This window comes from Cupressus sempervirens, chromosome 10 (assembly GCF_028749045.1).
Source record: "Cupressus sempervirens isolate cs-2001-9-10 chromosome 10, ASM2874904v1, whole genome shotgun sequence".
Lineage (NCBI taxonomy): Eukaryota > Viridiplantae > Streptophyta > Pinopsida > Cupressales > Cupressaceae > Cupressus > Cupressus sempervirens.
The window spans coordinates 746,782,599-746,926,777 of NC_143127.1; positions in this window are offsets into that span (position 1 = coordinate 746,782,599).

Sequence of the window (144,179 nt, forward strand, 5' to 3'; positions counted from 1 at the left end):
GAATTTTTTGCCTCTGATTTCTTCATTTACTACAAGACCTATCTGGTTTAAGGATTCCAATAGGAAAATTTATTTGGAAGAAAAGTTCTCTTCAAAAATTTCAATTAATACAAAATGCCTAGACCAGATGCATTTTAAGCATGTCTCCATAGTTTTCCATGTCTAAATATCATACATTCCTGACACTCACAAATATCATGTCATTTGTGCACCCTACCACGAATAATTTTCTTGCCACCATCCATCCCAAATCCCCTATTCTAGTATAGTTTCTTGTCCATAAAAGAAGAGATAAAAATGAACATTGATGTCCATAATTTCTCAAAATGATTGAATCACTCTATTGGAACTACTAACCCAAGACCTTGCCTTCAACTACCTCCCTTTTTCCAGCATCCACAACCCTCATATGAACATCTGGGTCATTGCATTCAACAATACTCACAACAAACTTTCCCATGCCAATCCACATAAATGGGCTTCCCAAAAGACACAAAAACACTAATATCTACAAGGTTGTAACCAAGTGCTAAAACCTCCTCTCCTAACCCATAAGGTCCTAGAAGCTCAACAAATAGCCTTAGTATTTTTGTCTCACCAACTGTAGTGCCTCTCGTGTTTACAGTCTATACCTTGTTTATTTTGAATTGATAGATACTTGTTACTCTTATTGTTTATGTACTTTGAGATGACCTGAGGGTCAGATGTTATACTTTGATTCAGTACCATAGATGCCTTACTACTATGTTATTTAGTTTATCATATCTACATGTTGATGCTATTTTGAGATGATAGTAGATCTATGATGATATCTAGTTATATGATTTATTAGACATATTTGTTGATTATGTTATGAGATGGATTCTATGCTATGGTTATTTACTTCATTCTTGGTTTTTATGCTTTTTGTGAACATGAGTGATGTAAAAGGATTAATTAGTTAATTAACATTTTAATTTCTTTGGCTACTATATTATATGCAATTGCACTTGATCGTGTGTTTTAGTGTGCAAGAATTATATCTGTGGCAGTGGCCTATGGAGTTAGTGATTCAGTTGTTCATATTTTAATAATGTCATCCTTGTATGGTCAACGTACCCTTTATTTAGTTGTTTAAATTAAAACCTTCTGGTGATTAGTAAATCTGAACTCATCTACATTATGTGATTAGACCATTGATTGTGTCTATGCATTTAGAGGTCCACTCAATCGTGAAAGTGTTAAGTGATTTTCTATGATTTTGGGTTTTCGAGTTTTGGATCTTTTTGGATTTAATTTTTGGCAGTAAATAACCTATTTTCATTTGGGTCGAATCGAAGTTTAGCTACTCTAGCTAGCTATTTACCATAATCGACTATTCACTTGAAAAGTGAATAAGTATTGGAAAAGTGATATTATTATTCACTTCTCACATTTTAGAAATAGGATTTGATAGAAAATTTGAGAAATTCTCTTCTGAAGGATTGGCTTTTTTTTGTTTGTTCTGGGAGCTGTGAGCATGGGAATTTCATAAGATCAGTCTCGAGAAGACCTTGCTTTGCCATCATTTTCAGCAGATTTGGTAGGGTATTTGTTGTATCTGGCTATTTTCAATATTTGCCCCTTTGTTGACGGGTAGGGCTTTCCCCTTTTATTTCTTTTACTCTGTTTCAACTTTTGTTTCTTTTAGCAATATGTTAGGAGGCTGAGAACTAGTGTTCCCCTCTATTTCTGTATGCTGGTTCTACTCGATTGGTCAGGTATGAATGTTTTCCCTATTTTTGAAATGGGGGTTCAAGTTTTTCACCCATTATGCTGGCCGTTTTTGCATATGGTGTCCAATTTTAGTTATTTTTGGATTTTTGGGGCTTTTGCACCCAAAGGCCAAATGGGTTTTAATTTCAATTTTTTTTTCCAAAAATTTGGGGTTTTTACCTCATTTTGCATGCTACCCTATTTTCTTAGGTTTTCTCAGCACAATGTGGTTCGTGGACTTGGATGATCTATTTGGATATCTGTCAGACCACTTTTGCATCTTTTGTTGCATTGGGATACATCTAGCATTTGTCATCCCAATTTTGTTTTTTGGTTGATTGACTTTCTGTTTGGGTTCTCATCCAGTCGTTGTGTTGATCTTCGTGATGGTGATGTGCCACACACGAGTACCTCTATTAGGTGACCTACAAGATCTAATTTTTCATGGTACTTTTGGAAGTTGTGATCATTGGGGTTGGGTTGGGAATTTGCATGCCTACGGGCACTCATCATTGGATGAGCATGGGTAGGGTAAGGTAGCATATGGAGGGGGCTTCTATCTCTGCAACCTAGTGCCTATTTCTTGAGGGTTAGCATGCAGAAGCTTTGTAATCAAGTGATAATTAAATCTAAACATTGGGTAGTAATAAAACTTAAATATAATAAAATGATTCGAGATGTGCTCCTTCTATTGGGAAGTGGAGAGCTACCAGTACCAGCTTGGGCTTGTTGATGCCAAGTGACTCTCCATGATGTTAGCCCCTACTTAGTAGCCCTTTGAGATGTCTAACCAAGACCTGTAGTTTATGCATTGCCTTTGTCTTGGTTTCAGTCATCATACTACTTGGTGTGTGTGTTAGCCATGGATGTTGTTTTTCATGTGTTTGTGGTTGGATCATTATCTCCATCAGCATGGTGGGTGTAGACCTACAAGTGCCACGTGGTTGGGAGATGTAGCTACCTACACCACTGCTTGGGACCAATGTATAGAGATGATCTATTATCCTAGTGCGACCATTGTTGGATGTGTTCACTTGGTACTTCAGGTTCCAGAGTATGCTTTCTTGTGATTTATGCTTTCATTGAGATGTTTTTTTATCATGTTATATGATCTTAGTTTTGACACATTCCTTATTATGATGTTTAACATATAATAGATGATGTATCTACTAGTAGGATTATCTTATTCTTTTTTTACTAGCATGTTAGATTTCCTTTGCTTTTGTAGCATGTTTAGTAGTGATGTTGCCATTATGATAGTACCAATGATTGGATTGGTAGCTTAGGAATGTTATTCATGGGGGATGGCTAGGGCCCACGATGGTCTGATGATGCTATTATGGTTGGGAGGAGTCGTGTACTTAGTTTGGTTATTTTTCTCATTGCAATGTTATTTATGTTTAAATGCAATGTTGCTTTCAGTATAGTGTGATGTTTCTTTCTATTATTTCCTTCAATGTTGATTAGATGGTTAGGTTCCATCTTTCCATCTTTCTATTTATGTCAAGTGTTTGAAATGTGGATCCAGTACTCCCCAGTGTGGAAGAACTTTGTTTCATAGTTTCCTTAGCTTTTTGTTGGGTTTTGTATTTGGATGCTGATTTAAGATATCGTGTGAGATTGCACTTTCTCATGTGATAATGCAAGTCTTCGCATGACATGGTGGGTTACTTCGTGCAAGTTTGTACTTCTTCGCATGAAACTAGACATTAGTTTATGTTGTTGGAATGCACTTCCTCACATAGAAATGCACTTCTTTATATGGCACTATGCACTTCTTCACATGAGAATATGGTATTATTTTCCTCGCATGAAAAATAGGGGCTATCTAGGGTTGTTGGAGAAAAGTTTGGAAATTGGTTTTGGACACCCTTTAAGGTTTTGCACCTTCCTAGTTCAAAAAAAATTCCTAGGGGTTTAAAATATATTGTTTTACACCTTCCTAGTTCAAAATAGATTTCTTATACTTAAGATATAGTTTAATATATGCAATGATTCATTTGAGATAGGGTCCAGACCTCTACGAGCTAATATAAAGATTCTAGGAAATTTTAGGGCTTCAAAAATTCAGACTTAGCCAAATTTTAGGGCTTCAGGATTGCAGCCTTAGCCAATTTCTAGGAATCTTCTTTTGTCTTTCAACTTGGTTGATCTCTTATGTTTTATTGGTTATGTTTTAGTCAGTGGTGATGTTTGGAGATCTGTTGGTATTGAATGTTTGTTAGTCTTTTGTTGTGATCTTTTTGATCTGTGTAGGTTGTTATCATGTGCACTTACACTTGGTTAAAAAAAAAAAATTTATCTTGCTTGTATTTCATCCTTGTTCCAAGGATCGTTGGGTGGAGCATTCTACCAACTATGCACTAATCATCAAAAACAACATGGATGAAAAATCATATTCTTGTAATAATTCAAAATGTTGATATGGAAAATAAATAATGCAAGTCAATTTATAATTTACCTAGGCATATCTATTGTTGGCTATTTACACCACCCTATAACCCATTATAGATAACTAATTAGAGATGCATTTCATGGGCTAAGTTTTGTATGTTTTCGATGAAGTAAGTGCATGGTGTTTTCTTCATTCTCACTAGAAGGCAAAAACATTGTTGGTTTTCACCATCGATGTAGCTTGGCTTTGTTGGAAATTTGGTCAATGATCCCCTTAGGATTCGTGACAAGGGCTTAACCACCGCTTGTGTACTATAATTTGAGTGGTTGTATCAGGCATTGATAGGTCAATCTTTTGGTACAACAACAACTTTGACATTTCTAAGAAGCCCATATTGATGTAAAATGTTATCTCGATGGCCCTATCAGGATAACATTTTGATGTTTCTCCAATATTGTTATGCTCTTGGCTAATACATTGTGTGTTTTCTATGTTGTGGGTCCAAGTTACTTTATTTTCAAAGGACTTAAATGTTGATAATCTTTTTTGAGATTTTTGGTTCAAATTTTATCGCACTTTCAATATTAAATCTAAGTAGCAAGAAATGTTAAGTGTGCATGTGCATGAGGCCAAAAAGGTTATGTATTTTCGACCATTTTAGCAAAATTATTGTATGCTTTTGTGCCTATGTTAATTTTTATTGGTGACAAGGAAAAACCTTGAGGACATATTACTTATTTTTGAACTACATTTTTGGGGTTCTACACGTAATGCAAACACTTTTTCTTTTTGTGTTTCCACTTGTAAAGGGTATGGGTATGGTTTTTTTAATTACACAGGCATTTATTAGATTATTTTCTATCATTTCATGGATCAAATTTGGTTTGATGGCTATTCTCCACTAATCACAAGGATATAGGGACTCTCCAACAACCTTTCTTTGTGCAAGTGCCTTCATTTCTAATTGTTCTCTTTCACTTTTATGATCAAGTGTATGCACATAATTAAATTTTATCTGAATTTATTGATTGCAATTTTGTAACTTAAATCTAGTGTGGTAGAATTTTGAACTTCATAGCTTGATCTTAGCTATGTCTAATCTATAAAGGCAACTCTTGTCAATATTTTTGGGGTTCTTCTTTTTGGTTCTTTTGCTGAAATCTTTATTTTGCAAATGTTAACTTTGTCTTTACATGCATCAATAATAATCATTGTATTTTCTCACATTTAATCATTTGTGCATATTTCTTTCCTATGGATAAGTGTTTCTTTTATGTTCTTTAATTTTATAGGTTATGTCAATTTGATCTATGGATGTTGTATTGTGAATCATATTTCCTTGTAACATCTCCTTAGAGAATAGATCAAAGTGATATTTGTATAAGTTTGGGTGCTTATTGGTGTTATGTGCATCTATAGGTGAGGAAGAATCGTAGTTTCAATTTGGTACAACACTGATGTGTGTGTGTGTGTGTGTGTGTGTGTGTGTGTGTGTGTGTGTGAGTGAGTGAGAGAGAGAGAGAGAGAGAGAGAGAGAGAGAGAGAGAGAGAGAGAGAGAGGCCAACTCACCTAATAAGGGTTGTTTTACTTACTATAAACCACACCAAAGGAATAGGATTGAATATTCTACTAGGTTTGTGTTTCTGATAGTCAATTCCATTAAAAAAGGGGTAGTATCAAATGGTCTAACAAGTTTGTGTGTCCCATAGTCAATCCTACAAAATAGGGTAGGATTGAATGGTCCAATAGGTTTGTGTGCCCGATAATCAATCCTTCAAACCTTATATCTTGTGGTGGCTTTATACCCCCATGATATAATACTCCTATACCATAAGAATTGTTTGTGTATGTGGTAGGATAGGTCAGATGGTGTAACAAGTGTGTATTCCAGTCAACCAATCCAAGATATATAAAAAGAGGAAGAGTGATTGGTCCTTATCAAATTGTGTTATGGAAGTATACTCATCTAAAATGTGCTAAGAGAATAGTAACTATCCCTAGCAAGTTTTCATATGCTAGTGTATTGTATATGTTGTACTTGTAATCACCTAAAAATGGTTACCTAGACCATAAACCCCTTCCAGTATTTATTGCTAATGTTATCAAGTGTTTGATCACAAAAATAAAGTAAAATCAATTTATTTGATTTTAACCTATAATTTGACCATCATATTCTAAAAACATATTTGATTAAAAGAATTTTCTCCCTTTTATTTCAAATATAATTCTCAAAAATCCATCCACACATTTCTTATTTTATAAATAAAAGAAATGCATTTTTTGTCTACAAATGAACCCCCTATTTTGACAATATTTTTGTCTACACATGAAGGTGTACTTTTTCATGTGTTGAGAGCCTCCCATTTTGACAATGACAATACAAAATCATTTTCTACAAAAATGCATAATTTCTATGAGTGGAGCCTTTTATTTTGACTAAGGACATTTTAATGTCAAAAATTAGGCAAGGATTATTCTCCACCCTTGATTAGCCATTTCTTTTCTTTTGATCTCAACCATCCAATTTTCCTTAAAAAGAGGGCTCTCTCCTCATATGAGGACACACTCTTGAATATTGTTATGCTACAAGTTTTCTAATAGGTTTATTGGAGCTTTGTGGAGAACTTCATTTTCTTCTCTTCATTCCTTCATACCATAGCACTTTAGCTTAGATTCATATTTGCATGCTGTTATAGTTTCCATTTTGCAATAATTCTATCTCACATAGCTTAATAGTTGGTTTTTAATACTCTCATTCATGCTTAGAGTAGTTTCACTTTGCATTCTCATCTTAGCCTAGTTTTTATCTTACATTGCATCATTGAGGCATATTTGGTGGACATTTGCACTCTTGCATCTCGTCTCTAAAACAACCTCCCATTGCATGGTTTACTAGCAAGAAGCACATTTCTAAGACTTAGCTGAGAGCTTGCATATTCAAATCCTAACTTCTTGCACTCCATGGATAGGGAGCTCTAAGCCAGCATCTAAGAATTCCAATTTCATGGAATACCTTGGATAGAAGGGTTTAAAGTGTTACACAAAATATAGTGTACTTTTTTGGCGCACACTGTGGGGTAGAAACCAAGTTTCTAGCTCCATTTTTCTTATTTAAATGTTAGTTGCATTATCATTTATGTTTTTTATAGCAACTCATTAGATCTAATCAATTGGTTTTTCACTTGATTCTCATTTTGTTATTAAGGCTAACTCTCATGTAGGCTGGTTGAGGATCAAAACAATAGAAATTTGAAATATTTACTCATATCTTCCAAACCGTTTGTCATACGAGTTTGAATTTGTTTTTTGAGGATGGTGATAGTCTAAAAAGACTGCTATCCAAAATTTAGACTTATTCACATTGATCTGCATGATTTGTAATGATTTCTTTATTTTTCACAAAAATGCAATTTCAGATGCAAATCAATGAAATTTTAAGTAAACTTTGCATTTTTTAATAGTTCTACAAATTATAGAGGGGGTTGTTTCTTTAAATTTTTAATTTTTGTTTCATATCAATGGTCAAATAGTCGATTTACTAAAAATGGTCTGTTTTGACAAAGTGGGTCCCACATGAGAAAATGAGTAGATACAACTAAAATTCTTACATTTTTAGAAACCTCTCTCATTTTTAATAGGGTACTTTTCCTTTTACTTTTCTTTTTGAAGCCAAAATGATGAGAAATAAATAAATCTTGTTGACTAGTCAAAAACAAAGAGTGAAAAAGAGACCATTTTGCGATTAGCTTGCAATTCCTTGCATACACTTGGTGAAAAGGGATAACTTGAATGTTTGAGGAAATTAACCACTTTGTGTTTCCAATCTTATTTGGTAACTATTCCCTAACCCTTATTTGGTAACTATGCACAAAGAAAATCAACAAAAAAAAAAGGAACGCATGCCAAAGAAAAACTCGTAAACAAATTTGCTAAACATTTCTTGCAGAACGAATGTCAAAGATGAAAAAATAAACAAATAATGTGAAGACCCTTAAAAATGTGCCTAGCCTTTTCTAGCTTCAAACAAGGTAAGCCTAAACTTTTGTTGTTTTCTTAAATTGTGGCATTCATTTTCGAAATCTAGCCTAAGTTAGGAGGGTTAATTCACTTTCATGTGTGACACTCTACTAGTTGTTTTCATTTCCTAGGCACATTAAAACTATGATTGAGGTTCTTTGGTGATAGGAGAGTATGCTCTACACCCTTTCGGTGAATTATAAATCTTGACCCACCTTTGAATTTTTAAAAGCAAGGGGATAATTGAATCTTTTTGGCGTGTTTGGGAGAAATAATCAAGATAAGAGAGTATGCTCTTCACCCTTGAGGTGAATCAAAAATATTGACTCTTGAAAGTGGATCCAATTTGTTATAGTTAAGATCCTTTAGTGGGCCTACTCTTGGACAACCAAGAGGAATGACCCAAGTGGGGACAAGAAAACTTGGCTATTTCAATCCACTATAAACTCAAGGTTATCAAGGACACAAAACCTTGGTAGGCGTAGCACTTGTCTAACCTAGTGTGATCACTTGTGGGATTTCGACCATGAGGAGATCACTAGGGAGGAATGCTTAAGGTACTCTTCTACTCATGAGATTGACTACTCACCATAAGGGGAGGGACCCTATATTAGGGACAAGAGGAGTGTTATGAATGGAAATCCTTTCTAAACACCCTAGGCTAGTAGCTACCCTATTTATCCGCTCAACTTCTTGGTGCAAGGTTGATCCTAGTGGGTTGCCCGGATCTCCCCAAGATTTTACACTCACCATTTGTGTCCCTTGAGAGCACTTAGCATGGGCTAAGTTGTTGAGTAATGAGCTATGACCTTTAGGTAGATCTTCTTGGCATGTGTTTTCAATTGTGAATGACCCGTGTAAACATTCTTGAACATCAAACACAATGATAGCATTCATAGGCTTTCATTGTTTTCAAATATCACAACTGCGTGTTGGCAAGGTTGCTTTGTCCCTTGTTCAACAAATTAAGACATGCAATTACCCCTACTATTTTCAAACTAAATGCTTGTTGATTACTGCTTAGTGTTACTTTGGACACAAAAAAAACAAAACAATATGTTGAAAAAGTACCATTCACAATATCTTTTAGCAATACCTAAAACTATCATTTGGCTATTAAGTGTAAGCCCTTCCATTGAGAAAAGTGTTATCCACAACATTTTTCTAATCAATTTGTTAGGATAAACCATAGATAGAAATAAAAACTACATGCAAATATAACCAATAATAGAAAATAATAGAACACACAAAAATGAACACAAGGCACCAAGATTTAACGTGGTTCACCCAATCCCTGGGCAACATCCACCAAACAAAAAGTCCAATCTTATTACAATCCAGTGATTACAACCTGATTACAATCTGTAATCCCTTACAGCTCAATACCGCCGCAAGAAACAATTTCGTATCACAACATTATGAAAAATACCCAACCCTAAGCCCTTTTATACAAGTATTAAACCACTTTAGGGTTATAACATGTCGGCCATATGTCGGCCATAATATGTCGGCTACCATGTATAGTACTTTCCTGATCAGTCACCACAATCTAACAATCTCCCACTTAGGGACTGATCAGGCTCCACACTAAACAACAATCTCCCACTTGAAGACTGATCGTGTAGCAATACCACTACCACATGGTGCTCCCACTGGATCAAACCATCCTGGACTCTACTGTTCTTTTATTCATGTTCAGTCTAAAAGACCAATCAAAGCTGAAGAGGAGTTCAGCTTCTCCCTTGTTACAACCTTTGTCAACATATCTGTTGGATTGTCATTGGTATGTATCTTCTCCAGCTTTAACTGTCCATCCTCCAAAACTGACTGAATGAAATGGTACCGCAACTGTATGTGTTTGGTCTTAGAATGCAGAGCTGAATTCTTAGCAAGATGAATGGCACTCTGACTATCTGTGAACAAATAATTATCCTTCTGAGGATGTCCCAATTCTTGCAAGAAGAACTGAAGCCATATAATCTCTTTGGCTGCCTTTGTAGCAGCAACATACTCTACCTCTGTAGTGGAGTGAGCATTAATCTTCTGTAACCTAGAAACCCAGCTCATGGCTGCCCCACCAATAGTAAAGACATAACCTGTAGTACTCCACCTGGTATCAATATCCCCAGCCAAATCTGAGTCAACATAGCCCTGTAAATCAGTAGTAGAGCCCCCAAAGTGTAAACACTTATTGGATGTTCCTCTCAAATATCTGAGAATCCACTTGACAGCATTCCAATGCTCAAATCCTGGATGACTCATATACCTGCTAACGACTCCCACTAGATATGCAATATCTAGCCTAGTGCATACCATAGCATACATCAAACTTCCTACAGCTGAAGCATAGGGTACCTTGGACATCTTATTCTCCTCTTCCTCTATCTTGGGACACATCTCCTTAGTCAATTTCAAATGACCAGGTAAAGGTGTGCTGACAGCTTTAGCATTCTCCATAGAGAAACATTGCAACACCTTCTCAACATAATCAGCTTGAGATAGCGTCAATGTTTTGTTCTTCCTATCTCTACAAATCTTCATACCAAGGATTTGTTTCTCTGCCCCCAAATCCTTCATAGCAAATGCATGTGCTAATTGGCGTTTCAGCCCCTTAATATGATCCATGTTAGACCCAGCTACAAGCATATCATCAACATATAAACATAAAATAATGTAGCTATCATCATCCAACCTCTTAATATAAACACAATAATCTGATTGACACCTATTATATCCATGCTCATGCATAAAACTGTCAAATTTCAGATACCATTGCCGAGGTGCTTGCTTCAAGCCATATAAACTTTTCTTCAATTTGCACACTGAGTTCTCCTTACCTTTGACCTCAAAACCCTGTGGCTGAGCCATATATATTTCTTCATCCAAATCACCATGAAGAAAGGTTGTTTTAACATCCATCTACTCTAAATGCAAATCTTCAGTAGCCACAAGACTTAAAACAGTACGAATAGAAGTCATTTTAACAACAGGAGAAAATATCTCATCAAAATCAATTCCCTTTTTTCGTGCAAATCCTTTTACAACTAACCTGGCCTTAAATCTTTTCTTACCTCCTTCCTCTTCTTTCAACCTATAAACCCATTTATTCTGTAAAGCCTTTTTACCTACAGGCAACTTGCACAAAGCCCATGTCTTATTTTTCAACAAAGAGTCCATTTCATCTTTCATTGCAGACTCCCACTGAATCTTAGTATCCACCTGCATAGCTTCATCATAAATTTCAGGTTCACCAGCATCAGTAAGTAAAATAGAATACAAAGAGGGAGAAAACCTTTGTGGAGGTCTAATTTTCCTTGTTGACCGTCTAACATTCATTGATGTGTGTGGTATTTGTTTTTGCAGTTGTTGCACATCATGAGGAATGGCTGGAACATCAGCTTTTGGAGTATCATCCAGCACTACATAATCATCTTCTTTCTTCTCATGTTGCTGCAACAGATCTTTGTACAACACTTTCTCATTGAATATGACATCCTGACTTCTAATAATTTTAAGATTTTCAAAATCCCAAAGCCTATAACCAAATTCATTAATGCCATATCCAACAAAGACACATTTCTTTGATTTAGCTTCTAGCTTGGTTCTATTTTCAGAGTCTATATGAGCAAAAGCTTCACAACCGAAGGTCTTGAGAAAAGAATAACTCACCTTCTTACCAGTCCATGCTTCCTCTAGAATACCATAGCCCAAAGGAGTAGAGGGACCTCTATTAATCAAATATACTACAGTATTGACAGCCTCCGCCCACATGTGTAAGGGCAACCCAGCATGCAACCTCATGCTCCTTGCGCGCTCCATTATAGTCCTGTTCATGCGTTCAGCCACTCCATTTTCTTGTGGAGTCCTTGGAACAGTTTTTTGTCTACAAATACCATTAGTGTAGCAATAATATTCAAATTCATGACTGCAATACTCACCACCATTATCAAATCTGAGACATTTTAATTTCTTACCAGTCTCATTTTCAACCAAGCATTTCCATTTCTTAAAAGTTTGAAATACATCAGATTTCTGTCTAAGGAAATAAACCCATACTTTTCTAGTTGCATCATCAATAAATGTAACATAATAATGAGAGCCACCAAGGGAAGATACCTGGGCTGGTCCCCATACATCTGTATGCACAGGCTCTAATTTCTCCTTTTTGTTTTCCTTCCCTGTCTTTACAAAACTCACTCTCTTTTGTTTTCCATACACACAACTTTCATAGAAATCCATATTCACACATTTTAGACCTGGTAAAACTTTCCTTGAATGAAGTAATTTCATACCTTTCTCACTCATGTGCCCAAGTCTATTGTGCCACAGCGCTGTATCAAAATCTACAGCAGCTATTTGTTCTCCTTGCTCAACTGCAGTAATTATTCCTGAATATTCATTTTTCTCTGAAACAATCAAAGTAGAAGGAACAATATGACCTGTACAAAGATATAAGGTGCCTACTTTCACACCTTTTGCTACTACAAGGGAACCTTTTGAAACCTTCCAATTTTTATCATTAAAAGTAACTACACAACTCTCATCACCGAGTTGCCCTGCTGAAATTAAATTTCTACTTAGTTTTGGAACATGTCTTACCTCATGTAGTAGCCAATGATTCCCATTCTACAACTTAATCTTAATTTTTCCCTTTCTAACAATTTGACAGGGTTCATTATCCCCCAAATAAACAAGCCCAAAATCCCCTTGGACATAATCAATGAAATAACCTCTATGAGGTGTAGCATGAAATGAAGCACCAGAATCTAAAACCCATGAATCATCAACACTCTCTAAAGACAGAAGCAAAGCATCCTCTTCGGATTTTTTACTTACCACATTTGCCTCCTTGTCTCCATCTGACTTATCTCCTTCATTTTTCTTTCAATTCCAGCAATCTTTCTTTTTGTGCCCTGGTTTCCCACAGTACCAGCAATCATTTGGTCCTCTTGATTGAGACCTCCTCCCCTTTGACTTTCCTCTTGATTTCCCATGATTTCCAGAGTTACTTCCTCGTTCAGTCGTTCTGCCCCTACTTTGTACATTTAAAGCACTTCCTGATGTAGATCCACCTGAGGATTTTCTACGAGTTTCCTCACTTAAAATAACACCGATCACATTATCATATTTTAGGGTACTAGATCCAGGAACAGAATTACTCACCGCCATTACCAAGCCATTCCAGCTTTTAGGCAAAGAACACAAAATCAAGAGAGCCCTAATTTCTTCATCAAAATTGATACCCACAGAAGATAATTGACTAGTAATAGTATTAAACTCATTTAAATGATCTACAACAGATCCACCTTTTGCCATTTTCATATTAAATAAACGCTTCATAAGAAATACCTTATTTGAAGCGGAGGGCTTTTCATACAGTGTCGCTAGGGTTTTCATCAAATCTTCTATCGTCTTTTCTTTTGTAATATTAAATGCCACCGATGGTGCCAAGCATAACCGAATGCTTTCGAGTGCCTTTCTGTCCAAAAGATCCCATTTAGCCTCTGACATAGTTCCTTGATTCTTGGCTTTTCCTTCCAACGGCTTCCATAAATCCTTCTGATATAAATATTCTTCCATTTGCATCTTCCATAACTGGAAGTTCTGCCCATTAAACCTATCAACCCTCAACTTACCCTCATTTTCCATTGCTCCCACTCAACTGTGAGACTCCCACTTAACTGTGAGACTTTCTTGTAGAGGATAACTGAGAGACAACCTTGCTCTGATACCACTTGTTAGGATAAACCACGGATAGAAATAAAAGCTACATGCAAATATAACCAATAACAGAAAATAATAGAACACACAAAAATGAACACAAGGCACCAAGATTTAACGTGGTTCACCCAATCCCTGGGCAACGTCCACCAAACAACAAGTCCAATCTTATTACAATCCAGTGATTACAACCTAATTACAATCCGTAATCCCTTACAGCTCAATACCGCCGCAAGAAGCAATTTCGTATCACAACATTATGAAAAATACCCAACCCTAAGCCCTTTTATACAAGTATTAAACCGCTTTCCTGATCAGTCACCACAATCTAACACAATTGTCATCCTAATTCCTCACTATACTTGGTCTAAATTCTATGAGAGGCTATCTTAGGGAATTTCCTATCACTTGAGTTCATAATTAGTGTGTTTGAAGCCAATCTAAGGTGAAAGTACTTCCTTGATGCATAGATTACAGACTTAAGTTGAGAAATTGTTCACTTCTTTTTCCACTTACCTTCTTGGCTATGCAGCTATCTTGTTGCTCCTTTGGCTTGAGTCCTTGGTGTCGTAACTTGGTTGGATGCCATTCTCACTGCTATGCTTAATTCCCACATTAAAAAAACATTTTTCTCTTCTTGTTGTGGACTTCTAGTGATCTTGTGTTATCCTATTAGTTGAGCATTGTGCTTTTTACATGCCAGTTACATTTAGGTTGCAGATTAACCAAGGAAACCACCCTTCCTTTAGCTTTACAGAGTTACTCTTTCATGTTAGATGCTCGAGCAAAAAAAAATTTGATTCTCAACCTATTTTTGACGTAGAGGGGGACAACCACTCTATGAACTAGTTTGGCATAACTCTAGACACTCCTCTCACTACTATTAGGTCAAAAAATAGTGTGTCTCTCACAATGAGTAGGGAGGAAAGGAATTGATGACCCGAAGAATTTTTTGCAAACAATGAAAGGTTACAATGATGAGAGAGAGAGAGAGAGAGAGAGAGAGAGAGAGAGAGAGAGAGAGAGAGAGAGAGAGAGAGAGAGAGAGAGAGAGAGAGAGAGAGAGAGAGAGAGAGAGAGAGAGAGAGAGGCTTATATAGATGAACAAGCTTCTCTCTTTGCCAAGAGATTTAATGCCAACATTTTTGGAGGGTCGAGTACTAGTGAGCCTTGAAATAATGACAACATAAATCCTTTTGGTAATCATGGGGATGATGGGGGTAATTCTCCCCCTATAACTCTGCGATCATGTCATGGTGGTTTTGTATCACCTTCTAAATCATCTCAACACAGGCATGAATCCCATAAGTCCCTCCATGAGAGTGATATAGACATGGAGATAACCAATGAAGATCTCATAAAGTTTCAACAAGATGATTTCCTTCAAAAATTGATTCTCAAGTCACTAGAACAAAATGGTGATCAATACTTCATGCATCTTGCTTCTAAAGGGGTCAAGCTATTACCTAATTTTGATGTAAAAAATCTAGTTCAAAAGAGGGAGCCCACTCCCCTTGAAGTGGCTATGCAAAGAATACAAGACTTGGAAATATAGATGTCCAAATTAACGAAAGAATAGGGGAAACCTAAGACCTCTTTAACTATAGAGTCAATATGTGTGTTACCATTTGAGAAGAATTTATACATGATACCATTCCCAAGAGATGTTTACATCCAAAATTATGATAAGTATGATGGTAATGGAGACCCTCATGACCATATAAAACAATTATATGCACTTAGTATGGACTTTATAACTGATGATACATACCTCATGTGATTATTTCCAAAAAGCTTAAATGGTTAGGTCATGGAGTGGTTCACCAAGATCACGCCTCCTCTTAAATCTTTTGATGAGCTAGTGAAATGATTTATTCAACATTATGAACAAGGCTTATATTCCATTAAAGACTAGATCTATAGAGGAGAGGAAGATAAAGAAGTTACCATGACTACTCCTATTTCTCCTAAAAGATATGTCAAAGGCTATAAATTTTTGACAAAAATGGGCTATCAAGGCCATGGGTCCTTAACTGGTCATAAGAATGCTCTAGTTGAACCTTTAAGTCACACTCAAGGTCATGATACTTGAGACATTACTGGTTTAGGCTTTGGGCTAGAAAATGACATACCAACACATGGTCAAAGACTACCCATATCTAGTGAATCAGAGGATGATGACCCTCCCATGATTGCTACTACTTCATGAGACAAAGACTTTGTCCCTCTCACTTCCCTCCTTTGGGGAGAAGAAATATTGACCACTAATAATGATGAGGAAGCTTCCACTTAATTCCCAACAACAAGAACCAACAAAATCTACTACTGAGGACATGAATAGAGGACGAATTAGAAAAATATTGCTCTTCTCATAGCTAGGGATTAGAGTACATATTCTCATGAGTATGAGTGGGAAAGTCTATCGGATGCATCTTGCAAGCTAGGGGTGGATGTAATTCATGCCTATGCAACCCGAACAAGTGTAGTTGAATGGTATAGTATAGGGGTAGATGAATTTGACTCACAACATGTCTCAATGGGTCATGCTAGTCCCTCTAGGTCTATTCCTGAGCTAGACTCCTTTGCAACATTTTCTATAGGCTCAACTTCACAAGTCACCAAAGATGACTCCTTCCATATCAATCACATCGAAGCTTCTGCCTCACTCTCACTAATTCACCCAGATCTCATAGATTGGTCTCTCCAAAATCAAAGACCTAAAATATGGTCTTTCTAAAATGATTATGAGATCACTTGTTACCTAAATTCCATTGAACCCATCACTTCTTCCACCAGAAAACCCATGGTTAACATGATGGAATTAGATATCAAGTACCTCAGTCAAAAAATTAAAAGAAAAAATAAGTGGTCAGATGGCAAAAACCACATTGTGGTGGTGTTTGATCCCCAAAAAAGTAAAAACAAAGATGTATCTAATGGTGAAAACCTCTCTGAGGCACCTATGGATGAGGTACTTGATAGCCTACCAAGCTATTTCCAAGAAAGATCTTTGGTTCTCATTGAACCTACGCAACCTATCAACTTGGGTATAGAAGAATGTCCTAAGATTATTCATGTAGCTCAATCCTTGTCAAATGAGGAAAAGACACAATTCGCTCAATTCTTCCAAGACAAGAAGATCAAATTTACATGGACATACTCTGATATGCTAGGGCTTGATATAGAACTCATCATGCATCACTTATCAATCTCCTCAAATGTGAAGCCTATCAAAAAAAAGTTGAGAAAAATGCATCCACATGTGGCCCTACTAGTCAAGGTGGAATTGGAAAAACTATTAAGTGCAAACTTTATTAGAGCCATTGATTATGCAGAATGGATTTCCAACATTGTACCTATCTCTAAGCATGAAAAATCCATTTGAGTTTGTACTGATTTTAGAGACCTCAATAAAACATGTTCCAAGGATGACTTTCCACTAACAAATATTGATATGATAGTGGACATGACTATGGGTTATGAGATGTACTCTCTCATGGATGGATTTTTGCGTATAACCAAATCAAGATAGCTCCCATAGACCAAGAAAAGATAGCTTTTACATGCCCATGGGGTACCTTTTTTTGGAATGTCATGCCTTTTGGGCTTAAAAATGCTGGTGCTACATATCAAAGAGCAATGACAACCATCTTCCATGATATGATGCATAAAAACATGGAAGATTGTGTTGATGACACACTGGCTAAATCTAAAAAATGAGACACACATCTTGGAGACCTTAGTCTAATATTGGACCGTATGGAACAATTTCAACTTAGGCTGAATCCAAAAAAATGTGCCTTTGGTGTCACTTCTGGGAAATTGGTAGGTTATATCATTTCAGAAAAAGGCATTGAGGTTGATCTTGAAAAGGTTCAAGCTATCATGGATATGCCTCCCCCAAAGAATATCAATCAGCTTAGAAGTCTACAAGGATGTCTACAATCCATAAGAAGATTTATCTCTCAATTGGCTGATAAGGCTCAAGCTTTCAATAAAAATTTGCATAAAGGATCTACCCATATTTGGAACAGTGACTGTCAACAGAGTTTAGATCAACTCAAAGGCTAGTTGGCAAAACCTCCAATTTTGATGCCACCCATCCCAGGAAAACCTTTGATTATGTATATTTCAGCTACAGATTCTTCTCTAGGAGCACTTCTAGCCCAAATTGATGAGATGGGTAAAGAAAGAGCCATATACTATATTAGTCAAAATTTAGTGTCTTATGAAATAAACTATACAAGTATAGAGAAGGCATGCCTTGTTGTAGTATTTGCTTCCCAAAAACTCTGACATTATATGTTGGCACATACAGTTCACTTGATTGCTAAGATATATCCTTTGAAATATCTATTAAGTAAAGCTACACTCATTGGTCATATTACTAAATGGATGATGATTCTTTTTGAATTTGACATTTAGTATGTCAAACGTAAGGTAATCAAAGGGCAGGCCATAGCTGACCAATTGGCTAACTTTCCACTTCCAGATACAACACCTATGCAAATTGAGTTTTTAGATGCCTCAATCATGTACATCACTGAGAGAACATGGAAAATGTTTTTTGATGGGTCTCATACTCAAAATGGAGTTAGAGTAGGTATCTTGTTTGTTTCCCCTCATGGATATACGATTCCCAAGTCTTACAAACTCTTGTTGCCTTGTACAAACAACATGGCAGAATCTGAAGCTTTAACAAATGGGATCAAAATGGATCTTGAATGGTAGATAACTAAACTACACATCTATGGTGATTCTCAACTTGTTATGAACCAAGTGAACAATGAATATCAGACAAAAGATGACAAGTTGATCCCTTATAAAAAATTGATAGATGCTCTAAGGAATTATTTTACCTTTGTAACATTCCAACATATTCCTAGAGCAGAAAACAAGGTTGCTGATGGTATGGCCACTTTAGCATCTATCCTCCAACTGTAAGAACATGAATCATGATTTGAGTTGCTAGTGGAAGAACTACGTCATCCCGCCTATGATTCCTCGAATACCCAGGTGATCTACACTATCATAGGTCATGATTCCTCCCACTATGCAGCTATCTTCTCCTACCTGCGTGATTAGATTATCCCTGAAACCCTCACATGCAACCAAAAATGCCAACTCCTTTGTAATGCTTCACATTACACTCTGGTCTTTGGTGACTTGTATAGAAAGGGTCTAGATGGAATGTTTCTTAGGTGTTTAGAGCTAGAAGAGTTTGAAAAGGCACTTGCCAAAGTCCATGGAGGCATTTGTGGGGCACATTCTAATGGCCTTGCACTTGCCCAAAAATTGTTTAGGACGAGTTATTACTGGCCCACCATGCAAGCTAATGCTATTCGCTATGTGAAGTACTGTCAGAAATGTTAGCTCCATGGAAACTTGATACATGCTCCTGGGTGAGAATCAATCCCTTCTATGACATATTGGCCATTTCAACAATGGGCCTTTGACTTGGTTGGAAAGATTCATCCAAGCTCATCCAGTGGTCATAAATTCATCATCACAGTGACAGAGTATTTCACAAAATGGGTTGAAGCTGTATCATTATCTGCTGCTATAGGAAAACATGTTGCATTGTTTATACTAAATCACACTATTTTCCGATATGGTATCCCATCCTCTATTGTTATGGACAATGGAGGGCAGTTCAAGAATAAGGACCTAAGGCAATTGTGCAAAAAGTTTCGAATCAAACAACACTGGTCCTCTATTTACTATCCCCAAGGGAATGGCCAAGTTGAGGCCTCCAACAAAACATTGCTGAAAATCTTGCATCGTACAGTTCATAAGTCTGGGAGAGATTGACATCTACAGATAAATTTAGTACTTTGCGCCTATAGAACTACCATCCATACTCCTATACGGGCCATACCTTTTTCTTTAGTCTATGGCTCTGAGGCTCTTCTCCCATTAGAAGTAGAGATCCCCTCCTTGTGAGTCTCTTTACATGGGTTGATAACTGATGAAGACCATAGAGCTATGCAGATACATGAATTAGAGACTCTTGATGAGCATCATAAGGCAAATTTTGATCGCATGAGAGCTTATCAGAAGCACATGTCTTCTTAGTATAACAAGAAGGTTCATCCACATGAGTTTCAATTTGGTGACTTCATGCTTAGAGAAAATCCAAAAAATCAACAACATAGGGAGTAGAAAGGAAACTTTGAGCCTAATTGGTTAGGCCCATACATTATCACAACAACATTTGGGTCTGGGACTGTCTACTCCCGAAGGTGAAGAACTAGCAGAACCTATCAATGTTCTACACTTAAAGAAGTTCTATGCTTAAAGGCTTACAACTCAACTATCTTGTACATATCTATGATCTTGAAAAAATCCTTAAAATTGCAAAAGGACAAAAAAAAATAATAATAATAATAATAATAATAATAGAAGATAGGAATAAGAGAAAGGGGTAGCATTTACAGTTGAATTATTCAAAGGTATTTGGTGCAAAAGTATTTATTTATCTAGGGGTGAGAAGCTTATAGCTTGGACTAGAGTAGTCTATCAGGCTGGTATTTGATCTAGAATTAATTTCACAGGTACCCAATTTTCAAAGACTTTGGGTTTTAAGTTCTACTCTGCTAATCAATGGTTGCTCAGCATTAGAAATGGATGAAAGTAGGGGTAGCTAGAGAGAAGGAAGGTTGTAGCTCAGAGGAAACATGGAGTCTGATTATGTATCGAGATACCATAGACATGAATTGCAAGAAAATCAATGCACATCTGCGCTATCCACTTTGGCCAATGATCTCCAATGTTTATTTTAGCCCTTAGTCAATCCACTTGGCATCATAAACTCCCTTCATTGCCTCTTTAGGTACCTCATGTGGTCCTAGTTACCCCGTATTCCACCAAATCTCACTCAGATCATTCATTTCACCCCCGTAGACCCAAAAAAAAATTTTAAAATTCAAAAATTGCCTAAAAATATCAAAAAAATTCAAAAATTGCCTTAAAATATCAAAAAATTCCACAAAAAGCCCAATACATTCAAAAGGGGGTCAAAATTGCCAAACATGGCTATAAAAGCTCAAAAAATTTAACACCACCCCAAAATTCCTCTCAATTTTTGGTATTAAGAAATTGATATTAAAAAGAAGTGTGGTAATGTCCTGAAACATAATTTCGGGCTTAGAAAAATCTAGCACAACTCAAATAGCAGAAGAGATGTCGCGAAAGTTGATTGTCACCTTCCTTCCATGCAATCGTTATTAATGTGAATTAAGAAGGATTTTTAGCCTTATTTAAGTTGTAGTAGCCATGATTAGTCTAACCACCTTCAACAAATATATCAATGCTATCTTGAAAGCCCCGATATCCATCAAATTCTTTCATTCTCATACAGCTGGGGGCACAGAATAAGTAGGCATAAGCGTAAGAGCTTGGCTACCCTTTTAGCACCTTTTTCAAGGCCCAAGTGTCCTTTTTGAACCCTTCAACTCCTTTTTAGGCCCCAATTCCTTTTTCAAGGCCCATCAAGTGCCTTTTTAGGCCCAAGCGCCTTTTTCAAGGCCCATCAATTGCCTTTTTTAGGTCCAAGTGTCCTTTTTGGACCCCTTTAGCGCCTTTTTAGGCCCCAAAACCTTTTTCAAGGCCCATCAAGTGCCTTTTTAGGCCCAAGTTCCTTTTTCAAGGCCCATCAATTTCCTTTTTAGGCCCAAGTGTCCTTTTTGGACCCCTTTAGCACCTTTTTAGGCCCCAATGCCTTTTTCAAGGCCCATCAAATGCCTTTTTAGGTCCAAGCACCTTTTTCAAGGCCCATCAATTGCCTTTTTAGGCCCAAGCACCTTTTTCAAGGCCCATCAAGTGCCTTTTTAGGATCAAGTGCCTTTTTCTAGGCCCTATTTCATCTTTCTCAAGGCCTTAGGCATCCTTTTTAGGCCAACAAAATACCTTTTTGGATCAAAGCGCCTTTTTCAAGACCTTATTTTTCCTTTTTCAAGGCCCCAAGCATTCTTTTTGGATCAAAGTGCCTTTTTCAAGACCTTATTTTTCCTTTTTCAAGGCCCCAGGCATCCTTTTTGGATCAAAGTGCCTTTTTCAAGACCTTATTTTTCTTTTTTCAAGGCCCAAGGCATCCCTTTTAGGCCCCCAAAACATCTTTTTTGGGACAAAATACTTTTTCAAGGGCCTATTTTGTCTTCCTTGAGGCCCAGGTGTCCTTTTGGACCCCCAAAATACCTTTTTATAGATCTTGAGAATGTTCCTCTTGGTGCACACTTAGAGAAACATCCCAATGTTGGCCTTGTAATCATCTGTAAGGGCTATTAGTACACACAGAATTACACTTTACACACTACCGCTCTTCAAATGTTATGCAAATTTGTAGACATTTAGTTCCTCACATACAAGTAAAGGTTTTCCCTACTCTATGTATTGTATTATTCACACTTTTACAGAAATTACCATTACAATAGTCTTCAAAAATTCCAAAAACATTCACATATTCTTCAAAAATTCCAAAAAAATTCACATATTCTTCAAAAATTCCAAAAACATTCACATATTCTTCAAAAATTCCAAAACCATTCGCATATTCTTCAAAAATTCCAAAAACATCCATATATTCATAAAACAGCTTACAAAACATTTAAAACATTTTCAATAAAATCACAAGAACATCCACCTACGGCATGAGATCACCATAGTCCACTTGAACAAATACTTCCTATGACATGATACACAAAGTCACAACATTAGTACAGTGCTCGTCAATGTCCTTGTGGAGGTGGGGCATTTTGGTTTCCAGTTGAGGGTATTCCTATTTGTGTAGTCCTAGATGATGAAACTCCTGGTGTTAGTCTTGCACCTTCCTAGATTGTATCCATTAGAATTGGGATATGATCGCATCTCAACAAAGTATTCATTTGAGTAATAAACATCCTATCTAAGAAGGATATTCCTCTCTTGTGCTTTGGAGGGATAGCCTGATGGTACAATCCCATGTAATATGCTGCCTCTCGTGCCAGCTTCTCTAACTTCTCCCTCACTTCATTCATATCCATTCACAATTTTTTTGCCCCAAGTACTGTCGTCACCTATTGAGAAATGTATCATTCTATCTTATATGTATTTGTAGTCATCTTCCATGATTCTCTCTCACACTTTAATTAATGCATCTAGTTCATGAAGTGTGTGATCCTTGCATTAGCAACATTTAATTGATCTTGTGATCGATATGCTATGACATTAGTCTTTGCCACTGTTTCTCTAAATGCTTCCACCTGAGTTTGTAGCAACACCATCTCATTGTGAATTTGTTCCAATGCTGCTCGCTCTGCCACCAGAGATGTCTCTACAGTTTCTTCCCTCGCTCGTTCTGCTAACAATGCTGCTTTCGTACGCTTCACTTCCTCCCATGCTCCATCTTCTTGAGCTCTTCCAATCAAACCTTGAAAGAACTCTGCATCTTTTTTTGCATTATCAACTGGCTCTGTCTTTGCTGCCAGTGCTTTCTTTAGCTCCACTTCCATTGCCTTGGCTGCACCATGAACTAGTGGCAACACCACGCTAGGTTATGCTTCCTCAAATGGACGAAAGGCAGACCTTAGAGAACCACTTGTGTTCTCCTCAAGGATGTTGCTCATACCCCCTAAGATTTTTTTTTCCCACCTCCATGATGATGCAATAGGATTTAGCACTAGTCCTTGCTCCATATCTTGAGAAGGCTCCTCCATCAGCATTTTCTCCTCTGCTTGGCTATCTGTGAAATTGATATGCACATCCACAGTATCACTAAGTCTCTCCAAGCTTGGTGATCTTGTTTCCTTTGTTGGTTTCTCTTCCTCCACAAGCCATGTCACACTCTCTGCTAAAAATTGAAGCAAGGTAGGGTCCTCTATGTTGTCCTCCATTGGACCTTGGACTGGTAGCTCCACTTGACTTGCTCTAGCCACTTCTAGGTTGAATCTCCCAACCCTTTGATGAGATGATGCTCCTCTTGGTTCTGACTGCTTGCACTTTTCTCTTCTCTATCCCCTTCACCCCATTCCATCCACCAAGCTATCACTTCCCTCATCAATCCATCCCCCCTTTCTAGTATCTACCATCTCTGGTTCTTGTTGGACTTTATCTTGAGCACTAGCCATGACTATAATAATTCACAAACTTTTTTTTACTTCACTCCAATTTCTCAAGACTACCACTAATCTTGCAAACTTATGAATTGGTTCACTCAATGTAGTTATTCATTTATAGAAAAACTTCAACATACATTGTTGCCTCTACATGTCATTTCACTCGTCTTGTCATTACAAAGTGTCAAGTCAAAGTAATAATGGGAGTAGGTGAAGTTGTCTAGTGATTTTTCAATATTAACTTGGGTAGTTCTGGACAGGTGTCTCACATATCCTTTGTTATTATACTTTTTGCTTGATTTGTCCATTGGATACTGAACTTTTCATGATATGACATGATTTTTCAATTTCCACTATCCTTTAATGGTCCAAACTGACTCCCACTTTTTATTTATTCAACAAGATAGGAACAAATTGCACGTTCTTAAATACTATCACACACTATTTTGCAATAAACAAAGACTATGTGATGTTTTCTTTTCTTCAGTTCCATGTCTCTTGCCACTCAATGATGTTCAAAACTAGAGGAGGAAAGACTGTGGGATATGATCTTTTATTTGTTTTTTGCTTGATGGTTTAGTTTCAATGATTTGATGAATCCATATAAAAGGGGTGTCTACTATAAGAGCCTCTATCTCATGTTGGATGGTTGTGTATACCTTGACTCATTTTGTATGGATGCTTTAGTGAGGTTGGTTCTTCTCCTTTCTTGTTGGAGTGAACTCTTCATGCTATAGTAAATACTGATACTCTTCCTATTAAGTGAACGTATGGCTCACTGTGAGTATCCTTCACAAACTTTTTTCTTAGGTTACGAATGCAAGGGTCATTACAGACAGAAAACTTTCTGATTGCTTAGCATAAGAAGGATCTCTCACATGTCTGGTGTGCTTGTCTGCAAGAAACATTCTGGTCATCCTAGCCTTTATGCTTTGATGCTTATGTTCCCTTGCTAAATTAAAAGGGATAGGTGTTCTGGTCATTTTGGCTTCTTGTGCCTTAATGCTTACACCTCATCCCAATATTTGGATAATGTCATATTCATATCTTCATAGCTCATGCTAGTGCTGATTGTATGATCTTATAAAAGCTCGATGATGCAATTAGAGTCTAAATGTTTTGTACTCCTTGCTAGTAAACCAATTTGCATATTCATTTGCATAGGCTTGCATTCCTTCATATGGGGAGAGCTCTCTCTTTATCTTTTTTCAGACATCTTAGCTAACTACTTTCATCTCATCTTTTACTTTCTTCTTGATCATGTCTTTTCACTCTCTTGATCTTTTGCTTCACCTCTTTGATATTTTTTCATCAAAAGGGTTAACCCTATCATCATAGCTATCTACCCTTTTGTATCTCTTATTATTTTTGACCTAGCTAATTTTTCCATCTTGGATATGTTGTCGGGATCAAAATCAAAATTTGAGTTTATCTTTCGGGTCAAAATCACATTTTCACATTCGACCTTCTTCTCTATAGTTAGCTGACTGTTGGAGGTCTAGTCCTTGAATCTTCACTGGGGCATCTTCATTCCTCCATGAATTCACCATTACCATGCTTCATGTCTACTTCAATTCACAACTTTCACCTCTACATCATTCTTTTTGATTGATTTGACCTCATTTTCATATTTCATCATTTATGGTAACCTCTTGTTAACTTGGGGCATTCCATCACTTCTTTATGGTCAACCTATCTTTCATTATGGACTTTGCTATATCTCAATTTTCTCATATCTTGCTAGTTTTTGCACTTCCTCTCTACCATTTCCATTTCAATCCCGAGGGGGCAGACACAATCTATCATTACTATGCTTGACAACATTTTCTCTTTCAGGGGCATATGCTTGACCATCTCCATTTGCTCTTGATCTATCTACTAGTGTTCTAGACTATCACTATCAGTCTAGTCACTCAATACTTGCTACATCCATCACTATTATAGTCTCTTTATTCTTTGACTACATGTGTTCCCATATCGATCACACATTAGTTAGACAATGGCTTCATTCTTTGAAGTTAGAGCTATCATGGCTTCTTCATTTGATGTGTTCCCATATCGATCACATATTAGATGAATAATTTTAAGCTTTTTCTATTCTTTGACCACATGTGTTCCCACATCGATCACATGTTAGTCAAAGAGGGGAAAATGTAATCACCTAAAAATGGTTACCTAGACCAAAAACCCCCTTCTAGCATTTATTGCTAATGTTATCAAGTGTTTGATCACAAAAATAAAGTAAAATCAATTTATTTGATTTTAACCTATAATTTGACCATCATATTCTAAAAACATATTTGATTAAAAGAATTTTCTCCCTTTAATTTCAAATATAATTCTCAAAAATCCATCCACACATTTCTTATTTTAAAAATAAAAGAAATGCATTTTTTGTCTACAAATGAGCCCCCTATTTTGACAATATTTTCATCTACACATGAAGGTGTAATTTTTCATGTGTTGAGAGCTTCCCATTTTGACAATGACAATACAAAATCATTTTCTACAAAAATGCATAATTTCTATGAGTGGAGCCTTTTATTTTGACTAAGGACATTTTAATGTCAAAAATTAGGCAAGGATTATTCTCCACCCTTGATTAGCCAATTCTTTTCTTTTGATCTCAACCATCCAATTTTCTTTAAAAGAGGGCTCTCTCCTCATATGAGGACACACTCTTGAATATTGTTATGTTGTAGGTTTTCTAACAGGTTTCTTGGAGCTTTGTGGAGAACTTCATTTTCTTGTCTTCATTCCTTCATACCATAGTGTTTTAGCTTAGATTCATATTTGCATCCTAGTCTAGTTTCCATTTTGAAATAATTCTATCTCACATAGCTTAATAGTTGGTTTGTAATACTCTCATTCATGCTTAGAGTAGTTGCACTTTGTATTCTCATTTTAGCTTAGTTTTCATCTTACATTACATCATTGAGGCATATTTGGTGGACATTTGCACTCTTGCATCTTGTCTCTAAAATAACCTCCCATTGCATGGTTTACTAGCAATAAGCACATTTCTAAGACTCAACTAAGAGCTTTCATATTCAAATCCTAACTTCTTGCACTCCGTGGATAGGGAGCTCTAAGCCGACATTTAAGCATTCTAATTTCATGGAATACCTTGGATAGAAGGGTTTAGAGTGTTACACAAAATATAGTGTATAGTACTTAAACAAAAACATATGAAAATAAGAGGAGCATGTATAACCCCACCCCCCCCCCCCCCACAACAAGATGGAAAAACAAGTGCTTATTTTGGCATCTTAAGGAAGTGATGAAGAAGGAAAAAGCAATTTCAACAACAAGATAGTATCCTCGAGAAACACCTAGTCCAAACCAAAGAGTTCACAACTCCTATGAGGTAATGGAGGGGAAGAATGCAATCATACACCTTACAACAAGTGAAAAAATAAATCCCTATAATGCATATCACACTATTATAATGTAATAGATAGCACAATATTATGAGGCTACAAGTTAAGTGATGTATCTACCATAGAAGCCTAATTGCAAATGATTTAAGATTGGATGTGCCATGATAAACAAAGAACACACAACTAAGGAAAAAGTGGATCCTATGGAGAATGAGAAAGATATATATGGTTCTCTTTATCCCCTAGTGTGGGAACAAAGGAAAATATGTCTAATTATGCTACTCATAAAGTGGACCATACATGACAATGAGCCCCCCAAGGGATAGGCTCACAATGTTACATGGTATGGAGCAACATAAAGGGGACTTAGATGTTACTTTAAAAAATTAGGATTGAAATATAGGTCATTATAAGGAGATATGTGTATAACATAATTATCGAGGAGTTGTTGAATCTTGTAATATAAAACTTAACAATCTTTGATAGAGTGATCATGGTAGCAATGATACATGTAAAATGTAATATAAAGCTTAACAATCTTTGGTAGAGTGATCATGGCAGCAATGATACATGTAAAATGGAAGTTCAATATGTTCTTGATTATGTTTCTTTTTGTATTACAATCTAGTAATCATATTAGCATTAAGAAGTTTAGGCAAAAATATTATTTAATTAATAGGATAAGGCATGTTAGATGATGAAGGAGAGGATGTGGTCAAAGAATGAGATTCATATTTGTTGCACACATCCTGAATTATAATAAAAAATGGTGTTGACAACTTGTGTCTTATATGAATTCTCATGCCCCATATTTCCTAAGGATACTTGAATTCCTTCTTTTTTTTTACCACATCCATTCCTTGTAAGTCCATGATTTGATAATAAATTATAACTATGACCATAAAAAGAAGTCATATTAGAAGGAGACAACGAAGCTTCCTTGGTCATTGTGTCATCATAACTATGTTTGATAGAATCATCATGAGTGGAAGGAGCAACAAAGTTTATTAGAAAAATGAATTCTTTTATATTTCATAAATTAAAGGTCAAAAACTCTATAATCCCCAATAAAGGTTGGTGTGAAATGTAAGGATCCCCAATCATCTTCTAAAAGAACCTGCAGAAGGACGATCATTGTTATATTACTGATCTTGTTTCTTCTAAACACTCAGAAGACTATTTTATTTAGTATCCATGTGAAGAGTGTACATAACATTATTATAGATAAACTTGACTTTTTGATGAAGGGTTGAAAGAGTAACATGTCCACTATGTATACAAGGTCTACCCAAAAGAAAGATGTAATTAAGAGGTCCAAGCATAACATAAATGAGAGTATTTAAAATTACTAAACCTACTCTAATAGGTAAAGTGATGATACCTAAATGTTTTTGAGAAATATTATCAAAGACATGTATAGGCACATTGTTAGGCTGAATATTTGAAGGATCACCTTTAATCACTTTGAGCATGTCCACACTATAGATAGTAAGCTCTAGCCCATTATAAATTAAGGTTCAATGAATGAGATTACCATTGATAAGGACAACTACCCTAAGAGCATCATGATGATCTTAAATTTCTTTAGGAGGCAAATCATCTCAAGAGTAAACACAATTTGAGGTGAGATCTATGTGGTATTCATGCATTGTAAAAGAGCATTGATATTATCTTGATTAGGAGGTGTAGTGGGGAGAGAGGTTAAAGCCCTTTGTGATTCTTCATTAAATGTAGGAAATTTTTGATTAATTTCTCAAAGAGAAATGTTGCTGGGGTATTACATAATTGTACTACCAAATCATATTCTATTCCAAGGTTTTGAGAGAGATGGGGTGTAGGAGGTAGAACAAGTCAAGAAGGTGGAAGAGAAGTAGTAGGTGTAGACACCTAAATTTGATTACATCACTTAAGTAATCCTATTTTTTCATCTCTTAAGGCATCATTAATTAATTATTTGATATTTAATTAATCTATTGTCATCCCCTAGTTAATTAGATTATTTAATTAACTATAGTCCAATTGATAAAATTAAAAGATCACCCAAAATCAATTTATCAATTAAATCCCTATTCCTCTATTAAATTGAATAAATCCTCAAATCTATTCAATTTAATTCTATATCCATATTTTATTAAATAAATAATTTAATAAAATATCAAAAATCCTAAGAGCCTCCCTAAACCCTATCCTAACCCTTAATCCAACCCATTCACACATACTAACCTCACTTAGCCACCTAACTAACCCATCCCATCAAATTTAAGCCGCTTACCCCCTAATCCCCCTCTAATCCAAGCCTAATCCTCTTCTAATCATGTGAAAAATCATAAACATGGGTTAGAACTTGCTAACCCAAACCAAAGTCAACAATCTCATTCTCCCCTCACCCTCCAACATTTATGACCCAAGCCAAAGTCAACAATCTCATTCTTCCCCCAACCATCTCCATTTATGGCCCAACCATCTCCCTTTATGGCTTAACCTCCCTCATTAATCCTTTGACCAACCCATATCCTACCCTCTCACATCCAATCACCTTGTGACATGTGTCATCTCCTAATTGGCTTCAAACAAGCACAATCCATGTGCTCCCCTTTGAGTGCATCGTAGCCCTCCCTCACCATCTTTTCATCCTTGCATCTTGACCATCCATCCCTCTACCCCTTGGCCTATAAATAGAAGCCTCTCCCTTCACAAACATCATCCACTTCCATGCTAATGTTATGATGCTATTTTGAGAGCTTAAGGACTATCAAAATACCATCATAATGGCAAAATCCATCCACAAATCCACTTTGATCCATATTTTTCATTGAAGCTTGAGCAACATTACTGAGCACACATCTACATCCAATGATGCATCTAAAAAATCAAGGAGGCTTTTGGAGTGATATTCCTCTAAGTTTGCACTCTCTTACACCTTCTTTTGTCTAATATTATATGTGAATATAGTTTTTAGTTTGTGAATGTTTTCCTTATTGTTAATGTTCTTTGCACACTAAATCTTGTGATACATTTTGGCATGCCTGGTGGGACCCACTTAATAGGTTCTTTGCAAACATTCTAATGGGATTTAGAATGTTTTTAGATTTTCCAAGCTTATAGGTGGATGGAGCACTTTGAATTCTTCTTCCTCTTCTTGTCTATATTCTTCTTCTATTCCATCTACTTCTTCTTCTTCTTGTGGGATCTTGGCCAAGTTTTTAAAAAAATAAATCCATAAGGAAGAAAAATCATACACACCTTGTTTTAGTGCTTAAAATGAACCCCCAAATCATACTTAAATCCATTAAAGACTAAAAATTTGCAAAAAAATATTTTAACAAACAAAACTAAATCAATCCAATCATTTGCATATTTGCAACATCAAGGTTTTAGATGCATTCATGTATAGTTAGGAACACTTCTTTTTTGGAAACTTAAAAAGAACTTCAAGTTTCCATTTCAAAAGGTTCAAAATCAACACTAAGTGCACACAAAATTATAAATCAAACTCAAAGCATCAATCAGGGATAAAATGAACTTCATTTGCAAATATTTTGAAGTTCTTTTAAAATCTCATGAAAACTAAGAGTCCTAAATGGTTGCCAAAACTATCCTAAAAGCTTTGTTATTTGTTCCAAACAAATGTCTTGTTGCAAAATCTTGAATGTTTCCTAGGTTTTTCATGCATCGAAACAATCTAGGAATATCATTTTTGGGCTTAAAACATGCAAACTAGAACACAAAATCGTGAATGAAAACCAAAGTCCAAAGTGTCATTTTTACTTTTGAGTCAAAAAAAATCTTAAATGATCTAAATTAGAAAGAAAAGCATCCCTATTCCTTCCTCTTTGAATTTTAGTTCAAACAAACTCAATCTTGAATGATCTAAGGTTAAAACAAAGCACTTCAAAGTTCTTAAAACAACACACAAATCTCAATCTTGAATGCTCGAAGGAAAGAACTTGCAATCGCTCAATCGCTTACTTTTTGGAGAAAGAACAAATCAAACATTAAACACTTGTCATCATAATAATAAAAAAAAAAAAAGCAAAAAAGAGTATAAATCAAATTTTAACTTTTGGTGGTTATGTAGGATAGACATTATTTTAAGCATTTTTACACCTATAAAAATGAACAAAAAAAAAAGTTTAAAATATTTTTCCCATAGTTAAGCTTCCATTTTGGAAATTTTTGGGTAACTAATCAAATTGCTTTTTGTAGCATTGCAGGTTGGAGCATCTTGAAAATCTAACCATGCTTTTTGTAAATTTTTTTAAAGAATGAACTTGCATGTTTAAACATATCTTTCATTGAATGAATGTCACTCAAATCACTCTCGAATGTCATGGAATAAAATCAAGCTTTTATTGGAATGCATGATTAAAACAACAAATACAATCTTGAATGCCAATGATCAAATAATCATTGCTATACCTCACACTCCAAATTTGGGCATAAAATACTTAAACACAATCTTGAATGACTAACAATCAATGAACATTGCATGATTTTGACACATTTCAATGATTCTCACATTTCTTATGTTGATGAACTCTCGATTTCCATTATGCTAACAACGTTGTCAAGTTTGAATGAAAATTGTATGTCATAAACACAAGTGTCTTCAAACATAGCTTACAACATCTAAATCATCAATTGGAATGAATGAGTGTCTTTTAAATCCAAGATCACATATGTGGTCTTGTTTTACACTTTTTAGGAGGCCTACTTGGGGATTTCATCACCCCTTGGGACGACCTCAACTCTAGCATTCTGATGGAGTATAAACATTGGGAGGTGAATCGAAAAACACCTTTCTTGGAAGCATAATCTTGTCACTCTTGTATAAGCCCCAAAGAAATTTATACCTTTGGGAAGTGAAGGTGGAGATTTGGGTTACCATCTCCTCCCGGCTGAGTGGCATTATTTTATTTCATCTATAGAATTGAGCCTCACATACCTTGTGTATATCGAGAACACCTCTAGCTAATCTTATATATCCTAGAAAACATCTTATAGGGTTGTTGGTGTGTTTGATGTGCTTGAGTGTTCAAAATCCTCCCCATGTTTCAAAAAACATCACGTCTTTTTGCTAAAGAGATCACTTGTCTATCCTTTGAAATGGTTGTTAGAAAGTCCATTCGCAACAACCCAACCATTGGTAAATCATTCACCCCAAATGAAAGGCATACTTAGCATAGTCACTGCCTCATCTGAGATTCATCCAAGCTTCCAAGATTTCCTCTAGTATCCATCATTCCTAAGGTCTTCCATAAAATCTTCCTTTTTCTCTCCATGTCTTAAATAGTAACATCCCATCCCTACCCAATTCATCATCCAAATCCAAATCTAAGCTTACCAACTTATCCTAATCTGCATTTCCATATTCATCCTTCATCCCCAAAATATCATGTCACAATCCTATTACGATGACTTTTTTCATCCCCCCTTTTCTCCCACCCCATCCTATTCCAATGATGATGATGATCTTGTCAACTATGATGGGTTTATTGAAAGCCTTAGAGATATCCCTCCAAACATCCTCCAAAATCCAAACATTCCTCCCAACTATTTCATCCTTCCTCCATGCATACCCACTATTACTCCCTAGCATACCTTTGACAAGGGAAATCCATTACTATCCTCATCTTTACCTCTTCCTTATATTGTGTCCACATATTCCTCTTATACATCAGTCATACCTCCATCTTCCTCTACCTTCATCTCCCAGTCTCCACCATTCTAGAACAATTATAGTAGCTACATCCCTAGTGCAAACCCCTTTTCAAATCCTCCAACCAATCTTAGTCACACAACACATCACCCCAATCTCATTACTCCTCCCAATCCAACACACTTGTCTCCAACAAATTTTACAAGGAAACCCAAAGTAGTTCCATCCCCCACCCCCATCACTCCTCTTACATCGTCCTATCGCTACCATCCCTATCGCATCCACCCCACTTATCAAAACCCTTCCATCTCCTACCTCTCATCCATCGAATCCCTCCAAATCCTATCCACATATCCTCCTCCTAGCATTACCCAAATCCCATAAAATGAACCTAATGAGTCCATCCTCCATCAACCCATCCCCATTGAAGAATCTCTCACCCATCCATATACCTTACTTAAAGCAATCCTCCATACTTCTCCTATCACACCATCCACTCCCATCCATTCCTATCACGATCTTGTCCAAAAGCATGTTGAAATATCCCCTGACACAAAAGAGGATCCCACCATCCCACTTATTCCCCTACATGATCCACTTTTATCATTCTCTCCATATTTGAATCCTACCATCTTACCTACTCCATCTCAAGATCCCTTTCCATCAACCCATTCCTATCAAGATCCTATCCTTCCATCTCCTTTCCTTTATGATTATACATCTCCCATAATCCATGATGATAGATCCATAGCAAAAGAACTAACTATCATATCCAAAGCTTCAACTCCTTTAGCTAGTAATGGACTCACATCTTGTGTTTCAAATAATGAACATCATATTGAAGAAAGAAATACAAGTGTATCTCTAGATGTTGGTATCCCCTCTATCCCTACATGGTCACAAGTCTTTCCATCTCCACCCCAAAGTTCCCATCCATCTTTTTCTACATCTATTTTGGGTCCTTATCCTACTACTCCTTATCTCCAACCCTCCATTTCTTGGTCCATATATCCCTTATCTAAATCCCCCATCCTTTCCATCCATTTTGGGTCCTTATATGCCTAATATGAATCCTTTATCTCCTCCATCTATTTTGGGACCTGCTCCTTCCCCATTTCCATCTATTTTAGGCCCACATCCTTCATTCCGTCCATCCATTTTGAGCAATTATATACATCCACATCCTGTCTTCCAATCCATCATTCCATCCCCTCAAATCCACTAGCTAGATCATCAAAGGCACTCATCCTTGAATCCCTTCCAACCTTCAAATGTTATCACTCCATCTATAATCCCTCCATACCCCCCATGCTCTTGTTCCCTTACCATGGCTAATAGAAACATATTGGATGCCAAAATCAAAAAGAATAAATCCAAAAATTCACAAAAATCCAAGTCTCAACATGTCCCTTCTAAAATACATGTTTCAAAAGAGAAGCATTTGATCCAAATCAAAGAAAAGGTCAAGAGGCCACAAAGGCCCAAGCTAAAAAAGACAAAAATAATGTGGATACCTAAGATGCTCATAAAAGAAATGCATCTCAAACAAAAATCTCAATTGGCATCCATTCATGCTACTCAAAAAGTCCCATCAATTCATCCTTTATCCAAATCTTCATATAAACACCCTTCATCCCCTCAGTCCACTATTAGTCCATATACTTCTTATCCTAGATTTCCAATCCTCCATCTCCCAACCTTACTTTTAGTCCTTATATTGCTCTTCCTCCATTTTCTCCTTAACCTCATTCAATACCATCTTTCCCACTATTTCATCACCTTTCAAGTTGTGTGCCAATGATGATCTTTCCATTTTCCTCATTCATTTACCCACAAGCCTCATCTCTTTTCGATCCCTTACCTACCAACTCTCCCCCATCATTCTACTTGTATAATCCAATACTTTTCAGCTCCCTCCCTTCCTACCAAAATCTAAATTTGAAATGAAGAAAATCTCCATAGTGGATCTACCAAAACCATATCTTATGTCATCGATATAAATATGCACAAAAGGAAAAGATGATGAATGCCACAATGTATATATCCTCTCATGATGGTCAAAAAAATGCTAGATCTTGAAGAATAAATGCTAAAAAAGGATCCTTGAATCTTGAATGCTTGATGAATGCTTGAGATGACTTAGGAAATATGGTATATTGAGTTTTCATTTGCATGTATTTATGTCTTGTGATGTGGAAATGGCATGTGTAGGCTTCCTTTTATACTATTTTTTAGGCACAAAATCAAAGCAAGCCAATAGGGTCATTTGATTTTCAAATTTGAATCTTGGACTAAAAACTAGCTCTAGGACCGAAAGTCTTTGGGGAATAGATTGAATAAGGTCAACCCATTCTAGATTTATCATGAGAAGGGGTAACCATTAGGTATCATTAACTCCACAAATAAAAACAAAAGAAACATAATTGAGCAGCAGAAAGGTCTAATTAAGAACAAATCCATCCATGGTCCATAAAGTCACTAAAGGGTAGGAGCTAAAAGATCATAAAAGATCATGAATAATTGTGGTTTCATTTCAAGATGGTACACACACACTCTCTCTCTTTCTCTCTAACTTTTCTTCTTCAATATCTTTGGTTATTTGACGTGATTCCAATTCAAACTCATGCTTGAGTGTCTGATTCTCCATTTCAAGTTTTAATCAACTCTGATTTACCAACTAATTTAGGTTCCTTGATCTATTTAGCCAACTCTTTCCTTTTTACCCTTGAGATATTAGTGTAATATTTAATTTTCTTGATGTAATATTGTGCATCCTTAACCTTCAATTTCAATATTTCATTTTCTTCATTATCATTATCCAAATCTTTAAGTATTTCCTCAAAGTTTATTTGCAAACTACCTATATCCATAAGGACTCTCCTCAAGTTCTAAGACTTTTTCAAAAAAACTAGAATCTGATACCAATTATTAGGATTAGGAAATAATGAGATGGGGGAGGGGAGTGAATCAATGTTACAATAGTTTTACTCCAACTAATAATATCAAAACTTAACCATAGAAATCCAAAAAGAGCAATGCAAGAAAGTAGAGAACAAATCAATAGGGAACTCATAACACTGTAATTTGTTTTTTAGGAAAATATGGCCAAGGGAAACCCCTATTTGGGATGATACCTACAACTATGTCTATGTACTAATCCAAAAATATTCTTGTAGGATTTTTTGACCCTATTAGGAGTCATGATATAGATTTAGTATATTAATCCTCATTAGAGTCCTCAACCTTGTTAGGAGTTGTATTACAATAGGAGCTCATTAATCAATGAGGATTCATTGTCCAAATATAAGAAGTAATAGTTACAATGAAAATAACTAATGTTCTAACATCATAAAGTCTAATTAATCCATAATATACCTCATATTTAATCTGATAAATTATCTCATGTTTGATCTAGTCAATCTTCAAGGCTCTTGACTGACCATCAATATTGCATCATAATATCATCACAAAACATCAATAAATCAGAAATCATAATTTCATATGATAACTAACATCACTTTATACCTTTCTCAATTAATTTCCTAGTCATCTTATAAAGATTGTCTTCACAAAACATCTGGAAAAATATCCAAAACTAATTATTAAAAATTTATATCCAAGAGTTAACATCTAGGATGTCATCTCTATAATGCCAAGTAATTGAATAGGTAAAACAATTCAACTGCTTACGAAAATTTGTGTAACTACCAAAATTGATTCCAAAGACTATGATCTTTGCCAATAAATTCATTTTCCATCTAAAAACTATTACAAATACTATTTGATCATAGGAAAACATATTTGAAACATATACAAACCTCATATTACCATTCTCCAAAATTGTGGCCATTACTGATTACTCTACTAATCTCTCTGAAAAATATTTTGACTGTTGATTATTTCCTACATAATACTTAGGCACATTCTATTTGCTAAACATAACTAAAACTAATACTTAGATCAAATGGTCACACCAATTGGCTTAGTTTTCATCAATGAAAACATCAAAATCTTCATAACTGATCACTTGCCAACAAAATGATGGAGAGAGAACATAACTAATTTTGATTCACAAATTTTGTGGTCAAATTGAAACTAATTTAGCATCTTAAGAATAAGGGCCACCAAATGTGATCATATGTGATCATACTCCTTTTCAAATTCCAATTTGATAATTTAATCATGTCGAGATGTTTGTTGATACAAGTTAATAGTCTCCCATGTAAGTGCAATACTATCTAAAATGAATCTTCCTCCAAGGAAGCCGGTTTTCTCAGGTCATATAGTTTTTTGGATTTTATATATTTATTTTTTCTTGATAAAACTTTAGCAATAGTATTTTTAGATGTGTAGAGGATTCTAATAGGTCTATGTCTATTAATAATGTCCTCATCCTTGCCTTTGGGAATTGACTTAGTCATCCCTTGATTAATAGTCTTACACAAAAAATTAAGTCTCAACTCCTTCTAGGTAGACGTTATAGAAGTCCTTGTGAATGTGTGGTCAAATATCTCTATAAAATAAACTAGAAGGACATTGATTCTTGGGACTTTCCAAAGCCATCCATTAGAGGGATTCATAAATTTTCTCTATATAAAGAATATGTTCAAGATATCTACTATATTATAGATCTATTTTCTTTGGGGTGTATTCAACAACCCTATCATCAATGATTAATAAAAGTATGTCATATTTAGTGTCATCTATAAAATATTTTGAAATGTTTAATAAAAGTGTGTGATCACTAGTTCACAAGGTTCCATCAAGAAACTTATTGCAAAATTATGTTCAATTTTATGCTTATGATGAAGATATTGAATGAAAAATGTATACCCTTAATTTTTGTATTTGATCCATGGAACTAGATCATTAATTTGAGCTCCTTTTCATCTATAAACAAAAAATTTGTGAAACATGTTCTCAACATTAATAGAAGATCTCTATAAAGATCTATCATGATGGTTGAAGTCTAGACATGAATGTTCATGTTAAATTTGTTGTTTGTGTGACTTATCAAGCCTGTGATGTTTAGTTTCCACTCTTTTACTAATGTATGAGAAGAAAAGATGTGCAACTTTCTATTTCTTCCCACCATTTAATCTAACTATGTTTTTGAGGTCTTAGCTCAACATTTTGTATAGTTTCTAAGGACCATCCAAAAAATCCTAGTTTTTGAGATGTGATTAGGAGACAATAGACTAGATTATGTACACTTTAACAATGGGCCCCCAAATATGCTCTAGAAAACTAGATTCATACTCGTTAGTATGAAAACTCAAAATCCTTTTTCTTCTTCAAGGTAATTCAGATGCCAATCAATTTATATAACTCTTTTGTAGACTCCAAGGATCCTATATGTCCAACCTCTTAACAATTTTTGGGATAATATCCAAAGGTCTGCACCCCTTGAATGCATACTTCTCTTCACTAAATGGAAAAATAACAAATTATTAATTCAAACATGGATAGACACTCAAGCCTCCATTCTTATTCATTTAGATGTAAACTACCAATATTATAAGCCTCATTCTTCCTCCAAGAGTTAGACTGCACACTTTAGGCCTATAAGAGACTTAATTCCTACAAGCCATCCTAATAAAAAAAAATTCTTTTTATTCAAATTACTTCCAAATAAACCTACAACCTAATTATACACTCAAGTACCCTTTTGGGAGGACTTCAAGATTCAAGAGTATGTGTTATAAGTTCCACTTTTGACTTGGTCAACGTAGAATAATTTAAAATAGGCCTAATAGACCTCATTGGGCACATTTAAAAAATAAACCCACTTAATTTCTTCCACACCTATGAAAAATTTCTTGGAAAAGTGTTATAAAAACTTATTATCACCCTTTCCAACCTTTAATTATCTGCACACATGCTCTCTTTACCTCTATTAGCAAATGTGTCTCAATTTTGTACCTAGTTACATAGAGATGTTTTTCTAGGGCTCATTTTTTCCCCTATCTCCCCTTGGTTTTCTAAATTATAATTTTTTTAATGTGACTTACATACCCTCTAATTGTGTTTTCCTGAGGGCCATTGAAATTCAATGGTGAAAATGCAAGCAAGGCATAGTTTATTGTGTAAACCATGTCAAACCTATAAAGAATTTCAAACCCAATCTTGCAAAAATAATATTGTATCCCTTAAAAATATTCATAATGACAAAAATTAACTTTATAGGGTAGGTAACTTGTTCATCTATACACTCCAAATAGGTCTAGGATGTTAGGAATAAGGACAACTAGAAAGCAATAATTAGACATCAAGAATTGTAGAAAAAACTAGTAAAATTTCTTCTCATTCGTTAATCAATCTCTCAAGTATGGTGCCAAATCAACCAAGGTCCTAAAAATAGGTCCAAATAAAATTAACCAACATATTCTTTAACTTCTATGACTATTTGCAGAAATTTTTTCTTGGTATTCTCAAAGTTGTCAAACTTGTCAAAAAGTTGTCAAGCAAATTTTTGACAACTTTTACAAACTTGCAATTTATGACTTCAATTTCACCCAAACTTGTTCGAAAATAAAAAATGATAATTTATAAACCTATCTAACCACTTCCTCTACCACTTAGGATGTGTTGACCAAGTTTGAGCATGAGGGATTATATATTCCTATCGTGATAGTACTCTTATAGAATGGGCCTTGTTACTTTGAAAAGTTAACTACTTGGTCTATAAGACCTTAATCCCTCTCAAAATTTCCTATTCCCTCATTTATTCTCATGTCATTCTATGATATTTCAAGTTCCACCTTGATCTTCATGGGGTGCTCCTATACTATACTCCCTCAAACATGAAAAGTCTCTAGCCCCCTTAGAGACTAGTTCTTAGAAATATTCCTCTTGCTTCTTTATGTCTTTCTCTAACATCCATGTTGCTTCTTCTTCTATTAGCCATTTTCACTTAACTAGGTGTTCATAATAGGTTTTTTCTCCTTGTCTTTTTGGATTCTCTTCTATTTATGATGCTTTCCATTCCTAGGACTTCATTAATCAGCATTTGATTGACCCAATCTTCTTCCTCCTTGGTTTCTACCTCATCACTAGTACCTATATTAGAAGGACTCTTTTATGGGGTAATATTAGATACATTGAAGATATGAGAAATGTAAATATTAGGAGGTATCTCTAGTTTGTAATCATTTGACCCATATTTCCTTAACACCTTACAAGGACTAATTCATTTCATGTTTAATTTTATTTAACTTTCCTTAGGTAACTCATCCTTACTAAGATAAGCCATGACTGAATCACCAACTTGGAATTGTACATCTCTTCTCCTTTGGTCCACTTTGTCCTCAATCCTTTTGGAATTTTGTAGGAAGTTTTCTCTAACCTATTGATAGATCTTCTTTATAGCCTCTACAAATTAAGCATGACCACTTCTCTTGTCTAACCTATACGTGGGTCTCAATTCAAAAATACCTCTTAAATTACTTCCATATACAATTTCAAATGGGCCTTTACTAGTACTTATATTTTAAGAGTCATTGTATGCATGCCCTACCTAAGAAATCACCATGTTCCAAGCATGTCCATGTTTATTGGTTACGCATTTGAGAATATTTCCTAAGGATATGTTGACCAACTTAATATGGTCATCCATCTAAGGGTGGCATATCGAGCTAAATGTCATGTGTGTACCTAACTTAGTCCATAAGGTCTTCCAAAAGTAACCAACAAATTTAGAGTCCCTATCATACACAATTTTTAAGAGAGGCACATGTATTATGACTACTTCCTTGAGAAAAACCCCTTCTATGTAAATGACATCATTTATGGTTGTCTATGGTATGAAATGGGTCATCTTAGTAAACATGTCCACAATGACAAATAGACTATCAAATCCTTTTTTTTCCTTGGAAATTCCAAGACAAAATCTATACTTAGACTATCCTATGGCCTATTTGGAATAGGTAAGGGTTGACATAAACCTACATTAGTTGAGGTACATCTAGCCCTTTTGAAAATAGTACAAGATTCCATAAAATGTCTGACATCATTTTACATTTTGGGGTGAAAATTGAGTATCCTAACGAAATATAAAGTCTTGTTCAACCCAAAGTGACCTCCTAAACCACCACAATATTTTTGTCTAATTATGTTTTCCCTCATTGAATAATTAGGGATACAAAATTAACAATCCTTAAATAAAAATCTATTCTACAAGGTGTATTCAAAGGAATTAGAATGAAATGAGTTTTCATATTAATAATAATTCCTCTTGTATTCATTCATTTTTTCACTAAAAAATGGCGTTGGCTTTCCTTCTTATCTCCAAATTGCACATACATCTATGTTGTGTTCATCACAATCTATTGTAAAAACCTTCTTAAAATGAGGTAACACTAGGATAAGGTATTGGTCCACTTTTTGCTTCAAGTACTCAAAGTTGTAGTCTACTTCTTTTGTCCATGTAAATTTCACCTTTATTCTGCACTTAATTGTTTCCAAAATTGGATCACAAATATGACTAAAATTCTCGATAAACTTTCTATAAAATTTGGCCATCCCATGGAAACTTCTAACTTCTTCTATAGTCCTATGTGTGGTCCAATTCAAGATAGCATCAATCTTAGAGGGATCCATGTTTAAATAGCCTTTTGATATCACAAAGACAAGGTATATCAATTATTGGTTCATGAATTCATATTTCTCAAAGTTAATCATCATTTTATGCTCATGAAATATACTCAAGATATTTTCTAAATATTTGAGATGATCCTCCTTACTTGTATTGAATAACAAGATGTCATTTATGTATATCGCCATAAAATTCCTTGTAATTCATCAACCTTGTATAGCTGATAGGAACATAAGAGATGGCCCAAATGGCATTAAAATCCACTCATTTAGTCCCTCAGTTCTTTTGAAAGTAGTTTTCCACTCATCATCCTCCCTAATTATTATCTAATGGTATCCACTTTTTAGATCAATTTTCAAAAAGTAGGAGGCTCCCCCCAAAAAAATAAATTAAATATTTTATTCTAGGGATAGGAAAACTATATCTAATGGTTGTCATATTGATGGACCTAGAATTAATACATGACCCCCACTTTCTATCTTTATGTTTGCATAAATGATTTAGCTAATGAAGTTGCTAAAAAGTCAAGTTACTAATAAGTAGTACATGGTTAATAAACATGACATTATAAGAAAAAATATATATCTAACAATCAATTAAAATCCTCAATAATCAATAACCATCAATTAAAATCATAAGAACAAGAAATATCAAGCATGCTAATCTATCAATAACATCACTAATCCAAAGTAGTGGTAAGAACATCAACTAATCAATAAGATAGATCATCATGATAAAGGAATGCATTAAGTAAATACTAAACATCATCTAAACATGATATCCAATGCATCTAAAGTAAGGCATAAATCACAAGAGAACATACTCCATATATACCAAAGTACCAAGTGAATATCCAACACCAACCTCAAACTAGAAGTAGACCATCTCTATACACTGGTCCCTAGTAGTGGTATAGGCAGCTATGCCTCCCAACCATGTGGTACCCGTAGACCCACACCTACCATGCTCATATAGTTAAGGACCTGTCTACAATCACATAAGACAATCACCCATGGCTAACACACATGCCAATCAAGAATATGATACCAACAACTATATAATCATGAAGATAATTCAATACATTAGGTAAATAGTCAGATCCACAAAAGATAACTATTTAGAGACTCAAGTGGAGTGTAAGTTGTCTAACATTAAGAAGCCCAAGATAAATGTGGTATGGCTAAACTCTCCCTAAGAGGCTACATACTCGACATGGCACAAATTCCTCTAGAGGCCACATGCCTAGCATGGCTCAACTCCAAGAAGAGGCCACATGTTGTGCCCTCATATTGTATGGATCAATTCCCTCAAAAGGCTACATATCATACAATTGTTCTCTTATATTATAATTAAGTTTTATTTTTCATTTATTAATTTTGGTTATCATTTATTTAAAACCTCTTCATGTTACCTTGTTAGCCACTGCCAAGTTAGGGTACAACAAGAGAAATCATTCCACTACCTACCCTAGATACCCATGGTTATCACATGATGAGTGAACATAGGCAATTAAAGTTCCTATCCCAACCCCCAAATAAAAAATCCCTCAATCGGTCTATATCCAGGAGTTCAGGTCTCACAAGATCCTATCATACGCATGTGCACAATCTCCTGTGTGGACACAACCAACTTGAAAAATATAATCACATAATACCAATGCAAGGGTAGTTTATGAGCAATGAAACAATGATACAAGTAGAATAATCTCACTAAACTGACCCATATTCAGGAGTACAGATTCTACAAGAATCTTAATAAAGAAACAAAACATGAAACATCATGAACTCACTCAACCGGCCTAAATTTGGGAGTATGGATTCTATAAGAATCCTAATAATGCAAAGTAAAACTATGGTCAAATTAAAATCCTAACATACATTCCCAATATGCTACCATAATAAATGCCATGAAATATCTAAGAAAACTAGATGACACAAAATGAGGCAATGTAAAAATTGCTCAAAAATTAATGTTTGTCAAAAATAAATGAAATAAAAACCCATTGGTCTAAATCCATCCAACATCTCACTTTTCAAATAAAATCATGGATCCAAAAACTTCAAAAAAAGCTAGTAGAATAATAATAGGAAAACCCCCAAACCCACATGTTGAAAACATAAAATACTCACACCTATCCAACCAAGTAATGGAATTGCATAAAAATGGAGGGGAACACTAGTTCTCCACTCCTTAACATTTAGCAACAAGAAGTGAAAGCTAAAATAGAGAAAAACCATGAAAATGAGAAGGCCCTACCACATAGCCAAAAGGGCTAAAATGGGAAATGACACCATAAGAAATGAACTCACCAAATGCACTAAAATGCTCGACATAGCAAGATTTCCTTGCTACAAATCCAATGAGATTGACTTTGCAATGATCTATCAAGCCAATCTCACCCAATGAGAAAAAGAAGAAATTATCATCAAGAGGGTTTGGAAATTTTCTCTCCAAGCATGAAATAACAAAGTGAAAAGTCCATTGTAAGTTTCCTTTTTGCCAATATAAGCGCTTTTCCAAAGTGATTTATAAATTAGGTTATTAAAATAACTTAATAACCAACTGGCCCCTTAATGCAAATAAATTAGGCAATTTCAATTTCTTGGAATTCAACTCCAGAAAATTAGCCAGAAATAAAATAAATATTAAATCAAATAATTAAAATCCCTCTAATCCATTAAAATAGCATTTGATTTAATATTTTTCATGACAAGTGTAGAGTCCTAAATGAATAGATAGGCTCACAGGTCTAATCACATAATGCATTGTGAATATGAATTTATCAATTATCAGAGGTTAAAATAATAATAAAGGATACATCACCCATAAGGGACGATATTGGCTCAACATGAAAGTTGTGATCACTAACTTCATGTGTCACTAGCAGGGATATAAGTATTGCACACTAAATAGACATAATTAACTATAGATGCATAATATATCATAGTTGAAGAATAAAGTACATAAATTACATAATTAAAGCATCGAATTAATCTCATTTAAATAGCCCTTTTACATAAATTTACTGAAGAGACAAGGTAATTATTCATTGCACAATAAATCAATGAATCTAACATGGATAAACCATTTTCTAATTAATTTAAGCATTTAATAATGAAAGTAATAACTAGTTACTCAACAACACTTAAGGAACAATAAACACATAAGTCAACATGGTCGAACACATGAGTAAGAACTATTGCAAGAATTTAGTTAAGTGCAGTAGGATAAAGAATACATAGTGCAAATATTATTCGCTTCTCAAGGTAATCATGGAACAACATTGTGATGCCACATCAATCTAGATACCTACTGGCACAAACGTCAGTAAAACCACCAAATACATCATAATCTCATGAATCAAGTATAAGCATAAATTCATCTCATTAATAAAATAATCAAATCACCTCCAAGGGTGTAGACCACTCATGGGTCCCAATCATGATTACTTATGAAATAAGATCATCAAGGTTGCATCCATCAGGATGACTTATAGAAATCAAATGGGAGAGGCACTACATTTTTACTAGTGAGAAATAGGTTATTTTCATTTGTACTACATCAATCTAGGTAATTACTAGCACAAACCTCAATAAAACCACCAAATACATCATAATCTCATGAATAAGGTATAAGCATAAATTTATCTCGCTAATACAATAATCAAATCACCTCCAAGGGTATAAACCACTCATGAGTACCAATCATGATCACTTATGAAGTGAGATCATCAAGGTTGGATCCATTAGGATGACTTATAGAAATCAAATGGGAGAGGCACTACATTTATACTAGTGAGAAATAGATTATTTTCATTTTTATTAAAGAAAAAATTAACAAGGAAGAAAGAGCTTTAGTTTTACATATTGAGAAGAGAAAATAATGAGTTATAGATGTTAACTTGTAATTCCTTGCTAGGGAACTCAAGAGAGATCAACCTAGGTAATGTAGCTAAGTTTATTGAATAATCTTTTTTGAGCTTAAAAATAATAAATTAATAAAAATGTAACAACAAAAAATAAGAAAATAACAAGAAGATCATACATGCATACAATACAACTCAAAACATAGACTACAAATCTAAAGGGTTTGATAACATAGAATCATGTACATGTTAAAATATACTAAGTACAAATAATAAATACAACACCTATAATGTAGATCAACGACTAAGAACATCACCACATATTAGAATCCTAGATCCAATTGATACAATGTCCAAATACATAAGATTCTACATTGACTACACATGTTGTAGGATTTTAGATACAAATAAAAGTACATAAAATTCCATAATGGTGTCTTGACCAATACGTAAATCAATACACAAGAATAAGATAAGAAGATGGAACAAATCTCCAAAGATGATTCATGATAATGTAACTACTACAAGGATCATCCAACATTGAAATTTGAAGTCAAAATATATCTCAATAGCAAAGGTTACACTACCACCCAACTTTGTGTAACCCAAAGAAGGTTCACTCCCTCTATGATGAGGAGATAACAAAAGATTCCATACATATAGTCAACTACAAACCAATAACACATATCAAAGGATGGAATCTTGAAAAGCTATCTAGTCTCAGTTGTATAGGTGGTTAACATAAATTTAGAGGTGATGCCAAATGTAGGAAACTTAGGATGTGTATAGGGAAGTGTCATCACATGAGCCAAATCTAATGTTACATAGCAGTATAGGTTACACTACCACCCAACTTTGTGGAACCCAAAGAAGGTCCACTCCCTTTGTGATGAGGAGATAACAAAAGATTTCATATATACAGTCAACTACAAACCAATCACACATATCAAAGGATGGAATCCTAAAATGATATCTAGTCTTAGTTGTATAGGTGGTTAACATAAATCTAGAGGTGATACCAAATGTAGGAAACTTAGGATGTGTATAGGCAAGTTTTATCACATGAGCCAACTCCAATGTTACATACTAGTCTCTCTAGACCTTGTTTCCCTAGTGATTCTATGTGGCATTGATACTTTCATATGGAAAATGATAACAACTATGAAAAACTTCAATCTAGCATCATATCAACTCTATTCTTGTCTATACTAGTACTCAACTCATGGATGATGAAACACACATCTTGTTAATTCATTTTAAATTGTCAACATAATTTAGTTATCAATTATTAATTTACTAAAGGTTATCATGGTAGCCACTTTAGGCCCTAACCACCATTACAAGCCACTCCCATCCATACATCTAGATAAATTACACTAAACTCATAAAATTGTTACTAAAATTTGGAACATGTGTAAAATTTAAGTATGAAAATAGAAATTATATTTAAGATACACATCCTTATATTCAAATTTTTATTTATACATCAAATAAATCCATTTCTATCACCAAACAAAGTATGTCTTTTGTATTAATCATCATAGGTTTATACATCAAATATTCAATTGTTTAATAATTGATGAAATGAGAAAAAACAAGCATTGAATCAATAATGTACGTCTGACACAATGTTGTGAGAGTAGCCTTCACTAAAGAGACATTTTCTATTCTATACAAGTAAATCTATATATAAAATAATGAAATGAAAAGTATAAGGATCAAAGGGACCAGTCATTTCTTGGTTGGTTCTTCTTCTTATTTTCTCATGGTGGTTTTGTTTAAGTCTAGGTCTCCTAGGGTTTCCTGAGCTTTAGGTCTTCATGCATTGAACAAAGAAAAAGGTTAGATCAAAAGAATCAAGCAATGATGGTTTTCCTTGCCTCACACATTCCAAATATTTCATTCATGATGTATTTGAATACAACAAAAAAACATGTATCAGTAGTAAAGTATCAAAGAATAACATCAAGATAACTTATGTGATTGAATTTTTCATTAATGATCAATGATATTTATTTCTTTTTAGTGGACAAAAAATATGCTCGCACAAGGGTTTGAGCTCAGCTAAACAATAATACATATAATCAATAACTAATGGAGAAAATCAAATTAGTAATCTAAATAAACCCAACTGATTAAGTATCAAAGCAACATATGTCTATATTTGAAACCTTTTACTTATGTCATTACAAACTAAGTAGTTATTTTCATGATTAGAAAAAAGTAAGTTCTTATTTTTAGAATGTATTTAACAAAGTACCAAAGGGACATAACATGATTTTTGGAACATTTTTATTATTATTTTATAGGAAGTCGTTCTAAAAATTCATTAACTACTTAAAAGGTCAAGTATTGATATATACATTCAATATATGTTGCAAGTACCATAGGTGAATGCAAGTTTTGTTTCTAAAAGAACTTAAAAAATATATGTATCAATCACTGTGAGTCCAAGTAACAGATCATCTCAAGTATGCAAAGGATATCATTCAAACCTCATAATAAAAGTTCTATAATATGATAAATAACGTATCCAATGTCATTGGAAAAAATTCAAGCATACAAACCACTTGTACAACAACATGTTTATTATCTATTATAGCATCATCTATTAAAAAAAGAATAAATTAAAAAAATGGTGCATGATGCAATAGGTTAATTGATAAAATGATGCACTTGAACTAAGAAAGAAGTTTGATGTCCTCATTATACAATGAACATGATAATGTTCCTGTAGTATCATAAAAAAGATAAGCCTATATTACAATGTTTCAAGATGAAGAAAGAGGAGCTACATATTGTGAAAAGGTATGCAGATGGGTAAGTGTCCAAAGTAGGAGATGGAGCAACAACTACACTAAACATGATGCAATACATAGAAAAGATGATGTTGAGAATATAATTGAGTAATGTTGATGCAAAATGAAGCACAAGGTGAGATGAATGTTAACATAAGCTCAAAAATATTATTACAAATGATAATCTACATTGGAAGAACAAAAACTATTATGTCATTACCTTCATTAATAGAAAGAACAAGTCTTTTCATTTTTGTCATCAAATACAACATGCACATGTGTAATGCTCTGCCCGGAGATCCTTGGAACAAGGATTCAATTCAAACCCAAGATTTTTTTAATTTATTTTTGCAAGTATGAATGCACATGAAAACATCATATAGGGATCACACAGATCACAATAGAAGACTTCACCAACAATTCGAGCAACAAACAAATCTACAAACGCCACTATCGAACAAAACAATTGAGAACGAAGAATGCATAATTGAATTTGAATCAAACACATTCTGAATTCAAAATGCGACACTAAAGGATTGAAGATCATAACAAAAGGACTGGATGAGAACACAATGCAAAAGATCACTCAACTAAAAACAACTCAAGAGGATAGATTCTCCATGAATCACAAAGACAATAAAACCATACATCATGAAATCATGCAATCGGCCTCAATCCAGGAGTATGGATTCTACACAAATCATAGTCATGCAACAAGGCCAAACATCATGGACTCACTCAACTGGCCTCAATCCAAGAGTATGGATTCTATATGAATCCTAGTGTCCACGAAACAATAACAAAGGTCCAATAGAAACCATAACAAATAGGTATAAAAACCACTAACCAAACACAAACTAGGGAGTACAAATGTGGCATGCATCCTAGTGAAAAGAAAAAAGTGCAATAAAGGTATGATCGATATCCAAATGGATGATCTAGATCCATGACCCAACTCGTTCCAAGTAAACTTGAGAAAAAAGGGCAACACACAAAACAAGGTAAAAACTCCAAAAAAATAAGAAAAATTCAAAATTAAAACCTATTTGGCCTTTGGGTACAAAAACCCCAAAAATCCAAAAATAATCAAGTTTGGACACCATATGCAAAAATGGCCAGCATAATGGCATAAAACTCCAAACCCTCATCTCGAAAAATAGGGAAATGTTCGTACCCACCCATTCGGGTAGAACTAACATACAGAAATGAAGGGGAACACTAGTTCTTAGCCTCCAAACAAACGGCTACCAAAAATAGAAGCAGAAACGAAGCCAAAACCATAAAATATGAAAGCCCTACCTCACAGCCAAAATGGCAAAAATGAAAATCTAAACCATAAAATAAATAGCCTGCAAAAGCAGCTGAAAATCATGACAATCCAAGGTTTTCCCGAGCTGGATCCAACGAGCTCACCCTCACGACGATCCCACGCCTGTAGCTCCCAAAATGAACAAAACAATATTTCCTCATCAAGAGGATTTTTGGTTTTACTCTCTAACTTTCTAATTCAAAAGTGACAAGTGAGGAATTAAATTCCTTTTTGAATATTTATTCACTTTTCAAGTGAATAATTGATTAGGGCAAATAACTAGCCAACCTAGTTAAACCTCGAGTTGACCCAAATGAAAAAAGGCTATTCCTATAAATAGGAATTCATCTATGGAAAAGCTACTAGAAATTAAAATAAATCAATTAAAAAGCCCGAAAACCCAAAAACACATAAATTTCCATAACAACTTTCGTGACAATGCAAACCTCTAAATGCACAGACACACTCACTGGTCTAATCACATAATGCAAATGAGTTTGGATTTAATAATCACCAAAAGGTTTAATTAAATAATTAAAATAAGAATATGTTGACCATACAGGAGCGACATTGGTAAAATATGAATGGCTAAATCACTAACTCCATGTGCCACTACCAGAGATATAAATCCTACACACTAAACAACATGATCAAGTGCAATTGCATATAATAACATAGCCAAAGCAATAAATGCATTAAATCACCTAATTTAATAATTTATTTAATTATATTAAAATAATCTATTTAAGTCACTCACATTCGCATAAAGCATAACAATGCATGAATGAAGTAAATAACCATAGCATTAAATCCATCACATAACATAATCAGAGGTATGTCCAAATACAAAATAACCAAATAGCATCATAAAACACATTGTCATCTCAAAATGGCATCATCATGCAATATGATCAACTGAATAGCATAGTAGCCTAGCATCTATGATACTTAAATCAAGGTATAACATTTGACCCTTAGGTCCTCTCAAATGTAAAACATAACATAAGTAACAAATATCTCTCATATCAAAATATAACAAGGTGAATGTATGCATCTCATAACCAATTAATCCAACATGTACAATCCATTTCTAATCATTTAATAATTTAATAATGATTGTTTAAATAACAAAAAAAGGCACTTAAAATACATAAGTGAACACAATCATAAACATGACTAACCACTGCTACAGGAACCTAGTCCCATGTAGCATGGTAATAGTACACAATCTCTACACAAATCTCAGGTAATCACAGAACAACCTCATGATACCACATCAATCCTAGTAACCACTAGCACAAACCTTAGTGAACCATAAATCACATCATAATCTCATAAAAAACCATAAGCATAATAAAAAAAACTGATACAAAAACATAATTCAAATCACCTCTATGGTGTAGACCACTCATGGTCACAATCATGATCCATCACAACAAAATATTAACAAGGTTGCATCCATTAGGATGTTTTATAGAATTCAAATGGGAGAGGCACTACATCATCCCCCCCAAAGACTAGGCTTACTCCTAGAAGCCTACAATCCAAGAATAGAAACCAAAACACATCAGGAACCAAAAATCAAAATTGAGCAATAGGAATGACTCAACCACTCTCCACAAGTCAAACTAGATCACTCCAACGTTCTCAAGCCATCGTGTCAACCCTCAAATAGGTCAACCATAAGAGAAAGTTGTCACACTGACACAAGGTCCTCCAACAAGGAGCCTTCTAGGTGTTAGGAAAAACCCATCTAGTCATAAAGTCAACAATACAAGGTAAGAAGAAAACCACTCTATCTTGTCAATAGGTGCCCAACTATGACTTGCACCTACCACATGATCACAAAACCAAGTCAACACATTATGTACTTCCAATAAGAATTTGAATCATGTGGAATAACCATCCCAAAATTCTCAAGAATACTATCATGTCACACATGATCATCCTGGAATCCACATAAACTTACCCTTAGAACAAAGTAGATGATAGTTTACCAAAAAAATTACACACTCCACAAAGGGAACTCACCTCTACTAACCACCAAGCATAGGAGCACTTAGTCTCTAAGATACAAAAGCTCAACTAACACTAGGAACTAGGGTTACACAACCCAACCAAACACCATATCACCTTTCCACAAGGTTGCAAAGACTTTCATCAGTGGACACAATCATGTAATATCTGCATACCAACTCATAAGATGGTAACATGTGTACAATGATACCATTTCCCTCCAGCACCATGTTGGGAATACTACACCCAACCTATCACTAAACTCAATCTCTAGCCTCCAGTCAATGGTCAATGAGAAAACTTGACTGAGACAATCCTCTAAAAGAACAAGCTTAGGGAGAAAGAAACTATAGAGTATAGGACTGAGACGGAATCTCTCTCAACCTCTACACTAAATTAGTCCAAGATGTGTTAGGGAACTCACAATTCCACCAACCATCAACATACTCATATAAAACCACTAACTGAGCTAGTGGCATATCTACACTAGCCTACTCTCTTAAGAGAGAAAAGGATACAAAGATGCACCCAAATCAACATCTAAAAAGGAGAATCTAGACTCATCAAAGAACTGAGTCACTCCCAAATGACAAGGTAACATCAACCTCAACCAAGGAATGCTCCCAAACCACACTTCACCTCACATGGGTGATTCTATGCTATAGGAAACACACAAACCCCAGAATGAACTCTAGTAAGTACCTAGTAGATTATGAAAACAAGATAACTCTCCCAGTATGAATAACATGAAGAGTTAAACTTCTCTAATGACCATAAATATGATATGACATGATTTAAATTGGCCTCTACTTGATAAAGGTACTCAGAACATTGATCAACAACTCTAGAAGTGTGAAAGAGTTACTTCTTGTTCCCTAGGTGAAACTTTGCATTAGCACAATCTCACGTGAAGTTTCTCAGAAAACCAGGTGAGAAAGTGCAATGAACCAATTTCTCACATGAAATTTTAAATCAGTGCAAAAATTGCCTTCACTCCAGAGGCAAAAACTTTGACATCTAGACTAAGATTGATTCCATTTGAAAAGTGTCAAAAAGATATTGACGAGGATTACAACATGATGGAGCTTAGAGAGTCCTAACATCTAAGATTTTGAGTCACCACTCAAAAAAAAAAAACACATAGGCAACAACAGTCTCGGTTACCAAGACAAGCGACATACAAAACATCCAAAACCACTCAAGAACACACATGCCCAAAAAAACATAAGACATGGAATGAAAGGTAGTTCACACACTAAATCCATCATTACTTATCTTTCATAATTTAATTACTTAAACATAACATGAGCACTAATGCACAATGAAATTGAAAGGTTTTCAGAGCAAGGGTTCAAGAGTCACCATAAAACAAGTACATATCTTTCAATTTATTTAAAGAATGACATTACATTTACTCGTCTTTTAAACCATCCAATTACATTAAAAAATTTTAAATCTATCAAGGACACACTAGCATGTTCTCCATGATATTATCCCTTATACATACTACCGAAGGTTTGATATGAACATGGTAGAGTCACAAAACACAACTGGGTAGCAGCTAAAACACATTCAAAATGGTCATCATGAACCAAGACCAAAAAGCCCAAATGAGGAATGTCAATTCCAACAATAAATCACAAAAGAGATCATTTCAACAATAATCCAAGTGTGACAATAGCCACAAAAGAGAGAGATAGATAAAATTTGATGACTATTCCAAGAGAGAAAAAATACTAAAAACCAATGCTAGCCCAAGAACATGAGGAAAGTACCTCCACCCAAATAAAATAAAGCATCAATTAAATCACATTACATGTGATGACTGAGAATAGTCACACAAGAGGGATAGATCACCACACAATGCTAAGGAATACATCATCCTAGCAGTGTTAGAGAACACACTCACTCACATCAAGCAATATACCATCAATAATCTCATGCATATGTAGACAACAATAATTTCCTTAATTATTTTTCAATGCAATGCAATATTTAAATATCCCTCAATTTAGTGCAAATTTCCATAAGCTTAAGAAGTAATCAAATTGGGGACTTAAGTCATTAGCCCAAAAGTTCTTAATACAACACCTATTTAATTACAATGATTCACAATAGACACTCATTTTTCAATGAAGGGAACTATTTCATTACTATAATGAAAAAACACAAAATCACAATTAGGATTTATTTATTTACTTACAATAGGAGAAAATAGGGAAAGAATGCACCTTACTCTATAAGGAGAACAAAAGAAGGCACTCAAAGCCAACACAAGGACACCAATTAGTGGTTCCATCTAATAGGGTCACACAAGCAACCAACCAAACAAGGCACATCGATTCCATCTACAAAACCAAGAAGACTCACTTCCTTCTCCTCACATGGATCTAGACACATCTACTAGACAAGCAAGTCCATCACAAGTAGATACCAAAGCAACAAAGGTCACAAGTTCTCACCAAGACACTTGCACTCAACCAATGTAGCAACCACCATAAGGGCAACATAAACATAGAGATCCCAATGTTTGAACATGGGCTCTGATACCAGATGTAATGCCCCACCCAAAGATCTTTGGAACAAGGATTCAATTCAAGCCAAGATTTTTTTAAATTTTTTTACAAGTATGAATGCACATGAAAACATCATATAGGGATCATAGAGATCACAACGAAAGACTTCACCAACAATTTGAGCAACTAACAAATCTCCAAATGTCACTACCAAAAAAATGACTGATGATAAAGAATGCATAACTGAATTTGAATTGAACACATTTCAAATTCAAAATGCGATACCAAAGGATTGAAGAATGCCTAAGAGGGTACCCCAAACAACTCCCAAAAAGTTTGGATCAAATTGAAAAATGTATGCTACTTGCCCGCACAGGTCTTAGCAAAAATCCAAGTGATACTTTAATAGAGCACTGGAAAGTATCATGTGACATTCCTAAGGAAGGAGGGTAACACTTTTAGAGACTAGGTGATACTTCTCTCGAAGACATATGATACTTTAAGGGTATCATACGATAGTTCTTAAAAGGAGGTGTCATATTGGAAAGTATTGCACAACATTTCTCCAAGAGGCATGCGATAGAATTAGGGGATGCACAATACAATTTCAATGGGTGTGTGATAAAATATTGTATCACACCATGTTGATAAATGGTCGCTCAAGAAACTCAAGGAAACACTTAAAGACAAACTACAAATTAAAACTGAGTTCAAAACCTCCACACCGGGGAGTACCTGATCCACATAGATTGAGGAGTGAATACTCAAGTGCATAAACAACAAGATGCCAAGAAATAGGAAAGAGGAACATATATCTATCTAAACCAAAGTAGTAAAGAACATACTGAAAGCAACATCACAGTGAACATAAGAAACATCGTAATGTACAAAAATAACATCACAATAACTAAACAACCAAACTAAGTACACGGTTCCTCCCAACCTTCAATAGCATCATAAGACCATCATGGATCCTAGTCATCCCCTACACATAACATCCCAAGCCACCAACTAGATCATTGGTACTATCATAATAGGGACATCACTACTAAAACATGCTACAATATAATCATAAGGAAATCTAACATGCTAGTAGTAAAGCATAAGATAATCCTGTAAGTAGATAACATCACCTATCACATACTAAACATCATAATATAGGAATGTTGTCAAATAAACTAAAATCATCTAAACATGATATCCAAGCATTCCAATAAAAGCATAAATCACAAGAAAGCATACTCTAAAACCTGAAGTACCAAGTGAAAACATCTAGCAGTGGTCGCACTAGGATAAAAGACTGTCTCTATACACCGGTCCCTAGCAGTGGTGGAGGTAGCTATGCCTCCCAACCACATGGCACCCATAGGTCGACACCTTCCATGCTGATGGACATAATGATCCAACCAAAAACACACAAAAGTAACATCTATGGCTAACACTCATGCTAGAAAATATGATGGTTGTAACCAAGAACCGAAGACAATGCAAGGAGTATAGGTCCTAGTCAGACACTCAATAGGCTACTAAGTAGGGGCTGACATCATGGAGAGTCACTTGGCAACCAAAATCCCAGGCTCATATCACATGTGGAAACACTCTCAAGGTACTCCCTTGGAGGCCATCACACAAATTTAGACACTCACTCAAGGTACTCCCTTGAAGGCCAACGCATAGGAATTTTTCATTATCTTAAGTTTTATTACCATTCACACATTTTCTTTAATTATCACTTGATTAAAACTTCCTCTACTAACCCTATAGGACTGAGGTCACCAAGCTACGAGATAGAAACCCCCTCCATATGCTACCCTACACTACTCATGTTTATCCTATGAAAAGTGCATGTGGGCATGCATACTCCCATCCCAACCCCAATGATCATAACTTTTGAAAGTACCACAAAAGATCGGGCCTCACAAGTCACCTGAAAAATGTACACACATGTACTCGTGTGTGGTACACCACCATCACAACGATCATAACAGAAGGACTAGATGAGAACACATTGCAAAAGATCACTCAACTAAAAACAACTTAGGAGGATGGATTCTCCATGAATCCCAAAGACAATAAAACCATACATCATGAAATCACTCAACCGGCCTCAATCTGGGAGTATGGATTCTACACAAATCCTAGTGATGCAACAAGACCAAACATCATGGACTCACTCAATCGGCCTCAATATGAGAGTATGCATTCTGCATGAATCCTAGTGCACATGAAATAATAACAAATGTCCAAGAGAAACCATAACAATAGGTATAAAAATCACTCAACTGAACACAAAGTTGGGAGTACATATGTGACATGCATCCCAATGCAAACACAAAAGTGAAACAAAGGTCTGATTGATATCCAAATGGATGATCTAGGTCGATGACCCAACTCATGCCAAGAAAACCTAAGAAAAAAAGGCAGTACGTAAAACAAGGTAAAAACCTCAAAAAAATTGGAAAACTTTGAAATTAAAACTAGTTTAGACACCGTATGCAAAAATGGCCATCATAATAGTGTAAAACCCCAAACCCTCATCCCAAAAAATAGGGAAATGTTCATACCCACCCAACTGGGTAGAACTAACATACAAAAACAGAGGGGAACACTAGTTCTCAGCCTCCAAACAAACAGCTACCAAATATAGAAGTAGAAATAGAGCCAAAACCATAAAATAGGAAAGCCCTACCTCACAACCAAAAGGGAAAATATGAAATTTTGAACCATAAAATAAATAGCTCGCATAAGTAGCTAAAAATCATGGCAATCCAAGGTTTCTTCGAGCTAGATCCAATGAGTTCACCCTCATGATGATCCCATGCCCGTAGCTCCCAAAATGAACAAAACAATATTTCCTCATGAAGAGGATTTTTGGTTTTACTCTCCAACTTTCTAATTCAAAAGTGACAAGTGAGGAATTAAATTCCTTTTTGGATATTTATTCACTTTTCAAGTGAGTAATTGATTAGGGAAAATAACAAGCTAACCTAGTTAAACCTCAAATCAACCCAAACGAAAATAGGCTATTCCTATAAATAGGAATTCATCTATGGCAAAGCTGCCAAAAATTAAAATAAATCAATTAAAAATTCCAAAAACCCAAAACACATAAATTTTCATAAGAACTTTCACAACAATGCGAACCTCTAAATGCACAAATATGCTCACCAGTCTAATCACATAATGCAAATGAACTTGGATTTAATAATCACTAAAAGGTTTAATTAAACAATTAAAATAAGGATAGATTGACCATAAAAGAGAAACATTGGTAAAATATGAATGGCTAAATCACTAACTCCATGTGCCACTACCAAAGATATAAATCCTACACACTAAACAACATGATCAAGTGCAATTACATATAATAGCATAGCCAATGCAATAAATACATTAAATCGCCTAATTTAACCATTTATTTAATTATATTAAAATAATTTTTTTACATCACTACTCGTATAAAGCATAACAACTCAAGAATGAAGTAAATAACCATAGCATTAAATCCATCACATAACATAATCAGAGGTATGTCCAAATACTAGATAACCAGATATCATTATAAAACACACTATCATCTCAAACTGGCATCATCATGCAATATGATCAACTAAAGAACATAGTAGCCTAACATCTATGATACTAAAATCAAGGTATAACATCTGACCCTAAGGTCCTCTCAAATGTAAAACATAACATAAGTAACAAATATCTCTCAGATCAAAATATAACAAGGTAAATGTCTGCAACACATAACCAAATAATCCAACATGTACAATCCATTTCTAATCATTTAAGCATTTAATAATGATTGTTTAAATAATACAAAAAGGCACTTAAAATACATAAGTGAACATAGTCATAAACATGACTAACCATTGCTACAGGAACCTAGTCCTGTGTAGCATGGTAATAGTACACAGTGCGATCTCTACACACATCTCAGGTAATCATAGAACAACCTCATGATAGCAAATCGATCTGTGTAACCATTGGCACAAACCTCAGTGAACCATAAATCACATCATAATCTCATAAATAGCCATAAGCATAATCAAAACAACTGATACAAAAACATAATTGAAATCACCTCTATGGTCACAATCATGATCCATCACAACAAAAGATCAACAAGGTTGCATCCATTAGGATGACTTACAGAAGTCAAATGGGAGAGGCACTACAACATGAGTAGCAATAGGTATGATGATGCTAATAGTAGAGAAATACAATCAGTATGCAAAAAATGTAGAAAAAAATGCATTGTAATTGAACAAAGAGAATAAAATTATGGGTCAATTATGAATGAGCAAATAAGATTACAATAATTGTGCAAAGCTATCTAGATAATCAAATGAGGGGACATCATTAAGACAGAGTACCATCAATCTTATAGAAGTATATAATACAATGAGTAAAATATGTTACTGTAGCATTAATTTTTTTTTTAATTCATTATGCATCTTGGTGAAACTCTATCCAAGATGTTCTTAGTAAACAAAAGATTCCTATAAGGTCAAGAAGCTGAAGATAAAAAGGTGGGTTTTGTTTATAACAAAATCATAAATGTTCTCGTGTATTGATGATTGAAAGCTTAATAAGGAATTAATATTATGTAAAGTCCAAGAAACACTTTTATGTCAAATGGAGATTCTTTTATCATAATTCAAGTGATTTTGTGCCTACATTGATAACCAAAAATGAAGAATGTGAAAGAGAGGTTGTTTCTATGATTTTAAAAAAATGCATTATTCTATGTACAATAAAAGAGTCCTCACATTTTACAAAGGCATAATAGTGCAAGACATGGCTGAAAATAAATATGGGTTTGTTTACATTTAATCATTTAGATGTTCCTATTTAAGGATAAACAACAACATTATAGAAAAATGAGATATTTTTTGTTAAAAACAATGTTCATGTACATTAATTTGAAAAAGAGAAATGGGTTTTTTGCTAAACTTTGTTGTTGGGTCTTCATAAAAAAAATATAGATGGGCTGCTCTCATAATGTTCATACATTGACAGTTTGACTTATCCAAGACAAAGCCAATGGTAAGAGAAATGGGTTGTCTATAATTTTCTTATATCTGCAACAATATTCATGTTCAATCAAACATCAACATGTTCATGTTCGAGCAATAAAAACCCAATATATGAAAATGATCAACACATTACAAATAACAATACCCATGTTTGAATTTTTTAAAACTAACAACACAAAATTGTTATTCAAAGATTCAAATATTCAAAGTATAGTTGGCTTATAGTCATTTGTAAAGATGAAGAGAGAAGCATTCAAATAAATAGAGAAAAACTTCCAGTTGGTTATAGTTTAAACTCCAAGTTCAAATCCGTAATGAGCTTCAAGCTCAAGGACAAAGAACTCCAAGCTAAGTTCCAATCACAACCAAGTTGTGTGTTGTTCAACATAGAGGAAGAACTCATAATGAAGAACTAGTTCAAGCCACAACTTAATAGAAATGACCTAGTTTTAAGTATGTATTCATGTTTCAACATCATAGCTTGCAGCTCAGGATGAGAGTTCAAGTCAAAGATAATGGACCTCACAATTAAGCCTAGCTCGAGCCAAAATGATAACAACAAAGTGGAATGATAGTTTGAACCTCCAACAAAGAAGAGAAACATCATAGTATCAAAATCACAATGGTGTCACTACAACAACATGAAGCTAGGGTTCCAAAACCATAAGCTTCTCAAAGAAGCTAAATATGTGTTTTTTTATGATAGTATATTTTTTTGAGTTTGGGTCTGAACCCTTAATTCTAATTGATAATTTTTTTTTAAATCCAAGAGTGAATTGGTGGTTTTTAATTCTGTGGCTTTCATTTAAGTTTATTGATTGATGTGGCTTAAATACTTCTTATATTCAATCATGTCAATTAATAAATTTAAATGAGTGATTTAATGGAAAAACAATTTTTTGTATTTTATTATGAATAAATTGATATCTTTACAAATCAATTTTAATTCATAATAACATTTTTATATGTTATTTTAATATTTTTTAAATTTTAAATTCACAATATGGAGCTTAAGTTGATATGACCATAAGTGATAATGTGGAGACTTATGTGTCACTTTTTGAAAACTTTTTGGAGCTCAAGTTTACCAATCATGCATTTAGTTTGGGAGCATCTGTCATGCATTTTTCCTATTCTTTTTGAGCCAATATGAATTTAAGGATTGGAGGAGTTTTCTTCTATATATTCTTTTGAGCTAGGTTGTACTGGGTCAAGATTTTGGAGTCTCTATATGCTATTCTATATATTCTCTATTTTTGGAGATCTTGTACATATTACTGGTTCATTTTTTCCAATTGACCTCTAAGATCAATAAATCATCTTTTTCGAGATCTATTTTTTGAGTTCTATGCATGCATCTTAATGGTTGATGTGTTTTATGTTTATTGTATTTCATTATGAAATATTTAAATAATTTCATATATCATTTTGCATCTTTGAATCTTATTGAGTTTGAGTTTATAGGTTATCAATTATGCATCGAGAGTCGAGGCTATCAATTTTGGATTACCTATTCCCATCTAGTTTTTCCTTTTAAGTGTTTATTTATAAATAAATTACATAAACTAAATCTCCATCAAAAGTGTACCCCCATTTGAAAAACTATGACTATTTAAAATTGTGTCAACAGAATTAGAGATTCTACTTATTATTTAGGTGCATCACCTACGTTTTCCCATATTTATTTATTTACCAATATTACCAATTTTACTTCTACCATTTTCCCCATTATTTTTTACAAGTCTTTTTTAGAGTTTTAGGTGAAGTATCAAGAGGAACAAATGTAGAATCTAGAGGTTCAACCATATCAATAATTTTTCCCATGAAGTCATAGTTGCTCCCATGTTCTCTAGAATCATTGATTATCATTTAAGATTATTAACAATAGGGGTTGAATTTTGTGGAGTTAATAGTTTTGGCACACCCAATAGGACTCCATCCTATAGTCAGAGCTTTTATTATGATTTGACATGCAATCAACAAGTTAGATTCTTGAATATTTTATATGTTTTACATATTTAGCAACTTCGTTATTCTAGTATCTTGGTTGATAAGTTTTATGCTTATTTATGAGAAAGATTAAAATTAGAAGTTCAAGATCCTTTGAATACCTATAACTATCCCTTCTGATAAGAATAGGTAGATCGATGATAAGAAATCCTCATGTTGAACAAGAGTATTCACCTCCTCATATATCTGGAAGGAGAGGAAAACCTAGAAAGAGAAGTGGTACCAGGAGATCTACACCTCTATCAACCAAAACTAAATATTAAGTGGTATAGAGAATTCAGTTGTTCCTAATTTTATGACTAGTATTAGTCAAGCTAATAATAGTGTATCTTTACCAATAAGTTGGGTGCCTATTTTTGGTCCTACTATTGTGAGAGAAAGTGTTAAGCAATATATTCCACTAGTCCTACCAACAAGAATGACCCAATATTTTGGTTTTGTATCTTTCAACCAGGGAAGTCCTTTAAGTTTTGCAACTCATCATGACTTACCCTTAGTAGTCATGAATAGTTTAACAGATTTTAATGGAGAAGGTCAAACTTTGGTAGTTGGCCATATTAGAGATGTGGCCACTTTATGTAATATTCATAACATTAGTAAAGAAGATGTTGTTGTTAAGTTATTGGCTACATTTGTTAAGGGTAAAGCCTTAGAGTGGTTCAAAACCTTGTGTGTTGGATCAATTACATCATGGGATGCTTGCTTTAGGGGATGTGTTAACAAGGTTCTTTGAAGATAAATCTAATCACTTATCTTTGGTAGAGTAACTCACTACTATCAAAAGATCCCCTCAAGAGGCTATGATAGATTTCAATCTCAGATTTTAAAAGACACGGAATAGGATTCCAACCATGACAAGACCCTGTGATTAATATACTTTCTTATACTATCTTAAAAGTTTGAATAGTGATATATTAGTTTTGATTCATCTTATTGATGGTGTGTCATTACCTCAAGTTTTTCCTATTGCAATTAGAGTAGAAAATAGTCTTATCCAAGCTAGAAATATAGCTCCAAGACCCCCTTATGCCCCTTTTTCCAAATATATAGTCAAATATTCCATTAAATATCTCTTAGTTTATCCCTTTTCTAGTTGTTAATAATCAAGAAATGGTTTCTCCTAGTCAAACTAGTGAGTTACAAGAAATTAAAAAAAATTAACAAAAAATTGAAAATTTGCTGCTAACATTTGGAAATGAGCCAATGAGTCTTAAGAGGTAGCAAGCCCAATCCAAACTAGCATTTCAGCCCAAAGGAAAGTTTGCAGGCAACCTAATCAAACGACATACTAATGAAATAAATAACCTTACCAAAGGAATTGTAAGGAAATTTGCAACAAAAAAATATGACCATTTCCACATAACCCATAATAGATCTAAAATAAATATGTAATTAAAATCACTTAGAATCCACATGCAAGAGAATAGACAACATACCCACAAAAATTGTGACATGAGATATACCATAGGAAACCCTCATTGATGGAAAAACCCTAGCCACCAAAAAGCATCCATCAACATGTATTATTAAGAAAAAATACCATTGCAATACAACCATGGAAGCCTACAATGCCATAGCCACAACCAAGCAATCCATGTGAACAAGTGTGAATCCACACATCCCATGCCATGCTTCCAACCTTTATAAATACTTCCTTGGCTAACTTGTCAAGCCTTGTCTTGCTCAACATTCACTTTTTCCTTTTCTCCTTTTTCCTTTTGCCTTCTATCTTATATTTACAACTACCCTTGTGATTGCTTATATAGTCAAAAGTCCTAAAAAACCACCAAGTGGTATTACATAAACCATGTGCTACCTAACCCATTGACCCCGCATTTAATATTGTAAATTTAATTATTTTCCCCAATATTAAATAATTACATCAAATATCATCACAATTTTACAATACAACTCATCAAGTTTATCCCAAAGAAGTCTTTACATATTGCACATCCATCTAGGTTATCCTAGGTGCAACAATAGATAATAAAATAAAATAAAATAATACAATGTAACAATACAATGCAATGTGTGCAACACCCATAATCTCAATAAGAATAATGTTGCTAATAGAAAGAATTGGAACTATAGATCATTTAGACCATATAACCCAATACCTTTGAATAATATTAGGGATATTGTACCTACAAAAAATAGTTTGGTGATAGATTATGAGTGGTGTTACCCATGCAAACCTCACAACCAATCAACCTATACTAATGGGGTAATAAACCAAGCCTTTATGTTTTTGAATATAGTAGAGTTGCAATAAGAGACACCCATTGATGAGTCTTATCAACAACCAAATATGAATACTCCTAAAAATTCCTTTCTAAATTAGAAAAGTGAATAATTTTTTGGAGTAACTGATAACTCACTAATTGTAGAAAAAATCAAAGAAACAAAATGTGCTCTACAAATGGAGCAATTGACTAATAATAATCAAAAAGCTACAATTATTGAACCACCATATACTACACCAAGTCCATTAATAATAAAGAAGTCCACCTCATTCCCAACCTAGGATCAATTCCAGATATATGCAGATAAAATTACTGGTAAAAATCATCAAAAAGTACTTTGTTGCTCATTATAATATTGTTGAAAATATGAATAAAATGAACATTGCTATGTCTATGTGGGATTCTCTTTCTATTCTAGGACAATTTGACATGTTGAAGGAAGTACTTTAGAAAGAAGTGGGTACTGTAAGGAAACTCAGGTGTAGAAACAGCTTCCTACACTAATCTCATAAGGAAAGTATGATGCAAATCCTATTAAAATCTTCTACACTTACAGATTCAATATCATGTAAACAAAAATATTGTAGCCAAACATGCATACAGAAAATAGATAGAGAAAGGAACACATAACACAAGGATTTTTCGGTGGGGATAAACCTTTCAGTAAAACAACCCCACCCCTTCAGAACCTGCACAATGTATTATCTTCAACACAAGGTTACAATACACTTGCAATGCAAGTTCAACATCGACAATAGAATACTCTAGTAGCTACTCGCAGTACCAACAATACACCCTTTCGCATCACATCTCTTCGCAACCCTAAAAAATGCTCATAACATGCGCTTCACTTTAGGGCTACTCCCAAAAGGTAAACCGTATTAGGGTTTTACCATTCTCCGAGAAAATAGGAACCCCAAAAAAATTTTTGGGCCGATGCTCGAACCCCACTATTGGGGTAGATTGTACAATAATCAAATATCTTAATTGCCACATGTCTTCATCTGTCATTGAATCTTCCTAACATAGCTCTTACGTGTCATAGGAATCCATCATAACCATTTTAGTCATGATCTCCTTACACACAATTCAAGATGTCGACACATCAACATTATTTGCAAGAAATACAATTTACAAAACAAATAATAAGAATAGGAATTATACAAGGTTGAGACACCTTATTCCTAACATTCTCCCACTTGTCAAACACCTTGTAAGAGCAACAGGAACATAACAGGAACTAATTGCTATAGGTCGAAAGGCCCATAGACTTCGAACAGCATCTGAACTTCTCAGTGCCCACTGGTTTCGTTAATGCATCTACAACATTCTTCATAGTATCTACCTTTTCCAAATTTACCTTTCCATCTTCCACCATATCTCTCACTAAGTGATACTGCACATCAATGTGCTTCGTTTTGGCATGGAAAGTTGGATTCTTTGCAAGGCGAATAGCACTCTAACTGTCACACCAAATAGTAATTTGTTCTGCATCAACACCAACATTAGAACACAATCTCTTAAGCCAAATGGCTTCCTTACAAGCATGACTAGCAGCCATGTACTCAGCTTTTGCAGTGGAAAAAGCAACCACAGGATGTCACTTACTCATCCAATTGATGGCACCACCAAACATAGTGAACACATAAGCACTGGTGGATCTCTTGCGATCAATATCACTTGCCCAATATAAATCCACAAACCCATGAATACAAATTGAATTTGGAGATCCAAAAGAGTTACCATGATAACATATGGAGTAATCTAATGTACCCCTCAAATATCTGAATACTCGCTTAACTGCATCCCAATGTATCCGTCCAGGATTAGCCATAAATTGACTCAGGACTCCCACTGCTTGGGAAATGTTTGGTCTAGTACAGACCATAGCATACATAAGACTATCAACTGCACTAGCATAAGGTACTCTACTCATGTCCTCCACCTCACTAGGAGATTTTGGACAATCATCTACAGATAACTTTGTTCCCACAGGAATAGGAACACATAGTGGTCTACAATCTGCCATACTAAACCTGTCCAACACAAACTTCACATACTTACTTTGACTCAACCAAAGTTTTTTGTTAGACCTGTCTCTACTGATTTCCATACCCAAGATGTACCTAGCTGCCCCAAAATCTTTCATCTCAAACTATGCTGACAACTGAGATTTAAAATCAGAAATCATACCCTTACCCTTCCCAAACAATAACATATCATCAACATATAACGCAACAATAAGAAGGCAATCATTTTCAATTATGAAATAAACATAATGATCTAATTTCGATCTTACAAATCCAATTGACAACACAAAGGCATCAAACTTAAGGTACCACATCCTAGGAGATTGCTTCAAACCATATAGATATTTCTTTAATCTGCAAACTAAGGATTCTTTACCTTTAACAATGTAGTGCTCAGGCTGTGACATATAAATCTCTTCCTCCAAATCACCATGAAGGAAAGTTGTCTTCACATCCATCTATTCTATCTCTAAATCATATGATGCAACAAGAGATAACATAAATCTAATGGATGTCAAATTTGCAACAGGAGAGAATATTTCACCATAATCTATTCCCTCTACCTGTGAATACCCCTTTGCAACCAATCTAGCTTTGTACCTTTCAACATTGCCATCTACACAGAATTTCTTCTTGAACACCCATTTACAGCCAACATATTTTCTCCCTTTAGGAAAAGGTACAAGTTCCCATGTTTTTTTTTTCTCTAATGAAGCCATCTCATCATCCATAGCCTCAATATAGGAACCTGCATCTTCCATGCCCAAAGCCTCTTTCACAGATCTAGGCTCATCAGTGTTAGTAATCAAAGAAAAAGCACAACTAGAATCTAACATAGAATAACCAAACCTTTCTGGTTGCTTTCTTTCTCTCATGGATCTCCTCAAGGGATGAGGTTGAGGTTGTTCTTCCTCTTCTTCTGAACTATCAGAGCTGCAAGAGCTGTCCTCATCATTAGACCCAACATGGTCTCTCTGTTCAGTCTTCTCAGGGGTAGGAGGCAACTGAGCAACATCTTTTTCTTTTTCTTTTTCATCTGGTTGTAGCACAATAGGAGAAGATGTTAGCTCTCTAAAAATAACATTTCTACTATACAACACCTTACTAGTCACAGGATCCCAAAGCTTGTATCCTCTCACACCAGCAATGTACCCAATAAAAATACATTTAACATCTTTTTTTTCCAACTTAGATCTTTTCTCCATTGGAACATGTGCATAAGCTTCACAACCAAAAACACGAAGATTTCTAATTGAAAGCTTCTTACGAGACCACACCTCCATGGGTGTCTTACCAACAAGAGCTGATGTAGGAGATCTGTTAACCAGATAGCAAGCAGTGGCCACAGCTTCGGCCCAAAACCTTTGTTCTAAACCAGCTCCACTAAGCATACTCCTATCCTTCTCCATCAGTGTCCTATTCATTCTCTCTGCAACTCCATTTTTCTGTGGGGTATACGGAGTTGTCTTATGCCTCTCGATGCCTTGTTCTTTACAGAACTGTTCAAACTCTGCTGAGCAAAACTCACCACCATTGTCAGTTCTCACACACTTAATCTTCTTACTAGTCTGATTCTCTACAAGGGCTTTAAATTCCTTGAATTGACTAAAGACTTGTGTCTTAATTTTAAGGAAATAAATCCATGTCCTTCTACTGTAATCATCTATGAAAGATACAAAAAATACAGACTGGAGATTGAAGGAACTTTTATAGGACCAAATACATCAGAATGAATAAGATCCAAAATATTAGAAGATTTGTGAGAACTAGAGTAAAACTAAACATGATTTTGTTTACCATATACATAGTGTTCAAAGAAGTCAAACTCGAGATTGCAATCATTTAACCCCTCAATGAGATTTTTTATTTTTTAGGGTTTTGAGACCCTTCTCACCAATGTGGCCAAATCTCAAATGCCAAAACATTGTCTTTTCTATAGGAAGCTTTCCTTCCAAAGTGTTTGCACCCTTAGATACACTTGTTGCACTACCATCAGAACCACTAACCACAATCTTCTTTATTGCTCATTCAGATGGTGGGGATGAAGTGATAGCTACTCTCTTCTTTGAAATAGAAGAACTATTACACTGAGAAATGTGTGCATCAAGTTGAAACAAAGTACCTCTCCTAGTACCCTTAGCAAGCACCATAGCTCCTCTCATCATCTTACATCCATCTTTAGAAAAAACAACTTGCACACCTACATCATTCATCATACTTACAGATAATAGGTTTCATGCCAAACCTGGAATGTGCATAACTCCATTGATTCCCTTTACTCATCCATCGAGAAATTTGATAGTGACCCTTCTACGTCCAACTATCTTTAGGTGAGAATCATCACCCAAGTACACCTTTCCACCATCAAACTCTTCATATCTTGAGAACCAATTTCGATGAGAGGTCATGTGAAAAGATGCATCGCCATCTTCTTGAGATTTTTCAGAACCAGAATCTAAGGCTTTCTTCTTCTTCTTAGGCTCTTTACAGTATTTAAAGAAGTGCCCAATCTTATTATAGTTCCAACATTTTTCCTTGGACTTATTGGAAGTATTTGACTTCCCACAAGATTTGGATCTACCATTATTGTCAAAATTATTGTCATTTTTCTTTCCTCTTTCCGTGGATCTCCCATGAATAGCAAGGGCTTCTTTTTTTGAAATGGAAGCCTTTCTCCACATCTCCTCTAATAGTAGTGAAGACACCACATCATCCATTTTGAAAGTGACTAATGTGCTTCCGAGAGCCATCAGAAGATGGTCCCATGAATCTGGTAAAGAACACAAAAGTGTGTAGCAATGATCCTCCTCCTCTAACTTGACACCAGATGATGTCAACTATGTAGCCAGTAGATTAAATGCATTTAAATGATCCATTAAGGATCCACCTTCCTCCATTCATAGAGAATACAACTGCTTCCTTAGGAACAACTTGTTCACCAAAGATTTGGCCTAATACATGGCCCCAAGTCTCTCCCACAAACTATATGCAGTTTTCTCATCTAGAACATTTAGAATGACTACATCGGTTAAACAGAGTCTTATGAGACCCTTAGCTTTACAATCTTTGATATCCCAATCTGCTTGAGCTATAGTTGCTGGTCTTGTAGTGCATGTAGTTGCTTCCCATAGGTCACGATCTTCCAACATGTCTTCCATCTTGAGTTTCCACAACTCAAAATTAGTGCCATTAAATTTCTCCACCTCCATTCTTCCATATGATGAACTCACCATCTCAATCTGCAAATAAGATTCAGGATGCTCTGCACAAGACTCCCACTCAACTTGAAATTAGCTCAAAAAACAACCCTACCCAACAACTAGGATCAAAAGTTGATCAAGCTCTGATACCACTTGTAAGGAAACTCAGGTGCAAAAATAGCTTCCTACACTAATCTCATAAGGAAAGTATGATGCAAATCCTATTAAAATCTTCTACACTTACAGATTCAATATCATGTAAACAAAAATATTGCAGCCAAACATGCATACAAAAAATAGACAGAGAAAGGAACACATAACACAAGGATTTGCCAGTGGGGAAAAACCTTTTGATAAAACAACCCCACCCCTTCAGAACCTGCACAATGTATTATCTTCAACACAAGGTTACAATACACTTGCAATGCAAGTTCAACATCGACAACAGAAGACTCCAGTAGCTACTCACAGTACCAACAATACAACCTTTCACATCACATCTCTTCACAACCCTAAAAAATGCTTATAACATGCGCTTCACTTTAGGGCTACTCCCAAAAGGTAAATCGTATTAGGGTTTTACCATTCTCCGAGAAAATAGGAACCCCAAAAAAATTTTTGGGGCAATTCCCTGAACCCCACTATTGGGGTAGAGTGTACAGTACTCAAATATCTTAATTGCCACATGTCTTCACCTGTCATTGAATCTTCCTAACATAGCTCTTACGTGTCATAGGAATCCATCATAACCATTTTAGTCATGATCTCCTTACACACAATTCAAGATGTTGACACATCAACATTATTTGCAAGAAATACAATTTACAAAACAAATAATAAGAATAGGAATTATACAAGGTTGAGACACCTTATTCCTAATAGGTACTATACAAGTCATTGATGACTCCCACAAAGCAATAATGACAAATGCAAAAGAGACAAAAATTCATGACAAAAACAAGGACAAGGACATAAATAATGGTAAAAACATCAAACCTCCTCCTTTTTATGTTTCAATAATTATATGGGACAAGCTGGTCCATAATTCTATGGTAGATAGTGAGGCCAAAAGCTTTGTTATGACAAAAAAGATAGGAGACCAACTTGACTTGAAATATGAATCTCTAGAAAAAGGAGTGGTATAGTTAGATGGGTCATCCATTAATATAGTAGGTCTTATCAAAGCTGCAAGTTTAACCTTTTATGCATGCTTGAATTTTGCAATATGTCAAGATATCTATGCAATAGGTTTGCCTCCATATTTTCCCTTATGTTTATCAAGAGATCTTACAACCAAGATAGGGGGGTATTTTTCATCAGACTAATGACATATTTTGTTGAGAACTAGATATGGGACCAAAGTTACAGTTAGGTCTCAAGTACTTTCCAAGAATCACATAGAGCCTGATATTCCAAGCTCTATTAATACAAACTATGTAATATGAGACCAAGATGATCTTGGTGATTATGAGATCCTGAAGACTCAAATTGAGAGAATTAGAGACATCTTATTGGATGAATGGGCAACAAAAATTACTAATCTTAATCAAAACAACAAAGTTCAAGAAGCTAGTTTTGGTGTTTACATGGTATTAAAATCAGATTATGTTATGCCAAATCTAGTGAAGGACCCAAAAGAGATTGTAGAACAATAAAATGCAATTTGGAGTATGTATTTTGATGGATCTAAGAGTAGAAATGGAGCATGTAGAGGTGCAATGCTAATATCTCCACAAGGTGATAAACACTATGTTGGCTTCTATTTTTTCTTTTTCTTGTTCAAATAATGTTGTAGAGTATGAAGGGTTAAGCAATGTGATAGAATGGGATAAGAAGAGGAAAACAAAATTTATACAAGTCTTTGGTGATGGTGAGCTAATTATAAATCAAGTAAAAGGGTTGAATATTGTTAAGAATGATACCTTGAAGTTGTATAACAATAGAGTATGGGATGTGATTAAATATTTTGAAATATTTAATATAACATCCATACCTAGGAGTAAAAACCAACATGTTGATAGGGTGGCTATAGTTGGTTCACAATTTAACATTGTTAAAGATTTCTCAAAAGAAAAGTTGTAGTTGCCAATCCTGTAATCCTAGATAATAATATCAATTGGAAGGTTTTTGATGATGATGAGAAAATTGCAATTTGTTTGTTAGGTGAAGATATTTTTTCAGCAAAAATTTAGGACACATTAAACAAGCAATATGATGATCATATTATGCAGATAAAGTCAAATAAACTACCTAAAGGGTTGCTAACCTTGGAGACAATTTTCAATAAAAATGAATAGGTCAAAAAGATTAAAACCAATCTACTGATTAATGAGGAACGCTATGAAGAGTTGGAAATTCTAAGAGGTAAACTCATTAAACTTGGTGCAATTAATTTCCAATGATAAAATAAATCTTTTATTAAGTTTTTTTGAGAGTTCGTTGATTTTTTTGCATGGGATTATCTTGATTTGAAAGGAGACCCTCAACTAACCCGTCATACAATTGAGTCTGAATCTAATGCTAAGCCAATTAGATAGAAGTAAAGGCTTGTTAATCCTAGGTTTTAACCCTTAAAGAACTTAACAAACTAGTTGGTAATGGTACTATTTACCCTATTAAACATACTTCATGGGTTTCCAACTTTGTTCTAGTCAAGAAGAAGAATAGAGACTTGAATAAAGTTTCAATTCTTTGAAGGATAAACACCCTTTACCATCTATGGAAAAAATTTTGTAATATGTCTTTGGGTTTGAATGCTTCTCTCTACTTGATGGATATCATGGATATGATCAAATTCTAGTTAATGATGATGAACACTTTAAAACAACTTTCAACACCAAATGGGGAATCGTGGATTATTTAAGAATGCCCTTTGGGTTGTCAAATGTGGGAGCCACTTTTTAGAAAGCTATTGCTATGAAATTTAAAACTCTAATGTATACGATTTTTCTTGTATACTTTGATGATATAATAGTTTATAGTAAATAGGTTTTTGATCACATTATGCATCTTAGGTAGGTACTATAAATATGTAGCGAGTTTGGTATCTCTCACAATCATAAGAAGTCTATTTTCATTGGACACGAAGGTAAGCTACTTGGTTAAATAGTTTCAAAGAATGGAATTACCATAGATCCTTAAAGAGTCCAAGAAATCCTAGAACTACCTTTTTCTAGTCACAAAAAAGGTTTACAAAGCTTCATTGGTAGAATAAACTTTGTAAGATATTTTATATCCAATATTCCTAAGTTTGTTAAGCCATTGAAAACTATGTTAAAGAATAATGATGCTTTCATCTGGTCAAGAGAAGTTAAGTGTAGTTTTGAAGACATAAAGGAGGCATTATCTTCTACTCCATTTTAAAATACCAACTATAAATATTTTGTACTTTATGCTAATTGTTCAATGGATGTTGTCTCTACTATGTTGGTTCAAAAAAATGATAATGAATATGGACAACCTAATTATTTTTTCAACAAAGGATTAGACAATCATGAAAAATAACACAAATTTGTTACAAAACATGTACTTGTTATTTTTAAGAGCCTTAAAAAGTTTAGACATATAGTTTCTAATAAAAATTTATACTTAAGGTTATCCCATCCTAGTGTCAAAGAGTTTCTTTTGAGAAGGGATTTTAATAAAAATAGAGTTGGTTAGATTGCCCAGGTAATGAAGTATGATGTTGAAATTCAAGTTACCAAGCTTGTGAGGGGTGGGGGTTTATGTAAGAAATTAGAAAATGAGAAGGTACAATATACAATAGAGGTTGAAGAAGTAGTTCTTTTTCAAGTTGATACAACTGGAAGTGATTAGGCAACTAGTTGGTTAAAAGACGAGAAGGATTTCTTAAAAATAGGTGAATGTCCTCCTAGGATGGATAGAATAAAAAGATGATATTTCAAAACTTAAATCTTTTCCTTATGTTATGATTAATGAAATATTATTAAAAAAATATCATAATGGATATTTTCTTAGATGTATTGGTCCTGATCAAACTAGCACATCGTTAACTGAATTTCATGATTATGGTGGTCATTTCTCACCAAAAAATTACAACTTATAAAATCATGAGAGAAAATCTTTATTAGCACAATCTATTTAAAGATGCCCACTCTTGGGAAAATAACTGAAAACAATGTGCTTTCTTTTTTGGAAAATAAAGATTTACAACTTTTCCTTTGCACCCCATTGTTGTTGAGAAACCATTTATGAGATGGGGAATTGATTTTATAGGATTGATTAATCTTAGTTCTAGTTCTAGTCACAAATGGATTCTAATAGAAATCGATTATTTTACCCACTAGAGCAAGGTTGTAGCATTAAAGAAAGCAACTAAATATATTGTGTTGAACTTTTATGGTGATCTTATAAACTAATTTGGTGTTCCCAATTCAATCATTTCTGATAATTCCTTAGCATTTGTGGGACCTATAGTAATTAAATGGGCTTTGAAGAATGACATATATCTTTATACATCCTTTAATTATTTCCCTCTAGCCAATGGATTGGCTAAAAGTACCAACAAGAATTTTATAAGGATTATTAAGAAGACACTTCAAAACAATAAAAGAGAATGGCATTCAAAACTAAAGCCTACAATATGGTTGGATCAAATTACCCTTAAGAAAATCATTGGGAATACCCCTTATATTCTAGTGTATGGTGAAGAGGTTAGGATGCCTATTTCTATAGAATTTCCTATACTTGAATTTTTTGATTAGTTATTTCTACTTGAAGAAGATGATCCTTTAAAGCTGAGGTACATTAAGTTGTAGGAATTGGAAGAAGAAAGAAAAAATGCTCTACAAAAAATGGAGTATCAAAAACTCCAAATAGAAAAAAAATTTGCTAGAAAAGCTACTACTAAAAGTTTCAACAACGGAGACTTGGTTCTAAAGTTGGATGATTTGAAGAGAATACCTAGGAAATATACAAATTTTGATTAAATATGGACATGTCCTTTCATGCTCACATAATGCAAAGATCACAATACATTCAAACTTTCTACTATTGATGGAGAAGTACTACCTATCCATATTAATGGAATATACCTCAAGCATTACTTTGAGGTTTGGAGTTTCAAAGTTCTTAGGTTAGGTTTCATGGTTTCAATAAATGCATCTTGCATATTAGGTTAGTTTTTGCTATATTGTCAAAGAAAAGGTCAATTTTTTTTCGTTCTTAAGTCTAGTTCTCCTATTTTCCCAAGGCCATTTTCCTTTTATAGTCAAGGTCAAGAATTTCCATTTCAGTCTCTATTTCTTGCATGAACTACATACTGTAGACACCTAAATCTGATTATACCATTAGGTAATCTTATTTAGTCATCTTCTAGGACATTATTGATTGTATATTAATTAATTAATTAATTAATTATCATCCTCTAGTTAATTAATTAATTTAATTAACTATATTCAAATTGATAAAATCAAATGATAACCCAAAATCAATTTATCAATTAAATCCCTACTCTATTAAATTAAATAAATGTCCAAATATATTTAATTTAATCCCAAATCCCCCTCTTTATTAAATAAATCATTTAATAAATTATCCTAACCCCTAAACCATCCCTAAAACCTATTTTTACCCCTAATTAAACCCATTTACCCATACTAACCTCACTTTGTAACCTAACTAACCCATCCCATCAAAGCTAAGTCAATTGCCCCCTAACCCATTTCTAAGTCAAGCCTAATCCCCCTCATAAACATGTGCATAACTTTAAGCAAGGGTTAAGATTTGCTAACCCAAGCCAAAGTCAACAAGTCTCCCTTATCCTCTCCCATCCCTATCTAAGAGCATTAATGGCTCTTACATGCCATTAATACCTCTTACATCCCTCTTACACACTCATCCTCCTTCATTACTCCCCTTGTCCCTTGATTTTGACCACCCAATCCGCTTGTGACACTTGTCACAAGGTTAGATCTTTGAACAAGCACAATCCATGTGCTCCCCTTTCAAAGCATCCTAGCCCTGCCTCACCATTCTTCCATCCTTACATCTTGACCCTCCATCTCACTACCCCTTGGCCTATAAATAAAGCCCTTCCCTCTCACAATCCATATCAACTTTTATGCAAACTTATAATGCCCCACTAGCCACTGTAGTATAGCAATTTTACACCATTGCCATGTCAAAAACTACCTTAACCTCCATTTTTGAATCCTCCATCCACCCCCATGGTTGATAAAATACCCCATCATTCAAAGCTTGAGGAAAACCAAGCACACATCCATCATTGTTGGACACATCTATGTCATCATAGGTCATACTTAAGGAGCTTAGCATTCTTGGTTTTCCTTCCTTCTTGGTGTTCACCTCTTCTTATCATAAGTGTTAACTTGATTAATATTGGGAATGCTCTTTGCTAATCATTAGTATTCAATTTGCATTACTAAATTAGGTGATACATTTTGGCATACCTAGTGAGACCCCACATTTAGGTCATATAATCACACTTTTCAATTATTTTTGTTAAACTAACCCACCTAACATTTTGTGCTTGTTTGCATAGATAGGTGGTTTTTCTAACATTTTTGTAGGCATCAATATCTCTAATCAAGAATCGCACTGTCAACCATAGAAACAAAATATAGTTAAAACAACCTTTAAAAAACTTTTGTTCACAAACCTGTAGCCACAAAATTGTGAATTTTTACTAGTAGGAACATGAACCCACAAGGGCAGGATCGTGATCTATTTTAAAGCCCACAAGCACTTGTCACAAAACTAATCTTTGCATTCCTGCTAACCCTCTTCCCATAGGAACACAAGATTTTACGAGTAGAATCACTGTAAAAACTACAAGAACACCCAACCAAATCAATCAAACCCTAAATACCACCTTTTCCCTCCTTTATCGAACCTATAGATACATTTTTCAGTAGGAACACTCCCCCAATAGTCCACAGGATCATGCTTTTGTAGGATCGCTATGTTACCTTTTTCCTACAGCCCGCTTTTCCTGCATTTTTACCAATTTCCTATACTATGATCCGACAAATTTGAAATTGCTTTCCCACACTGTGGGATCACTGCTTAAAACCCATGGGTTCACTAGTTTGACCAACTAGTGTCAAATTTTTAAATTTTTTTGTTAGAGGTATATTGTGGAGTAGAATTCTAGCATGTATGTTTGCAGGTTTTCTTAGAATGCTTATTAGAAAATCAATTTTTAAGAACTTAAAATGAACAAATATCAACATTTTAGAATGGAATGCATGTTTAGATCTTTTTAAAAAAAAATTTGGGAATGTTTGAATAGGTTAGTTACAAAATCAAATCTTGAATGTCAAGTTTTAAAACTAAACCAATGAGATGAACACTTCATTTAAGGTGTAAATGAGCATTATGCAAACACACTTCAATTTTAGGGTTTAAAAAGAATTCATCCAACCTTAGGCAATAGATAAATCACCCCCCCATCACAATACCTAGTTGTGAACACTTTTCCTCACATTAATTTGTTGGTGTAAATAAGTATTCACTATTTACACTTACTTAAGTTTACTTAGGTTAATGCATTATTTTATTATTTTATTTTGTATGACACTTAGGAGTTTGCACACCTTTTTGAGTTTTCATATTGACAACATAGGAGTACACAACTCTATTTTAGGACATGGTGTCTACAACACTGATTTGCATCTCACACCCTTGTAGGCTTATCCTCTCATCACTACACTTACTTCCATGCTTAATGGAGGATAACCCATATATGGTGGACATGTGCCTAGTTGTATGACATATCATGATGCTAATTATGAGGCATTCTAGATGTATCTCAAAGGCCTTTATATACAGGCACTCCTAGTGTACTCTTAATATGACATATTGAATATATCATAATTCTAATCATACTCTTTCTTTCTAGTCTACAATTGTGCTTTTGTTTGTGTTCTTAGTTCTTGGGCGATTTCCCTTAGCCAAATTCTTACATGGTATCAGAGCTTGGATATTTTCTCATCACATAGCCATTCGAGACCATGCTTGCTTCAACACCTCAGCCCAAATCTAGAGTGTTGTAGAAATTGGGAGTGTCTAGAGCTAGATCTAACCTCATCATTACATCTAGAACACTAAATCGATGAAGATTGACTATAAACTTAGCTACCTTGGCCCAAAGTTGACTGTGAGGCAAAATATTTTTGCAAATTAGAACCTAGAGATGGTCATTTTTAGACTTGCAATTTAATTAATTTTCAGATCTTTATTTATTCTCTACACTTTTATTTATTTTTGTCAGAATTTGTGGAAACTTTTTTGCCCTTCGAGCCTCCAGGAGAGAATTTTTTTTAGCAAAACTCGATAGTGACACCCTGGCTCTACCATTTTGAAGCATATTATTTTGGTGCATAGGAGCATATTTTCTACCATAGAGAATATTATTTTTGGAATTTTATTGCAGCAGGCATATACAAATATTTGTGATACATAACCCCCGGTGGTGAACCATCCCCACTGGCAAGTAGTGCCATACTATCCATTGGTAGCCAAGTCATGGCTTTGATTTATGTGAGCATGAGATTCATTATAAATAGTGCAAAGCGCTAACCCATTGCGACTATGGGATCTTTCATAGAGTTTTTTGGTGAACAGATATGAACTAGCAGCAATAAAATTTGTTTCTGGTGTCAGCATCATAGGTATATTCTGGACACACCAAAGATATTCTGGCATCAGCAGAGTTGAACCCTGACACCATCTTTCAGTGCATTTAAGTAATTTTAGTGTTGGTTTTTTATACCTCCCACCTACATTTTTAAATGATTCCAGCTCACTGATGAATATCGTAGTGGAATCTTCCTTTTAGGTAGATTTCAAACTTTTTCCCACAACTGTCAAGCCACCACGTGGACCTATAGGAACTTGCCATGTTAGTCAAAGAACCAATAGAGAAGGACATTGTGGACAATCCATGTCATTGTCTAGCCATACTACCACATCAACATTTTTGCCATGCGTAACTAGCTGGACATCCAAGTAAGTGTGACATGGTGGACAACCATGTCACCTCAATTCCTACATTCCATACAGTACGAAAATCCAAGTCAGACTGACACATCAGCAGGAGGCCTAGATTTTTTTGTTGATGTCATCATATCACCAGGTTAAATTTGACATCCATTTGACCATCCGTTTTAGACTTGAAATTTTTACTCCAAACCCCTCTCTAGATTGCATTTCAATTTGGCAACCTGACTTTGCAAGCCCATAACTTGGACATCCAAACTTCGATTTAGCTGCAATTTTTTTGAAATTAGGTAGAATTTCCTAAATTTTCCAATAGTGGTGTTGCTTTATGGTTTCAATGCATAGGTTTAGTAGAAATTGCATGTTTTGGTGATTGTACCTACATAATCCTACTTTTTGCAACTTCAAATGCTCTGTATGGGCACATCCGATCACTTTTTTAGGCTACATTTTTTTTGAAAGTGTATTTTTTTGTCTACTTTCCAAGTCTAAAGTTAGAGTCTAGGGTTGTGTGGACCAAAATCTCACTTTCAAAATTAGGACTTTTTTGGCATTGTAAAGCTTTGATTCTTTTTCAATTTTTTTGTAAATTTGAGCTACAGTGCTTAGTGACACATTTGAGCCTCATAAGGCAGTTGTAAAAAGAAAATTAGAAAGTCCACTTTGTTCATTTTGATAAGTGGCCTATTGTACATGCACTACTTATAAAGTGCCAAAAGCATCTTTTTTGGGGGGTCTTTTGATTGAGTGAAAAGTGGGGGGGGGGGGGGGGGGGGGTGTGCACTGTGGTTTTGTGTCTCTATATTATGCTCTTTTCATTTCTACATCATGGGTTTTAATTGTCCTCCTCTAACTTCATGCAACTATTCTACATGGAATGATATTGCATGGAGTAGATTTATGGAAAAAGGATATAGTCTCTATGTTGAAGGTAAAATTCCTAAACCTACTGATGCTAAATAACTCATTGATTGGAAAACTCAAGACCAATAGGCTTTAGAAGCTATCAGGAGTTGTGTACATGGGGATCTCCTCTTTCACATTACCAATTGTTCAGAATCTAAAATGCTTGGGACAAACTTAAACAATTGTATGGTAAGGTGGATGAAGAAAAAGGATTTCAGATTGAGGATAATCTACTTCTCTTGGATCCAAAGAATTTTGATACAATTCAAGATTACATCAACAAATCCAATGAATATAATGCACTTCTAAAAGATTGTGGAAATCCCATGAAGGATGAAAAGTTGATTCATCACATCCTGAAGAGGTTTCCTTCAGAGTACGCTTTCTTTTTTTTGAGTTTTAATACTCACAGGTTGACCATGGGATTTGCTTACCAAAAGCCTTCATTTGATGCAGTTGCAGAGATGTTGATTTTTGAACAATCTCACTTGATGGATTTAGGACTTCTCAAGTCATCAAAGACCAAAGCCTTGGTGGCTAGTGATGAGCACAAATCAAGTCAAGGAGGGAAAAACAAAAACAAGAAGTAGTGGAAGAAAAAATCACAATCTAAGACACAACAATCCTCCTCACAACAAGGTGTTTCTTCTTCAAACAAGAAGGGAAGTAATGAAAAGAATGACAAACTCTTTTGTACATATTGCAAAAAGCCAAATCATGATGAGCATCATTGCAAGACAAAAAGAATCGATGAGTTAGAAAACCTACTCAAGAAGAAATAGATTCAAGTGCTAGGTACTTCCAAGGATTCAACTCCAAACTCTTTAAAGGGTAAAGGGAAAGTAATTATGACAAACACATGTTCTTCTTCAGAATGTATACTTGACTCAGGTGCTTCTTACCATAGGAGTTCTTCAAAGGGATACTTTTCTTCATTGAAGCAGTCAAGGGTACCACCCATCTTCATGGAAAATGATACTAAAATGGAAGTTGAAGGGAAAGGACATGTGAAAATGGAAAATGGGGAATTCAAATATGTTCTCTACATTTCAAACCTTAGCTCCAATTTCCTATCAGTTTACCAAATCACTCACCTTGAAGATTTTCACAAAGTTGAGTTCCTTCCAGATTCAGTGATGGTGTGAAGTCTTTGAGATGATTCATTGGTTGTAGTGGGGGAAGTCAATGATGAGAAGAGGCTTTATTCCTTCTCCCACTTTGTGCCTAAGTCTCCTTCTCAAGCCTTGTTGACTCACTCTACTTCACACATCAATTTATGGCATAAGTAGTTTGGTCACCTTGACTTCTGCTCTCTTCAGCAACTTTTCTCAAAACATATGGTCAAAGCTCTACCTAATATCAGCTTTTCTAAGGGAGAATGTTCATCATGTTTAGTGGATATGAGTCTCAAGGAGAAGTATGATAAAGGAAAGTCTTTTAGAGCTCCAATTTTTCTTTAGTTAGTTCACATGGTTTTAGTAGGACCCTTTGCAGTGACTTCAGTTCGCCAAGGCCGCTACATCCTCACATTTGTTGATGAATTTTCAAGATTCACTTGGAGCTATTTCCTTCATCATAAGAATGAAGTAGTTCATAAGCTTCAAGACTTTAAGACTCATGTTGAACACAAGTCGAGGAAAGCCATCAAGGTACTAAGAGTGGACAATAAGAAGAAATATGTAGACATAAGACTTAAGAACTTTTGTAGAATTGAGGGGATTGATCTTCAGAACTCACCAAAATTTAGTCTGCATAAGACAAATGTTGCAGCAATGAGGATTAGGACTCTCAAGACCATGGCAAGTTGCATGATAAAGGCCTAGTCTCTTGATCCTACACTTGAACTTGAAGCCATCAGCAATGCTACTCACATACTTAATAGGTCTCCTCATAATGCCTTAGACAGGGAGACCCCTTTTGAGGCATGGTGCGACATAAAAATAGTTGTGGGTCACTTTCATGTCTTTTTGTCTAGCATGCAAAAACCTATCTTCCAGGAGTTGCAAGGCATCGGCACCTAGGCCTTGTACTTTCATCTGTTATGAAGACAGTGCAAAGGCTTATAGACTTATGGATCCCAAGACTCATGAGATTTTTGTGGAGAAGGATGTTTAATTTGAGGAAAGTTCGCCTAGCTTATCCTCTACTCCTCTTTGCACATCATACACAGTTGAAACTAATAGTGACACTAGTGATAGTGCTTCAATAGGTTCAGACATGTGGGGTTCTATCGACAGTTGCAGTGAGAGGTCACATCAATCCAGTCCACATGCTTGGATTGCCATAGTGAAAGGTCTAGCATAGCATGGTACATCTTGTCTTCTAGCTCTAGCTTCAGTTGACTTGGGAGATAAACTTGATGACTTACATCTTCTCATTGATGAAGGTGATCCTTCTATAGTTGTTGGGAGGGCTCACTCTGACCCTCATGTCCATTCTCTACGTGATCAATCTTCATAGGTTGGCATGATTGTGGATCCTTATGTACAACAATTAGAGGAGGTCTCTTTGTTAATTGAGGAGATAGCTAGTTCAGTGGTACAGGTTCAACACACATCCTTGCTAGATCTACATTCATTCTTTTTAGCACAATTGGAAGGGGTGAACATCAGCATTAGTACAGGGATACTTGAGTAGGTTTTAGGAAAACCACACATCTTTAGGATTGTACCTTTGGTGTTGTTTCTTCTTAAGGGGAGGAACACCATTCTGCATTCATGGACCAACTTCTTCATTGGAGTAGCTTTCACTTGTCAACATTCTTCTTTGGGGGGGGAGCCTATTCTGTCTCTCTTTGTTTTCTCATCATTCTCTTATGTATATACTAGATGTATGCCATAATAGGGGGGGGTCTTGATTACTCCATCCATCCATGTAGATCTATTTATCTCTCTTTTTGGGGAGGGTTTTTCCCATGAGGTTTTCCCTCTTTGTCCACTTTATGAGAGATTGCATATCATTATGTACCTGGGTACCTAATATGGCCTACTAGTCAAGACCCATTATGCATCTTCATCCTAGTTTTTGTAAGCTTAATAGTATTCCCCTAAGCTACACTTAAGGGGGGGTGTTGGTGTAAATAAGTATTCACTATTTACACTTACTTAAGTTTACTTAGGTTAATGCATTATTTTATTATTTTATTTTGTGAGACACTTAGGAGTTTACACACCCTTTTGATTTTTCATGTTGACAATACAAGAGTATGCAACTCTATTTTAGCACATGGTGTCTACAACACTTATTTGTGTGTCACACCCTTGTAGGCTTATCCTCTCAATACTGTACTTACTTCCATGCTTAATGGAGGATAACCCATATTTGGTGGACATGTGCTTGGTTGTATGACATATCATGATGTTGATTACGAGGCATTCTAGATGTATCTCATAGGCCTTTATATATAAGAACTCCTAGTGTACTCTTAATATGGCACATTGAATATATCATCATTCTGATCAAACTCTTTCTTTCTGGTCTACAGTTGTGCTTATGTTTGAGTTCTTAATTCTTCAGTGAATTTTTCCATTAGGCAAATTCTTACAACCTGGCACCCATTAATACTCAATTACTTTCTAAAGTAGGAGCATAACCAATATATATTGGGCAAGGTGTACATTCCCAAAAGTATGGCCTAGATATTATCTATGCTACCATCTTTTTAGCTACAATCATCACAACAACAGTATGCGCATGCACCCCCATAGAATTATCTAGTAGGGGAAAAACCCCACACCTATGTTCCCCATGAACAACCTACCCAAAATATGCAACAATATGCCCAAACTACATTCCAACAACCAATATCATCCCTCCCAACAATAGCGTGACCCATTTTTCAGCCATCACCATATGGAAGTCAAGGCCTTCCATATCAACCTTCAACATCTACTACATACCTCACACCAGGGGCATAGGGATTGGGGGCACTTGTCACCCCACCTATAAACTCTGAATGGGAAGAGATGAAAAATTCTCTCAAAGCCCTCAAGGATGGGACAAACTGCAAAACTTTTAAATTTGAAAATGATTGTCCATACCCCTTTGAGAAGATCATTACGATGACACCTTTTCCTAAACATTTTGAGGTCCCAAAATTTGATAAATTTAGAGGGAAAAGTGACCCAATCACACACATCAAAGAGTTATATATGCACTACCAAGAAGTGGCCTATAATTATAGTTTCCTCATGTTGGTTTTTCCAAAAGGCTTAGGAGGTCTGCCCTCAAATGGTTTTGTTGTATACCCCAAGGTACCATTAAAAAATTTTCTGATCTTTCTGAAGCCTTTGTGGCTCAATATGCTCATCTATTGAGACTAAGTTATTTCTAGTGGACCTAGTTAATACCAAACAAAAGGGAGGAGAAAGCCTTGTAGAATACTTACAATGTTGGAAAACTCTCACAACCTAGATCTCATGTACCATCCATGAACATCACCTTGTCAAGATGTTTATTAACAATGCAAATCCTGGTCTTTCCAAGCACATGGCTATGAACTATTTACAAACATATAAAGACATTAAGGAAAAAGGGATGGGACTTGAGAAAGGGCTCATCAAAGATGGTTTCATCAAAATTTACAAGGACAACACCCAAGATCGCAACACTATCAATGACAAACCATAGTATTGGAATAAAAATAAGAACACAGTTATTGATGGCATCACTGACACTTGACATATTCATATCATTGGGGCAACAACCAACATCCCCACCACATTTTTTAAACAACAACCTTATCAACAACCACCACCAATCTATCATCAACTGCCTATAAAAGAAATCAACACAATGTCCAAATACCCAACCATCAAAATCAAACTAATGCTATCACACTTTTCGCTGGACCTAAACCATGTGTTTAGAGACAACCTCATGTATACACGCTATTGGGGGAACCCATAGATGCAATTTTTGAGAAACTAGCCAAGGATAATCTTATCTGACACCCATAGACACAATCCTTGGAACCTAACTAGTTTAGGACATCCTGGTATAAGGATAATGAGTTTTGAAAATTCCATCATATCAAAGGAGATACCACCTTCAAATGCATGCAACTCAAGGACTATCTCCAAGACCTTATTGATAAAAAAGAGATCATAGTGGGGACACAAGCCTCACCAAATGAATGATTACTGATATACCAAAATGCTTTTCCTCTCCATAATACAAACATAAGAAAAACACCTTAAAACACTCCTATCAATAACAAACCCAACAATACCCAAAAAAATAAGGAGATAATCGAGATAAGTCTCAAAACTATACGTTGGCATACTTGGACTATGGAAACCTTACAAGTTGAGACTTCTATCAATATTATATACATCAAAGGCCTAGATGCCCAATGTGTAGTCACCACTCAATAGGCTTAACTCAACATAGCTGGCCCATCTATACCTACACCATTGAGACCACCTTCATCCAAACCACCCCCATTAGGACCAGAGTATAACATCTTAGAACACCTTGGAAATACACCAACTTAGATTTCCATCTTGGATCTCTTACAAACAAGCCCACTATATCAAGAAATCCTTGACAGTACTCTCCATGAGTCACATGTCCCCACTGACATCAATGCCACCGAGTTCTGCAACTTGGTCTGCCACCTTTCTACATCATGTGCTCTATCCTTCAAAACCTTTGACATCCCAATAGTTGAACCTGATCATATACTTCCACTCCACATAGTAGTCATGGTTTCTAATTTTGTAGTCAAATGGGTTGTGATAGATAATGGATCAACTTTGAATATATGTACTTTAAAGTTCATCAAATAGACAAGATACACTAAGGTAGATATCCTCAATGAGGTCATCACCATCAAGGCCTATAACAATTTAGAGTGCACCACTAAAGGAACCATCTTGCTACCTCATAGAGTTGGCCCAACAACTCAAGAAATAGTTTGTCATGTAGTTGATCTTAACCTTCCATACAACATCCTCCTTGGTCACCCCTAGATTCATGCCATGAAAGCTTTTCCATCCACATATCATCAGTGAATCAACTTTTTGAATAATGGCATTGATATAACCATCCATGCAGATCCTAAACCCTTTGCTTACTGCAATGTGGTAGAAGCTTTATACACCAACCATTGTCCTAGAATCAAAATTGGCCACACCATGGCTAGTTCTTGTGGCACTTGCCATGATTCAGATACCATTTTAGACTCCACCCTTGCCATAGTTAAGATCAACTACCAAGGTTGTGAAGAATATAGTTTCTTAGATGCTTTTTTTGTTGGCACTTTACCACTTGATCCACATACCCAAGGGTGCCTGACATATCAAGTGCAAAAATCAGATATAGCCCCTCAAAGAAAACAACTAGGACCCACTATATTTTTAACCAAAGGTATCCTCAATGGAGAGGAAACAACTCATGACATTAACACATGGCCATATAGAGAGCCAGCATTGAAAAGTGAAGGACTAGTAAATCACTTCAAACAAAAATACCCATAGTCACATCGCCTTGCCACTGAGCAATGAGATTATCAAGGAAGTGGTCTTGGTCATCAAGAGTTAGGGATTAGGCAACCTATGGAAACATACAAAGAAAAGAAAAATAAAGGTTTAGCTTATAGACTCCCCATAATTGGGGGCACCATGAAAGAAGGCCATGCCTTCATAAACATCCAAAATAGTTTCGTTGAGGTCGAAGACATTCCTAAGGAAGTAAAAAAGAAATCTAATGATGATATCTTCCTTCTTGAAATTATCCTAGGAACTGCAGTACTCTTCTAGTTATCCCTAAACCTCATAGACTTACCACTCACTCACCCTTAACTCATTGATTGGGACCAACCAAGTGTTGTCCATGTTGGAAAATTCTCTATAGAGCACAGACTCCTTAGATTCATGGGATTAGAAACACCACATAAATAACCACCACCACCATCCACATATGTTGACAAGCTGGACCCAATAGGTTACTTTTAGGAGGAAATCTCTAGTTGGAAAATTGAGTTGAAAAATGAAACAAAAAAGGAAAAAATTGAAAACTCCTCTGGAGTGCCATTAGAGGACTCAAAAAATGAAAAGAAAATAAAGGACACATCCAATAGTGAAAACCTCTTAGAGGCACCCAAGGATGGGGATTTCATCCTTCCCCCATAGGATCACAAGTCTTCCATGTCATCAATCTTATTAGAAGAAACTAGACTGGTCAACATCATTCTTACTGAGGTACCAAAGATCACATACATTGTGGTATCTCTACCACCCAAATAGGAAACAATTTTCATCAAAGTCCTTCATGAAAATGTTGGTCACTTTAGGGTTGGACCCCAAGTTAGCAATACACCATTTGGTTGTGGATCCAAAGGCTAAGCCTATCAAGCAAAAACTCTAAAAGATGCATCCCAAAGTTTCTTTACTAGTTAAAGCGAAGATAGAGAAACTGCTAGAGGCAAAGATCATTTGCTTGATTGACTATTTAGAATGGATGGATCTCCAACATGGTACCTATTACAAAGCCTTATGGTTATATTAGGATTTTCATAGACTTTAGAGATCTCAACAAAGCCTACCCAAGAAATTGACTTCCCATTGCCAAACATAGACATGATCGTTGATGTCACTATAGGCCATGAGCTCTTGTCACTCATGGATGGTTTCTCTAAATACAATCAAATTTAGATAGCAAAGGTAGATCAACATAAGATAACATTTATCACCTCTTGGGGAACATTTTTTTATAACATGATGCCATTCAGATTAAAGAATGCCAGGGCAACATATCAGTCCACTATGATAGTCATCTTCCATGACCTAATCCATAAAAATCTTAAGGATTATGTGAATGATATTCTAGTAAAATCTCTTAATGCCCTTGACCACTTATCTCACCTTGAGAAAGTGTTTGATTGATTAGCTAAATACTGTCTCATGCTCAACCTAAAGAAGTGTATCTTTGATGTTACCTTGGGAAAACTCCTAGGATTCATTGTATCATGATGGGGTATTGAGATTGACCCTAAAAAAGTCAAAACCATCATGGATATGGCTCCTCCTAGGACACTTAGGTATCTTCACTCTCTCTAAGGGAAACTACAATTAGTCAAAAGATTCATCTCCCAACTCATTGATAAGTGTCAACCATTTACACATTTACTCAAAAAGGATCAAAATTTTAGGTGGAACCCTATTTGCCAATGCAACTTTAAGCTAATCAAGCAATACTTGGCTAATCCACCTTTCTTGGTTCCTCTGGTTATAGGATGCCCACTCATATTATACATCACAGCTACCCTAATAGCACTAGGTGCTCTTCTAGCACAACTTGATGATGAAGGAAAGAAAAGGGCTATTTACTACATTAGCCATACTCTAGTTGGGTATGACCTCAATTACACACCAATGGAAAAGACTTGCTTAGCCATCATCTTTGCCACTCAGAAGTTGCATCATTATATGTTGAGCCACACTGTGCAACTAATATCTAAAATTGATCCATTAAAATATATGTTGTCACACACAATCCTCATAGGGAATCTAGCTAAATGGCTCATGCTTCTTAGTGAATTTGGCATCCAATATGTTGATAGAAAGGCTATTAAAGGTCAAGCTATAGCAGATCACTTGGTCGATGTGCCTTTGGTCATAGATCACCCTTTCATTATGGAATTCCCAGATGAACATCTCTACTTAATAGAAGAAGAACCATCTTGGAAGTTATACTTTAATGGATCTTACATATCTTATAGCTCTAGAGTTAGCATACTCTTGGTCACCCTTCAAGATGATTGCATTCCTAGATCTTTCAAACTATAGTTCTAGTGTATCAATAACATCTTAGAGTATGAGGCCCTTATTGCAGGGCTCAAAATAGTAGTTGAATGAAACATCATAGAGCTATAGGTCTTTAGAGACTCCAAACTTATTATCAAGCAAGTTCTAGATGAATATCGGACCAAAGATGACAAACTTTAGCCTTACAAGGAATTGATAGACGAGTTAAATAAACATTTTACTCAAATTCAATTCACATAGATATCTAGATTGCATAACAAGGTTGTAGATGCCATGGCTACTATCGGTTCACTTTTAGAGATCCCTTGGGAAGCCATACAATATGAATTCTTAGTTGAGTAGCTACATGAGCCTACATATGACAATGATGAATCAACACAGGTATGCATCTTGGTTGGTCCCCAATCCCCATGGCACAAAAAAATTAATGCTTACCTACTAAATGGTATCATATCTCCCCAATGCAAGAAGCTCAAACCCTATATCATTGTGGCTATCATGAAACTCTCTCTTTATGTTTAGACCAAAATGAGGCGACAATGGCTCTCAAAGAGGTACATGCTAAACTTTGTGGTGCTCATATGAGTGGAATAGTTCTAGCTAAGAAAATACTTTGGGCTGGTTACTAATGGCATACTCTAAAGCATGATGCATGTGACTTTGTAAAAAGGTGTCTACCCTATCAACAACATGTTAATCTAATCTAAGCCCTAGCTCAATATCTTCAACCTATTACACTACCATGGCCATTTTCATGTTGGGGTTTTGACCTTGTCGGTGTTATAGCACCTCTCTCATCAGAAGGACAAAAGTGGATAATCATTACCACTAATTCTTTCACTAAGTGGGTAGAAGCAATCCCACTTATCATTGCCATAGGGGTTCAAGTGTCCAAATTTATCCTCTGTCATATCATATGTTGCTTCGGTATCCTAGCTACCATCTTCACTAATCATGGAGGTAACTTTGAAAACCTCAATATGGAAGAATTATGCACTTTCCTTCATATCCATCACCATTTTTCTATCCCATACTTCCCATAAGGTAATGGTTAGGTGGAGGAAAATAATAAAACCCTACTCAAAATCCTAAATAAAGTTGTTAATGATTTCAACTATGATTGGCATTTGCAAATCAACCTTGCCCTATGGGCCTACCAAACCCTGATTTTGTACATCCATAGGCACAACCCCATACTCCCTAGTTTATGGTGCTAAAGTAGTCTTACCTATTGAGGTCAAACTCCCATCCCCATGCATTTATTTGTGGGGCCATATCAAATGAGGATTATAGAGTCACTCGACTCAGCCAACTAGATTTGCTTGATGAAAAAAGGGAACAGGCCTATGACCATCTCATAGTCTATCAAAATCGCCTTAAGAGAAACTTCAATAGGAAGTTCCATCCATGCCAATTTTAGGAAGGAGACGTGTTCCTCAAAGAAAACATGAAGGTCCAGGTTGACTAAGAAAAGAAAGGTAAGTTTGAAACCACATGGCTTGGTCCTTATGTGGTCACAACATCTTTTAGCTCAAGAGCCTATCAACTATCCACACTCAAAGGTGAAGTCTTGAATGATCCCACCAACATCATTCACCTCAAGAAAGTATATTCCTAAACATCCTTAGTATATCCTACTACCTCAAAGGAAAAGTGAAAGAGAAAAGATAACAAAAAAATAGTAAAGAAAATAAGTGTCCAATGGTGAAAACTTGGCAATTCAAGTGCCTTAGATAGGTACCCTGGTAAAAAACACGTAAATAGGTGTCGAGTGTACTTAGCATATTAATTATCTATCAATAATGTACATCTCCCCTCCCACCCATTTTTACACCTCATCGCCCATCTTCCCATTTTCCAAAGGTGTTCCAAGAGTTTCATCATCGTACTCCAACAACTAATGACATACTTTTAGCATCCCTTGGCTTGAAAAACCTACCTAGATCATGTATTCTACCATGGTTAGTACATATCACCCTTTTGTAAAGGAAAAGTCTAACAGAAGTATAATTATTCACCTCTAATGGCATAAAATTGGTATTATTATTTAGAATTCGAAAATGACGTAAACTAATGAAATGTGTAGAAGTGGTTGAAGTTTAGGATTATAATTTTTAATAATTATATGCAGTAAGAAATGATATATTTTCCTATTTTTTATTGATAAGTTTTTAGTTACTGAAAAACACCGAAAAATTAGGAGTTTAGTTCCCACCATAAAACTATATGAAAGTAAACTTATTTCCATTTGAAGTCCAACTATTTTAGAGATAACAAATATATTTAGAACATTCAAAAAAAAATTTTGACTTTAGACCTATATTTTCTCTTTTATGGTGATTCAAATTTTAACTCACCTAAAATTGATAGTTTTCATCTCCCACCACATTTTTCAAAACAAATCTATTCTAACTAGAAGAAAAATTATACATACTAAAAGAGTATACTTTTCTCTAGAATGTCATATAATTTTTAAATTTTTTTGATATGATTTAAGATTTTTTTCTTTCTCAAAATTGACATCTTTTCAAGTGTTAAAACACATGCTTGTAGAATTTTTAAATTACAATATACTATATCTAATTAAAATACTATAAAATCTATATGAGAATATTCTTGACTTTGAGCTCTATAAAATGGTATTTTTATTTTACTAAAAAAATATCATAAAAAATAGTAAGAGTTATTGAAACATAAATTTTCTAAAATAATATTTTAATTTTAGTAATTGGATACAAACTAGTATAAAACTTGCATTTAATAGACATTTCCAATTGGAAAAGTGTGAGACCATATATAACTTAGCTAGAATGAATTTATCTAGATCATATGTTTGAGAAAAAATGATTTTTGGATAGAAATACTCAAATTCAATCATTTTGATAAGTCGGCTTGAAAGGTGACACAACTTTGTACTTTCCCCTACAATAACATGTTACAATAACAATATTCTATGTATCATACCCTTGTAACAATAATAGTATTATGTACATATCATACGTATGTAACAAAAAATGTATTGTATAATGCTATCCTAATCATGAGCTTTTTCCCCATCTTGTGCACATCCGGTTCCATGTTTATCATTGTTTCTAAGTTATCTGCATGTTGTATAGTACCGATTATACATGCTCCAACCCTCTTGTAAACCCCCACATCACCAAAAGGTTTTATATAGGAAGTTATAGTTTCCAATCATGTCATGGTCCCACATACTATCACTAACTCCTTACAGGATGCATTCTTCCTCACATCTAACATTGGCCTATTAGTATCTAGTTATCCTAATCTATTTGGAAAAAGGTTACTTTCTTATGGATTTATTCTTTTCTATGGTGTTAAGAAGATCTTTTCCAAGTGATTTAGTTGTACCCTCCTCATGGTTTCCATGATCCTCTATATCATGGTGCACTTTGACTAGGGTAATTCAAAAGCAAGGTTTTTGATCAAGGTCTTTTTTTGCTTGTGAGTCAGTCGAATATAACCCTTGCATATTCCACACATGTTTTCATTTATGATCACATGATGCAGTTGGGAAATATCACTTGCTTGTGGATCACCCAACACCATTTCTATGCTAATTTATTTGGGACTCACATGTGATGCTGGGGAAATCCTTACGTGCTTGTTTGAGTTAGTCCTATGTAATATTGGGGAGTAGGCCTTGATTTTCTTCATAACCTTGGCATATACTTCATATTTCTATATCAAATAAAATGCTCACACTACATGGTGGTACTTATTTACAAAGTATCCCACCCTCAAGCTTCAAGTATATCCCATCACCCTTCCCATTTTGTTCTATATGAAAAGTTACTTATTCATACCACCTTGTCACACATATATGCTATCCACATCCTACATGTTCTCCTCCTATCCTACACACCTATCCTCCCTACCCTAGCTCCCTCATAAGCTTCTATCTACCATGTTCTCACCTCTCCATATCATCACAGTCTCATACCCAATCCCATCCTTCTATGTCTCCTACACAGATTATGTTTAAAGTTGTGCATATTATTTCCCCCTCCAACCCAAGGTCATGATTGATCAGTGATATGTTGCACCATCTTCCTACCTACCACATTTGTTTCCCTATCACTCTACTTATCTTTCATATCCTAACCACTCATCTCCCCTATATGTTCTTAAAATCTCTTCTACCTACTTTTAGTCATTATTTTGTCTCATTGAAATTCTTTACTTTTCCCATCTTTTTTTTCACTCATCTGGATCTCTATGGTTCATTTTTTAGGGTCATCTTTGTGCTCTCATATCTTTGGGTTCCTCCATTATCATAATCTCTCAATTCACTTTCCATATCCTACACACTAATTTCATCTTCATCATCATAAACTTACACATCCTACTGTTAGGCTCATATTTTATTATAATAGTTTACATTCATATTATCATGTTTTAAACATCATAGTTTGCATTCCTTTTATCATGTTTTAAAACATCACAAGTTTGAAGTTCCTTTGGTCATGTTTTCACCATCATAATTTGTGTTGATTTCATCATATGCTACTATCATAGTTTACATTCATATTATTATGTTTTAAAAACATCATAGTTTACATTCATGCTCTTATGTTTTTTACATCATAGTTTAAAGTTCATTTTTATCACATTGACATCATAGTTTAAGTTCATTTTATCACATTGACGTCATAGTTAAAAAATTTATTTTATCACATCGACATCAGAATTTAACAAGTTCATTTCTCACATTGTCATCATAAGTTTAAAAAGTTCATTTATCACATGTTTCGTCATCATTTGTGGTTCATTTATCATATTTTCATTATAATTTAAAAAATCATTTCTCACATTATCATTATAGTTTAAAAAATCATTTCTCAAATTTTCATATAGTTTGAAACATCATTTATCACATTTTTGTCATAGTTTAAAGTCCATGCCATTTATCATACTGCATTACATCCATCATCATATCTTCGGTTCATTTCTAGTTATTTTTTCCCATCATACACATCATTATCATAACCAAATCTTCTGAATCTCATCATAATACACATCATATCCTACATCAAAAACATGTTAGTAACATCATCTATATCATAAAAATCATATCCTACATCACAACATATTAGCACTATCCAGAACATCCATCCTAAAAACATCATATCCTACATCAAAAATATGTCTACAACATCATCTACCTCATAAACATCATATCCTACATCACAATAGATTAGCACTATCCATAACACCTTGCCTAAAACATCATATCCTACATCAAAAACATGCCAGTAACATCATCTATCTCATAAACATCACCTCTAGCATAAAACCATATCAGTCTCCCTTCTACATCCAATCATATATCAACATGTATGTAGTAAACAAATCCTGATATCATAAATCCATACATTTGTATCCCACCCAAAGAATGATTCGATCTATATATAGGTCATCCATAAAGAATAAAGAATAAATCAACCATCCTTGCAAAAATACCAAAGTTCATCATTGTCCAGATATCCAGTATCAATATAATACAAAAACCCATATCAATACATCGAGTCTATGCCCACACAAATACATCCAATGGTACATCCAAAATACTATCTCAAAACTAGCATATCACTAATCTCCCTCATCTATTTCCTCCTCATCATGGAACTCATAGGTGCCTCTCTCTGCCTTTAATGCTACTACTGGTGGAGGTGGTGGCCTCATCTGTCCTCCTCTAGTACCAGAGCTTTTCACCTCATCCCTCCTCCAACTAACCCCCCAGTCTCACCTCTAGCTTTGCCTTGTTCGATCACTTTTCCCTATGTGATGAGACCCACCCATCCTCTAATAGCCCCCAGTGCTCCATCCACTCTCTCCTCCTCGATGTATGCCTATATGGGTCCCAACTATACCTGACCATGTCAGCCATCTATAATGCTCTACATGATCCATTGGCACTACTGCATGATATCTCCCATGATAAATCCTACTCTCCCTCAGATCCTCTACCTTCCTTGTAACCTCCTTAGCTCCTCCATTCCCCCACATATCACCACCTATGCCCTTAGGGTCACCACCTCCACCACCAATCTATACCTTTCTTGCTAGATAGTGTCCATCCTCACCAGTAACATTTGTCTCTCTAAAGTCACCACCTCCAACCTCCCCTCCAAGCACCCAACCTCCATCGATAGTGTCCCCACCTCTACCCCTACTCTATCTACCTATCCTTGCACCACATCACTCTCATGTCACAAATGATCTCACTCTATCCTGAGCTGATCCCTCTCCTACTAGGTATCTTGTAGCAACTAGCTAGTTGTCTCATGTGTTTGCTGCAGGGATGCATACGTACTCACTAGTCTATCATCCCATTCCCTTGAGGAAAAGCCACCTCCACCTCCCCCTTCTCCTCTACCTACTAGCCCCTATGGCCCTTTTCCACCCTCCTCCTACAATCTCCACTCCATCGTCAGCCTCTCCTCTCCCGTCTTAGGCTATGGCCTCACATCCTCCTACCTCCCCTCCCTTTCAACTATTTGTCTTTGCCTTATTGGCTCCTCCTCTTCCAGCACCACCTCTACCCATAGTTGTAGTCCCTTGGCTATGTATCTCCCCTACCTCACTGCCTAGGCAATCTCCTCTACCACCACTATTGCTCTCATCACCTGAGCTCGGCCTACTGGCCTCGACTACTCAAAACCATCTCGATACTCTTGTGTCAAGCCTGCATCTACTAATCCCCCAAACCAATCCCACTCTTGTGGTTCTAAGTCTTGCCATGCCTACAGTAATCCATCTCTCTGGAGTGCTAGCCCAAACATAGTCATTAGCTCATGTGTCACACGTTGATACCAGTTTGACTCCCCATGGGCAACCTGTGCCCATCTGAAATCTCACAAGGCCCTATCTGACCAGTACTACTTTGCAATATACTCTCATTACCCAAAAAAAAAGGGGATATAGTGTATGGTGGGTGTTGTCTCTCCTTTTCCCATGGACCAAGACCCATGTATGGCCTCCATGTCACCACCTGAATCTCATCTATCTAGACTCGCTAGTAGTCCACCTCCTCAATATGATGATATATAAGTGGCTTCCCCTAGCTATACGCAATTGACTCCTTTGTTTGCCTCTCCCTCTACCTAATTAGCCTAAATGCTACAATATGCCCCCATGCCAACACTTGTAGTAATGTAGGGGACCCCATGCTCCTCCCCTAGCGCCCTATGCCCTGATACACTATTTGATGTAGATCAAAATACAACTCCGCCAACATCAATGACCCCCATGCTGTAGGGACTCCAACATCCACAATCTGCATAATGGTTGGTATCAAGGCCAAAATAACTCCTATCCCACCTATATCTAGGGCAATATATACTGACACTAGCTTGCATACATAGAAATAAATTTGTATGTCTGTAGCTACTCAGTTTAGGTGCTCATCTAATGGTAACTAACCCCTTTGAATCTGATATGACACTCCAGGCTCTGCCAACCTCTATATTTCTACCTCTCCTGACATCTCCCTCATTTCCATTAGTGGCATCCCCTCCACATGTAACTAAAGATCCTATAAACATCCTCTAGGGTCACTGTCATCTCCCTTGTTTATAGGTGAAAAGTGCTAGTCTCACTATGCCACCATTTGCATAGGGCTATCACCATTGCCATGTAGGTTTGTGTATGCAACAATCTCACTAGGTAGCCCATGCAGATGTCATTAATCCTTACCCAGTCAACCAATGCGAATTGCTCTCCCATGCATAATACATCCACCTATCACTACTGTGACACCAATGCATCTAGAGACCATTGCATACAAACCAACCACATGTCAATTTTCCATTTATCAGCCATATAATCCTCACTCCCAACCCCCCCATCCCGCTACACTATCCCTATTTTTCCTACACACCATCCCACTTTTTCCCCTTTCCTAGCATTCCTGTTGGTGGGTTCCCATGAATGCTAGCATCTCAAAATCCCACTAACCTAGCTTATCATGAGATTTCTCTTTGACTTTGACCCCGAAAAATACCTTATCTCATATTCCAACTATCACCAGTGCTCCCTTGCAATCCCATAGACATAGCTTCTCATGAGAACATGCCAACCCCACTACCCTTAAGGTCAAAACCCTATCTCGTTCCCACATTGACTTTCTCCTTAAAAATTACCCATTTTAGTGAATTCATGTTCCTACCACAAGGATCATGTTTGCACTAGCGAGATTTCTTTTTTAGACCAAATTGTTGCTGGTTTCATGATCTTGTGACAACTTCCTACCAAATTTATGATTTCATGAAAAAAGTTTTTTGCCCCTACTTTTACCCCTCTCCTCTAACAATTTTTGCAAGATCATGATCCCGCCTATCCCTATAGAAATCCCACTAGACTTGTGCCTGTGGAATCATGTTTCCTAAATTGTGGGAATGCTAAAAACATACCACCATATAAAATAAAGGCAGTCTTTTTGACCCTACTAATTGGTTTGGTGTCCACTGCACTTGTACTTGTTATACTACATCTTCCCAATGCTTTGGTCATTCGTGCATAGCCATCATATCGTCCCAATCAGAGCTCCAAATAGCAATATGTCACCATATGTATGAGATACAATAACCCTTTCTACCCCTCCTAATCCCCCTTATAAACCTCTGTTAGCACCCTTTTCTCCTCTTGGCCTCCTCCCACTCCCATCATTTTCTCCTAATATGTTATCTTTATCATTCCTTGTCTTTTCTTGCTCCTTTTTCTCTTCCACCATCCCCCTCCCACTGTCACTTTGTTCTTACCTTTTTCAATAAGTCACTAAGATTTATTTTCTCTCCCCACTGCCTTCTTGAGGGGCCATCCTACAGCCTAGTCTCTCTTCTTCTATTCAAAACCAAGACAACCATGTTTCTTTAACAAGTCTTCTTCATGTCATTTATATTCAAACTTCTTTGAAATAGTGTTGTTCCAACACTATGTCAAACAGGGGCAACATGTAAACACCTAAATTTGATTACACCATTAGGTAATCTTATTTAGTCATCTTCTAAGAAATTATTGATTAAATACTTATTATTTAATTAATCAATCATCATCCCCTAGTTAATTAATTGATTAAATTAACTATAGTCTAATTGATAAAATCAAATGATAACTCAAAATCAATTTATCAATTAAATCCTTACTCTATTAAATTAAATAAATGTCCAAATCTATTTAATTTAATCCTTCATTTCCCTCTTTATTAAATAAATCATTTAAATAAATCATCCTAACCCCTAAACCATCCCTAAAATGTATTTTTAGCACTAATCGAACCCATTTACCCATACTAACCTCACTTAGCCACCTACCTAACCCATCCCATAAAAGCTAAGTCAGTTGCCCCTTAACCCCCTTCCTAGGTGAAGCCTAATCCCTCTCCTGAACATGTGCACAACTTTAAGCAAGGGTTAAGACTTGCTAAGCCAAGCCAAAGTCAACAAGTCTCCCTTGTCCTCTCTCATCCCTATCTAAGAGCATTAATGGCTCTTACATTCCTCTTACACACTCATCCTCCCTGATTACTCCCTTTGACCCTTCATTTTGACCACCCAATCCCCTTGTGACACTTGTCACAAGGCTAGAGCCCTGAACAAGCACAATCCATGTGCTCCCCTTTCAAATCATCCTAGCCCTCCCTCACCATTCTTCCATCCTTGCATCTTGACCCTCCATCTCACTACCCCTTGGCCTATAAATAAATCCCTTCTCTCTCAAAATCCATATCAACTTTCATGAAAACTTATAATGCCCCACTAACCATTTTAGTATAGCCATTTTACACCATTGCCATGTCAAAATCCACCTTCACCTCCATTGTTGAATTCTCCATCCACTCCCATGCCCGATAAAACCCCATCATTCAAATCTTGAGGACAACCAAGCATACATCCCTTATTGTTGGACACATCTTCGTCATCATAGGTCACACCTAAGGAGCTTACCATTCTTGGTTTTCCTTCCTACTTGGTGTTCACCTCATCATATCATAAGTGTTAACTTGTTTAGTATTGTGAATTCTCTTTGTTAATCATTAGTATTCATTTTGCACTACTAAATTAGGTGATACACATACATACAAAGAAGGCTAATGATTGCATCTTTCCAATAGACTCCTCCATACATACATACATACATACATAAAAAATGAAAACAATAAGTTAGAAAGGTCTTAGATTTATGCACTTGTTGCTTGAATCTGGGGCATGCATATCAATCAGCCTAATGAGAGTTTGTCAATCCTACTAAACTCATTTATACACACACATAATATACAAACAAAAATTACACGAGTCTTGCATATTTTGTCCAAGTCTTAGGAATGTATTATTTTAGGATACCCCATTTCCTAATGGATATAAGATAATTGTTTTGTGTCCAATAAGAAGACAACCAAGAAAAGTCACCAAAAATGTTACTAAAATGTTGCACATGTATAAAAAATAAGTATGGAAATAAAAAAATAAACTTTGGCTACCCATCCTTAAATTTAATTTTAGTTTATATAGCAAAGCAATTAATTTCTATCATTAAAGAAAATATGCATTTTGTATTAATCATCATAGTTTTATACATCTAATATTCAATTATTGAATAATTGGTGAAATAAGGGAAAACACACTAAATAAAAAATGTTCCTCTTGCACAAGGCTATGAAAGTAGCCTTTGCTACAATTTTTTTTTTCTATTTTATACAAGTGAGGCTACATAGAAAAGAATGAAATGAAATGTATAAGAACAAAAGTGACCAATCATTGTCAGACTAGTTGTTCTTCGTGTTTGCCCATGTATGTTGTCCTCAAGTCTAGATCTCATAGGGCATCTTGAGTTTTAGGTCTTAATGGTCAAAGTGTTGCATTGAATAGAGAAAAAAGATTAGATCAAAAAATATAAGCACTGATGGTTTTCCTTACTTCACACTTTTAAAATATTTCATTCATGTTATACTTAATATAATAGAAAAAAATGTAGTAGCAGTAAAATATCAAAAATAACATCAAGATAACTTATGTAATTGATTTATTCCTTAATGATCAATGGTATTTTTTTTTTTTGAGTGGATACACAATGGGCTCTCACAAGGGTTAAAATAGATCAAAAAATATAAGCACTAATGGTTTTCCTTACTTCACACATTTAAAATATTTCATTCATGTTATACTTCCATATAATAGAAAAACATGTATTAGTAGTAAAATATCAAAAATAACATCAACATAACTTATGTAATTGATTTATTCATTAATGATCAATGATATTTATCGTTGTTGAGTGGATACACAATGGGCTCTCACAAGGGTTTGAACTCAACTCAGCAATAAGATCTATAATCAATAACTAATGAAGAAGATCAAATCAATAATTTTAATAATCCCAACTTATCAAGTATCAAAGAGACACATGCCTTCATGTGAAACATTTTACTTATATCATTACATAGTCAGGAATTATTTTCATGATTAGACAAAAGTAAGTCGTTATTTTTGTAATGTATTTAATAAAGTATTTGATGCAGTGCAAGGAAGGAGAATCCTCAAATGAGATGTCCTACCCCCAAATAAGTAGCCATGTAGCAAAATATAAATAATAATACATAGATTTAAATAAAACAATAATGCCAATTATCATAATAGAATCATAAGATTTACATCCAATATGCTTGACTATAAGGCCTTTCGGGTTATGACCAAATACATAAGAGATTAAAATAATAGTTTTATAAGACCTCACATGTAGTGCCTGTCCTAGTTTACATTTTATTATTATTGTTGAACTCTTTTAAGCTAGTTTATGCTTGATGATTAGTAGCATTATCTTTTAGATTATCAGATATTGTTTCACACTTGGTTGATTTTATGATGAGACTACTTGGTACTATTTACTTCATGTATGCATTGTTATGCCTTGATGATGATTATTACAATGATTTTAGTTAATTGATGATGATTAGTTAGATGGATTATTATATGTGTTTTCTTATGGATACTTACCCCATACTGCATGTATATGGTCTGCGTGTATTTTTTCTTGATGTATAACATTTTTGATGTGGTTAAGGAAGGGAGTTGTAGTCACCTACTAGTAGGGATCTACACAATGCACCACTTCCTGCCATTGCCTATTTAGTTTATAATATTCTGTTTGTACATGCATGGATTTTATGCAAATTGTAAGTACCAAGTATCGACTTCCCTAAATTGCCTGGATGAGTGTACCCTATAGCAATATCTCAATGGTGAGAGGGGACATAAATTCTTGAGTCCAAATCCTAACCTTTAAACCCAATTATCCTAAAAAAATTAGGACAAGTATTTGAAATGATTACCCTTCCAAATTTGTCATAAGATGTAAATTCATGATTATAACCCTTGAGTTTGATTTTGTGTGTTATATTTTATGATGGGTTTCCATATTTTGTCTTATAAGTCTTCAGTGATTTTTATGTTAATTAAGTCAAATTAAATGATTAAATTAATGATTTAATTTAATGGAAAATTATTATGATATTTTCAATACTTAAGTATATTTAATTAATTGGGAAATTAATTAAATAAAAAGAATTAAATTTAAAGATAAAACGATAAATTTAATTTTAGAGCAGAAAAGTATTTATTTAATTTAATAATAATATATTTAGGAGATCATTTGTAAATAAATGCTAAATATTATTATTACTTAAGTTAATAAATATTTTATGAATTAATGCTTCAAAAATAAATTAAAGAATTGAAAAGATATTAACTTATTAAAGAGTTTTAAAATTGCATAAAGTATGCATGAGATTTAAATATAATAAATTAATGAAAAAGAGAAGGCAAGTAAATTTGAATAAAGATATTTAAAATTGAATAAAGTGTGCATGAAGTTTCAAAAAAGTTAATAAGGAGTTTAAAAAGTTTTGAGCAAGGAGTCCTCTTAGGTGATCGCACAATTAGTGCCCCAAATTTAGGAGAGAACTCCTTATCAGCAATTGAGGGTTCACTTTTGAGGGGCCAAGAATTTTGGTGAAGGAATTTTGAGAGAGAAGGTTTTGAGAGAGAAGATTTCTCTCACAATCTTTTGGGTGCTTGTGAATTTAGCATCAAAACCAAGTAGATTCTTGTGTTTTGTTCACCCAGTTAAATTATGTTATTTAAATAATCTTGTCTTCTTCGTGATTGTTGAAATCTTTTTTCCAAAGTTCATTGTATGAATCTTTCAATCTTTTATTCTAAATTTGTTGATATTCATATAAGATTCCATTTGTATATCTGGATTGAAAGACTAATTAGAAATCCTCGTTCTGTAATTGAAAGAAATTAGTATTAAACTGGGAAGGGTTTTGAATAGAATGGAAATATTATATTGAAAATTTGCATGGTTTGCTGTATTTTTCCTATCAGCGAATTGTTAGAACTGTTAAAAAAATTAATTATATAATAAAAAGGTGGGATGGTTTTTGTTTGTTTTAAATTTATAAAAAAAATTATTATAAAACAAAATTAAATTTAAAAAATTAAATAAAAAAGGGAGGGGGTTTTACCCCACCTCCCCCCTGTACCTTTCTAGCACCTTACTGCCACCGATCGCAGGGTACTATGATAGCAGCAGTAGTTTGTACTCTCGTGGCCATAAGCAGTCACATGACTAATTAAAGCTAACAGGCTTTTAAAACTATACGTTGGGTTTTAAGTTTTATTTTGTTTTATTTAAAAAAAGAAACAATGTTATTAATTTTTATTATTAATTTTACTATTAATTAATAATTTTATTATTAATAAGTTTTATTAATTATTAATTTAAATATTAATGAATTTTAATAATGATTTTTTTATCGGTAAATAGCTGAAGCCTAGATTAATTATTATTATTTATTGAAATTAATTAATATTATGTTGGTCTGATTTTTCACAGTATAAAAATTTTCTGATATTTGGGTGAAATTTTAGTTAAGTTTTTGTTTCTTGCAGATTAGGGTTTTATTTTGTGAAACCCTGAAAATTGTTAGATTACCCTAATTATGCCCTGTTCTATAGGTTGTATCTTCCTTTTAAATTCTCAAGGTTTGGCTTTCAAATTATCCATAAAAGGCCCTAAGTGCATAAAAAACCCTTATACCTTGGTTTTATGTTGCCCTAATTTTCAAATTTTAAAAAAGGGGGGCTTTTCTTCAAGTATCTTGGTGGGACGTTTTATCCTAATGTTTTGTTCGCATTAGAATATCATTTAATCCTTGTGATAAAACTTTCATGTGCCTTTAATTGCGATATTCTTTTTGAAAGGATGCCAACTTGAAGAGTTTTTTCAAACACCGTTGATCTATCAGAGATCAAGGGCCAGTGCATCCCCACATTATGAAGATGAAGGTTTTTAAGAAAAGCGGGGAAGCGCATTTGCAATGCATGGCAAAGTGGGGTCGGGTATTTCTAATTCAGTGTGCTACACTGTAAACGATGGATGATGTGTACTGCCAGATGTGCACTGAAGGATTTCGGTTGCTGAATGAAAGTGAAATATTATCAACCATAGATCTTTCAAAGATCTATGGTTAGCGCATCCCCGCATTATGAAGATGTAGGAATTTAAGTAAAGTAGGGAAGTGCATTTGTGACACATGTCATAGTGGGACCAGACTATGAAGAATGTAGAAGTCATGCCATAGGATCTGAAAATTGTGCTTAGCTGGAACTACTCATCCATGTGGGCCAGAAAGGTGTTAGAAATAAATGCAACAGTTAGAACATGTAGGTTAACAATAGTCATATCATTGGCCCAAGTGGATAATGCGAGCATGAAATAAAGATCCGCTTCTGATCGTCGATCTTGTATTGATCAACAAATAGCACATCCTCGCATTTTGTATTTGAGTGAAGTTTAAACAAAGTGGGGATGCGCCCTGCAGACATGTGTCCGTGGTGACGTCAAATTTTTTCTTAGATGCCCGACAAGGTGGAGTCAGCATCGCCGTTGATCTTTCGAAGATCTACGGTTGGTGCATCCCTGCATTATGAAGTTGTAGTTTTTTAAGTAATGTAGGGAAGCACATTTGCGACACGTGGAATAGATGATGTCAATTACTTGCTTGCTTAGAAGAAGATAAGGGATCTGTTGGTGTGGAATGTTGTCAAACAGTATGAGCTCATATTACGGTTTCTTATTGGTCAGCTCAGCTAGCTAGTTGTTAATAAAAAGTGGATTAGTTTGATCATTGATCTTGTCTTGATCAACGGACAGTGCATCCCTACATTATGAAGTTGTAGGTTTTTAAGTAATGCGAGGAAGCGCATTTGTGACATGTAGCATTTTTTAAAAAGTTGTAAAGCTTGTTATTTTTAAATCAGAACCGTCTGATCTGATAAAATCTACGGATGGGATTCAAACTTGAGTGCAAATTGCAGGCAACGGTTACTGAGAGTAAATGTGATTTAGACCTTGTGCGTGTAGTTTTAATTTATGAAAAGAGCCCACGATTTCACCATTAATGAACCACCGAAGTGCAGAAAGAACATTAGGGCATTCAAGATTTTAGAGCTAGGGCACGAAAATTCTTGGTTAATACTCCAGTAAAATTGCAGAAGACATCATATAGCATAGAAGTGAGAATTATGGCGGGTAAGTGCTCTATGAATTTCTAAGTAAATTTGAAGCATCTGCTGTTGTGAATTTCCTAGGGTTCATTCAAAATGCCTCCTTGAAAAGAGTTTATTGGTCAAAAGGATTATTTAAAACATTCTGTGCATGATGACTTTCTTGAACAATTCCCCTTATCAGTGCATGAATTAACTAAGGGAAGGGAAATCATTCTAAAACATCCTAGAATAGTTGTAGTAGAAGGCTTTTATGGAAAAGCTAATTGGATAAGAGATGCCCAGGTTTCCATGGGAGGTCTAGAGTTGTTTAAGAAATGGTTTTCAGAGCAAAAACTAGACACTCCTATGAGCAATTTTTGGGAATTTGATATTGGAAAATTAATAGTCCCCACTATTTTCTTTGATAGTGATTTATTGATGGATCTGGCAAAGAAGTATGATCCTATTGTGGGATGGGTAAAAAATCATTCTAGAGTCAATCTTTTTAGGGTTTTTCGTGAGCTATTTAGTGAGCTTTTCAACCTTAACCCTAACTAAGCTGTGCATAAAATCATTGATATGGATGATTTGCAAGCCATATATGATGCACAATGAATGTACTTAAGAACAGGGCCACTACAGGAGCATGCTACCAAGGTTGGTAATTTGCCCGTGATTACATCCAGTACCCCAGAGCCATTGTTGAGAAGACATTTCAACTTGAGAGCTCAAGCACAATATTTTTCTCTTTGCAAGATCTTTTGGATAGATTAAGGTGATCAAATTCCAATTTTTTTTGTCCTTATAATTGCTCAAACCCTTCAATTTGGAATGAGTACCATTCTGGATTTTGCCACTTTTCTAGCAAAAGAGATTCACAATGGTTTGGTTGGAATAGCAAGGGGAAAAGTAAACAAACCATTCTGCTGGTATTCATTGATGATGCATGTATGCTTATACAAAGGATATACTTTCTACTCCAAGGGTATGGAGTTGGAAACAATAAAGGATGGAGAGAGGAATCCAGTGCAGTTGTGGAGTGTGGATATGACTTCAAAAGCCACAGATGCTAGCTATATAAGATTTGACAGGTATTTTGCATCAAAGCTTAGACTTCTTTTAAGAGGAGATAGCCCTAGAATCCCATAAGCATTATTAGAATTGGTCAGACCCAAGGACCATGCTAAAGGACTACTTGTCAGTCATAACTGGGGGGATATAATTCCCTACAATGTTTCAACAGTGATAAGAGTTTATGGTTTTTTGGGAAAACCTCATGTGCTACCATTTCATTTGCCTTTGAAGATAGGGATTGTTGAGCTCTTATGGTAGATAGGTACTATAGATGAGAGGGAATTGGTTAAGAAGGGCACTTTCTTTCCAATGGTTACTGTAGTGCATGATTTTGTCTTTGTCAAAAAGGGGTGGAAGCACTTAAATTTGTTTTTGGATAGGTATAACATGGCAGAGTCTCATGCCTGATTCATTGACCCTGAAGGATTCTATGACCAATTAAAAGAAAGGGTGAGAGATTCCCGTATGGTACATCAGGTTTACTATCCAGAAGATATAATCAAAAATATCTTCACATTGTAGGAGCAAGAATTGAGGAAAGAGAAATGGATAGTTTTTAGTAAAACCTCAGAACTCATTAATGCTTTTGACCCCCAGTATGACCCATTGAAAGATAAGAAATACTAGGGAGCCAAAATATAGGCATTAATGAATCATTTTGCCATAATAATTCAAACCATGAATGAAAAGAAAGCTATGTTTGTTGAGGCACATCCAGAAAAGGTAGCAGAAGTACAAAGAAGAATAAGCAGTAGAAATATGGTAGCTCCTAGCCAATATACATTGTAGAAAAGGGCAGGTTATGTCATGATTCAAAATGTGCAACAGGGACCTCCTCATAAGAAATCAAGGTCAAGAAGTCTATCTACAGCCAGCTCTCCAAAAAGAAAAAAATTAGAGCAGGGGTCTTCTTCTTCTCAAAAGGAACAATACTTTCCAAGCCAATCCCCAATCTAGGTAGATTATGAGGCATCTCTAAGGGAACAACTTAGACAAATGGGTGGAGAAGGAGATGTGATTGTCACTTCTATAGACCTAGATAGTGGAGAGCCACAAGAACCTCCTATACCTTCCTTGGACCTAACCATTGCTGATTACCAAGGTTAGGAAATTGACCCAATCGTTGCCCAGGCTTCTAAAAGATTTATTAATGATGAAAATTTTGTAGGATCTAAAGCCTTTGCACAATTTTTGTGGAGATTAAATATGAAATTTTTTGAGAAAGCCTATGAGAAGATTAAGGCTGAGCAACTAGATAAACCTGACTTGGTTATTAAGGAAGAGGTAAAATCAAAAATTTTGAATGATTTTGCCCAGTTTACTCCTGAAGTCGAGAGGCAAATAGTTAGACAAACAGGAGTCCTCCTTCTGTCGGAATGGGATATAGCAAATGCTATTATTTTTGAATCAGTAAGGAAGCAGAAGGATGTTCAACTAAGAACTGCTAAAGAAGTACTATAGGCTCATAGAGGGGTCAAATTTAGTGATGACCACCAAGCCCTTGTTATATGGTCCATAGATAAGAGGGAAAATACCAGGATGCATGAGTTTCCCACAGCAGAGCATACTGGTAGATTGACAGTATACAGGGCTTGTGAGGTAAGTAGTAAACAAGTAATGGGAATGGCCTCAGAAGTGCTAAAATTGGGTGGTGTTGTATCTAGCCAAGAAGAAGATAAGTTTACCCAACTTAATTCTAGGTTTGAAGAAGTCTTAAAAGCATATGAGGAAAGAGGTATACAGATACAGTCACTTGAAAATAGGGTGTCCCAAATGGAGAAGATACTTGGGAAAAGAAAGGTGGGAGAATCCAGTGCACCTAGAACTGCATACCCTTCACACTCATTTGCTGGAGCAACCCCTATTATTGAAATACCAGACACCCCTGAAAGGCCCCAATTCTATACTGCAAAAGACTTTGAAGAAGAAAAAAACAAATTGCATGAGTTGCAGGTAGAATTAAAAAATCAATATGAAGGAAAATTAAAGCAGGGTGTGATGTATTTAAGGGATAAAATACAATGGTCAACCTTCTTTGATCAGTTGACAAGAATTGCAACCCTTATGGATGAGTTGAACAGAGATAAGGATAAATTGACTCCACTTGCACAGAAGTGGAGGGAGAGGAATAATGATATCACAATTATATGTATATCTGTTGTCCAAATGCCTTATCATCAAGTAGAGAAATTTTTTGATTTGTTAAATAAACTAGAAGATTTTGATGATAAAAGGGATTCTTTACAGAAAAGATTAACACTCTGTTTTTCCCAATATATTGCTAAAAATTTCACTTTATTTCCTTGTGGTTTAGAATCTGTTGATACAATAAAGGAAATGGAAAAGTGGAAAAGGGATTTGGATGAGTTATTTTATGAAAGGATCAAGAACATCATGAGTGAAACTGGCCACTGGTTCTGGGCAAGGACAAATGAAGAGTTAGTAAAGATATAGTTATTTTATAATGCCATGAGAAAAGAGTTTGATGATTTAGAAGAAATTGTAAATTCTTTACTAGCTATACAAAGAGAGGCTCTAAATTTTGATTGGCCAGATGATGCTTCTTATAATAAATGGAAAAATTAGTTTATAGAACAAATGTTAGAAGATGATGAGGAGGAAGATGCAAAAGTAAAAGTTACCCTTGTAGTTAGTAATGAGGACACGGAAAATCCCCAGGTTAAAGTAACTTTGCAGGTAACTAAAGATGATACATCACTTTCAAACCTCATGGCTATTTACTCCAAGGATAAAGAATAATTGAAGAATCAGATCATATTTTCTTGTCTCAAACAACTGAGAAGCATAACAAAAAGGGACCCACCAAGGAATGTTCGATGTAATAGCCTTTCTATTTTTATTTTTGTCTTTTATGACAAACATTTGTCTGTATCTTTTAGAAGACATGTGTCACTTTCTTTTAGCTTGAAGCTTGTTGCATCTCACATTATTTAAGTGAGATTCCAAGGCTAAAGAAGGGTCTGAATTCTATTTTTCTAAGTAATATGCTTAGTCTGTTTTTGGTCCAAATTTTGAAAGCAAGTTTATGATGTATTTTCTCTATCAATTCTTTGAGGATACATGAATATAGAGTGAACTATGTTTCTCTTTGAAGGTCATTCTGAGTCTATTGTAAATGGTATAAAGTTTTCAAAGAAAATAAATACAAATTGTGAATTGTCCCCATATTATTCTTTTCTGAATCTTGTCTCCTTTTTATTACTGGGTTATCTTGATATTGTATAAGTAAAGGCTTGTGCAATTGAATGCAATCTAGTTAGGTTGTATATCTATTTATCATTGCTGTTAATTCAATGGATTAAATAAAAGCTTTGGTAAATGTGGTAAGGTTTCTTCAGTAGTGGAAAGGGTTTTGAATGATGAATTCTGATAAGAATTGCTGATAGAATTTGTTGTAAGGCAACAAACTAGATCTAAGAATTTGCTATAGACTCTGAACCCCAATGGATTATGCACTAATCAAATTGATTCAGCTGAAGGAGGAATATATCATAAATGATTATCAAATTGCAGCATCAAATCAAATTTTACTTTTATTGCTTGTAGATCTTCAAAGCTGGCCAGCACTTGTCTGCATTGAATGTTTTAGCTTCAGTTAGCCACTATTGTTAAGAACATCTGTAGATCTATAGAAGAATTCTTGGCCATATCTATTTTATGGGATGTGTTTATCAAATTAGTAAGAATTATATATATGTTTGAGGATTTTGAAATGAGAATCAAAATGAAACTAAGAATAATCCTCATATAGTTGTTCTAGTTTTGAATTATCCCTGGGTATACCCACCCTAGTTTTGCAAAGACAAAAGAGTAAAAAACCACCTTTGGTTTTGTAAAAGTTGGATCCAAATGTTTTACACATGAAATTGTTAACAAGAATTGGTTGAACTTTAGATTGTATGAGTATTATCATCTTGGTATTAAGCATTTTGTTGCTTCATATTTTTAGTGCATTTTAAAACACCAAAAAAATGGCGACTCTGCTGGGGAGTTGTCCAACACATCTGTGAGAAAGTACTACAGTTTGTTTGGTCCTGCTGTGTACGTGTGTGTCATGTTATCTAAGTTTTGCCCATGGTTATAAGGGAATATTTTAGTGACAAACCTTGAGAATTTAAAGATGATAAAGCCCAAGTACCATTGCTACACACTAATGTATCCAGCCTATCCAAGTGTCTTACCTAACAAGCAAGAGTTGTAGTCTTACAACATCAGTGATTGGTCTGTCTGTGCCAGATATTTTTGTTTCTACTTGTGTATTGTTTTCCTTGAGTTAGCAATAAGTTTCATTACATATTTTCCCAAAATAGGGTGGCGACTCAGTCAAGGTTTTGAAGATAGTGCTTATTGTAACTAAAGGTGAATATGGCTGACAAGAGAAAGAACACAAGAGCTTACATAAGAGCCAATCTCGATGTATCAATGTATACTGATCTACCCCAAGGTGGTAGGAGGAACCAAAATAAGAAGAAGACAGATCCAAATCCTTCTTGGAAACCTAGAGGCAATGCATCCATCAATTCCAATTATCAACTAGTAGTAGGAAGAGAGTCTTCTTCGCTTAGTTCCGAATTCGAAACTACAAGACTCTTAGGAGGCATTTTTAGTACCCCATTACCAGATGAGAGAATCTTTCAAGAAAAAGATGTGTCTACCATGGGAATTGCTTCGTCAAGGCCAGATCCTGTAACAGATATGAACTATAGGATAGGATTTAGGAATTCATTTGATAATCCTTTTAATCCCAGAGTAGCCCCTTATGTAGAGCCAAATCTTATAGATCTAGATGACCCTGCTGATTCAGAGGCAACTTCTACAGATCCTAAAGAAGTGCACTCTAAAATAGGATTTTTGAAGAAATGGATTGCTAAGGAAGAAGCTAAATGCATTCGTCTTGAACAAGAGAAAGAGCAAGCCACTTTGGATGCCATAATAGAAAGGGATGCTTTGTTGAGAAGGATGACTATTTTGAAAGAGAAAAATATAAAGTTAGAAGAAAATACCACAACTCTCCATAAGGATATTTTTGGAGATGTTGATAATCTGAGAGCTAAAGTTTAGGAACAAGAGAAATGCCTAAATCAAAGGCAAGAACCAGTTATTACTCAAGTCCAAGCCTATAAACCTGTTCAAGTGGATCCTATAGAGCCCACTACAAAAGCTCCAGATAAAGGGAAAGGCAAGGCTATAGGAATCCAAATAAATGAGCCTCAAACTATACCAAGCAAACCCATACAACCCTCCATGTCAAAATTAGATTTAGATCTAGAGAGGGCTCGAAAAGAGAGGGAAGATCTTGCAAAAGAACTTGAGAAGGTTGAGAATGAAGCTCAAGCTGCAAAAACTAGGAGAAAAATCCAATTCATAAAATCTAATTCTGCATTGGCTTCATGGCCCAATTTGTCTATCCCACCTGCAATTCCTGCACCAGCTAGTGGTCCAATAATCTCAACTCAGGGAGTACCCCAATTTGCTCCTACCTCATCTTCCACTATTGGCACCCAAGTCCCGTTTGTCCCACCTCAACAATCCCAAGCTGCTCCTCTGAGTCAAGCTAATATAGCTAGTACCTCAAATGTTCCTGGTTTCTAGAAGAAACTTGTATATCTAGAAAAGTATAGACAAATATCATTTGCCGGTATTCCTGGTGCTCCACATCCCATATCATTTGATTTAAGAGATAAAGTGGTTAAGTTCTCTGGGAATAATGCTATTACTGGTGAAGAACATTTGAGAATTTTCATTGATATGTTGAATGATTATGAAGTTGAACATGAAGATATGGTAATGAAATTTTTTGTGCATTCACTAACTAAAGATGCAAGGGATTGGTTTAGGAGGTTGCCTAATGATAGTATTACCTCATGGAATGATTTGGAGAAATTTTTCAAAGAGCAATATGGAGACAACACTAATGTAGGATTCATGTTGAATGAGTTCAACAACATCAAGAAGAATCCAAATGAGTCCACATTTGATTTCAATGTAAGATTCCAGAAAGGTATGTACAGACTATTTCAAGTTATGAGGTTGAATGAAGATGTCTATCTCACAACATATTTCAATGCTTTTGATAGAAAAATGGCTTATCAATTGAGGGATAAGGATCCTAAGACTTTAAGGGACGCCTATAAAATTGTAGTAAATATAGAGAATAATAGGAAGGCATCTGGTAAACTGGGTAGGAGGGATGATCCGAAGCTTTTTAGTCCTAAGAATAATAATAAAAGGGAGGGTGACAAAACTCCTATAGGAAAAAAACCAGAAGAACCTACTATAGGCTAGGTTTTGGAATTGCTCAAAAAGATGAACCCCACTAATTTCAATAAGCCAAATGTTGTTGAAAGACCCCTTGTGAATAACAACAGTTTCAATAGGCAGCTAAGAATGCAAAATTACCCTTACACCACTCAGTAGAAAGATGGTAAGCTAGTTCCCAACTAGACCCACAATGTGAAGGATAAGGGTACTCCAGATCCCTTGCAAAGGAACACTGCAAATATGAATGATGATGTACCATGGTGCATTATATGTCAATTACCTCATTCTGCTGATTATTGTGTTGTTGCTTAGTCATTTGGCCAAGGTCAAGGAATGCAACCTGAAGAAGAAACTGAAGAGACAAGCCATGATGATATAAGTTGCAATACAGTGAGCATGTGTGATGATTTGATAGATTATAATTTAGAAGAGCCTTAAAATGATATTACTAGCCAGAGACTTACTTACCATCTACATCATTAGCAAGTGCTTTCAGATGATGAAGGGTATGATACAGATAAGGTATGCAGTACATTTTCTGATGTAGGTCTCACAAGCTTAAGAATGCCCTCCAAAGAGGAGATTGACATAATTACAACAAAAATGATTTCACAAGTCCATAGTAACTACAATTTGAGAAATAGAGTAGTAAATAATGATGCAAGATAGCCATCCAGTGTATTCATCAAAGATATCACTCATAAGATGAATGATCAAAACAAGAAAGTCAATGTAGATGTGCCTAAGATCAAGGACAATAAGGGTAAGAAATGGGAACCAAAGAAGAAGGTTCAATTTTAGATAAGTGAAGCAACAAAACTAGTTGTGCAACCAAAGAAATCAGAACCTGATACTATCAAGAAAATAGTGGTGCCTACTGCTCAAAAGATTCCAATTCTAGGTACTCTTGTAAAACCCACTATTGTTGAACCTATTGATATGATATCTATGTTATCTCAAATTACTATAAAAGTGCCCTTGTCTAAACTTCTTATAATTGAAGAGCATAAGAACAAGGCTTTGTCATGGTTGGGTGGAATAGGAAACAATAATATTGTTGTAGAGCAAACTGTGTCCCAAAAAACCCCATTAGTAATAGAGGATCATGGTATCATATCCCAGATTCCTCAAATGTTTTTAGATGATCCCTCAGTGGCATTTATAGAAGATATTGATTTTTTTTTCTCAGTCTAATCATAAAAGGGAAGACCTTAAGAAATTGCATGATAGACTCGAGAGCTTCCAACACTATAATGCCTTTCAAAGTAATGGAAGCCTTAGGTTTGAAGGTGGATACCAAGCAGGGCAGATGCAGAGGAATGGATGCTAGGGAAGTCCCAGTCATAGGTACCATAAATGCCTTACCATTCAAATTGGTTGCATATCCTAAAGTAGAATTAACCATGTCTGTCCTTGTGGTAGATATACCTCCACACTATGGAATGTTACTCTCCAGGAAATGGAGTGATACCATGGGGGGAAGCTTGCAATGTGATCTCACTTATGCCACTTTTCACATAGGAGACAAAGCTATCAAAGTAAATAGAGAGCCAAGGGTTAATCACATTTTAAGAGAAGAAATTGACAAAGATACCACTTGTTTTCTAGATACTGGGATTAATGCTTTTAGGGCTGAATTAATTATTCAGGAAGTTGAAAATTTACCTGCTATCATTGAACATGAAGTTAAATGTTGCATGAACTCACCAAAATTATAGACAATGTTCTTTGATGGGGCTAGTTCTAAAGAGGGTGTAGGGGCAAGTGTAGTTTTTGTGTCCCCTAAAAATAATACTTTTAGGTATTCATTCACTTTGAAGTTTTCCTGTACAAATAATATTGTAGAATATGAAGCATTGTTGCTAGGACTCAAAGTTGCCACACATCATAGAATTAAGAAATTATGTGTCATAGGGGATTCTGAACTAATTATCTCTCAGATCAAAGGAACCTACTCATCCAAGAACAAGAGATTGAAGCAATATAGAAATGCAGTTTGGGATCAGATAGAATTCTTTGATGCATTTGGGATCTCATAGAGAGATAGGAATCAATATAAGATGGCTGATTTGTTAGCGAATGTAGCAATCAAGCCAAAAGAGATATCATTTGTAGGAATCTCTCAAATTGAGGTACAAAATAGACCTTCCATACCTGATAATATTGAAAATTGGCAGGTCTTTGAAGATGACAAAGATATTACAAATTTTTTGTTAAATGAAGACAAGTACCACGGTCAAGAAATGGATTGCAGTGGACTGATTGAAACCATAAATGGAAAGGAAACCATTTTTGGTCAAGAGATTATGCAATTGAAAAAAAATAAGGTGTCGAAGGGGTTAGTAGTCTTGGAAAATATTTTTGATAACTAGGACAGAGTAAAATCAGGAGTTAACGACCCCAAACCTCAGGAGTTAGAAGAGATAAACTTGGGTACTGATGAAGTTCCCAAAAAGGTTTATATTGGCCAAAATCTACCTATTAAAATCAAGAAAACATTGATTGACCTACTTAGAAACTACATACATGTTTTTTCTTGGTCATATGATGACCTTAAGGCTTATAGGGAGGATCTATTCCAACATGTCATACCATTAAAAGACAATGTAAAACCTTTCAGGCAAAAACAGAGACCAGTGAATCCTACCCTGGCCCCAAAAATGCAAGAAGAGGTGATGAAATTAAGGAATGGTGGGATAATCAAACCAATCAGGTGTTCCACCTGGGTTTCAAACTTGGTTCTTGTCAGGAAGAAGAATGGGGATATAAGGCTATGCATGGATTTTAGAAATTTAAACATTGCATCTCTGAAATACAATTATGGGTTACCAAATATGGAAGCCATGTTGTAGCAAGTGACTGGCTCTGAGTTAATGTCAATGATGGATGATTTCTCTGGATATAATCAAGTTGTAGTAAAGGAAAGTGAATAGTTCAAGACAACCTTCACAACCCCATGGGGAACATATGTATATGTGAGGATGCCTTTTTGCCTTATTAATGTAGGAGCTACTTTCCAAAGAGCCATGGATGTAGCATTTCATAATTCTATTGATAAATTTATGGTTGTGTACCAAGATGATCTTACAACATATTCTAATAAGGTTGAGGATCACTGCAAACATTTGGAAAAAATCTTTAACAAAGCTCTGGAATATGGAGTTTCTTTAAACCCAAAGAAATGCACATTCGAGGTCACAGAAGGAAAATTACTAGGACATATAGTGTCTAAGGACGGGGTGAAAATAGACCCTGAAAGAGTAGCAGCTATTGATAAAGTCCCCTAGCCAAAAAATGTAAAAGGAATTCAATCCTTCTTTGGCCAAGTCAATTTTCTTAGGAGGTTTGTTACTAATTTTGTTGAAATCAGTAGACCTATCTCAAAGATGCTCAAGAAGGGAGCAACTATAGATTGGAATGGTGAACCTTCACAAGCATTCTAGGATATTAGAATTGCAATTAAAAATGCTCCAGTACTGAGAACCCTAGATTATTCAAAACCCATGCATATTTTGTCTTTTGCATCCTTCCACACTGTGGCTGCAGTCTTATTGCAAAAAAATCAAGAAGGATATGAGCAGCCTATTGCCTTTTTTAGTAAGTCACTGCAGCTTGCTAAACTGAAGTATGAAATAAATGAAAAGCAAGCATATGCTTTAGTAAAGGTTGTAAAAGCTTTCAGATGTTACCTGGTAGGTGCTACTGTTATCACTTTTGTACCTAGTGCTGCAGTCAAGGATATATTTTCTCAACAAGAAGTATTAGGCAGGAGGTGTAGATGGATCAATAGAATCCAAGAATTCAACATTCATATATAGATAAAAAGTTAGTAAGGGGTCAAGGTTTGGCCAGACTCATGGCTGAAGCTAATCTAGAGGCTAATCAGATAAATCTGGTAAATGATGATCTTAGAGCTAACTTATGTGACATGGACCAGTGTGATTGGTACACCGATGTCATATATTACTTGCAACACATGGAAGCTCCTCCCCATTTGCTTGAAAATGAAAAGAGGAATACTAAATTGCAAGCTATCAGGTATGTAATTGTCCAAAGCAACCTATGGTGGAGAAATTTTGAGGGAGTATTGTTGAAATGTGTTGATAAAGAAAATGCAAAAGAGGTTTTGAAAGAAATGCATGCTGGAGTGTGTGGGGGACACTATTTGGCCAAAACTACTGCACATAAGATAATGAGGGCTAGATTTTGGTGGCCTTCCCTTTTCAAGGATGCCCAAGTCATGGTTAGGAAGTGTGACCCTTGTTAGAGGTTTTCTGGAAAGCTAAAGTTCTCAGGAAATACCCCATTGAAGCCAATGGAGATTTAAGCTCCTTTTCAACAATGGGGTCTAGATTTCATAGGAGAGATTTTCCCCAAGTCTAGCACTGGCTATTCTTGGATTCTAGTTGCTATTGACTACTTTACAAAATGGGTAAAGGCTATCCCCACAAGAAATGCAACAAGTAAATTTGTCAATAATTTCCTACTAAATAATATTATTTCTAGATTTTGTTGTCCACAAAAAATTGTAACAGATAATGCTATGTGCTTTAGGTTTGAAGAATTCATTAAATTTTGTGATAAATATGGAATGACAAGGTCATCATCTGCTCCATATCATCCACAAGGGAATGGACAAGCTGAGTCCACAAATAAGAGCCTGTTAAAGGTCATTAAGAGAACCTTGGATGATAATAAAAAGGCATGAGATTCCAAGTTACAATTGGCAATATGGGCTAATAGAGTAACTGTAAAGAAAGCCATTGGTGTAGCTCCATTTGATATAGTATATGGAATTCAAGCCTGAATGCCTCAGAATAACTTGGTAAGACTTTACAATTACATTCAGTTGTATGATGAAGATACTACAGATGAAATGCAAGAAAGAATGGATGAATTGGTAGGAATGACAAAAACCAGAAGAGAAGCATCTCTAAAGAACCAAAAGTTGCAACTGCAAGTTAAGACACTCTATGATAAAAGAACTGTAAGCAAAAAGTTTGAAGATAGAGATCTAGTCTTAATGTAGAATGCCAGAATTGAGGATAAAGGAAAACATGGCAAATCTGATCCTATTTGGTTAGGCCCATATCTAATTGAAAATACTTGGGGTGAAGATTCTTATATACTCAAAGATGTATTCGACAGTATTCTTGAATTGCCATTTCATGGACAGTTCTTGAAAAGGTATTTTTCTTGAAAAATACTTATTTTCTCCATGAACAGTAGTTTTAGGGTTTTCTGTTATTTTGTATATTTTGTAAATCTCTATTAGTATCCTTGTGCAGTCTGGTTCCTTGTTTCTGTGTGTTGCTCAGTGCTCTCTAAAGAAGTTGTCATTTTTATGAAGTATGTGGTCTGCTCTCCCATAGATTCTGAATTCTCGCATAGACTCAGGTAGTTTATCATCCCCAGACAGAGCCACTGTTGGTGTGATTTTTCATAGTATAGAAATTTTTTGATATTTGGGTAAAATTTCAGTTAAGTTTTTGTTTCTTGCAAATTAGGGTTTTATTTTGTGAAACCCTAAAAATTGTTGGATTACCCTAATTATGCCCTGTTCTATAGGTTGTATCTTCCTTTTAAATTCTTAGGGTTTGGCTTTCAAATTATCCATAAAAAGACCCTAAGTGCATAAAAAACCCTTATACCTTGGTTTTATGTTGCCCTAATTTTTAATTTTTAAAAAAGGGGGGTTTTTCTTCAAGTATCTTGGTGGGACGTTTTATCCTAATGTTTTGTTCACATCAGGATATGTTTTAATCCTTGTGATAAACCTTTCATGTGCCTTTAATTACGATATTCTTTTTGAAAGGATGCCAATTTGAAGAGTTTTTTCAAACACCGTTGATCTATCAGAGATCAAGGGCCAGTGCATCCCCGCATTATGAAGATAAAGGTTTTTAAGCAAAATGGGGAAGCACATTTGCGACAGGTGGCAAAGTGGGGTCGGGTATTTCTAATTCAGTGTGCTACACTGTAAATGATGGATGATGTGTACTGCTAGATGTGCACTGAAGGATTTTGGCTATTGAATGGAAGTGAAATCTTATCAACCATAGATCTTTCGAAGATCTACGATTAACACATCCCCGCATTATGAAGATGTAGGAATTTAAGTAAAGTGGGGAAGCGCATTTGTGATGCGTGTGACAGTGGGACCAGACTATGAAGAATGCACAAGTCACGTCATAGGATCTGACAATTGTGCTTAGCTGGAACTACTCATCCATGTGGGCTAGAAAGGTGTCAGAAATAAATGCAACAGTCAAAACATGCAGGTTAACAATAGTCATATCATTGGCCCAAGTGGATAATGCAAGCATGAAATAAAGAGCTATTTCTAATCGTCAATCTTGTCTTGATCAACGAACGATGCATCCTCACATTTTGTATTTGAGTGAAGTTTAAACAAAGTGGGGATGCGCCTTGCAGACACGTGTCCATGGTGACATCAAAATTTTGCTTAGATGCTTGGCAGGGTGGAGTCAGCATTGTCGTTGATCTTTTGAAGATCTACAGTTGGTGCATCCCCACATTATGAAGTTGTAGGTTTATAAGTAATGCGGGGAAGCACATTTGCAACACGTGGACTAGATGATGTCAATTAATTGCTTGCTTAGAAGAAGATACGAGATCTGTTGGCATGGAATGTTGTCAGACAGTATGAGCTCATATGGCAATTTCTTATTGGTCAGCTCAGCTAGCTAGTTGTTAATAAAAAAGTGGATTAGTTTGATCATTGATCTTGTCTTGATCAATGGATGGCACATCCACACATTATGAAGTTGTAGGTTTTTAAGTAATGTAGGGAAGTGCATTTGTGACACGTAGCATTTTTCTAAAAGTTGTAAAGCTTGTTATTTTTCAATCAGAACTGTCTGATTTGATAAAATCTATGAATGGGATTCAAAACTGAGTGCAAATTGTGGGCAACGATTACTGAGAGTAAATGTGATTCAGACCTTGTGTGTGCAATTTTAATTTATGAAAAGAGCCCACGATTTCACCATTAATGAACCACCGAAGTGTAGAAAAAACATCAGGGCATTCAAGATTTCAGAGCTAGGGCACAAAAATTCTTGGTTAATACTCCAGTAAAATTACAGAAGACATCATATAGTGCAAAAGTATGAATTCTGGCGGGTAAGTTCTCTATGACTTTCTAAGTAAATTTGAAGCATCTGCTAGTGTGAATTTCCTAGGGTTCATTCAAAATGCCTCCCCGAAAAGAGTTTACTGGTCAAAAGGATTATTTAAAACGTTCTGTGCATGATTATTTTCTTGAACAATTCCCCTTATCAGTGCATGAATTAACTAAGGGAAGGGAACTCATTTTGAAACATCTTAGAATAGTTCTAGCAGAAGGCTTTTATGACAAATCTAATTGGATAAGAGATGCCCAGGTTTCCATGGGAGGTCTGGAGTTGTTTGAGAAATGGTTTTTAGAGAAAAAATTGGACACTCCTATGAGCAATGTTTGGGAATTTGATATTGAAAAATTAATAGTCCCCACTATTTTCTTTGATAGTGGTTTATTGATGGACCTAGAAAAGAAGTATGATCCTATCGCAGGATGTGTAAAAAATCATTTTGGAGTCAATCTTTTTAGGGTTTGCCCTGAGCTGTTCAATGAGGTTTTCAACCTTAACTCTAACCACATTGCGCATGAAATCATTGATATGGATGATTTACAAGCCAGATATGATGCACAATGAATGTACTTAAGAACATGGCCACTATAGGAGCATGCTGCCAAGGTTGGTAATTTGCCTATGATTACAACCAGTATCCCAGAGCCATTGTTGAGAAAACATTTCAACTTGAGAGCTCAAGCACTGTATTTTTCTCTTTGCAAGATCTTTGGGATAGATGAAGGTGATCAAATTCTAGGTTCTATTGTCCTTATAATTGCTCAAAACTTTCAATTTGGAATGAGTACCATTCTGGATTTTGCCACTTTTCTAGCAAAAGAGATTCACAATGGTTTGGTTGGAATAGCAAGGGGAAAAGTAAACAAACCATTCTGTTGGTATTCATTGATGATGCATGTATGCTTATACAAAGGATATAATTTATTCTCCAAGGGTATGGAGTTGGAAACAACAAAGGACGAAGAGAGTAATCTAGTGTAGTTGTGGAGTGTGCATATGACTTCAAAAGCCATAGATGCTAGCTATGTAAGATTTGCTAGGTATTTTGCATCAAAGATTAGATTGCTTTTAAGAGGAGATAGCTCTAGAATCCCACAAGCATTATTAGAATTGGTTAGACCCAAGGACCATGCTAAAGGGCTACTTTTCAGTTATAACTGGGGGGATATAATTCCCTACAATGTTTCAACAGTGATAAGAGTTTATGGTTTTTTTGGGAAAACCTCATGTGCTACCATTTCAGGTGCCTTTGAAGATAGGGATTGCCGAGCTCTTATGGCAAATAGGTACTATAGATTAGAGGGAACTGGTTAAGAAGGGCACTTTCTTTCCAATGGTTACTGTAGTGCATGATTTTGTCTTTGTCAAAAAGGGGTGGAAGCACTTAAATCTATTTTTGGATAGGTATAACATGGCAGGGTCTCACACCTGATTCATTGACCCTGAAGGATTCTATGACCTATTAAAAGAAAGGGTGAGAGCTTCCCGTATGGTACATTAGGTTTACTATCTAGAAGATATAATCAGAAATATCTTCACATTGCAAGAGCAAGAATTGAGGAAAGAGAAATGGATAGTTTTCAGTAAAACCCTAGAATTCATTAATGCTTTTGACCCCCAGTATGACCCATTAAAAGATAAGAAATACTAGGGACCCAAAATACAGGCATTAATGAATAATTTTTCCATAATAATTCAAACCATGAATGAAAATAAAGCTATGTTTTTTGAGGCACATCCAAACAAGGCAGTAGAAATACAAAGAAGAATAAGCAGTAGAAATATGGTAGCTCCTGGCCAATATACATTGCAGAAAAGGGCAGGTTATGTCATGATTCAAAATATAAGAAATCAAGGTCAAGAAGTCCATCTACAGCCAGCTCTCCAAAAAGAAAAAAATTAGAGCGAGGGTCTTCTTCTTCTCAAAAGGAACAATACTCCCCAAGCCAGTCCCCAATCCAGATAGATGATGAGGCATCTCTAAGGGAACAACTTAGACAAATGGGTGGAGAAGGGGATGTGATTGTCACTTCTATAGACCTTGATATTGGAGAGCTACAAGAACCTCCTATACCTTCCTTGGACCTAACCATTGTTGATTACCAAGGTAAGGAAATTGACCCAATCATTGCCCAGGCATCTGAAAGATTTATTAATGATGAATTTTTTTTAAGATCTAGAGCCTTTGCATAATTTTTGTGGGGATTAAATATGAAATTTTTTGAGAAATCTTGTGAGAAGATTAAGGCTGAGCAACCAGATAAACCTGACCTGGTTATTAAGGAAGAGGTAAAATAAAAAAATTTGAATAATTTTGCCCAGTTTACTCCTGAAGCCGGGAGGCAAATAGTTAGACAATCAGGAGTCCTCCTTCTGTCGGAATGGGATATAGCAAATGCTATTGTTTTTGATTCAGTAAGGAAGCAGAAGGATGTTCAACTAACAACTACTGAAGAAGTACTACAGGCTCATAGAGGGGTCAAATTTAGTGATGACCACCAAGCCCTTGTTATATGGTCCATAGATAAGAGGGAAAATACTAGGATGCATGAGTTTCCCGCAAGAAAGCATAGTGGTACATTGATAGTATATAGGGGTGGTGAGGTAAGTAGTAAACAAGTAATGGGAATGGCCTCAGAAGTGCTAAAATTGGGTGGTGTTGTATCTAGCCAAGAAGAAGATAAGTTTACCCAACTTAATGCTAGGTTTGAAGAAGTCTTAAAAGCATATGAGGAAAGAGGTATACAGATACAGTCACTTGAAAACAAGGTGTCTCAAATGGAGAAGATACTTGGGAAAAGAAAGTTGGGAGAATCCAGTGCACCTAGAACTGCATACCCTTCACACTCATTTGCTGGAGCAACCCCTATTATTGAAATACCAAACACCCCTAAAAGGCCCCAATTCTATACTGCAGAAGACTTTGAAGAAGAAAAAACCAAATTACATGAGTTGCAGGTAGAATTAAAAAATCAATATGAAGGAAAATTAAAGCAGGGTGTTATGTATTTAAGGGATAAAATACAATGGTCAACCTTCTTTGATCAGTTGACAAGAATTGCAACCCTCATGGATGAGTTGAACAAAGATAAGGATAAATTGACTCCCCTTGCACAGAAGTGGAGGGAGAGGAATAATGATATCACAATTATATGTATATCTGTTGTCCAAATGCCTTATCATCAAGTAGAGAAATTTTTTGATTTGTTAAATAAACTAGAAGATTTTTATGATAAAAGGGATTCTTTACAGAAAAGATTAACACTCTGTTTTTCCAAGTATATTGCTAAAAAATTCACTTTATTTCCTTGTGCTTTAGAATCTGTTGATACAATAAAGGAAATGGAAAAGTGGAAAAGGGAGTTGGATGAGTTATTTTATGAAAGGATCAAGAACATCATCAGTGAAACTGACCACTGGTTCTGGGCAAGGACAAATGAAGAGTTAGTAAAGATATAGTTATTTTATAATGCCATGAGAAAAGAGTTTGATGATTTAGAAGAAATTGCAAATTCTTTATTGGTTATACAAAGAGAGGCTCTAAATTTTGATTGGCCAGATGATGCTGCTTATAATAAATGGAAAAATCAGTTTATAGAACAAATGTTAGAAGATGATGAGGAGGAAGATGCAAAAGTAAAAGTTACCCTCATAGTTAGTAATGAGGACATGGAAAATCCCCAGGCTAAAGTAAGTTTGCAGGTAACTAAAGATGATACATCACTTTCGAATCTCATGGCTATTTACTTTGACGATGAAGAATAATTGAAGAATCAGATCATATTTTCTTGTCTCAAACAACTAAGAAGCATAACAGAAAGGGACCCACCAAGGAATGTTCGATGTAATAGCCTTTCTGTTATTTGCTTTTATCTTTTATGACAGAAATTTGTCTATATCTTTTAGAAGATACATGTCACTTTCTTTTAGCCTAAAGCTTGTTGCATCTCACATTATTTAAGTGAGATTCCAAGGCTAAAGAAGGGTCCAAATTCTATTTTTCTAAGTAATATGCTTAGTCTATTTTTGGTCCAAATTTTGAAAGCAAGTTTATGATGTATTTTCTTTGTCAATTCTCTGAGGATACATGAATATAGAGTGAACTCTATTTCTTTTTGAAGGTCATTCTGAGTCTATTGTAAATGGTATAAAGTTTTCAAAGAAAATAAATACAAATTGTGAATTGTCCCCATATTATTCTTTTCTGAATCTGCTCTCCTTTTTATTACTGGGTTATCTTGATATTGTATAGGTAAAGCCTTGTGCAATTGAATGCAATCCAGTTAGGTTGTATATTTGTTTATCATTGCTGTTAATTCAATGTTTTAAATAAAAGCTTTGGTAAATGTGGTAAGGTTTCTTCAGTAGTGGAAAGGGTTTTGAATGATGAATTCTGATAAGAATTGCTGATAGAATTTGTTGTAAGGCAACAAACTAGATCTGAGAATTTGCTATAGACTCTGAACCCCATTGGATTAGTCACTGATCAAATTGATTCAGCTGAAGGAGGAATATATCATAAATGATTATCAAATTGCAGCATCAAATCAAATTTTACTTTGATTTCCTGTAGATCTTCGAAGTATCTACAAAGTTGGCCAACACTTGTTTGCATGGAATTTTTAGCTTCAGTTAGCCACTGTTGTTAAGAACATTTGCAGATCTATAGAAGAATTCTTGGCCATATCTGTTTTATGGGATGTGTTTATCAAATTAGTAAGAATTATGTATATGTTTGAGGATTTTGAAATGAGAATCAGAATGAAACTAAGAATAATCCTTATACAGTTGTTCCAATCTTGAATCATCTCTGGGTATACCCACCCTGGTTTTGCAGAGCCAAAAGAGTAGAAAACCACCTTTGGTTTTGTAGAAGTTGGATCCAAATGTTTTACATATGCAATTGTTAACAAGAATTGGCTGACCTTTAGATTTTATGAGTATTATCATCTTGGTATTAAGCATTTTGTTGCTTAGTAGTTTTAGTGCATTTTAAAACACCAACATATTATTTGTTAAGTGAGGTCAAATTTGAACCCAAGACTTCAAACATCAGAGGCTCAAAAGTTACTGTTGCGTTGTAGGCTTTTTCCTAATAATGAATATTAATATAGTTGTTATTTTAAAATTATTAATTAATTTAATTTAATTTAATTTAATTAAGTTTAATTAATAATGAAAGTTATTTGATGTAGTTTTAAATTTATTCTATTATTATTATTATTATTGATTTTAATAAAATAGTAAATATTTTATTTGAAAATCAATGATTATTATTTTAATAATTTAATAAATAATTACCCTTAAATTATTATTATGGAATATTTGACCTAAAAATCAAATAAGGGTAATTGTGCATTTTATTCAAATATAAGAAATGGGTTATATTGTAAGGGTAAACTATAAATCTCTTCTACTAGAATCTTACATTGAAAACAAAAACCAAAACCTTACTATTAACTCAACTATGTGTCTTCAAAATCAAACCAAACTATGAAACTACACTATTGTTTGCATGTTGTTTGTGCTTTGGGTTTGGGTTGACTAGAGTGTTGACTAGTTTTAGGATCTCTACTAGAGGCTTGGGAGTTTTGTGATTGTAGTATTATGATGAATTGATCTTGATATTTTAAACTCAACCATGGTAATGTGTCTGGTATGCTCTATGATGAGATTGCTTTTATTGCTCATTATTGTTTTTCAGTGTTCCTGTGTGAAAACTGAGATGAATGTTATGACTTATTTGACTTAACCTTTTTGGAGTCTTCGATTAGTATTTTTGGGATGCTTTCCAGATGCTTGTAAAGAATTGATAGATTATTGTGAATTATATTTTGATGTTTTCCAATCACTTTTATAAGGTTGAGGTGAAAATTTTTATTCTTTGATTTGTACTTTTATGAGCCTAAGGTAGGTAATATGTATGTTAAGTTGGGAAGTGGCTTGCAATGGAGGCTAGGGCCCAAAGTGGCTACCAAGGTAACCCATTGTAGGTTATTTAATAAGTGATAACATTTCATTAAATGGGTTTAAAATGAATTAATAAGATATTTGCACCATAGAAAGTCACTAAGGGGTCGAAGGATTAAAAGACTAGCCATGTAACCTTAGACTTAACTCATTAGTATGCCTTGTTAGTACAAAAGGATACTAGTGCCGCATAGAGTCACTAGGGGGTTGGAGGATTAGAATAATAGCTAGCTAATCCTAGAGTTGGTTTGTGCAATGACACTTGCCCACTAGCAATATAGATTTCCTACTTGTCTATGTTTTCCTTAGGGTCTAGATGTCAATTTATCTTGGAACCTTTAAGTAAGATTACTTTTAGTGTTTCTTTGACTTAGATATTACTTTGGATTTTTGGATTGATATCTTGTTTGGGACTTGAGACTATCTCCTTAGTGTAGTGGGAGTGGGCCTTTTTGGGTTACCACGCAGTTGGGTAGTAGTGCTTTTTACTCTTACCTTTGAGATCTGTCTGTTGATGCTATGGCTAGAGTTCCTTGTCTACATTTCCTTTCATTCTATCTTTGTGTATTATGATGGATGGTTATACCTTTATGATGGATGGTTATATCTTTATGATGGATGATATCACTTATTGTATTGTATTTGTTTCATGTATTTGAAAGGAATGATGTAACCTATTTTTATAAATGTATATTCTTTTAGCCTTTCATACCCTGTGACATGTACAATGGATGATTGTGCATTCTAAATTTTATCACCAAGTGGCATTTAGAACAAATATATATTATTTAAATGGACTTGGAATTGTAATTATTCTTTCATGTGGATGTGGTATTTATTAGACTTAGTATTATTTAAATTTAAATGTGGCTCAACATCTTGGAATCCTTAAGGAATGTAATCTATTATGTTTTCTTATGAATAATTGTATGTTATTGCTTTTGCTACTTTTATGTGTGTTGTACATGTTATCCTTTAAGAAAAGAAATGTTGGTAAACTTAGTAAAACTTTAGGTTAGTTCTTTTGGATCCCTTGGTGGGGTGTTACATTGCAAGATCCAACCACTTGTTATCATAGACCAACAACCTAGTAGAGAACCCCAAGAAGAATCTAAACTTGTGCTTGCAAGCCACCAAGCAACCTTCTTATTTTTTGAAGCCCATACTTAGCTACTAACTCTACTAAATTTCACTCTTCTCAGCTACTCCATATTGAATTGATTGAATCAAGACACCAAAAGATCCTCTACTTATACAAAACCAAGCCACATGCTGATGCAGGAGCATCCTTGGTTGGTTGTCAATCCTGCATGTTAGGGTATTCTAGCTTTGAGTTGGAGGACTTAGTCATTGAAGAGGTGCTACTTGGTTGATACTAAGTTATTCATAGTTTCTATGTTAACTGATTCACTTAGTTAATGAAGGCATTTGGAGATTCTTGGGGTACTTAATGTATATTGTGGATTGGTTTGCACTGGAGATCGATAGTAATGTGGCCTAAGTTGGCTTAGTTAATGAGGAAGCTCGATTATGCTTGGTGGAATGCTAATTCTCAACAGTGGTTTCTAACACTCAATTTGGTCTTGGTCTTTGTAGTGCCTGATTTGTCTATGAGCCAACTTTTGGCATTTAATTTGGGTTGTGGGTAGTTAATGAGTGTTGTACCTGAGTTGTGGCTTATGTAAATATTTAATGTAAGGATTTATTTTAATTTGTAATGGGCTAGGCCAACTTGTGGCTTAGTTGGGTATAAGTAGGGGTGTCTTGTGGAGTCTTAAGGGAGATTATGAGATAGTCATCCAGCTTGGAGAAGAGGATGAAGCGTAGGAGCAAATTTTGAGAAAGGCTAGTAGCTGAGGCTTGCCAAACCAGGAGATTGTTTAGTGGGCTTGTGAGCACAAGTTGAGATTTTCTTGGGGTTTTATACCAAAGTGTGGATCTAACTAGCTAGGATTAGGATATAGTTGGATCTTGAGGGATCTTGCAGAATAATTTTTTGTAATTGACTTTTGTATTTGGCCCTAACCTGGAAGACCTTACAAAAAGGCACATTGTATGTAAGAAGTTATTTTATGAATAAAGTCTTAACAATTGTTATTATATGTTGCATTGCTTTGTTTTTTCTGTGTGTTTATTTGGAGGGATCTAGATTACTTCTAGTAGGAGTACCCTCAGATTTTCATTGCATCAAGTGATATTAGAGCTCAGTTGTTCCTGAGTGTGTAGATTGAGCGTTGAAGTTGAGGTTATTTTCACTAGGATTTGGGTGAAGGTTGGAAGAGAAGGTTGATCTTGTGGAACTAATTGATCTTCTAGATTTATGGATTTATTGCTTTGGGTTTTCAATGGATCTTGGATGATGCCTCCAAGAAGATTGGACCCTAGGTGATGGAAGTGCTCTAAGGGGTCCTCACACAAGTTAACAAAGGACTGTAATTGTCTAATCTTATTAGGATCCTAATCTATCTTCTAGGATCTTAATAGCCTCAAGACTCCAAGCCTAATACTACCCTAACTACACTCCAAGAGTTGGTCTTCATGTGTTTAACCTTGAAGGACAACTATCACTAGTTTTGTCTCAATGCTTCACTATTGCTTGAAGGATTCTAGGCATAAGCCCTTCATATCAACTCTAAAAATGCTGAAAGGGTTATCTCAACCATTTTTACACTCATTTTTCATCCCTTCAATCCCATTTTAATAGGTCTCCAATCCAAATTCAACCAAGTTCTAAACTCACTATTTATAGGACCCTATTAGGCCTAATTGACCAATTAGCCCTATCCAGAGGGTTTTTTTGGATTTCTTCCCAAAAATTACAAACAATTTTTAAAAAAAACCTAGGATCTTGATACCATTTTGGAAATCCTAAAATATTTTCAAAGTCTAAGGTCCCCAAGTCATCCGTACATCAGTATCCTGGAATGTAGGGCTAATAGGGAATTTTGGGTTCCTAAAATGTAGTTGACTAATTTCTATCTAGAAATCTATTCAAATAGATTGGTCAAGCTCTTAGCTCACATCTTAAACCACACTTGGTTTAGTCCTTTCACACACACACCCTTGCTTCTACATTTAAATCTTTCACTATTATACACCTAGTCAGACATGCATTGCTCGACTGGGGCATAACTTTAAAAATAAAAAAATGGTTCTCCATGCCTCTTATGTAAATATATAAAATTTACATAGGCTTCCCTACCATATTCATCCACCTTTTTTAGTTTCCCATGGTTGGATTTTATGGGGAGCCATGAAACCAAAATTTCCCTAAACTGGACCAATAAACATACTAAATCCTAAACAATTTTCAAAGCCTAACAAATCAACTCTAAACTTCTTTCTCACTAAATGAAAAAGTCTTGTTTCTAGTTATACTTCATGAATCCAAAACTAGATTAAGCCTTTCAATCCATTAAAATATTTTTAAGATTCAAGTAAGTCAATTGTTCTCAGAGAACCAAAACACTTGCTCTATTCACATTAAAAAACTTGCATACAATCATCTCTCTCACTCCGAAAATGAGACACAAAGTATCTTAAGATGCTTTTTCCATGTTTTCAAGACTTCAAAATTGATTTTTCACTCCTAGAATGAAGAGAATCCAATGTTTTTGAGTTGCATGCAACATTTGCAAAAAATGCAAATGTTGTCATGACAACTTTTGAGAATCTTTTACATTTATGATGACAACTATCTTTTAGGAACTCTAACCCATACGACTCAATTATTGAACATCATTAAAGAATTTTTAGGTACTTTCCATACTTTTCTTAGGTCTAGGACACATTTATACCACATTTCCTATTTTGGGCCTATTCTAAGGACTAACAACTTGAAATCAAACTAAGCTAAACTAGATTGGAATAGTACTAACTATTAACCCCTCTAGTCACACACACAACAAGGCCTTCTAAGGTCAAAGAAAAAACATCCTAACTTGGCTTGAGTTAGTTACAAGCCAAAATTGACTAAGTTTTTTAGGATAGCCTAGGTGCTCCTACACCATCCACCTCAAATGAACAAAATTCAATCCACCCTTAGATTGAGTAAGTTGGAATCAATGCCCAAATTTGTGAACTTTGTCTCCTTTATCACAATTGCATCTGCATCCAATTGTCCATTTCACTTCACCAAGTATTCTTTGTATTCCTTCTTTCTTGTCTTCTTTTAAACTTTGGAATGTAGTATGTGTCCTTCCTTCTTGAGTGGTGCAAATGGAAAATTGAGTTCTTCCACTTCCTATATGACTTTAGTCAGACTCTGATTTGGGTTTGGTATTGGTCCTTTGTATAGGACCAACTCTGCTACATTAAAAATAGAAGATAAACCACTATTCTCTAGTAACTCGACCTTGTAGGAATTTGCTCCATATTTGGATAGTATAGTACATGGACCAATCCTTCTCATCTGAAGCTTATGTGGGACTCTTTTCTATAGTATTTCTTTGTTGAGATGTACCATCACTAGATCCCCAACTTTGAATTGGACATCTCTTTTCCTCTCATCCATCTTGCTCTTAAGCTTATTTATATTCTCCTTGAGTGTCTTCCTTATTGTTTCATACACCTCTTGCATAACTTTTGCAAAGTCTTCAGGATAGCTACTACCCTTGGCTCCATCCTTCAAATCTATGGGCTCATAAATTCCTCTAGGATAATTTCAAAAGGACTCTTACTAGTAGTCCTATTCGCTATGTTATTATAGGCATATTTTTCCTATATAATGAGTTGGTCCCAAGCCTCACCATACTCTTTTGTTAAACATTGTAGGACATTACAAAGACTCCTATTGACTACCTCTGTTTGACCATTAGTTTGAGGATGGTATGAAAATCCAAAAGACAAGTTGGTTCCTAGCTTGTACCATAGAGTCTTCCAAAAATGACTTATAAACTTGGTGTCTCTATCTAACACTATGCTTAATGGAAAACCTTGCATTCTGACTACCTCCTTGAAGAATAGGGAAGCTATTTGACTTGCATCATGAGTTGTCTTGCATGGTACAAAGTGTGCCATCTTATTGAATATGCCCACTATAACATAAATTATATCCATTCCTTGTTTGTTCTTAGGTAAACCTACCACAAAATCTATTTTTAAACACTCCCATGATCTATTAGGAATGGAAAGAGGTTGGTATATACCTACATTGGAAGATGTGCCCTTTTCCTTTTAGCACACAACACATCCTTCTACATACTTCCTAATATCTAGATTCATCTTAAGCCAAAAATGGAACCTCTGAACAAGTTGGGTTTTATTGACCCCAAAATGCCCACTAAATGCACCATTATGTTTCTCTTAAATCTAATTTTTCTTAATTGACCCTCTAGGGACAAATAGCTGACTTCCTTTAAACAATAGGTCACTTCGTAAAGTATAGTCAATAAATTCACCTTGAAAAGGTTTTTTGTATTCCTTACATACTTTGTATATCTCTACAAAGTCTTCATCCTACGCATATAGGTCTTTAAAGTTTTCAATGCCCATGCTCTATAGGTGTATCTCTTGTATAGTCAGAGCTCTTCTACTTAAGGCATCTGCTACCTTATTTTGTAGTCCCTTCTTGTGTTTGATGTTGAAAGAGTATGCCTGAAGATACTCCACCCATTTCATATGTTTATGGCTAAGCTTGTCATATGAGTTTAAGAAACTCAGTGCCCAATTTGCTAGTCTCAGAATGGTTTTGACATTTGAGTGCCAAAACACTTAACCACTTTCTACATTGAAGCCAAGCACACTATGCACGTCGAGCCACAACATGCACTAAGTTAGAAAATCCAATAGGTGTCAAGTGAAGATCAAGTGCCAAGGGATATTTAGGAGCCGAGTCACAGACAATGCTAAGCAAAACAAAAATGCAACAGGAGTTTAGTGAGATAGTTTTATTACATGTGTTGAGCATTAGAAATTAGTAAGTGTCGAGTAACAGATAATGCACATGTGAGTTTGTAATGTCACTGATTTAGATGTAAACCATTTTTATGGTCGACATTGAAGGATCTAGAAGGATCAAACAGATAAGATCAAATTTTTTATTCCTCCTATGCAAACTACATGCAGCCAATTAGAAAAATGAAGAAGGCATGCAACCAATAACAAAAGTGCAAGGAATAAGCGGGAAACAAAAATTCAATATGGATCGTAGATCCACACCTAACCCTAAGTCTTCAAATTTCTTTATAAGGAAGACAAAATATCATTGTATTATGAATGGATGAAGGAGTGTATAGGGAAATTATAGAGGAGTTCAAAGTGAACAGTGAAAAGACTTAGAGGAAGAGAGCAACAGTTAGAAATTCAGTTGATCAGAACAAAGCCAAGGATATGAATGAATATCAAATCTTAGAAGGATTAAGATCAGAGAAAGCAGATCAAGTGCCTGTATTCAGCAATCAAGGATTGTAAGCTATCAGGTTTATTTTACCTAATACTCTTTAGCCATTATATTAGAAAGGAAACCCTATGTTGATAGGTTAGCTTAACAGCTATTTTGTAGATCATTTGAAAAGGTGATTAAATCCTTTAACAGGGTAACACTTCATGTAAAGTGTTTGTAAATCCTTTAACTAGGTCACTATTTACATAGTGTAAAGCCTTTAACAGGGTAGATCATCAGAAGTGGTTAAACATTATTATTGTAGTGATTTTGTGGGTATCATCCCCACCCTAGTTTTACCTTCTTATTCCTGGAGGGTTTCTAGCTTACCAAAATCTCAAGTGTTATGTGGTGCTGCATGTTTGTTTCTCATGATTATTTAATGTTTACATGCATGCATGTTCATTTCAGTTATATGATTATTAAGGGTTTAAAAGTCAACAAAAGGCTAGTATTTTTTATTCAACCCCCCCCCCCCCCCCCTCTCAGAAGCATTCTTCCCATCTGAATATTCCAACAATTGGTATCAGAGCTAAGTTTTCTCAAGAAGAAGCCTAACAGCTTGGAGGAAAAGATCTGAAGATGGAAGTTTTCAAACTTGGAAAGATCATTGAGAACCAGGTGATAGATGTGCATCTTGGCCTACACAAGGTAGAGGAAGCTAGGGAGGAAATAATAAAATCCTTGAAAAGAAGGAAGGAGATAGCCATAGCTGAAAATGATATTCACTACAAGGAGATTGATACCACAAAAGTTTTTTCCAATGGAGACACTAAAGAGTTTGATGCAGCAATAGCAGAACTGATGGAGAAAAATGAAGTTCAAGAAGAATAGATAAGATCTCTCAAGATGGAACATGAATCACAGGCCATAATGTTATGTGAAATCACTGAACAAAAGAAAAGAGCAGTTGAGGATAGAGTCATGATGGAAGATGACAAAAGAAATCTTGCAAACAGACTTGAAGAAAAATGTACTAAATTAACAAGGATCTCAAACATGCAGATGGATACACTTGCCCAAATGATGAACCTTCATCATGAACTCAATATGAAAGATATTGAGATCTCTATTTTGAGGATGCATAATGAATTGAACAAAGAAAAAAAAATAGCAGAGAATCTCAACAAGTCAAGTGAAGCCATCAAGTACTTTGACCAGTTGTTGAAATCCCCAAGATCAGCCCATGATACATCAGGACTTGGATAATATAGCACTGAAGTTGGGGAATCATCAAAGAGTGTTGAAAAAAGAAGTGAAAAAGGTAAGGATTCTAAACCCACTTGTCATTATTGTAATAAAAAGGGGCATACTGCTAATGTTTGTAGGAGTAGAAGAATCAATCAGCCAAACACACCCAAAAGCAAGGGTTACTATCACAAGTGCAACATGCAAGGACATATGACACAAGATTGCAGGTCCAAAGTCACAAGGACACAAAGATTTGATGGACATTGCCATAGTTGCAAGAAGTATGAACATAGAGCTTTTGAATGCAGATCAAAGTCTATGTGGACATCAAATCAACTAGCATAAACAAAAGGAAATGAAAATCACCACTATTGGGATTACAACACCAGGTATAGTTGTCACTATTGTCAAGAATATGGACATATACCCTAGAACTGCATAAGAACACATTTCAAGGGGAACTATAAAAGATGGTTGAACCAAACTACTTGCTTCAGTTGCTTGAAAACTAAACATGTCAGCAGGAATTGTCCAACAAAGGCCAAAGCACTAAAAACTAAAGCCAACAAAGGAAAAGAGAAGATTGATGTCAAAAAAATAAGAGGGCAAATGAATAAGACTTGGAAGAAGAAAGATGAGTGCAACACATGAAGTGAAGGGATCGCTTCACTCAATGGGTCAAGTGATCACACTTCATCAAACTAAACATGAATATATGCATGGGACTGATATACAAAGTTATATCATACACCAGTCCCAAGACAAAGAAGTACTGAAAAGAAGAAATCAGCATAAGCAAAGATGCCAAGTCATAATATGAAGATTCTTACAAAATTGCTGAGTTGTCCTTAGAGGCCAAGTAAAACTCTAGTGGGTTTCGAGTTCCTAATAGTGACTGAGTTGATGTAGTGCAAGCCGAGTAATGTTAAAAATCCTTCAGAAGCTAAGTGGGCAGTTGAGCATTTAATATGATGGAAATAGGGTATTTTATCACAATTTTAATCATTTATCTTCATCATGAATGACAAGCAAAGAAGAGAAAGAGAGCGGAGTGACTTCATAGCAGAGAATCTTGTGTGCCAAGTAGATTCCAACCTCTTACAACACATTTTCATCGATCTTGAGGTATTTTCATTTGTGCCAAGCTACACAGTTTCATATTTCTTTGTAAAGGAAACCCTAGTTTGCACAAATGGCTTCGATTTCTAAGAAAATCCATGACAAAGAGTCATTTGAGGTCCAACTAGTATCTAATGAGGTTAAGCAGCCTAATTTCCATCCCATTCCTGAAGTTGCATATAAGAACGATCCCATCGGAGCCCTTTCCCACATACCCTCAAAAGTTGTTATGGTTCAGGGCATAAGAAGATGCTATAAATGTAAGATAGGAGATATGGAGATAAGGGTAGCTTATGAGAATTTGTGTGATGGAGTTTTGAAGGATGAATATAAAATTGCTGAGACGAAGGATTTAACACGAGCTTTGGGTTTTCCCACCATATTTATGACATAATGGATTAGGCTTGTGTTAAGAAAAATTCATGATGGTAGTCTATGGTTAGAAAATGTTCCCATAAAGATCATGAAAAGAATAATTCATAGGGTAACTAGATATCCTACCCTAGATTGGTTCAAGACCTTGAGAAGTGAATCCAAGGAGGTTATTGAGAAAAACACAGGTGCCAAGTGGAATAAAAGAGGAATGACAATTGACACCATTCAAGATCCTCTCGTTGAATTTTTTGTTAGAGTTATCGCCCATAAATTCTATCAATCTAGTAGACTCAATAGTGTGCCATGTATTGTAGTAGATGTAGGCCACAAATTGGTGAAAAAGGATAATACTTATGATCTTGCAGAGCTGCAACTACAATAGATTAATGAAAATTTAGCAGCTATAAGAAGGAAAAAGGGTGCCCGATGCAAATTTGGTGCAATTTTGGTTTGTATATTCTTCTATGTTCAGAATGAATTTCCTTCTTTTGGAAAAGTTGCATGGAGAAATGATAGAACTATCATAGCCGAAATTAATGAGTATATAGAATAGATGGGAGAAAATTTTGACACACTGATGACAAGTTATTTTGAAGATTTTATGAAATCAATGAAGCAAAGACTCTAGATTCTAGTTTCTTTAGTGGAGAAACATGTAAATGATGTTTGCTTTCTTGTAGATATTGACTATACCTATGTACAAGCCGTCATACCAAGAGTGAGATGGTTAAGGCCTCTTGGTTATGAGATCAACATAGATGAAGCATCTACAACAATAACTGCATTATTGGCAGAAGAGATAGACAAGAGTGCCCCACACTTTGGAACTTATGATGTGGTTAGGTCAAAGGTGGATATGGAGTTAAAGACTGCCTCCACACTCAAGAAAAAGGATAAATTGGTTAAAAAGCTAAAGGAAAAACTTGGTGAAGGCACAATAGAAGGGGATAAAGAAGATGAAGAAGTAGAAGGAGATGAAGAAGAGCAAGACCTACATTTACCCAAGGCATGGGTGAAAATGTTGAAGAAGAGGAAAGTGCAGAGAAGGATGCACTCAAGGCTAAGCCCAAGAAAAGGAAAGCAAAGAAGAAACTAGTTGCATAACCTAAGGCAAAGAAAACTATGACAAAAGGTGAAATCAGTAAGGCAAGCAAGAAATATGCAAGCAAATTTGTATCTAAATACCAAGCCTTCAGTATCCTACAAAATTAAATTGAAGATGTTGTCAAAAATTCAACACAAATATGGAAGGTAATCTATGGATTGACTACAAGAAAGAAGGGAGAAGATGACCCTTTTGAAGGGAGAAATGAAGAAGAAGATATTGATAAAAGTGAAAAAGAGGAAGATGTGGAGAAAGATGCCCAAGAAGGTGAGCAGGCAACAGCTGAGGAGCAGCAACAAGAATAGAGTGTCCAAGACACCCAATTACAACCACCTAGTCCTCCACATATTACAACTACACCTGTAGAATCTATAACAATAAAGGATGTTCCTGACACCTCTTGTTAGAACATCAATCCACTCACTATAGAGGATCTCAAGAAGATTCTTCACTAAACAATATTACAATCAAAGTTGTGCACTAGCCCTATTTTGGTAAGTGTAGATGAATTGCAAAAGGCAATAGCTAAAATTACCAAGGAAAAGGTGAATCCACAAGAACCACCTTCATAACTTCCTACAACTACTAGTACTCAACCTAAAGAGCATGAAGTCAAAGATACAACTGCTAAGGTTGACACTTCAGTAAGTACAACTGTAGGGGAGACAACAAAAGAGAAAATTAGATAGAAAGATACCTCTATATCTACAGCACAAACACAAGGTGCATTACCTAAGCTAATTATCATTGATCAAGGTAGAAAAGAATAGGACAAGGAAGGGGAGAGCCCTAAGGAGGAGTAGAAAGCAATTCAAACATTGGCCAACTTGCCTAGAATAGGGACTCCCATTGAAACTTCACAATAGTCAAGCTCTATAGTACCATTGTAGATATCTATACCAGGCTCGAGTTCTACCAAGGTTGCAAGGGTACTTCACTATGGAGACCCTACTCTTGATGAAGAGATAGTCATTCCTAGGTATGACTTTGACACCATGACCATTGCCCAAATGACTAAAGTGCGAGAGGCACTTGAAAGGAAGAAGAAGAAAGAAGTACTTAGATATGAGTACAAATAGAGGCAAGCATTAGTAGAAATTAAGGATATATTTTAAGATGCTTTCACTTTAAAGGTACCTAATGAAACAAAGCCCATAATGGAGAAACTAGCCAATATAGCGGACTGGGTACAAAATGAGGACCAAGAGACCAATGTAAAACTAATGGAATGGTCTAAAAAGAAATTTTAAGGGAAATTAAACAAGAAAATTGCAAATGAAATAGCACTATCACAAGTTGAACTGGCCAAGAAAATTGAAAAGGTCAAATAGGTACTTGAGAATATATTCTCATTGTACAAAAAGTTGTGTGACTTCTCATATTTCACACAAGAGACCAACCAAAAGATAATGAGCTTGGAGAGGAATCTGAATATTTCAAACATGCAGTTACCTAAGGATCCAGCTCAGAGTGAGAAGCATTTTTCTCTAATGCTTCATACTTAGAAGGAATTGGCTGAATTGATAATGGAAGAGAGCACCATCAAAGCCAAACTGCTACAACTTCAATCTTCCATCACCCCACACTTGGAAATCCTCCAAAAGGAACAAGCCTATGCAAAAAATGTTCTAAAGAAAGACCCTAATCTGTCTACTTTAGATGGTCTTGTTCATCTTGCTACGGAGACTGCCATCTAATACAAATCTCTTGAAATTGCTTTGAGTAATTGGGATGCTTTTCTTAGGATGATTATGGAGGTAAATAGTACATTTTTGGTGAAATATGGTCTTAACCCTTAGAAATCTTTGACATAAGTGTCAAAAAGGGGGAGATAAAGAGAATGGGGGAGATGAGATAAAGGGGTAGATATAATGTTATATCAGCATTCAACATGACCAAGATAGAATAGATAATGGCACAATCAACTCAGGGGGAGTTACAATGCTTTTTCATAGCAGATTAGTGAATGTACTCATAAGGTTAGATAAATAATGCTTAGTTAAGTGTTTTTGACACTCATATAAAAGGGGGAGATTGTTAGTCTCAGAATGGTTTTGACATTTGAGTGCCAACACACTTAACCACTTTCTACATTGAAGATGAGCACACTATGCATGCCAAGCCACAACATGTGCCGAGTTAGAAAATCCAACAGGTGCTGAGTGATCTTCAGGTGCCAAGCAACCTTCAAGTGCCGAGTGAAGATCAGGTGCTGAGTGAGCTTTAGGTGTCGAGTGAAGATCAAGTGCCAAGTGATATTTAGGAGCCGAATGAGATAGTTTTGTTACATGTTCCGAGCATCAAAAATTAGTAAGTGCTGAGTAACACAGAATGCACATGTGAGTTTGTAACATCACTGATTTAGATGTAAACCATTTTTATGGCCAACATTGAAGGATCTAGAAGGATCAAATAGATAAGATCAAATCTCTTATTCCTCCTATGCAAACTACATGCAACCAATTAGAAAAATGAAGAAGGCATGCAACCAATAACAAAAGTGCAAGGAATGAGTAGGAAACAAAGATTCAATATGGATCGTAGATCCACACCTAACCCTAAGTCTTTGAATGTCTTTATAAGGAAGACAAAATCTCATTGTATTATAAATGGATGGAGTGTATGGGGAAACTATAGAGGAGTTCAAAGTGAAGAGTAAAAAGACTTAGAGGAAGAGAGCAGCAATTAGACATTTAGTTGATTAGAACAAAGCCAAGGATATGAACAAATATCAAATCTCAGAAGGATCAAGATCAGAGAAAGCAGATCAAGTGCCTATATTCAGCAACCAAGGATTGTAAGCTATCAGGTTTATTTTACCTAATACTCTTTAGCCATTGTATTAGAAAGGAAACCCTATGTTGATAGGTTAGCTTAACAGCTATTTTGTAGATCATTTGAAAAGGTGATTAAATCCTTTAACAGGGTAACACTTCATGTAAAGTGTTTGTAAATCCTTTAACTAGGTCACTATTGACACAGTGTAAAGTCTTTAACAGGGTAGGCCTTTAACAGGGTAGACCATCAGAAGTGGTTAAACATTATTACTGTAGTGATTTTGTGGGTATCATCCCCACCCCAGTTTTACCTTCTTATTCTTGGAGGGTTTCTAGGTTACCAAAATCTTAAGTGTTATGTGGTGATGCATGTTTGTTTCTCATGATTGTTTAATGTTTACATGCATGCATGTTCATTTTAGTTATATGATTATTAAGGGTTTAAAATTCAACAAAAGACTAGTACTTCTGATTCACCACCCCCTCCCCCCCCCTCTTAGAAGCATTCTTCCATTTGAATATTCCAACACAATTATCTAAAAAGACCATAAACTCCTTTGGAAGCAAGTAGTGCCTCTATTTCCTTAATGCTTGGACTAGAGCATACATATCTAGGTCATAAGAAGAGTACTTCTTAGCATCACTTAAATTTTCACTATAAAAAGCCATTGGTCTTCCCTCTTGGCTTAAACCAACACCAACATCCACATTGCTAGTATCACACTCAATTGTAAAAAAATTCTCAAAGCTTGGTAAAAGCAAGATTGGTTGATTGGAAATCTTCTTTTTCAACAACTCAAAGACATGGTTAGCTTTTTTATTCCAAATAAATTTAGTCTTCATTCATCCTTTTATAGTATCAAGCATATGAACATAAATAACACTAAAATGCTTAATAAATTTCCTATAAGATTGGGCTAAAGCATGAAATCTTCTTACCTCTATTATAGTCCTTAGGGTAGGCTAGTTTAGAAAAACTTCCACTTTTCTAGGATCCATCTTTAGACTACCATGGAATAACATAAATTCAAGGTACACTAGTTCTGTCCTCGTGAACTCACACTTCTCCAAATTTATCATCAGTTTCTCATCATGTAGCTTCTTGAAAATATTCTGCAAATGACTAAGATGTTCTTCTTTAGCTTTGCTAAAGATGAGTATATCAAATGCTTAATAAATTTCCTATAATATGGGCTAAACCATGAAAGCTTCTTACCTTTTTTGTAGTCCTTAAGGTAGGCCAGTTGAGAATGGCTTCCACTTTTCTAGGATCCATCTTTAAACTACCTTGGGATAACACAAATCCAAGGTACACTAGTTTTGTCCTGATGAAATCAAACTTCTCCAAATTTATCATTAGTTTCTCATCATGTAGCTTCTTGAAAAAAATATGTAAATGACTAAGATGTTCTTCTTGAAAAAAATATGTAAATGACTAAGATGTTCTTCTTTAGCCTTGCTAAAGATGAGTATATCATCTAGATATACTACCACATATTTTCCAATATAGTCCTTTAGGACTTCATTCGTAAGTCTCGTAAATGTAGATGGGGAACTGGATAGCCCAAATAGCATTACAAGTCATTCATATAGACCTTTAGTGGTTTTGAAATCTATCTTCCATTTATCTCCCTCATTGATCCTAATTTGGTGGTATCTACTCTTTAGGTCAATATTAGTAAAGTGTTTGGCTTCTTGTAGACAATCCATTAGGTCTTCTATCCTAGGGATAGGGAGCCTATACCAACTGGTTATTCTATTTATAGCTCTGGATTTAGTACATAGCCTCCAAGTTCCTCCCTTTTTGGGTGCTATGACAGTGGGTAAAACAAAAGGGCTAATGTTTTTCCTAATGAGTCCTTGGCTTAGGAGTTCTTGTATTTGTTTTGCAATTTCCTCATTTTATTGAGGGGTCATCTTATAGGCTACCTTATTAGGAAGGGTAGCTCCTAGGATAAAGTCAATTTGATGACTAACAACTCCCCTAGGGGGTAGGGTTGAAGATTGACCATCAATTATTATGCCTTCATACCTTTGCAACAACTCTTTCACTTCCCTTGGAAACTTTGTCTTCTTGTTTGCTTTTTTTGCACTTTCTTCTTTTAGATTCAAAACAAGTTCAAAACCTACTCCCTCACCTTCCTTGAAGGTTTCCATAAACTCCTTTTCGCTGACCATAAGAACATTGGGGCATGATAACTTCATCTCTCCATCCTTTAGCAATGACTGTATCTTTAAAGTCATAATGTCCTTCTAGAAAGAATAGGAATTCTTTACTTCATCATGCATGTCATGTCTATCAAATTGCCATGGTCTACCAAGTATTAGATGACATGAACCAATAGGTAGGATGTCACACAATACTTTGTCTTTGTACTTTCCAATGGAAAACTCTGTCCATGCTTATTCATTAACTAAGATATTTTGTCCTTTGTTTAACCAAGTGACCTTGTATGGGTTGCTATGGGGTATCCTTGTCAATTTCAACTTGTTGACTACCTCTTCTTACACAATATTGTTAGTAGAGCCTAAGTCTATGATAACTCTACAAAATTTATGTATCATTTTGCATTTCACTATAAACTATGACCTTCTTTGACTTGGTTCCTCTTTTACTTGCTCCTTGATTAGTTTCCTCATCATCAAGTTCTCTCCTTATGTAGACACTAAGGGTACCTCAGGGTGTTTATCTTCACCACTAGCCTCTTCTTGGCTCATCAACTCTATCTTTGGAATTCTCTTGTGGCTCTTGTGGTTCTAATCTTATGACATGAGGCTTCCTCTCTTTTTTTGAGGACAAGGTTGATGTGCCCTTGCAATAAGAAATAAATGGGCTTAATTCTAAATTTTTTTTTAATGTTATAAGTATTTCACTAATCTAAAGAACATAACAAAGATTTTTCTTTACCTAACAGTTTCACATCATCTACTCTCACATTTTGCTTAGCCCCAACCTCAACATGCTCAACACTAACATCACGCTCTGCATACTCAAAAATTATCACATAAAGGTTACACCAAATGCAATTTAAGATGTTAAATTTTATTAATAATTACATGATTAGTTTTCAATAGAAATTGAATTTGTACCTATATAGTTGTGATGCACATAGAGGTATTCATCATGTGTAGGATCTGTGCCTTTGTCATCATGAGTAAGATTTGTACTAAGAGCAGTAGGTTGTAGTGAAATAACATGTGTGCATTTTTATCATTTCTCAAAACTAACATAAAATAGATTATTTCTCATGAAGTTCTCAATTACTATTATTATTCATTAGGCCTAATTACATGTGTTTCAACTGGTGCACCTAAATCTTCTATATCTATTTGGCCATTGGGATCTGTGCGGTGATGGGAAACCATGCTTTATAGCCTTGCTTGAAGCCAATTTGTTTGTCCTCTTCTATGGGTGCTAGATTAAATTCAATGCCCTGCATTTTTTGCATAATATCGTCAATATTGAATGTATTTATTATTTTTTATTTTATATTAAAAAAAATGATGTGAAATTTCATTTACTGCTACTTACAAGGCATGATTGAATTTTCATATATCCAACAGAGCCAAGATGGTGTTGACCAACCTCCTCTTTCCTAGCTTGTGTTTCCTTTGATGTGTCCTATAGCCTATATATGTAAACTTTTAAATATGTTAGAAATATGTAAAACAAAATTAATGCTTTTGTCAAACAAAATTAATCAATATTTTGACATCTTCTCATTAAAAATTTAAATCAATGTGTTGCAAATGTGTTTTGATATTTTTCCTTTTTCATATGCCTTAATCCAGAATTTGTTTGAACCCACCAATTTCCTAACAAGTAACCATTATAACTCATGAAGATAGGGGAGATCTAGTTATCATTTTTTTTTTGACTTGGATCACCTATTTTGTTTGAAGAAACTCCCATTTGTAAATCTTTTCTTTACAATATATATACTTGTACATTTATCTTCTAGATTTTCTTTTGAAAAGGGTGAAAGTACAAAGAAAAATCTAGAACAAATCTTTTAGTATTTATGCATGAATGAAGTCAATTTCTTCCTGGTTGAAGCTCTGTTATGGAAAAACATGCAAAGATTAGTCAAACTAGTTGCATGGTAATTGAATCCTTGTTGTATAGGTCCTCATATGATTAATCATATTGTTTTCTAACAAGGTATGTTATTTTCTAGATAATTTCTCTCATTTTGTATAAATGTTCATCATAAGATGGAAATAAATAATATAATTTGGTAAGATTTGGGTAAAAGTGGGTTCCAGTATCTCTAATTACGAGTGTTTTTATAAAGTTGCTCTTCTTTTTAACTGCTCAGCTACACCTTTCTATTAGATATATAACTGTAATATTTTTTAAGTATATAACCATAGAATCATATACATGTTAGATATATAACTATAATCTATGTATATAATCATGTTACTACAACTTCTCTTCTAGAGAATACCCAAACAATGAACAATATGCTTAGTGAATCTTTCATTCAAGTTCCAAAAGATCTGGGTTTTCAAAACAACCATGGGACAAACAACAATAATCAAGGTCTTGACATACATTTAGATAATGAGTGCAATGTAGTTATTGGAGAAAATTTATATGGTCAAGCAAATAATTTGTATACTCCATATCTTAACAATAGTATTTGCATACCTAATTTAGCTTGGGCTCCAATAACTAGTACAATTTATCCACAAAGCAATTCCAAGCAGTTATATGTGGGTGGTGTTGATGATGGTTATGGAAATTATTTGTCTAGTTTTGATGCAATGGTTGGAAGAGATGTAGGAGTTTCTTATGGTAAAGGAATGGATGAACAAAGCTGGAATAATACATATAATCCACATTCATGGAACAAACATAATGTTGATAGTGAGATTTCAAATATGTTGAAGGGATGTATGAATAATAATTTGGGTAATAGTTGTTTAAGTTCTAGCTTACAAATGCCTATGGACAACATCATGATGGACAATTCTCTTTAGCAACAAATGCTTTCTCAATTCTAGGAAGAGAATCCACTCTTTTAACAAGGTGGTATTATGGTTTACAAATCAATTTATCTATGAAACATTTAATTTTACAAACTATAATGTATGTATAAATTTTGAAGTTTGATTGAAATACTACTTTATATGAACTAGTCTCTCTAAATTTTTTGAGATATCAATTCCTTGTTATAAATGAACGATTTTACTATAGTAAAAAAATGTATAAAATTTGAGTTTTTGAAGTTATCTTAAATTTTTTTCTAATTATGATTATTTTCTAAAATTTCAGAATGTTACAATTGATAAATGAAGTTCATTTTATTATAACTTAAAATTAAAGTTTGATTTATACATGGGTAGTAGTAGTTTTTCTTCAACTCTATGACATATTTTTCTTATCTCAAGTGCATGATTAAAGTAAGGTCTAATTTATGAAAGGGTATTAGTAGTTTTCTCAATCTTTAACTTTTGAAGAGGCCATGTTTTGGTTAGTAAATAGTTTACACAATCATATACATGTTAGATGTATAAATATGATATTTTTTAAAGGAGTATATCTAAAACTATGAAGGGGTATATTTACTCACCCAATAAGGTTTGTATACCTTATTGTGAACCAAACAAGAAAAAGGAAGAGGGTGAGTGGTTTTTGCAAAAGGGGATGGTGCTAAACAGTCTAGCAAGTGTGAGGCCTCACCAAATCCGTCATAGTACCAATAAGATAATTGTATTACGGTGATTTTAATCCTGTGTATTGATACACTTTTGAGACTGTAGGGTTATGTTATTTTGATAACTGCATTTTGATGATTCACAATTACTTATGCATATTATGACCTAATTGATGCATTTAATGATTTTATTCATGTTTTAAGCTATTGACATTTCTTTAACAGATTGAATGGTAGAAATGCTTGTAATGTAAGAATGTAATGTTTAAGTGGAAATTAGAGTTAAATAAATAAATAAATTTTGTTATGCATTGAGACCTAACCCGCATACCTAGGAATTCAATAGTTGTGGATTTAACATCTTGTCACAATGATAAAAATAGACTATGAAGCTATTCATAATATTAAATTGACCATGTTATGATAAGTAAAGTTTGATGTTATAGTATTTTGAGCATTTTACATGGAAATTATTAGAAAAAGTAATTTAATTAAAAAGAATGAAGTATGGAACTCAAATGTCAAATGTGATATGTAAATTTGATATTTTAATATTTTGAAGGTTATATTTGAAATGATTAAGAAAGGGAAAGTTAATTTGAGATGATGAAATACATGCAAGTCTAATGTTGAATGAGATAAAGATTATTTCACTTATGTACCTATTGTTTACATGATTTTCTTGGACTACTGATGCTTGAATTTAGTGTGCAGAAATTTGACCATGGGTTTAAAGGGGAATTAAGGCTCAAACTACTACAAACATGACATAGCCAAGGTTGAATCCGTGGAAAAGATTCAAACCTCATTGTAATGTGTTTTATTTTGTATATGTGAATTTATATGTGTGTAATAGCTTAGTTCATGCATTATTGGAGTTAAGTCACTTTTAATGTAATGTGTTGTTTTGTGTGTGTCATTTGACACTTGTGTTGTCCATGTGGAGATGCCATGTCATTCAAGATTTGACAAGAAGTAACCTAACCTAAACCTAACCCCAATGTTGTACCCAAGTTAACCTCACATAGAAAAAAATGCCATGAGGAGTCTCAATCAAAAGAAATTCGAATTTGGACTTGGCTAGGGTTTTTAGGGGTCATTAGGTGGTCCCTAAGTGTCTTTTAGGTGAAAATAAGTTACCCATATGATAGTACATCATGTCAGGGACCTATTTTTGATCATGTGAGTGCCTAGATAGCCTAGGGAGCCCCTTTACCCATGTATTCTTCCATCAATTCGAATTTGGAGTTGTCATATCCATGTTCCCACTTAGTCAAAAATAGAAAAGTTGGAGGAGACAAGTTTGTAAGAAGTAGTGGCTTAGTGTTTTTGCTAAAATAAGTTAGTGAGAAGGCTTTATTAGAGGGTCTTGGCCAAACTAGTGGGGTGTCTACCCACTCTCTAATTTTAGAGACTGTTAGGTTTTGGAGGTAGATTAAGGGAGCTCTACTACAACTATCCTTACCATAGCTTGGACCAAGGTTGGTGTCTCAAAACTTGTTTCTTTCTCATTTCTTGCTTTTAGCATGGTTAGACAAATTTGCAAGTGTGAGAGTTCATTAATAGAGTATGCATTTGCATTGTAAATCTTGTGCTATGGATTTTTTGGTATTGGGTGAAAGTGTGGTGTTCTTGTTGCATTATGAGTATTGATTATGTATTGTGACAATGTGAGAATGTGTGATGTTCTTGTAAATTTCTTGGTTCACCTTCTTGGTTTTGTTTTTGTTGGAATGGAAAGAGAATGTGTTTTGTAGATCCTTTCTTAGTTTTATTTTTTTGTTCTTCATTTGTTTTGCTGTTGTTCTTGTTGAATGTGAGTGTTGATTGTGATTATGGGTGTGAAGGCTTCAATCACCCTTGGGAGGGCAGAGAAGCCTTGGGTGAAGGGCATAAGTTGAGCTTGACATTGCAGGTGAGAAAGAAAATTTTGTTTCTACCTCATGATGAGGTTGTTATTATGGAGCATGGGCTCCTTCATGGCCATGAATCTTGTTGTTTGGGAGGTACAAGGAGGTTTGGTGGATGAGGAGAAGATGGTTGTTTTGAAGGCGTTGAGAGGCAATGCAGTGGTAATATGTTGTTTATGTTGTGTTGGCCTTGAGAGGCAAAATGTATTGGCAATATGATATTTATGAATTTCTCCTCCTTGAAGAGCCCACCTTCACCCAACGTTTTATGATTCCAATGGTGAATCATTGTGCAAGCCATGGGAGGGTGTTGATTGTGTTTTGTG